The sequence below is a fragment of the Sesamum indicum genome, linkage group LG3 (assembly GCF_026168435.1).
Source record: "Sesamum indicum cultivar Baizhima isolate 11 linkage group LG3, ASM2616843v1, whole genome shotgun sequence".
NCBI classification, from domain to species: Eukaryota; Viridiplantae; Streptophyta; class Magnoliopsida; order Lamiales; family Pedaliaceae; genus Sesamum; species Sesamum indicum.
Genome location: NC_142659.1, coordinates 21,783,084 through 21,920,360, shown reverse-complemented (window position 1 = coordinate 21,920,360; position 137,277 = coordinate 21,783,084). Strand labels below are relative to the sequence as shown.

The following is a 137,277-nucleotide window of genomic DNA, read 5'->3' as shown; positions in this document are numbered from 1 at the left end:
CCAGTTGTCCATGTCGAGGGTAACAATTCACATTGGGATGATGAACAATATACGGATTGGGCACAACAGATGATTTTTTATGCAGTCAAGTCAAGTTATTTTTCTTCTTCTCACGATATTGTGCCTGATGATGGTACAAGGTCCTGCCCTGTTGATGCTGGTCTTTCACATTGTTATGGCCGTGGCCCCTATGATTATGAGTCAGGGTTGACAGACTGTTTTTACAATATAGTGCATGCTGCCGACTAGCCATTGTAGAACCTCAATTGGCAATTGTTGCTGAGTTGGTGGATATCAAGATGGCCAGCTATATTTTTGAGCAATCATATGATCGAATATCCCAGTGGGCAAATAAAATATTGTTCCTGGGTCACACCCTGCCTCTATTACAGCACGAAAAAGTTGATAAAGGATTTGAGTTTACCAGTTGAGAAGATCGATGCGTGTAAGAATGGTTGCATATTTTATTAGAAGGACGACGCCGATTTGGAGTATTGCAAGTGTTGTGGGGACGCTAGGTATGAGCCGACCCAAGGGCCAGACCCACGTTGCAAGAAGTCCCCATATACCGTCCTTAGTTACCTGACACTTACTCCCCGTCTGCAGAGGTTGTTATTCTTCAAGGAAAATTACCGAGCACATGATGTGGCATGCCACACATCAGATGGATGAGGGGTCAATGTGTCATCCATCCGATACCGAGGCTTGGAAGCATTTTGACTGGATGTACCCTAATTTTGTAGAAGAGTTGTGTAATGTTCAGCTAGGCCTTTGCACAGACGATTTTGCGTCTCACGGTCAGTACGGTCGTACTTATTCATGTTGGCATATTATCATTATACCGTACAATCTCCCCCCTTGTATGTGCGTGAGTTTTGAGTACATGTTCCTGAGGATGGTGATCCTTGGCCATTTTAATCCGAAGTGTCTGATTGATGTGCACTTGGAACAATTGATCGAGGAGTTGCTGCAGTTGTAGCATGTGGGTGTTCCAACGTACAACAATGCCACGGACAACACATTCATCATGCTGGCGGCATTGATGTGGATGGTGAACGACCTACCCGCCTATTGGATGGCGTCTGGGTGGAGTACCTACGGTGTTTTGGGTTGCCCGATTTGTATGGATGACACACGGACATTCCATTTGCAGCACGGTAGGAAGGCGTGCTACTTTGACTGGCACAGAGAGTTTCTCCCTGAGCACCGTCCCTACGGTAGGAACAAGAAAGCCGTCGCGAAAAATCTTGTCAAACATAAGATTGCACGTCTGAGGCTGACAGGAGCACCAACTGGTTCCAGAAGCTGAATGTTAGTCTAATATTGTTTAATTTTAAATTAAATTTGTATTTGTTTATCAAATAATTATTTTTGAGCAATTTGGCGTAACACAATTTCAAGTATTAAGTATAGATGCCTAGTCCAGAATGAGAACCGACGCTCAATTCCATGCCCTAGCTAAGGTCGGGAGACGGTAGATTGAAGGACCGCACCCGTATGGACTCGGGAGCCTAAAAGTTCACATGGATTTTCGCCTAGTCTCTAGTGCAATAGACCATTGCTAGACGACCACCCATAGTGATGTGCTTTCTTGATCAAGGGTTGATCAAAAATTATTAATTAAATTGGATTTAATTAATTATAATATTGGACACTAGTCCAAGTCTAGTTGAAAGGTGAACTTAAAGGGTTACATACAAATCATCGAGAAGGGATGGGGAATTAATTGAAAATTAATTCCATAAGTAATTAGATTACTTATGAGAGTGATCCATTGAATGGATAAGCCCAAGGATAAATTAATTGAATTAATTTATATTGGGTTTGCCCTTATTATTTAATAGGAGAAATAACATATTTAGTCCCGTAGGATAAGGTAGTTCTCACTTTCGATTTTTCGCAAGCTGGGTGTTATCATGCCATTTAGAGATGAAATGGGACTAAATGTGTCAATTTCATAAAACTAATGGACTAAAATTGTTGACCCTAAAAGTAAGGGACCGAAAGTGAGAACTACCCTATCCTACGGGACTAAATCTGTCATTTCCCCTTTATTTATCCAACAATAGATACTCCCTTAAGACTCTTTTACTTTGTATGATGAGATTAAGATGAGATAAATAATTTTATAGTTTTAATCATAACTTTATCACAATCAATGACGGACCACCCACATTAAATTGGATTTGGACCAAACAAAGTAAATAAAAAATAAACCTTAATTGACAGAAATATCAAGCCCATCCTTATAAATAAAGGAGGCCTTAATCTTTATAAATTAATCCCATAAAGAAATCTATGAAAATTACATACAGTTTTCTCCATTCAAGAAATGGGGAGATTCAAACTGATGTAGCTATTTATGGAGGTAAGAACTCAATTCTTTTGAGCAAGAATGTTTGATTTCCAATGGTTTTCTCTCATAGTATTTTGGAGTCTTCCTTGATTTCTATCTAGGGATTTTTGAGTTAACTCATTATGATGCTAAAAAATAAAATATTTGTTTCATTTTTTAAGTTCCTGGTATGTTAAATGATTGGCAGCTGAGAGATCCAACGAAAAGAACAAATCCTAGGATTTTTTATTTATTTATTTTTTTTTTGATAAAAGTAAATTTGATTAGGTAAACTAAAAGTATAGAGTGCATAAATCAAATGGCAATCTAAGAATGCCATGGTATCCATCATACTCTATACAAAACAATAGTACTAATACTATAAGGAAGTTCAGCACTAAATATATGTAGTCTAAGCTCACGAAGAATAATTCGAGCAAGGGACAGTGCATCACGATCCAGCTGTTGATATCTCCATCGATTCCGTTCTTGCCAAATGTTATACACAAGGGATGCCAAAAAATTGCGATAAGCAGCATTGATAACATGCTTCCCCTCCATCTTTGTGCAACAATCAATACGTCAATGATCCATCCTCTAGTGGTCCAAGAGAAGCGGACCTCACGTCGCAACAGTCAAACACACTGTTTAGCATAAGAGCAATAAAAGAATAGGTGCTGGTGAGTCTCAATGGTGCCACTGTAGCATAATACACATTCACCATGGAGGTGCGGAAGCCACGACCGATCCATGATGGAGAGCCTCTCATGCAAGGCTAACCATAGATAATAATGTTTTGGAGAATCTTGAAAGGGCCCATAAGTAGTGAAAACCAGCCTACCTTTGGGTCTGAATGCTGAAAAATACCATAGACTGTTTTATTAGCATAAGAACCACCATCAAGGGAAATGGAATCCCGAATGCCGCTAATCGGAGGTAAATGCCGCATGATATCGAGCATGGAAGTATTCCTCATCTGAGGCTAATGCCGCACCCCATCCTGAATGACCACACAAAGTAGATCATCCCCATGCGTGTGAGTAAGTGAGGGGCCGTAAAGGACATGCTGAATAAGAGGCCCCAGGGGATGCCATGGATTGTGCCATAGCGATATCATCTCACCATCGCCAACCATATTATGTATATGCGGATGCAAAGTACTACGTAGTCGAAGTATCCAACCCCAAGCTCCCGACGCAGCGTCCACCATCCATATAGATTTACCATGCATTCACACCGAATTAATCCACGAAACCCAAATAGAGTCAAGGTTCAAACTGACCACCTTCCATATCTGCCGAGTCATAAGTGTCAAGTTAAGTCCAGTAAGGTCCTTAAGTCCTTGGCCACTCTTCTCAATCGGTTGACACACTTGTGTCCTTATGATTTTTTATTCTCTTATTTTGTTTTTCAATAGTTTGTAAAATAACACAGGGTATTTATAATTATATCAAATGTTAAAAAAATTATTATAATTTAAATAAATTAATAAAAATGAATTAACTAAAATATGTATTAATAAATAATGATTAATAAAGTTAATTACTTAAACATGGTAATTTGTGAAAAAAAAAATATAAAGAATGATATTCTAGATAATTCATATTTTCCCCATAGTTCTTTCAGGGATCTTCCCATTAATAAATAATATAAATTTTGAAATTTTTTGGCCTAAGTTATTGCAACCCTTATAGCTATTGGGAAATTTCTGCTTTTAACCTACTTTTTTATTAGAGGGAAAAAAAAACCTTGATGATGTGTAATAATATAGGTATAGCTTGAACAACGTATCATAGAACGCAAGTAAAAATTTATAATCCATCAATAATTGTTATTCGAATAGATAAAATTGACTGTAATTTTATTCGTAATTTCATAATAATTATTGGATTCAGTTGTGCTAAATCTCATCGACAATTAGTATGTATGGTGGTGGTCAGAATCAAAATCATCAAAATATTTCATTCCAATAAAAAGAGTTAAGTTTTAATTTTTCGAGGGTAATGAGATGATGAATGATTAGAGCATGCACCTTGTGAGAGTAAGGTGTGAAATTACGCAAATATGAAAGGTAAATTACAATGGATTTCTCGAAAGTTTGCTATGGTTACAATTATTTTTTCGTTATTTAAAAAATTATAAATATTCTTATGAATTAGCGGTAGTCTAATAAATACTTTTTCGTAATAGTTCATTGTATTGGGTTTTTGTTGGATGTCCATTAATTCTAGCTAGAGGGTGTCTATAATTTTTCAAATAATGAGGAAAATTTGTAATTATGACAAATTTTATGACTGTCGCGAGAGGTTTTTATTAGACGATTGTTAATTCTATGGAAGTGTATGTGTTGAGCGATTATTAATTTTTAAGAAGTATTTATAATTTTTTAAGTAATAAATAAATATTTAATAATAGTAAATATTAAAGAGCCTGTTGTACCTTATCCAAAATAAAAGAAAAAGTTGGGGTATGCAGAAAAGCGTGGACGGCAGGATTCGAACCTGCGCGGGCAGAGCCCACATGATTTCTAGTCATGCCCGATAACCACTCCGGCACGTCCACTCGATGAGGCCTACTGTATATAGACTTTACATACATCTAAATGCAAGAATAAAAATTTACGCAATTTAGAAAATTGTCCTATGTCTACAATTATTGAAAACTTAATGTGTACTGTGGATAATTTTATATATTGATCCAAGATGAGGTTTTCAGCGAATCGAAGCTGATCTGGCGATAGCTAAGCTATGATTGACAATGACCTGGTGTGATGATCTAGGTGAGTAACTCGAACTGAATAATGGTGAATTTAAGTTCATGTTTTTCATGTGCAGGAGGTTTCTTCCATTATCTTGATATTGTTCTTGTCCTATCTCTTTGTTCGTTTCTAATCTCTAGCTTTAGATCAGGTCTGCATTTTCAATATCGTGATTGTGTCTTTCCACATACGCCGTCAAGTTGAAATTGCTCAAGTAATAATTTATGCCCGAGCTCGACTCGTTGCCGCTCCTAGTAAGAACTCAATTCTTTTGAGCAAGACTGTCTGATTTCCAATGGTTTTTTTCTCATAGTTTTTCTAGAGTCTTCCTTGATTTCTGTGTAGGAATTTTTCAGTTAACTCATCATTGATGCTAAAATAGTAAAATATTTGCTTCAATTTTTAAGTTCCAAATATGTTTAATGATTGGCAGCTGAGAGATCCACCGAAAAGAACAAACCTTGTGATTTTTCATTCTCTTGTTTTGTTTTTCAGTAGTTTGTAAAATAGCATAACATATTTATAATTATGTCAAATTTTTAAAAAAATATTATTATAATTTAAATAAATTAATAAAAATAAATTAACTAGCTAGAGGGTGTCTATAATTTTTCAAATGATGAGGAAAATTTGTAATTATGACAAACCTTATGGCTGTCACAAGTGGTATTTATTAAACGATCGTTAATTCTATGTAAAGGTATTTGTTGGACGATCGTTAATTTTTAAGAGGTATTTATAATTTTTTAAATAAAAAATAGATATTTATAATTGTAATAAATATTAAAGAGCCTGTTGTACGTTATTTAAAAAAAAATTAAAAGTTGGGGTCAACAGAAAAGCGTGAACGGCAGGATTCGAACCTGCGCGGGCAGAGCCCACATGATTTCTAGTCATGCCCGATAACCACTCCGGCACGTCCACTCGATGTGGCCTATTGTATATTATTACTTATAAATCATGTACAATTATGTTCAGAAGAATGAATCATACGCAACTTAAGATGGGGAAAAAAATCATCAAGTGACTATGGTTTTGAGAATCTTCAAAACCTTTGTTAGGAATTTTCACATTTGACAAATTATAAATGCATGCATAACAACAAAATAAATGCAAGAACGAAAGTTTAGGTGATTTACAAAATTGTCCTATGTCTACAATTTTTCAAAACTTAATGTGTATTGTGGATAATTTTTTATATTTGATCCAAGTCAAGATTTTCAGTGAATCAAAGCTGATCTGGCGATAGCTAAGCTATGATTTGGCAATGATCTGGCGTGATTGTCTAGGTGAGTATTTTGAACTGAATAATAGTGGTTGGCTTGTTCACAAATGTTAGGTTAGCTGAGGTGACTCTTAACTTAAACTCTCTGAAGTTTAAGTCCGTTTAGAATTCTAGGTTATAAAGATCACACAATGCGATCTCGATGCAATCTGCAACCTGATAGTAATAAATATATACATGTAAAATAAACCTTTTATGTATTTATAGAGGTTTATGTGTAAGAGCCTATTCGGAAATCTACCAAAAAAGACGCAGACTCTTGGAGTGCTGGGGTATTTTCTTGTTTCTCAAGGACAATGTCGGCCAATCACCACCTCACCCTATTGCACCATAGGAGGAATGAATCGCAGCATTCGATGAGTAGAATTCTGAAAACCCTCAATAATACACTCCACTACATTTGTCAGAGGAGCATCAATTGTCATCAGGGCATTGCTGATAAAGCCGTCGATTATGGGGCATCAACCTTCGACAAAATCTCATTTAAGGTTTTAAGAGAAGGAGAAACCTTAGTAGGAATAGTTTTCGGAGGCCCAACTGGCACTAGGTTCATCATCAATACTACAATCGGTGCTGGACATCGATGGGATAAGGGGAAGAGAACTAGCTGTTGTTGAAGATGGAAAGCGAGAAATATTATGTCTAGCTTCCATAGGAACCATCAAAGGCAGATAAAAGGGTGTAAGTTCATGCTCAGATACCGGCCGCAATCAGCAGCCTTGCAATGCCGCCCCAAACTTATAGTCCAACTTCAGTCTTAATTCTTGCAACGCTTGCACCACTGCATCGATGACCCAATTCGACAACTGCAAGAATTCCCCCATGTTGAAATGCGCCGGAAGATTATTTGGCAAGGCCTCATTTTTCTATTTCTCAAAATTTTTCCTCAATAGGTTTCGAGTTCTCTTAGGGATTTTTCCGAGTAACTCTTGCACTCTTACCATCTACACTAGGTAAGGCTCCCATTCTCCTAATCTAATTTTTATGTCTATACTCACGTCAACTAGAAGTGTTGACCAGAGGGCAGTGGAGAAAGTCATGGTGGATTTAGAACGCTCCTCTGTGGGCGAGAATCCTATTGCCTTTGATTCCATCTCCCACCTCGAAGATCAGAGCAATGAGGAAACAAATAGTAGAGAGGAGAAAGGAAAGAAGAAAGTAGAGGATAGCTTAGTGGTGACCAGGGGACAGAAATGGGTCAATAGGAACAAAATCCCCACATTTAAAATATCACGTGAAATTCACATGTATTTTTCCGGCGAGAATAATGAATTTGATCCGAAGAAATGACTAAAAGTATGAAAACAAAAAAGATATAGGAACAAAATACCAAACTTTCCTAGTCCTCTTCGGGCCTCCTTCTTTGTTTTGTTTTGGATTATTGTATATGAGTTGTAAATTGGACCAACTACTTTTAGTCATATCATATATAGTTCTATTTATTTTTTTTGGAATATATATCTAAAATATAGAGATGTTATTCATTTTTTACCTAAAAAAAAGTCTACTTACTTAAATTAAATAGTTAATAACTTCATTTGAAAATGAAAAATTAAGAACAACTTTTATGTATTAAATACTCTTGTGTATTTATTATTCTCACTTATTGTTTAACCTTTAGTCTTAAAATGTAAATTACATTAGTTACTATACTTTAAATATCTTTTTTTTTCTAATTAAGAAGGGTTTGAAGTTTAAGACAAGGTGCAAAATATTAAAAAGTCTTTGTGCATCATATAAGCTTAATTACACTTAAATTTTATTTAAAAATATAAAATTACATTTTATCCCAAAGAAATTCAGAAACTAAACTTACACCTACTCCAAACAGTTACTGTTTCCACCTACCTTTCATTAGGGTTTAGATGAAAACTTCACTTTTTAATTCGGTGTTTACAAAAATTTTGATAATTTGGTAGGCCATGCATTTCTACGTGGTGAAACTAAAGTGCAATGCCCTCCATCCAGTGGACGTGCCGGAGTGGTTATCGGGCATGACTAGAAATCATGTGGGCTCTGCCCGCGCAGGTTCGAATCCTGCCGTTCACGACTTTTGTTAACAACACCTCTATTTCCTATTAATTGCATTAACAATAATAATATGTTACAATTCTTTATAAATTTGTGATACCAAGGGCGGCCGGAGCCCTACATACCCCGCAACGGAGAAGGTTTGGAAGGGCGTCTAGATGCAATTTTAGATAGTTGTTTAAGGGAAGATTTTATGTTGAAAAAGTAAAACACATTTTTTCTCAACCAAAGCATCGTGTCACTGCCTTTCTTTGTGCAAATGTTAACAGTTGACTATGACTGCAAAATAAATTTTATTACCTTTTATTAGTGTCTCATTCCATGTGAAGGACCATGAGAAGATTAGGAATCAATCCATAATTACATTGCCGAAACTCTCAAATTTTATAGAAGTATAAAATGTGTTTCTCAGAACAAAAGTTCACTCTCTCTACGCGCCGAATAGAAAAGGGCGATGACCTTTAAATAGTTTAAAGAATTTGGTAGCTATAAAAAATTTAAGTGGCATAATTAAAATTAATAATATTATAATAAATTTAACAATAAATGCAACATAAATATATAAAATATAACAAACAAATACTTATTAATCTCATAAAATCACAATTATAATAATGGGCCATAAACCTCAAATTGAATATCAAATTAAACTGACACCTTAAGTTGAAATAATGTGTTGGAAATTATTTGACAACTTATAAAATTTTAAAGCTTATTTCCAACAATCCTCCGTAAGGTTTAAAAGTTTTGAAATTAAAATATGAAATGAAGTATGTAGCAACTTATACAGTGGAATCGGTACATGTGTCTTTCGAGTTTGACCATGCACTTAGTGTTGCAATATTCATTTAAATGAACAATAATGAATTAGGTCTTGAATCTTATATCTTGCGCTAAATTTCAATTACCACACACATGATATTGACTTTAGGGCATAACTTATAGTGGATGGGCGCATTATTGACCATACGCTCTAATCTTAATTCTCGTGAGTTTGCAAGGTCTAGACCAAACCAATAGTTACGGCCCATGACAACTCTCACTTAGGTAAACTTCAAACTATGTGTGGCCCATACAATGTTAAAATCCAGCATTTGGTCTCATTACAGGCCAAAGTCCATCCTAAATCATATTTTCATAACACTTCACTCTAAGGATGAGAATGAGATATTCTTATATATATATATATATATATATATAATATTCTCTCCTCAAATAATATGTTATACATGAATTACGCATTGCGGGTTGTTTCTATCCGTTGAACTTTTTTCATGAGATTTTCAATCATAAAAGTTGGATTACTCCCAAAGGTGACTCTCTTATGGGTTTGACCCATTCCCCTTGATGATAATTTAGCCTTTACGCTAGTCCCTTGAAACAATTTTTCATCTCGTGGAATAAGTATCATATGCTTCTTTTTTTTTTTTTTTTATTTTCCACCATTTTTATCTCTTATTTCTTCAAACATCATGCACATGATCGTCATATCAAAAGAAAACTCCACAAAAAAAGTAATCGACTTATAATTATTCTTTCTTGCTTTATTGCATAATTTTGCATTTATAACTCAATAAAATAATTTCTCAATAAAGTTTTCCAAATGAATGAATGCAATTTAACCCCTCCTTATTTTGATGCATAACGCATGCACTTTTAATAAATCAAAATATTTATATTATTTTTAAATTTCATGATTGTTTTGATGCATAACCCAATTACACCCTAAAGTGAAGGTCTAATAATCAACATTAAATATCCCAAATATTTTAAATTTAGGCTGAAAAATTACCAAAATGAGTGCAATCCACCAGGTGCTGACAACAGGCGTGGACGGCAGGATTCGAACCTGCGCGGGCAAAGCCCACATGATTTCTAGTCATGCCCGATAACCACTCCGGCACGTCCACCATTTGAAATGTGATGCATATCAGCTTTAAATGCCGCTAAAATATGATACCTAAAAAAAAAGGATAGGTTGATCTCATTTATCAATCTCGACCTATTCTTTTTAATTTAGGTATGGGAGGCCTTTGTTGGGGGCTATCCAGCTACTGCTTTTACCTATGCTTTTTAATTTAGGCATTAGAGGCCTTCGTTGGGGGCTACCCAACTAGTTTTACGTTTGCTTTGTTCTCAGGTTCCACTAACAGGAAGCTCGAAAGAAGGATCTAGCGACCCGACCTCGGGACCAGCCTCAGCAACCCGATCCGAATTTTGTGCGACCTACATCAGTTACAAATTAAACAACTTTCTGTAAAGCCGTTACAAAAAGTTTATAACACCTTGTTTACCCGCGGTAAGCCTTTCCGTTACAAAAGTCGTTACAAATTAATAAAAAAGTCATTCCAATAAAATAATTTTTTTGTAGTGACTATTTCAAAAAATGAGCACTATACAATTTCAATGACTAATCCTAAATATATCACAAATACAAATAAATACAATTCCAAAATTCAGTCATGAGTATAACAAACACCATTCCAAAAATAACCCAAATTAAATTATATAACCGTTCCAAATTTTATCCAATACATTCCAATAAAAAAAAAATCATATTCGAATACACTATTAGGAACGATCACCATCAATGTGTTACAATAACCGTTCTTGTTGAGAACGGTCCTTCACCAACCGTTTCTAAATTTTAGGAACGCAATATATAACGATAAATCGTAAACCGTTCCAAATTTCGATTCAAAATAATTTCTTGAATATCTAACCGGTTCAAATTCCAAAAAAATCATTTCTAAACCGTCCCAAATCTCGTATTTTTTTGTAGTGTAAGATATTTTCACATTTTATAAGCTTAACATCTAATTTTATCGAAATTTTTGGAAACTTAATTTTAAAATAAAATCCCACATCTTATAAAATCTTATAGCATCTTATATAATGTAAAAGCTTAAAAAATTTAGCCAAACACACCCACTAGTATGAAAAGACATTAATTTGAGAATTTCCTCTGTCGCTTATGAATAGAAAACAAGGTCTTGAAAGCCTAGAATTAAAAGAACAAAGATAAAATATACATGGATCGGGTACAAGCCAAAACCGGATTTCTGGAATCTACAAAGTAATGAAATTGATCTCATGCAATACATGCAAAAACTGGAACTATGATAAGCAGGTTTCTTGAGAGCAGCAGCAGCATTTTTGCACTATCTGACGTCTCAGGGATGCTCAGCTTCGCGGGAGGACTGCTGCCGCTGAGGCTTGAATTGTCATTCCCATCAGCCATGGAAGAATTCTGGCCCTCAGAATTGACAAGGATTTCATTCACTTTTGGAGGCAAAGGCACAAACTGGTCGTCCCTTGGCAGATTTGGCGGCATTTGCACCGGCATCGTCGGACTAGACGGCGGAGGCGGCTGTGGCCGCGGCTGCGGCAGTGCAGCAACTGGTGGTGCAAACACAAGAGGGTCTGGATCTAAAACTTAACCCGAATAATTCCACGTCAGGTTCCAAGTACACAATCAATAACTAAAGAAATTGTATTCTTGGCTATTTTTGGGATCCATAGGTCATGGGCGATTTTTTAGGAGAAAAATTACAATTTTAGTCCTCTAAATATGGTGTGTGCTAATTTTAGTCGTGTATGAATTTATTTGGCAATTTTGTCCTGTAATTCAAAAGTTTCACACATTTTAGCTAGAATTCCCCAATTAATTTGGTTCACATGCAGGGAAAATAGTATTTGTATCCCATATGTTAGGGTATTTTCAATTTAACCCGTTTGTCATGATTTTCTTGCATTATATCCCATCAGTTGAGATTTTTCTTAATGCTAGTCCTCACGTGCATTTTTCGTTCATTAATTAACGAAAAATGTACGAAAATGCTAACAACTCCGTTGATTATTGGACGAAAAATGCACACTAGGTCTAAAATTAAAAAAAAATTCAAATTATGAATGCAATATGAAAAATCGTAATAAATAGGAGTAAATAAAAAAGAGCATAATATATGGAACCAAAAATGCAATTATCCCATCCCATGCATGTCAGATGGTGCTTTTCCAACATTGGCAAATCCCAGTAAATTGTGTCCTCAATGTGTTAATTTCTTTTAGTTACAGAACTTAATTGTAAAAATTAATTTTAATAGGACATCTGTATATACTTACAGTACCAAAATTACAATTTTGCACCGTAAATCAATTTGGACCCACTTGTCCTATTAGTTTCAAAATAAAATCCAAATGCAATATTATTGACATATAGACTCAACTTTGTAGTCAGATAACATAAATCTTTCATAGCATCAATAATAGGTGTCAATGTAATAAAAGGGAAAAATGATATTTTTGGTCTTATATGTTAATGTTTTTTTTTAATTTGATTTTATTTGTTATAATTTTTTCATATTGCCACTCGTAAGTTTAAGATTTTTTTAGTTTTAGTATTCATGTGCATTTTTCATCCAATAACTAACATAGCCTTTAATATTTTAATATATTTTTTGTTAATTATTCGACGAAAATGTACTTGAAAACCAACATTGAGAATTTTAACTTATGTTTCACAATGTATGAAAACCTTAACAAATAAGATTAAATTAAAAAAGTCCCGGATCAAATTGCATTTTCCCCGTAATAAAACATCAATTACTACAAAATCAATATGTCAAGAACATTGATCCTGACAATTAGAGGTGTTATAGTATAATTATTCAAATAATAGAGGCAACTTCTCTAATTTATCAAAACTGAGGGGGGTGTAACCCTAATTATTCCAATAAGCAAATCCCATGCACTAGGTAAAAAAGAACAAGGAAAAATTGCAGGCAATCCCTCAATAATATTACAAATGAGCAAATTATCTTTTTATAAAAGAAATAATAATTTACCTCCTGTGTTTTTTCAAATACAACAATTTACTTCCCTAAATACAGGGAGTAAATTGCTTTACTTTAATTAACATAGGAGGTAAATTGCTATTTATTTTTTCACATGGATCAATATACTCATTTGCAACATTATAGCGGGTAAATTGCATTTAACGCAAAGAACAAGACCAACTTTGGAAAGAAACTGCTTCTCCACATGATCTTACCATGGCAATGAGTTAAAGGAGGCAGTGATATGTAGCAGTTTGAGAAGAAGAGTGCAAGCGGAGAGCTGAAGACAACAGGATAACCATCAGGGCCAAGCAAAGAGCAGAGGCAGTGGTATCCAGCCTCAACCGCTAGGCTAAGAGAAGCACAGCAGGAATCAAGGGGAAATGCAGTTTGACTACTGGGAACTAGGCAAGTTTGCAGGTTTATTCCCGCAAGAGAGCATCCTTGCGCTACTTGAGTAGTCGCCGGTAACGACGACGTCGAAAGCAGCACTAGATGTACTGCAATCACCCAAATGATGCAGCAAAAGTGATATTGCAACCCCATTTTCCCCTTGAAGTATTTGCAGGCAGTTGTACATGTTGGTGGGAGTTTGATTAGGGTATTTATATATATAGGCATGTTCAGCATGCAGCAAGAGTGAGTTTCATATGGATTAGGGTTTTTGGAAAGCTTCTGACCTACTCAGTTCATCAAAATCTTGCCTTTCTGTGTGTTTTCTTCGAGTCTTTGTTGTATGAGATGAGTTCAGATGAGTTGAGTCATAAGTCAAACTCATGGAATTAGGGAGGGTTCTGGCTTGTCACCACAATGAAATGTGGTATAAGTGGCGTGTTACTGAAAATATATATTAAGTAATAATAATTTTATATTTTTTCACAAAAAAAAATTGTATTTATAATATCATATGTTATGATTTTTTTTTAACTTCACTTTATTTATTACGATTCTCTTACATTATATCCCGTAAATTGAAATTTTTATCAATGTTAGTAGCATGTGTATTTTTCATCCAATAATTGACACGAAAATGTATAGGAAATGCTACGGGCTCCATTAGTTATTGGACCGAAAATGCCAGTAAGGGTTAAAATTATGAAAAATTTTAACTTATTAGATGCAATATGATAAAATCGTAACAAGTAGAACTAAACTTTTTAAAAAACGAAATCCTAATATATAGAACCAAAAATGTGATTTTTCCATCTTCTCACCTATAAAACTATTAGTTCCAAGAATTGTGCATCAAACTGTCGGGATAGATAATTAGTGGCATATATACAGTGACAACATAATCTAGTTAACAACAATATTTATTAATTAGGGATAATTACACTCTCCTCCCCTGAGATTTTGTATAATTACATGTAGAATCTATGTAGTTTGGGAAGTTACATCTAGTAGCCCTGAGGTCTGCTTCCGTCGAACAAATGCATCATCCGTTAGTCAAAATTCACTGAATTTGCTGATATTAACGAAAAAACTGAATGAAAATTTATAATTTATCCTTGATTAACTTAGAACTGACTTGTTGCAGGTCAAATAATTTTTCTCGTACTAAATTATCCTTATAATAGTAAAAATATACATTTTTATATGCATTAATACGTGAAAATGTATGAGGGTTATTTAATCATAAAAAATTTATTTGAACTGCTATAGATCAGTAATAAATCAATTAATTACGGATAAATATCAATTTTTTTTCATTATTTTTGTTAATATTAGCATATTCAGTAAATTTTGACTAATAGAGGGACTTATTTGTTAGATGAAAGCAAACATTTGGGTACTAGATGTAATTTTCCAAATCATATGGGGTTTATGAGTAATTGCACCAAATCTCAGAAAAGGAGAGTGTAATTATCCCTTTTTATTATTGTCATTAAGGGGTCACTATTGTGGTTAGTGAATGTATGTTAAAAAGAATTATATTTAGATGCGCAATTCTTTGTCCCTATTTTTTCCTTATATATATACATAACAACTCTTACAAAGTAATTATCAATATTAAAATCATAAAATTTATTATTATTGATGAATGCAATTTTAGCACGGGTCAAAGTCTTTGGATCTTGATAATAGATTTGGGTTAATTGAGTGAAAGCTCTTGAGAAAGAGGACCTGCAAAACAAAAGGTTAGCACTCTGATGAGGGGACTGTCTGTTGAGGGGTACCTCCCCTATTTGTAGAGGAGTCCCTCCATAACAGGAGTTTTGGGGAGGGGAATCTGTGTGTCTGGAGAGGAAGGTGGGATTCAGGGGGGATACAGTTGCACCTTATCCGTTCCTTAAGCAGCAAGTTCTTGGGTAAAAGGAGGGACTCCTACTTCATGCAGACTCCTACCTGGTGCAGAGTCCTCTTAGACTGAAGAGCCCAACCCCTTGAGGGCATTTTGCTCCCTTCGGGTTGGCTTTGGAAAGATGCTGCAGGCATTTGTACTGGGCCTCCTCTTTGGGCTAAGCTTGCAAGCTTCATCCTTCGACGAATTTTGGAGTGGGGGGCTCCTCCTTGGGCCAAGCCCAGCGAACCTCTGTCTTGGGCCGATCTTGAGGAAAGAGGCAGCTTTGCCGATTTATTTTTTAGGGGGCACCTGCCAAGGCCGCCCGCCTGTCTACTTTCTAGGGGACACCTGTCAAGATCATCTAACAAGTATTTTTGGGCGCCTCATGACTTGGGCCTCCTAGAATGTTACGGGTCCTCTCGTTTCTTTTTTCTTTTTGGATTGTTTAGGCCTTTTTGGGCCAACTTATTTTTTGCTCATCAATAGCTCCCCCCCCCCCCCCCCCCACACACTCTAATAACTGGAGATTTCTGCACTTATTAGAGTAGAAATCTTCAAAGATAGGGTTCGAAAAATAGATATATATTAGAGTGTAAAGAATATAATTAGCATAAGCATGCTTAGAATAAGAAGGACTTACTTCGTGGCTGTATGGAGCAGGACTTTTTAGGAGGGTGCCTCCATGGAGGAGGGGACGGGTGCTTTTTGTGCCTATTTCGATGTAGAACTTTATTTTTCTGCAAGAGAATGTTAAATAACAAAAATAGATATATATTACGAATAGATCTTGCACGGAGCGAAGTTATTGTGTTCCTCCTCGGAGGGCTTATTTGAGAAAGGGCCCTCTTGGAGCAAGACTTAAGAACCTCACCGGAGGAAGAATAAGGTGTCTGCTGGTAGCAGGGCTTAGAAGCCTCCGCGGAGGAGGGCTTAGGTGCCTCCATGGGACAGAGCTTACGAGTCCCCCAAAGAAGGACCTAAGTGCCTGGACGAAGGAGGGCTTGGGAAGCCTCTATGGAGAGGGCATTTGTGCCTGTGTGGAAGACAGGACTTTTGATGAGAGGGATGTAATGCTCGTGAAATTCTTACAAGCAAATATATGTTAACACGTTGAAGGGGGTAAAATAAATCGCCAAAATTATTAAAACAAAATATACTCCTTGAGAGAAGCAGATATGTAAAGATTTATTTGCCGAGCAGGATGCTTCTTTTTTAGGGGGATACCTACCACAGGACAGGGCTTATTCTTAGAAGGATGCCCGCCTACTCTTCTAAGGGGCGTTTTGTACTTAAAAATCGAATTAGTGAAACATTAAAACTAAATAACAAATGATGATGGAGCCACTGAAGTTGGGCCTTGAATAGAGGTATTAATCAGTCGTAGGAGGCCTCTGGCATGAGGGGACCGTCCTTTCGGGGGAGTCCTCCAAGGACGTGTGGACTCCTTCCATTGATCTCACGTCTTAGATCTGTGTTTCCCACAGATGGTACCGATTGATGTGTGCGATTTTATCACGGGTCTAAAATCTTTGGATCTTAACATCAAATTTAGGTTAATTGAATAACAACTCTTGAGAAAGAGGACCTGCAAAACAAAATGTGAGCACTTTGATGCTTAAGTTAGTCCCAAATTTAAGAATAGATAATTATAATAATGAATTATGACGAGAAATTATGCTAAAAGTGGAAATTTTGTATGTAAGAGCACGAAATTAGAGTAGTAGAGTATGAGCAAGAGAGGTTCTCGAGTGTGGAAGGGGATTGTCTGTTGAGGGGTACCTCCCTTATTTATAGAGAAGGAGTGCCTCTGTAACAGGAGTTCTGGGAGGGGATCTGCGTGTTTGGCGAGGAAGGTGGGATTTAGGGGGGATAGGATTGCACCTTATCTATTCCTTAAGCAACAAGTTTTTCGGTAAAAGGGAGGACTCCTACTTCATGCAGACTCCAACCTAGTGGGGAATCCTCTTAGACTGAAGAGCCCAACCCATTAAAGACACCTTCCTGCCTTCGGGCTGGCCTTGAAAAAATACAACAAACTTTCGTGTTGGGCCTCCTTCTTAGGCCAAGCTTTCAGGCTTCATCCTTGGACAGATTTTGGATAGGGGCTCCTCCTTGGGCCGATCCCAACGAGCCTCCTTCTTGGGCCGATTTTGACGAAACAGGCCTCCTTCCTTTGCCGATTTGTTTTTAGGGTGCCACTAGCCAAGGTCGTCCGCCTATCTACTTTTTAGGGGACACCTGCCAAGGTCGTCTATCTGTTTACTTTCTAGGGAGTACTTGTCAAGGCCGCCTATCAAGTGTTTTTGGGTCTCTCATGACTTGGGCCTCCTAGAATGTTACAGGCCTCTCGTTTCTTTCTTGTTTTTGGATCATTTGGACCTCTTTGGGTCAATCTATTTTTATGCACATAAATTATAATAAAATAAAAATTATTGACACTAAGTAGATATAATTCATGATTGTATATTAGCAATTAATTTTTTTTCCTAGTTTTCTTTTTCTTTTTTCTTGTAGTGTGTCTGAATAGATTGTTGTGTCACCGACATAAAAGACAAATTCACACATTAAAATTTCCCCAAAAATACATATACATATCTTTATCTTTCTCTACTATCTTGAAATAAAAATTAAAAATAAAACCAACAAAGCAAATATTATTTTCCATAAACTCATGACACTAATTTTGTACACCATCAAATGAATAAAAAATGTGACTGAATTATCCCAAAAAACAATTGTGCACAAAACATGGAAACACAACAACCCCTACATATCAATGCCACTTCACCAGAATGACTCCAAACACTACTGCTACAAGAAGAGATGGCAAAGCACTAAGAGACGGCTGCGCCGCCGACGGAGTCAAAGTTGGCCGCATTCCGGGCGGCGTCAGAGTCGGAACTAAGTCCCCTTCCGGTGCCAGAGGCGGCGTCATGCGGCCTCCTGGTCCCAACGACGGCGGTGTGAAGGGCTGGGGAGTAAATGGAACTGCAAGATTTTGAAAGGACACAATCCATATTCTATGAGAAAAACCGAAAGTTCTTATGTTTTTTTTTGGGTTAATTGTCGATAATACCCCTCCTTTTGAAATTATCAAAATTTTCCCTCTTAAGATTATAATCTTTACACTGAAGGATGAAACACACTCAACGTGTATTATAATTTCAATTTTTGTTTAATTAATTGAAAAAGAAAGAAAATAAAAGGAATAGCTTGTTAAAAGAACTACTAACTTATTTTAGTGTGGATAATCTAAATTCTTATTATATTTCTTTAATTGATCGAAAAAGAGAGAAACTAAAGGGAATAGTTTGATGAAACTACTAAATCCTTTGGAGAAAATTAAATTTATAAATCATGATCTATGATTTATTTATATAAATTATTTGTCTTTTGAAAAATTAGGATAAAATTAAATTTATAAATCATGATCTATAATTTATTTATATAAATTATTTGTCTTTTGAAAAATTACATATACACCTATCAAAATATCAACATGATCATTTACACAAACCACTCGTACTTCTTGAAAAATTATATATACACCTCTAAAAAATGTCAACATCATTAGACGTTCACCGTCCCTATTTTTGTAATGTCATAAATGAATTTTGTAATTACACAAAAGATAAGGGTAGTTTTTGAATGTTGTTGGGTCAGACTCGATACTCTAGCAGTAGACATAATGCTAAGTTCTTTGTGAATGCAGAAATTTAGAGGGGAGATATTTGTAATTTTAATGACAGGGTTCATGGAAATGAAGTACCTGTAGGACTTGGAGGAGATAATCCAGGATATAGTGGTCCACCCTGGCCTGGAGTTCCTGAATCTGCCATTCAAAGCATCAGAAATTGAACTTAGGTTCATAAGCTGTTTGATCAATTGATCCAAAGAATATATCAAGATTCTTGCAGGTTTATGAATTTATTCAGATTAGAATCATGGCTTTGGAAATTGCTAGAATTCTCGAAGTGTACCTGGAGCTGGAACTGGGCTTGCAGTGGCTGTATTTGGTACACAAGAACTCAAAGTTAGTAACCAAATACACATAAATATGCAGTAAAATTAATAGAAATCTTTAGACAGAGCTTCTAAAGTTAGAACATATTACAAGATATCATTTGATTTTGAAAAATTATAGATATATCCTCTGTAATCGTATTTAATTCATTCTTCTGATTGCCTGATTTTTACGTGTATAAGGTGTTAGAACAGCTATCCCGACTATTACCTTTGCACTCAATGGGCACACCCGACATCCTACAAGCACGAGGAAGAGAGATTGCCAAGGTCCGATTAATGGGGACTTGGAACGGGACGCCTCCAGTGACAATAAGGCACAAGCAATCTTGCCCATTGCTCATGAGGTCTCTTAAAGAACTGCAGCAAGCTGAAGTTGGTGAAGATGCATTTGACCCACTTGAAAGAAAATTTATGCAGGAGCCGAAGCTGCGGAGCATAGGTCCAGTGCATAACGTGCTCGACTGGCCGTTAACAGGTACAGTCAAGATCGTCAACAGTGCTGTAACAAGACATAGTATTGATAGATATGAAAATTTTGTGGATCTTTCCATGAGATTGGCTTGTGTCTTGTGGGGGTTAGAGAAATATTGGATGTGCATGGGTAAGGAGTTGTTGTGTTGGTTAATTTGGTTGTGAAGAGATGGTGATGGGATTTATATATAGGTAATGGCAAAGCTTAGGTAGCAAAATGAAAGGGGGAAGAAGATGTGGGGGTTGAAGTGGGTTTTGGAGATCAACTACTTTAACCAACTTTGTCAAATGTAGAGATTTAGGTGACCTTTCTAGGATTATTTGTCATTTTCTCATTCTTGTTTGACCATTCATGGAATTAATTAAGAACTAGAAATGTTTGTGTTTTTATTTTGAGTTTTAAGTGGAAATGATAATATATTTTAAACTAATTAATGAGATTGTATTTTTATATTGAACTGTGATATTAAGTTAATATATTTCAATTAGAATTTATTTAAAAAAATTATGTTTTTACAAAAACTGAAAATGAAAATACACGTAATTAGAGTTTGAACAAAAAAATTTTTACACTCAAACTAATGGACTGTCTCCTAAATGACCAGTCGACCACTAGTTATTGGTGAATAGTAATATAAATTCTAACTCGATCAAGTTTAATAATATTTAAGTAGATTTTTTATAATTGAAGGAGAGTGATCAATTACTATCGATTTTGTGATTAGTTGAGTACGGACAGATTTGACATGAACTAGAATGAGTTAATGGGCATGTGTTAGATTAAATTACGTTAAATGGGTTCAATTAGGTCTTGTTGAGTTAAGGTGGGCTTGATTTTGGGGGCAGTGATGGAGTTCGGGTGTTTAGAGTTGGTCCCATATACTCATTGTTTGCGTTGAGCCAGAACTGAAATGTCGTCTTATGGCAGAGCGGAGTTGGGCTTGGTGTAGGTGGACGTAATGAAAGTTTTTCATTTACTGCTTCATTTATTTATATATTTGATCAGATTAAACAAATCACATAATAATTATAATTATATATACAATATAATTAGTTGTTATTTATGAAAATTATATCAAATATATAATAAATCTATTATACTTATTATGCAATTTATTTAAATTTGATCAAATTCAGATTTCAACTATATTTTCTTTCTCAAATATAACAGATGACAGTTAAGCGAATTAGATGGGCCGTCGACTCTTTTTCTTGCTCGCATCTGACAAATTAGACAAATAGTTATTCAATAACCACTTGTTTTATTGATCGACATCTTTGTCCTAAAATCACATATACTTCGCTTACCGTACAACTAACTATTTATATTGTTCCTACTTTCCCAATAATTGCAAACATACAATTCCTCCTCATAAAACCCTTCCAAAAATCAAATGAAAGTAATCAAAGACTTTCAAAGTTAGGAAGAAGTTGGTAACCCAATCCCCCCCCCCCCTACCCCCACCCCACACCCACCGACCTAAATCCCACTCTTAAGATTTGACCCCTCAACACAAAGTTCCCTATATAAACCCCAAAACATAACCTTTCCCTTCATCGAAACACCTTACATTTTAAGCAAGAATTCAATCACTACATCAAAAATGGCACATCAACAAGTATCCATGGCCTTAGTCTTGATTATAGCCACCATACTTTGGGCTGACGTTACCGCCCAATCTAGCGATTGCACGAATGCGCTCATCAGCATGTCGCCCTGCCTCAACTACATCTCCGGTAACTCTTCCACCCCGTCGTCCGCCTGCTGCACGCAGCTCGATACAGCGGTCCGGTCCCAGCCGCAGTGCTTGTGTCAAGTGCTTAACGGTGGAGGCCCGAACTTAGGGATCAGCATCAACCAGACTCAAGCTCTGGCCCTGCCTAAGGCTTGCAACGTCCAAACTCCCCCTACTAGCCTATGCAATGGTAATAACTAACTGGTCTCTACTTCATAGCATAGATGTTTACATCTGATCATAAATATATCGACAACCCCTACATTTAACTCATGTGATATCGCAAATGAGTAAATTACTCTTTTATGAAAAAATAAATAACAATTTATCTCCCTATATTTTTTAAAAATATAACAATTTACCTCCCTATGTTTTTAAAATTAAAGCAATTTACCTCCCTAATATAACGAGGTAAATTGCTTCATTTTAAAAAGTACAGGAGGATAAATTACTAATTTTTTTTCATAGAGGGATAATATGCTCGTTTTTAATATCACAGGGGGATAAATTGCTATTTACCATAATTATAGTTTATATTATCATTTTTCTCAAGATATTAAATGATGGTAAAAAAATTTGAAATGTAAAATATGACTATAGGGCCTGTCCCATTGTATTAATGAAATTGGACATGATGTTACATATTAGGAAAAATATTGGTGCTAGAATACAAGAGAAAGTGATTTTATGTTTGGTAGCTAATTTTCATATGTCAAATTTCTTATTATGTAAAAGATGTGGGGTGTATGCTATAGGTAGTCCATGTTGTCTGGATGTATAGGATTTATGTAAATAGACAATCTTATCCTTTTCTTTTTGAAAAAGAACCAAATTGGATTGGCTAATTTAATTTATGGATAGGGTCAAATTAGTAATTCTTAATTTATATTGGGATGATATAGCAATATTTGATATCTTATCCGACTTCGACAATCTGATTGTTAGTTGAGTTCTAGATTAAAGTACTTTTTAGCCCATGATACAAATTTCAATCACCAAATAAAATAATGTATATATATCGTAGCAAACGGACCCCAAAGAGTGTTAGAACTGTAATTTTTTGAAGTAGGCAAATTACATCAATATCTCATAGGTTTAAGTTTAGTTACACAAACATTCTCTACGCTTCATAAAATTACAAGTACACTTTTTGAGTTTGTAATTGTAATTTACATAAATACCTTCTACTTGTGAGGTATATTACATCGATACTCCCTCAAGGGGATCTACTTATAATTTTACAAGTAATAGAGGGCACTTGTGTAATTATTAAATCTGATTTAAGAGGGTGTAATATAATTTACCCAATCAAAATCAAGACTCTTTTGTAATATGCCCATACTTCATGTGTATCTATGTAATTATCTGAAAATATGTGTTTCAATTACAGCTGCTTCCCCATCTGGGTCTCCTGCTTCAACACCCAATACTCCCAACACAAGCTCAGGTACACAATCTCCTAATCCAGACATTTTGGCCAAATTACACTTTTACTTTCATACCATAGGGTTTCAATACTTTTAATTTTCTACTTTTTGAAAATTTTAAAATAATTTTAAAATTAAAAAAACTGAACACATTTATTCTATATTTTATAGAATTTTTAAAATTATCCGAAAATTGTAAAAACTCGACATATTTAATTCTATTCCCAAGTTTTCTTAAAACAATGGAAAGAACACGTACAATGTACCTGCCCATCAGTTGTGTTTGAGTAGCCAAGCTGACGAATACTCGCATTACACATGTCTTTGTCGTCTAATATTTTTTATAGAAACTTGAACATAGGACTAAATGTCATTTTTTATTAATTTTGGGATCATTTCAAAAATTTCGTAAAGCATATAATTAAATTTTTCGAGTTTTCTTGGACCGATGAATGTGTGATTGCAGGGGCTGGATCAAAGACTGTGCCATCAACTGGAGATGGTGTTGGTACCTCGGATGCAACTCCCACTAAGATGACTGTCTCTGGGCTATTTTTTCTTGGTCTCGTGGCATCCTATGTTTTATTTTGAGGGTTTTGGGTTGGTTTCTTTCTAGGTCAAGGTTATTAGTTGGATTGTTGTTTATTCAAACCAATTCTTGTGGTCCGTCTTGATTTTGAAGAGGGTTTTGTCTGTCGCTCTTCTATTTATTATTATTATTAATAAAAATTATTCTTTTATATAACTTTCGTTGTTTTTCTCATGTATTTTCTTGTAATCCAATGATATTGAATGAATTGAGTATACCGCACTCGATCTGTTTAAGAATTTCAAGTTCAAGATACGGAAGCTGGTGTGAACTATTAACACATTCTTCTTGCTCAGCATCATAATTAGATCGCATTTTATATGTGTGCACATGTATAATATATATTTTGGGAAAAGTATTATTTTAATATGCTAAGCATGCCGAATTTTAATTTTAGTCTGATAATTATATCCATTTTTGTTTAGATCCAGTAACTTATGAAATTGCCTACTTTTAATCCTATGGGAGATTTTCGCACAATTTGCCACATAAATTCACCACACATTTGCTAAGCGTAATAATAACCACACAAATTCTTGGTCTAGACCAATGTTTGGGTCAAGTTTCGTCGAATTTTGAGAATGTTCAAAATTTAGCTGTTTTGCTCGGTTTTATCAAAGCAAGTTTGTTTCCCTTTTATACAAATTTATAGTTATTATTACGCTCAGCAAATTCACCACACAAATTCTTGGGTCTAGACCAACGTTTGGGTCAAGTTTCTTCGAATTTTGAGAATATTCAAAATTTAGCTGTTTTACACGATTTTATCAAAGCAAGTTTGTTTCCCTTTTATACAAACTTATAGTTATTATTACGCTTAGCAAATTTACCACACAAATTATTGGGTCTGGACCAATGTTTGGGTCAAGTTTCATCGAATTCTGAGAACTTTCAAAATTTAGCTGTTTTGTACGGTTTTATTAAAGTAAGTTTGTTTCCCTTTTATACAAACTTATAGTTATTATTGCGCTTAGCAAATTTACCACATAAATTCTTGGGTCTAGACGTTCAAAATTTAGTTGTTTTGCACTGTTTTATCAAACAAAATCCGTTTCCCTTTCATACCAACTTGTACTTATTATTATGCTTAGCAAATTTACCACATAAATGCATGGGTTTAGACCAACATTTGGGTCAAGTTTCGTGGAATTCCGACAACATTCAAAATTCAGCAGTTTTGCACGATTTTATTAAATAAAGTTTGTTTCCCTTTCATACTAACTTGTAGTTATTATTATGCTTAGCTAATTTACCACACAAATTCTTGGGTCTAGACCAACATTTGGGTCATGTTTCGTGAAATTCTGAGAACGTTTAAAATTTGTTGTTTTGCATTGTTTTATTAAAGTAAATTCATTTTCCTTTCATGAAACGTGTACTTAATATTACATTTAGCTAATTTACCACACAAATGGATGGGTCTAGACCAAGGTTTGGGTCAAGTTTCGTGAAATTCTAACAACGTTTCAAATTTAGCTATTTTGCAAGGTTTTAACAAAGAAAGTTTGTTTCACTTGCATACTAAATTTTAGTTATTATAGTGCTTAACAAATTTACCACACAATTCCATGGGTCTTGACCAACGTTTGGGTCAAGTGTCGTGAAATTCTGACAACGTTCAAAATTTAACTGTTTTGCACGGTTTTATTAAATAAAGTTTATTTTTCATTCATACTAACTTGTAGTTCTTATAACGCTTAGCTAATTTACCACACAAATGCATGGGTCTAGACCAACGTTCGGGTCAACTTTCGTGGAATTCTGAGAACATTCAAAATGTAGTTGTTTTGCACTATTTTATTAAATAAAATTCGTTTCCCTTTCATACTAACTTCTACTTATTATTGTGCTCAGCAAATTTACCACACAAATGCATAGGTCAAGACCAATGTTTGGGTCAAGTTTCGTGGAATTCTGACAACTTTCCAAATTTAGCTGTTTTGCACACTTTTATTAAAAAACGTTTGTGTCACTTTTATACTAACTTGTAGTTATTATAACGCTTAGCAAATTCACCACACAAATGCATGGGTCTAGACCAACGTTTGGATCAAGTTTTGTGGAATTCTGATAACGTTCCAAATTTAGCTGTTTTGCACGATTTTATTCAAGAAAGTATTTCCCTTTCATACTAACTTGTAATTATTATTACACTTAGAAAATTTACCACCCAAATGCATGTGTCTAGACCAACGTTTGGGTCAAGTTTCGTGGAATTCTGACAACGTTCAAAATTTAGCTATTTACACGGTTTTATTAAAGAAAGTTTGTTTTCATTCCATACTAAATTATAGTTATTATAGTGCTTAGCAAATTTACCATACAAATGCATTGGTTTAGACCAACGTTTAGGTTAAGTTTCATTGAATTCTGACAACGTTTAAAATTTAGCTATTTTGCACGGTTTTGTTAAAGAAAGTTTGTTTTTCATTCATACTAACTTGTAGTTATTATAACGCTTAGCAAATTTACCAAACAAATGCATGGGTCTAGACCAACGTTTAAGTCAAGTTTCATAAAATTCTGAGAACATTCCAAATTTAGTTGTTTTGCACGGTTTTATTAAAGAAAGTTTGTTTCTCTTTCATACTAACTTGTAGTTATTATTACGCTTAGCAAATTTATCAAACAAATGTATGGGTCTAGATCAACGTTTGAGTCAAGTTTCGTCGAATTTTGAGAACGTTCAAAATTTAGCTGTTTATTAAAGAAAATTCGTTTCCCTTTCATACTAACTTGTAGTTATTATTACGCTTAGCAAATTTACCAAACAAATGCATGGGTCTAAACCAATATTTGGGTCAAGTTTCGTTGAATTCTGAGAACGTTCAACATTTAGTTGTTTTGCACTGTTTTATTAAAGAAAGTTTGTATCTCTTTCATACTAACTTGTAGTTATTATTACGCTTAGCAAATTTACCAAACAAATGCTTGGGTCTAGACCAACGTTTGGGTCAAGTTTCGTGAAAATTTGAGAAAGTTCAAAATGTAGTTGTTTTGCACTGTTTTATTAAAGAAAATTAATTTCTCTTTCATACTAACTTGTAGTTATTATTACGCTTAACAAATTTACCACGCTTATGTCATTTTTAGAAACATTCAGTTATGATTTATCCTAAAAGAAATTGACAATCTACACATAAAACAACTTTGGGAGTTAATGACAGCAGCCAAAGATATGTGGTTGGGCAAAAAAGTGAACCTTATTATCTCGAAATGGACACAAACACCATCCCAAAAAACAGAAAGATGTGTGATCTTAACAGAAACCAGCCTGCAGATCACCATATATATAGCAAATATCTATTCACCTTTCACCAATCCCAAATATGAATAATTTTTCCTAATATTACGAGTCAATATTATAAGATAATATTATTTAATATATAAATATATATAATTTATATATTTTATAGGTACAAATGAAAAATTCTGCACTACTTTATAATAAAAATTTTAAATTACAATAACGCAATGAGGAAACATAAGTTCATATATACAGAAAGTTGACCTTTTCGCGGATAAACTAAACCCCCTATATTTGTATTTACCAAAGCAGACAGATACCATTTAGTTTCCTGTGCACGAATTTTCTATTCTAAATTTTGGTATATATATCTTCTATTTATTTAATATATACACATTATGTCTATAAAATTCTTTTTTAAATAAAATATATAATAATGTTATCTTTATCGATATAATATAAATATATATATTAAATAAAATAGAAGATGCTAATAAAAATTCCAGCTTGCCCGTAGATTGGACAAATTCTTCAACCCTTTTTAAAGGACTGTTTGGATTATAATTTTCTGAAGCTTTTTTATGAAAAACAATTAGCAGCGTTGCAATTAAGCTTATATATAGTATACATAATGGAACACTAATTAAAAGGAAAAAATGCAATTTACCCTCTGTGATACGAGAAATGAATAAAAAAATCTCCTACGAAAAATAAAATAACAAATTGTCCCCTATATTTTGGATAATGAAGCAAATTAGCTGATAATTTGCTTCATTTTTTACAATACAGATGATAATTTGCTAAATATTTTTTCACATGACAAATTTGTTCATTTCACGAATGAGAGGGGGTAAATTGAATTAAACCCTAATTAATAATACATGTACGTTGAGATTGAATTAATTCCTGTTGAGAAGTTCTTCAATCATTTGCAACGCAATCCTCTCCTCTTCATCTATCCCATCCCTCACACCTGCCATTGAGGCGGCCTCTTCCAGCGCCGCCGCTGGCGGCGCCTTTTCTTGCTCCGCCGCCGCCACCGCCGGGTTCTGATCGTTGTTCTTCTTCTTCCCGAGCTCAACCGTCATGACCCAGTTGGAGTCGGAGCGGGACCCGGCCCGTTTCTGCCACACGCCGATGTGGGAGTTCTCCGTGTCCAGCCTCAGGCAAGTGAGAGAAGGCGACGGTGTTTTGCAGCATTTCCGGAGCTTTGCGCTGAGAATGGATGAGAGAGAACTGGCTTTCGAAGTAGTTGAAGAAGACGACGACGATGACGACGGGGAGATGTCGTTGACGCCGTTGTCTTGATTCGGCGGAACCGGGAAGTTTGTCTTGGCATTTCTTCCGCTCATCAGCACCGCCGCCTCGTCGTACGCCCTCGCCGCCTCCTCCGCCGTCTCGAACGTCCCCAGCCACACCCTCCTCTTCCTGCCAACAAACAAACAAAACAAAAACCCATTTCAAGAAACTGAATCCAAGAACATGCAGACCCAAACTAGCTAGCTAGGGTTTCCTTATGCAGACATTCTTCCTGAATTTAATTAATGTTAGAACTAGCGAATTTCTTACAGCAAAGGGTGGCGAATCTCTGACACCCAAGAACCCCAGTGGCGCTGTCTGACACCTCTGAACTTTTTTGTTTGTACCATATTGCTTAATTTCCTTCTCTTTACCTCCTGTATGTCAAACCTCAAAGCCTCAGAAAACCTTGATGATCAGAGTACTGTATGAAGGGTGAATGATGCAATATGATTTATACAACTGGGACTGATCTTGAGATAGTATCTGTTTGCAGCATAATTTATAGCATTTAACGTTGGAAGGATCTTGTTGTCGGCGAGCTTAGAGAAAAAGGATTTCAATCTGGTACAGTGGTCCTGAAGCAGTTCCCTAAAGTGGCCCACAACTGCCACCTTAGGGCCCCCCTTTCCCAATTTCTTGTGCAATCTCTTTTGGTAGCTAGATAAGTACAATTTAGTTGCGAGCCATTTTTGTGTAGATGCATGTGAATACTCAAACTATTGTTTCATTTACTTAAATGATATATACACCATTGAGCATCAAAATGGAAGATTAAAAGATAGCTCTGATCCGAGTCGCTTAGTATCTTCTCCCAAGAAAAGATCGAGCGTGTCCTAAACCACACAATTATGCGATTCCTGAGAACAAAGTGAAATCAATAGGCTAGTTGAGCGGTCCCAACTAAGACCCTCTTACAGTAGTAATTATAGGTCCAAATGTCCGTACATGGCAAGGTCATGTGGTGTTACACCTTAAGTAAGGTGCTTGCTGAAAGATCAACGGCTCAGGTCGGGTCGCGAATCCTATGACATTTTTTATATTTTCTTTTATTTGAAAAGAATTTCCGTCCAAAGATCCAATTAGAAGCAATACCCTTATCAAGCCCTAAAGAGTAAAAGATTCCCTCTTGTTATTCTTATTGACACATCGACATTTATTACGATCTCCCAGTAAAATATTCAAATGATTTTGCAGATTCATCAAGTAAATAACTATTATTACCAACTGAGGTGTCAGTGTATGTTGGTTCATTTTGTAAGGATGAATCGTTTTCTTTTAGAAGGGCGTGTGTTGTTTCCCTCTACTGATGTGACGCTACAATGGTGCATGGCGATATTATGAAAAATATTGCACGATTTCGATTATTCAATTCCTACCAAATTGTAACAAAGTATTGGAATTATTTTGCTTTTTGTATTACCATTTTTACAATGTCTATTTGGGGTTATTTTATATACATTCCACATTTTATTTATGGTAAGACGGTGCAAAATTACAACTTAGTCCTCACTTTAGTTTTCCCTCTTGTGCGTGTTGTATGTGTCTCATCAAAAGCATATTGAAAATGTCATACTCGTTAAATCGGATGGCTTACCTTCAATCTTCTAGCAAGTGTAATATCTTTAATGTCCTCCAATATATTATCGATCAACTGCCCATTGGGTATGATGTTTAGGGTTCATCTTGACTTGCGGTGGTGATTAATTTGAGTCTAAAGTATTTCATTTTTTTCTTCTCTCACTCCTTTTTCCTTTTCGGCACTTAAAGAAAAAAATAAAACAAGCCCAAAACAAGCCCACTAGATTAAATATTAGAAAAATTTATAATTTTAGTCCTATAATTTAAGAACTAATATTTTTTTAATCTTACACGAATTGATTTCCGCACTCTAACGTTAAAATTTGATAATTTTAGTGATTTAATTTTCAGTCAATTTGGCCAAAAAATTACATCTAATTTATACTCGATCAATTAAATTATAATTTTAGTCCTTTAAATCAAGTCATGCAAGATCAGAAATACCGACCCTAGATTACAAGACTAAAATTATAATTTTTCTTCATTATTAAAATGCTCATCTGAATAAACTAAAAATCTCAATCACAGACATATCCGATTCGCAAAGTCCTATATATATGTGTATATGTACAATTTTGGACCAAACTTTTTTGTAGAAAATAAGAAACGACGCATACATAACACAATTCTTCGAGTGAGAGTGCCCGAAAGCACAACGCGGTCCAATGAAGAATTGAATGCTTATCTATAATAATAATGAGGCAGCTTTACTGTCAAAATTTCGACCACTAGTGTTAGTGTATTATATTAGTTGGGTCCATAATTGTAGCAAGTTTGATTAGATACACAGCTACTAAATTGTTCTGTACGTACAACCCATTCATGAATAATGGGAAGTCGTAACTCAAACTTAACTCTATGATTGAACTAATCTGCAGTATGTCTATATATATGTGATTAGTTAATGCGGTTGATATAGGTCTAAATAACAGACAGCCTAGGACTACTTCTTTTTGAGGAAAATAAAAATAAAATAAAAGGACAGCCTACACTTAATATTTCAATTTAATTAGGTCGTCACATGACTTGAAGTCTTTGTCAACGTTGAATGTATGATTAGAACTTGTACTTGAATGGGCTATTTTTCAAATGTTGATTTAAATATGACTACTTAAGTTGAAGCATATAATGCAGCAAGACAATGAGGTTTGCTCGATTGTTAAGGTTAATCAAACTTCATAATTTTCTTGAAATTCCATGAATATGATCACTATATATATGTCTACTCCTAAAGTAATGTCTTTTTTTTTTTTTTTAAAACGTATTCATCGATAAAAATTATCAATCTAATGAACCGCATATTATAAAAATAATAATAATAATAATGTCATGAGAAGTAAAATGCAGCGCGGCCCTAAGCTCAAATTGTAGGTGAGAATTATAATAATTAGGTCAACATTAGACTCTATAATACATAAAATGTTTTATTGGTGTAAGACTAAGTGGTGTAGGTTTGGTCTATTTTTAAGCTTGAATTATGTTTGATGTATTTATTTTATAATACATTAGTCTGTAGTCTATTGACTCAACAATAATTTCAAAATAATTTAGTAGTTAAGATCAAAGTCCTATGAACAAGTATGGGATAATCATAATTAACGGGTCGAGTTTCACCAGACATATGTATATTTATCTAATTCGATGTAAGTTTATTATAATTAATTAATTAATTTGATTGTTATTGAAGAATATATGGATTAATTTTATTTCATGTGTTTCTTTTGTAGTTGATGTTATTAAAATATATGGATGTATTGATTGATAATGATGTAACTATGTATCGTTTTTATGACAAACTACAAATTCAAATGATGTTTGTGATTTTAGTGGCAAATAGTACTAAAAAAATCCTATAATTACATTAAAAGTTTTATTAGAAAAATAGGAAAATCCCACCTATACAATTTCTCCTCGAAAAATTGATTTTTTTATTTTTAGTTTTGGCAAAACTTAGAAAAGTAATTGAATTATTTTTTTCCTGGGAATTCATAGAGTTTTTGGGAACTGAAATTGGAGTTTTCATTAATTAACAAGTAAATAAAGGATTAGCACTAATTAACTTTGCATTTAAGAGCAAAAGATTAAGATTTTCTTTCTTATTATAATTAATTAAATCGTACGTTTTTTGGGTAATAATTGAGGACTGCCTTTCCAACAGTTTTCTTCGGACCTACTCTTTTTTGTTGAGCTTAAGTTTAGTAATTAATTTCGTATGTTGAAGAAATTAATACTGTCCTGGTTCGAGTTATAGTCCTTAGGACGGATGATGTTTATTGACATGCTAGCTAGCCACCAGGATACGTCGACTCAGCGGTATGCGCAGAGTGGTCCAACTTCCAAGAGTATTTTACCACTGTCTCTATGCAAGATATTGTTCACTCTATTTTTGTATGAGTCTCGCGGTTATATTCAGAAAATGTATCTTGCTAGAAAGATGAGATATTGGGGTTATAACCCACTCAAACTCTTTATTTGCAACCAATGTGGGGGTACTTGCCTACATCATTAGCCCATAGATTCGAGGCTTGGCACAAGCACATGGCCTCGTTCTCATAAACATCATCAAATGATGTGGTGTGCAGCTCGATCAGTGTCCAGTTGCATTAAGTCCGTTCTAACTTTATATGAGCTTCATGATTTTATCTTGAAAAAACACTTCATATAAGGCGCTCAAACTTATTGTTTGCAACCAATGTGTGACACTTGCCTACGTAACCACTGGATTGAAACGGTAAATAAAATAAGCTATCTCGTACAGTTATCAGATACATCTATGCTATATATAATTGAAGAACACTCTATTGGTGTCTTCAATTTATTGGTATGTCAATTTTTTTATTTTTTAATTAAATTATTATTTTTAATTTTCTCACTCATCATTATTTTCCATAACTATCTTTTGGTAGTTTTTTTTTTCCTCATTCATTTTTATCTTATATATTTTTAGATAATTTTGAATTCTAAAAAAAGTAGATAATATAATTTAAAAAATGTTTTATTTTAATATTTTATAAAAATTACGTACATATATAAAATATGCCATAATTACCCCTATACAAATTATAGATTACAAGTATATATTATATGTACTTAAAAATCAAGGAATTATGGTGAAATTGAGCTTCATGAATTCTTTGTTTTCATCTATAAATCTTGTCTTTTGATATTCACAAAGGCATTGAAATTACTAATTAATTTCGATGAAACCCCATGTTGTATGATCCATGAATAAAACTAAATAAAGCACGTCCAACGTTACTCTTAATTTCCAAGATATTGAGTATTTCATTAATTGAAAATGATCCACTTTATTTAATCTCTACCCTTTATTGATACTTCTATAAGTTCATTAATATATTTATATCAAATATATAATGTTTAAATTTGGAATAAATAAATTAATTTTTTTTATCGAGTTAAAATAGTGGCCGCATTAATTTAAAAGTGTTTTAAATATATACTTCGTGTATATATATATATATTACAATGATATTTTTTAAATAATGTGAAATATATGTATGTATAATAATGAACTGTAGTATAATCAAACGGCTATTAAAGGAGAGTTGATGAATTAACTTTACGATCAACGAGTACAATCCACCAATGCCTTATTGGGGGGAGGTCATCCCATCCACCACATGATTGTGAAAAAGTTGTTTTTTCCAATTACGTAAAAACGTGCTTTATTATTCAGTCTTGTGGGCAGATGACAACTAACAATAGATATAGTCTAATTGGCAATCATTACTTCAATTAATATACCGATCTTGTTACAATTTAGTTGTAAATTATATACTTGACAGAAAACAAGTATATGTAAGCAAATACAAGATAAATATATATACCCATGGAATGTTGGTATTATATACTTTATTTTTGATAGTATGTTTTGTTTCGTTGTTTCCTCTTCGTATGTTCGGCTATCTGATGGCACATGGTCTATACGAACTCTAACACACAAGTCTTTACAAATATATGAAGGGTTCATTTCACATATATGTATTTATTACTGCCAGATTGAACTCTATAGCCATATTGCATTTTGCAATCTCTATAACCTGAATCCTAAACTGACTTGCCTCAATTAATCTAACATTTTGTGCATGCCAAAGTTAGTTCTCCAGATCAAGAACTCATGAAGATCAAACACCAGGTAATCACTAAATCATCGCTGAGGACCTCAACCTAGATAAAGATTAAAGTTGACAATAAAATATATGTAACTTCCCTTCTGTCTTTTTTTTTTTTTTTTTTATTTGAGGCGGCTGAAAATAACTATGCCTTTACTGACGATCTACAAAGTCTGATCAATTTAAGGATTGGTGGTGTAGTAAGTTTCTATATATTCCAACATAAATTGGAACTTTCTAAATGCTTAATCAAACACTGCCCTAAAATTCTTGAAACCATGCAGCTGTATTAATTGCTTTTTGTTTTCTTCCTCAAAGAAGAATGCAAAGAGCACTGTAAGTTTAGGACAGCAAAGGAGAAGTAAGTCTTGACAAGGATAAAACACACACAATAACATACATAATATTGCAAACATAGATTAGGTAATTACTTGCCAAACCACATGGGATGCTTCAACAATTTATGGAAATTTAATTCCGGTCTGCTCTGGCTCGTTTCGTGCGATCACGTCTTGCGATCGTGATTTCTCACGTCACCACTCCAAATCTGATGTCCTGAGGATAAAACAAAAAGCTAATGGGATTCGTCCCGACGACGATACTCTGATGCTTAACTCAGATGAGGTCGAAGAAAAAATTGGTGATCTATATTTGCAATTAAAGTGGTAGAAAAATCAAGTACCTTTTCCTTATATGGGTTGGAGTATTTATAGGGGAGATTTTGGGTCCCACCATTTGACACGTGTTTCTAGGGTCATTCATGCAATGACTAAGCATCTCTCCCAGGCGACACCTATTCGGGCCGTGTACGGGTCGGTTCCTGATCAAACTGACCCGATTATCATAATCTTGACCCACAGCGACCAACGACCATGCTTGCGACCTTGACATCATTGCGACCTCACAATTTTTGCAAAATCCTCATCACGATCGAATTTGCTCGGATTTGGACAAATTATATGATGATAAATGCAATATACTTATTGTGTGATTAGTATACAATTCAAAAAAATTGACCAATTATTTGACAAGTGTATCACACCTACTCTATAATTTATTTAGTTCGGCTAAGCTTCATTGGGGCCAAGAATTTTCCCAACAACTCATTTGTTAAATAAAAATCTGTAAATAACAATACAGAATTTATGCGTATATTAATAAAAAATGATGTATGTACAACTATAGAAAATATTATACATACACAATAAATAGAGTATAAATCAGGACAGCTCTTTCTTAATTTGTTATGTTCAACATATATATTACATCCAGTTTCTTGAATAAACTTTGCATGCCTATTTTCATTAATTCATAAATTTCTTGGACTTACTTTGCGATTAATTCCATCTATGATAAATTACAAGAACATTTAATCGTAAATTCTAGTCTCTTGTGTAAAATTATACGTGGATTGTATTAAAAAATACTGGTATATTTAATTTGTTTATAAGGATGAGAATTATTATTCAGAATCAACAAAATTGGCTGAAATTTTAAAAATTCCCAAATTAAAAGGGGTCACATGCCAAAAATATGCCGACTTCAAATGAATTTCACATTTTCTGACGATATCTGGATTAAATCTATTGATTTTGTTTTTAATCATAATCCTTAATTGTAAATTTGAAATCAGAGAGAACCACAAGTGCTACCTTCAGTGAAATTACACTTTTAATCATACAGGATAAGAAGTTCAACACTTTCAGTCCTTTTCTTTACGAAATTTTCAAAATGGTCTTAGAATTAAGAAAACTCGAGACATTTAGTCTCGTAAATTCCTTAAAATTGAGGACTAAAAGTGTTGAGTTTTCTCAATTTTGAGACTATATATGATAACTAAAAGTGTTGAACCCCTACTCTATGGGACTAAAGTAATTTAGCATGCTACCTTTCTTTACTTACAAGACCAAAAATGCATTTACCCCTAAATACAATCATCTAGTTAGGATAAACTAATTTGTTTTTTGCTTGGGCTTTTTTAGAAAACCTAATTGAGATAATATTTTGAGTATTTAATCAAATTAATCTACATTTTCGCTTTCATATATCCATGTGTTACTGTGCTCATTTTTATAATTTAAGAGCCTGGCCATCTCTTGGATTAAATTAATTATGTTGATAAACTGAAAGGGAATTCGACATAGTGGAAAAGGTAATTCGTGGTGTGAATTGAATCATACATAAACATACATAGACGTGATTCATTTGGTTTCACAGGTTTTCCATAAATCTTAATGCTAGTGTCATGAGTTTTAGATTGGAGGAATCCATTATTTCCTTGATAATAATAGGTTAGACATAGCTCGAGAGAGTATATTGAATTAACTTGGAAAAAAACTCAGTGTATGAAAATATTGTCTGCTAGATTAATTTGTGATTTTCGCATTCATGGGATCAATTAGGTGGACCAATTACCTTAGCATCTTTCTCACCTTGAATCTCCTCCAACACCTTCGTTCAGCTTATTTTTTTTAATAATAGTAGTAGTTAATCTATCACTTGATTTACGATTGTCAAAATAATCGTACATTAGTTACAGTTTTGATAATATTACATTTAAGTCCTCATGGAAACGATATTAATTTACTATAGTACTTGATAATTAGTGCACTTGCTAGTGATCTATATATATGGCTGTGAAACATTCGAAAATAATAACATTGTGGTAAAAACAAAAATCATCATCTCATAATTACATATTTCAATGTGTTTTCTTGCAGCTTATATATATACAAACACACATACTAAATGTAAGAAAATTGTCGGGAAATATATATGTAAAAGGAGTTGTATTCCCCATAGATATATATATATATATATATAATAATAACAATAATAGTATATAGCTAGGTGGGGGGTCGTCATCATTGAAGATAAATGGAGGGTTTGGTATACATGTTTCTGAGTCCTGATTTGTGGGAGTAGCTTTCTCAATAAAGTCTTGTTAGGTGATTTGCAAGAACGAGGAAACAATATAGTAATTGTGACCTAAAGTATGTGACATATATAGAAGCCAACATATGCTTTCAGCTACATACATCACATTCATCAATTCAATGAACTCAACAAATCAATTAATAATAATAATAATTAACAAGATAAACAATTACAAGTATCGTCTCATTATTTCAAAATTATTAATAATTCCTTAATTTTAACGGTCATCCAACAATTAACTCAATTCATTAGTCTCTGTTAGGTTTTTCTCGCTTTTTTTGTGGTGAATTAATTGATTAAAATACCCTTGTGGACTATGAATTATAAATTTAGTTATTTTTCAAATTTTTGTGAAACTCTTTTATAGATTAGATGGACAATTTTTTTTTTTTTAAATTCTTCATTCACATTGTCCGATTCTTCTACACATTTTTAACTTTTGTTTTCCAAAAAAAAAATACAGCAAGAGTGAAATTGACAAATCCAAGTCTTCATCCAAACTTTACATAATTTATTAAGCATCAGTGGGGTATCGGCAATTTTTTAAATAACGAGAAGATATTAATAATTATATTCAATTTTAAAAAAACACGTTGTAATTTACCTATAATAATAATAATAATAATAATAAACAACTTCACTATTCAGTTATACACTTGAACTCCTGGATATTTGGACACTAAAATTGAACTGGGAAAAGTTCTTTTCTCTTCTCTTTTTAATCACAAAAAAGAAAAGAAAAAAAAAACTCTCAAAATTTTGACTTTCCATCAAAAAATTGCAACAGCCATTTCTGCAATTAATTATTTTTCTTAAATAATAAATAAACTAAAATATTCTAAAAAGTCAATATACTTATTTTTTGAGCGTTGAAATCAACAGCAGAAAATTAAATAAATATTTTCAGTGATGTCTATAGGTTGTGTATTAATTATGGTATATTTATACGTGACATTTAAATTTGGTCAGTTCTCTTGAAATTGGAAAATGACATTCCTATGCTAAGTCCTCCTATGCTAAGTCTTTGAAGTGACCTACTCTTACGTACTATATTATTATTGAGACCACATGACAACTTTGCTGCAAGAAGCTTTTCCTTCCTTTTGTTTTTTTTTTTTTTTTTGGATTTAAATAGTAAATTGATCGATCGCACAACCACATAAAATAATGAATTTTTGTATGAAGATTATTCATATTTTAAATTTTGAATATCCCATTATTATTTTTTATGATAAATTACAACTATCTCCACTAAATTTGGTATATCTGTTTGTTCTTTGTGGGAATATCGCGTCCATGTTATCCGATAGTTTTGATTTATCATATATAAGTTTGTGCTCTAATTTATGAAATAACTAATTAAATAAAAATATTTAATATTATGTTTGAATTTATAAAGTATTCAATAACAGAAAATATATATATATTAAAAATTAATTCAATATATTAATAATTTAAAAATCAACCAATATATTCAAAATAGACAAAACAATAAAAAAAAACCCACATTCATAGAATTTAAATCAATAATTTTTTATTGTGGGATCTCGATCTGACCAGTCAAGCAAGGTTATTAGTGGTGTAGCAAGCAGATAAAAGAAAAATTAAAAAGATCGTAGTAGTGGAGCAAAATGCAATTTCTCAAAAATTTGGGGGTGGAAAAGAAAATAAGTCAATGAGGGGACCCCAGTGTAAATATGTGGAAGGCACCAATACTCTGAATAAACACGTAGTTCACGCATCTGCCCTCCAAGTATTAGTTTTCATATTTAATTCTCATACGTTGATTGCTAGATTATTGATACATCATCCCATCTTAATGATGCCTCTTGATGGCGCAGAGGTCCCGCCAGTAATAAACGCCCATATAGCCACGTGTTTCACTTTAATTGGGTGCTGCGAGGAGATGTAATTGCCACTTGGCCTTCAATCGTGATGATATTTCAGGAGAAATATTCTGGTGCAGCGCAAACCACAGCGTGTTGCTGATAAGTTGCTACTGATGGGGTGACTGGACTGTGAATGATTGGGTAGCGCAAGAGCAGTGCAGTGGGTGATGATGTAGCTTAAGATAATCCGTGAACCAAATGGAAAGCGAAGTACGTTTTTCGGGGATCTCTTTGAGACACGAGTATATACTTTTATTCTTATTTATAAAAGCAACCCTCAATTTCAACCAATTTGCAGCATGACCCATTAAACCAACGGCGTCGTTTGTGGCTTCATGCTAGTGTAGTACTTACATTTGATTATCCTCTACATGATGGAATTTTAAGTTCAATGACCCTTTGAATTATTCACACTATTTCAATTTAAATTATTTGAATTTGTTTGTTGCATTCAATTTGAAGGTGATTTGGACTCTGAAAAATCAACCCATAACATAACTTTTTTTAGTAATATTCAAAACTATTCATAAAAATTGACAGTAGTTTATATTTTTGTTTTGAAACGTGGATATAGTCATAACAATATAGTATATATTGTTATTATGCAATGCTTAAAAATAAATTATGCAACTTTCCTATATATAATCAACCATGTCATAGTTCAATATATTTGATGTAACAAAGTTAATTTACAACAAAATTTGGGGTTAGATGTATCATGAAAGGCTATATACGTCCTAGAGCACGTCTTCTGATGTTTTTCTCTCTTGTCTTGTTTAAAGATAGCAAATAAAGATATATTATCTTTTTGCATATAACTCTCTTTAAATGGTTGATTATGTCTATATATTTTAAAAGCACTGTAAGGACCGGATTTGTTGTCTTTTTTCATTAAGCTTATTCGATGTTGACCATCGTTTATGATCTTTTGATTGATCACGTGCTCCAGTTTATTCTGATTATCTTTCTAAACTTATTGACAACAACTAGACACATACCCCTTATTCAAGTATTCAAAAATCTCCCCAAAATGATTTAATTCAATCATAAAATTATACTCCCATAATCTAATTATACTTTATTTCCAATAATATTACATGTTCCATAAAAACGACAATATACCATTTTAAGATATCACTATGATTTCTTTCTACAAAAATCAATTTTCAAACATTCAAAAACACTAACTAATCAAATATATATTACCAAAATATTACATATTCTTAATAACAAGATAATTTATGTCTTTTACCTATCCATATTGCAAGCTTATTGTAAACAATTGATAACCTTTATCCAACCACTTTCTCCAGACAACTAAACTTATCTAATCACATACTATATTTTAGGATACATTATAAAGAAATTTTTTAAAATTTGTCATAATTATATATATCTCTCGTTGTTTGAAAAATTATAAATAATCTTTTAAAATTAATGATCATCTAACAACTACTTCCTTTGTGACAACCCATTATAGATTAGTATTAGTTAGACGGCCATTAATTTCAAAACAAGTATTTATTATTTTTTAAATAACAAAATATATTTATAATTATAATAAATTTTAAAAAAATCGATTGTAATTTACCCCAGTAATTTATCCCAATATCTTATGACCTACTTATCCAATTCAAGAAAATAAATAGGGCCTAAAAGAGAAAGGTAAATACTTTTGTCCAAAATGAGGAATTGTCAACTTGTCTAGTTTTTATCAAACAGATGGGATGTGGATGCAAAATCCAAGAAAAAAGAAGTATCATACCCTTTGTGTAAAGAGCATAAAGATCCGGACCTCAAATAAAATAACAAGAAATGGACAGTTTCCTTCCTTATTCATCAGTCCACCGCGTAAAGGTAAAAGGCTCCTCTGTATAAAACAACTATTTTCTCGCTTCCCTGTCTCACTCTTCAGTTCCCACCTTCACTCTGCAAAGATCGGATCACATTCTGCTCTCTGTATTGGCCGAGCCCTCTGAGATTGTTCCCAGTTTGTAAGCTGCTCGGATCTCTTGATTTATCCTCTTAATTTCGCTGTTCTTTGGTGGAAAGATTTCTCTTAGTTACTGTTGATGTTTAGTAATTGTAATTTTCTTCGTTTTAAGTGATGGTTTTGTGCGTTGGGTCTTACCGTGGAGTTCGTATTGTGATGTGGGTTTTTCATCTATTTTAATTTGTATTATAGGTGAAAATGGCTCAGATTTTGCTTCATGGAACTCTTCACGCCACGATCTATGAAGTGGATAGGCTGCACGCTGGAGGCGGTGGGAATTTCTTGAGCAAGGTATGATTTTTAGTCAAGATTAGTTTGGATTACTGCCCTTTTTGTTGGATTTGACTATTTTGATTTTATGATTGACTTTGTTTGTGTGGATTGATTTTGTTCTGCTAATACTTTTGATTTTTGTTCATGTGAGTGTGGTAAGATGGCATAGTTTTTTTGTGGAATCCTGTTGCTATTTGATGAATCGTTGAGCGTGCTTAGCCTGCATAGATTTGTATTATCTTGTTGCCGAGCAAATATTTGCTTTAATCTCACCGCTTGCTTTGACTGAGGTTTGACTTGTCTTGGTAATGGTTGAGGCAGCACTGTGCTCAGTTTCGTGCAGTTTGATTAGTCCATAGCTGCTTCTGGTCATTATCCGTCACATTACTATCGTGAGAGCCATGTGGCTATGATGTTTTGTGTTGTTTTGTTGATCTGCTTCCAAATATAATGTGAAATCAAATTGAAAGTGTTTCAGGGGGAAATTTTCATGCCACACTCGTTCGGTACTGCTACCTAAGTGGGATTGTGTACTGTTGGATTTGTAAATAATAATATCACAAATTAAAATATTTATTTCACATGTGCAATCTAACCATTGCTGATCCACTTGGCAGAATCCAAGTGTGTGGTATTATGAGCCAGATATTTAGGATTGCTGTTGGACTATGCCTCTGAGACTGTTAATTTTAGCATTTATACTTGAATATAATTGACTAATGTGAACAATCTGCTTCCTTGCTGCACAATGAGAATGGATTTGATTTTCTGGATTGTTGAAAGCTGTGATTTCAGATAGCTCCATCAAGAACTGTTATTTTGTTTGGATATATTCTATTCCCGGAAGTATGACCAAACATATTCTAGTAAAATCTTTCTAGACTCTGGCGGAGAAGTCGGTCGACATAACAAATGATGATAAAAAGGAGATATTATCTAGGGAAACCTCATCGTTGGCTAATCATTATATTGTTCACTGATATGTTTGAGTGGTGGCTTTACTCTTTGTTGCTGCATTTAATTGTCAAAATTGGTCTTTATTGATTTTTCTTATTGATGGAATTTTCTTGCAGTTTATGGAGAATGTTGAGGAGAAGATTGGTTTTGGCAAAGGGACTCCCAAAATTTATGCAACTATTGATTTAGAAAAAGCTAGAGTTGGGAGAACTAGAATAATAGAGAAAGAACCTAACAACCCCAGGTGGTACGAGTCTTTTCACATTTACTGTGCGCATATGGCTTCAAATGTAATATTCACTGTCAAAGACGATAACCCTATTGGTGCCACTTTAATTGGAAGAGCTTATGTACCGGTCCATGAACTCTTGGACGGGGAAGAAGTAGATAGGTGGGTGGAGATATTGGATGAAGACAAGAATCCTATACATGAAGGATCCAAGATCCATGTGAGGTTGCAGTTTTTTGATGTCCCCCGAGATCGCAACTGGGCTCGTGGAATTAAAAGTGCTAAGTATCCTGGGGTTCCATATACATTTTATCCCCAGAGAACAGGATGTCGGGTTTCGCTGTACCAGGATGCTCATGTGCCAGACAATTTTATTCCAAAGATTCCCCTATCTGGAGGAATTCACTATGAGCCCCATAGGTGTTGGGAAGATGTTTTTGATGCAATCACGAATGCAAAGCACTTTATTTACATCACTGGTTGGTCTGTTTACACTGAGATCACTTTGATAAGGGACTCGAGGAGATCAAAGCCAGGAGGTGATATCACCCTCGGTGAGCTCCTTAAGAATAAAGCAAGTGAAGGTGTTAGGGTTCTTATGCTTGTTTGGGATGATAGAACCTCTGTGGGTTTACTAAAGAAAGATGGTTTGATGGCTACCCATGATGAAGAGACAGAACACTTCTTCCAAGGTACCGATGTGCACTGTGTCTTGTGTCCTCGGAATCCAGATGATGGGGGCAGCTTCGTTCAGGACTTGCAAATTTCTACCATGTTTACTCATCATCAGAAGATTGTGGTGGTCGACAGTGATTTGCCTAGTGGAGAATCAGAGAAGAGGAGAGTCGTGAGTTTTGTGGGAGGTATCGATCTTTGTGATGGAAGATATGATACTCCATTCCATTCACTTTTCAGAACATTGGATACTGCTCATCATGACGATTTTCATCAGCCTAATTTCACTGGAGCTGCAATCACGAAAGGTGGACCAAGGGAGCCTTGGCACGACATCCATTCCCGGTTGGAGGGGCCAATTGCATGGGATGTTCTGTTTAATTTTGAGCAGAGATGGAGGAAGCAAGGCGGGAAGGACATCTTACTCAACTTGCGGGAGCTTGACGATGTCATTATCCCCCCATCTCCTGTGACGTACCCTGATGACCAAGAGACATGGAATGTCCAATTATTCAGATCAATTGATGGTGGGGCAGCCTTTGGATTCCCTGAAACACCTGAAGAGGCTGCCCGAGCGGGTCTTGTAAGTGGGAAGGACAATATAATAGATCGAAGCATTCAAGATGCATATATCAATGCTATACGCCGGGCCAAGAATTTCATTTATATAGAAAATCAGTATTTTCTGGGATCCAGTTTTGGGTGGGAATCTGACGATATTAAAGTTGAGGACATTGGAGCACTACATCTAATTCCTAAAGAACTTTCCATGAAGATTGTCAGCAAGATTGAGGCTGGAGAAAGATTCACCGTCTATGTTGTTGTCCCTATGTGGCCTGAAGGGATTCCAGAGAGTGCATCTGTTCAAGCTATACTAGATTGGCAGAGGAGAACAATGGAGATGATGTACAAAGATGTCGTCCAGGCCCTTCGCGCTAAGGGCATCGAGGAGGACCCTAGAAATTACTTAACATTCTTCTGCCTTGGCAACCGAGAGGTGAAGAAGAGTGGAGAGTATGAGCCTTCCGAGCAACCTGAACCTGACTCAGACTATCAAAAAGCTCAGGAGGCTCGGCGATTCATGATCTACGTCCATGCAAAGATGATGATAGGTAATTATCAGCATTTTAGCGCTGTATCTTTTCTAATTCTGTCTTCCCAAATTAAAGTTTTCCTATTTCTTGTCTTGCAGTTGACGACGAATACATAATAGTCGGATCAGCCAACATCAACCAAAGATCAATGGATGGTGCACGCGATTCTGAGATTGCGATGGGCGCCTACCAGCCATATCATCTGGCCACCAGGCAGCCGGCAAGGGGTCAGATCCACGGTTTCAGGATGGCATTGTGGTATGAACACCTCGGCATGCTTGACAACACGTTCATCCGCCCTGAGAGCGAGGAATGTGTGGCGAAGGTCAACGAGATAGCCGACAGGTACTGGGATCTCTATGCGAGCGAAGAGTTGGAACGGGACCTGCCAGGTCACTTGCTCCGCTACCCTGTCGGTATTGCCAGTGAAGGAGAGATCACGGAACTGCCAGGAACCGAGTTCTTTCCCGACACAAAAGCGCGTATTCTCGGTTCCAAATCTGACTACCTCCCGCCTATCCTTACCACCTAAGCTGAACCTCTCACCTCAACAAGTAAGAAATAAGCTCGCGTTTTTGCAGCGAATAAGATGCTACTTTTGTGTTATATTCTGGTTAATGATATCATGTCATAAATCTGTAGGAGGTGCAGAGATAATAGACGAGGGTTGATGTTGCTGGTGTTGGATTTAGATTTCAGGACTGACATGTGTTGTTCAAAGTCTACTGCTAGCCCGGTGTTTGCTCTTTCATGACTTTGGCTTTCCATTGTTGTGTATCAGTTTTTTCGTAGTTTGTCAATTGAGTTGCTGTTGATGGTCTGTAAACTGGATTACACAAAGAGCATTGCCTAAAACTTATTTATTTCTTACAATCTACTATCTAACATACAGTATGCAATATTTTCTTGTTATATTAGACTAAGTGGGATATTCTAATCTGATCAAGTTTGACTAAATTCAAACTAATAATATATTAATTGTATTACAATTCTTATCTGATTAATATATGATTTAAGAATAACAATTAATCACATGGTAAGTATCATAAAATTTGCTGTCATCGATTATTGAAACTAAATTTCATTTATATTAAAATTTTCTGGATTGAGCTTACCCAATCCGCTTTTCATTTTTGCTACATTCGGATGGAATGAGTTAGATTTGAATACAGAGTTAAGAATTACTCAATATTAAAGGAATTTAAGATTTATTACCAAAAAAGAAAAAAAAGTCAACACAAGAGTTACACGATTTCGCATAACAAGTCAAATAATGTAAAGTAATTTATTGGCTAAATTGTTTTTTCTATTTCCATAAATAAGGGTTTTTTTCTTTTTTTTTTCGGTCTCATGATTATTGATTTGTTTATTTATTTATTTTTACCAAAACTGTTAAAAAGTTTCAAAATTTATCCCAAAAGTCCTTTTTTCATTAAGCTCTAACGCCCGTGGCAAAAATTTGTTAACTCTCAACTATTCCATTGACCGAGAAAAGAAAAGGCAACACCTTCTTTGTAGGACCAAAAAAGCAATTTAGACGATAGAAATTGCAATCATTTATTTACTTTTTGGAACAAAGAAATTCATTTTCACATGATTGTGTATGCATGTGAAAAATTAAAATTAAATAATAATAAACTAGTATAATAGGTGAAAGTTTTAATTTAATAATAAAGATGTGCGTGTGAATGGTTAATAATTAGAAAATAAAAAATAAATAATCAACGCATTGCTATTTTTTATTTTATAATTATGAGTCGTACATTATTGTTTGTTTATCTGTACTATAAAATATAAATACAAATAACAATTCATATTATAAATTAAAAATTGTGTTACAACAAACAAAAATAATTTGTTACTCTGTTTAATAATGATTGGATAAAATAGGGATTGTTGAATCGATAAAATAATTCGTGCCTTGCGTGCATTTATTTATTAATTAATGATTAATCTATCTAAAGTATTAATTCAAATAAAATTAGGTTGAGCAGTAGATAGCTTTATGTTAGTGCGTTTTATATGTATGGATTAAATAATTCTTGTATAATAATAATAATATATTTATGGTGTGATTGATATATAATTCAAAAAAATTAATCAATCGCATGAAAAATATATTATACTTATTTTATAATTAATTTGATTCGAAGAGAACTGATCTGTATATACTAAAGGATTTATGTTGTCTTGTGCCGAATTATCCCTTCTCCACCCAAAAAAATAAAAAAGAAAGAAAAGAAAAAAACTTGAAATGGGTGTTCCGGGTTAGATTCTAATGGTCCCTCAGACCAGTTGTTGGTTAACCAATGGATGGACGTAAGATATTTGAATAGTTGAAGAAGTACGTGTCTTGTTGTGATCATCCGAACCCCCATACTTAGTCATTATTATGAGTTTGTCAGGACTTTTGGTCTATCTTGGCAGATTAGGACAACCCACTTTAGATCAGTTTACGTTTGTTTTAATGATGATATCATTATGTAATGTACATTTTCTCATCATTTGCATAATCACAAGTGGTAGGTTGTTGCTCAATGGATGCAGAGGGTTTTTGTCCAAGACCTTACTTACTATAACCAATCCAAGACTTAATTTGGTAATGGATTCTGTTGTGTCCAAAACTCGGATTAATTAAGGTATTTTAGATTGAATTTAGGAATTCGCTAACTACCAAAAGTACATTACATTTGTGAAGTCTATGGATCGTCGGAACCACACTTGCGGAAAAGCCCCAATTATAATACTTAAATCACCCGATACATCATAAGCGTAAGACAAATACAGATTGTAAAGATGTTAGGGTTACTAGCTTTACTTAAGCTTGCTCTATGGAGGACAATTATTATTTATATATTTTTTTAAAATGTACGATTTTCACGTAATCCACAAACGATAGATAGGCATATTAGGATTTAGGATAAATTGAGACCGAATTGTATAGATTTCGAATTAATAAATAGATCAAAAATTTGTATAAATATCATAATAATACTATCGGAAGGTCTTCATACGAACTTCATGAGATATTACACTCAAATCACACAATTAAGATGGGGGGAACATTCATATGGAAACATTATCCAGCAATTAACCGCGTGTGTGTGTGTGAACGGCTTTAGGAGGAAGTCCAAAGGAACACCACAACCATATGGGACAAGAAGGAATCAGTTCTGTCCCATGCACATCATCACATGTTCATGTCATGTGTGCTTAAATATGTATGAAAACTAGACAAAAACAATTGAAACTAGTCCGACATCCATACCAATGTTTGGTTCCCTGTTATTGAAATGGGTGGTTGGGCTTTCCAGTTATTCGTATAATCATCCCAAACAGACACAGATATTTTTATATTTTCTTGGTGTAATAATCAATCTCGATAGCAATACATACCTCAATTTAATTAATATTAATAAAATTAACAATGATAAATAAATTACAATAACACACATAAAATGAGCAGACAAACACTCACATAAAATGAGCTAAATACTTATACGTTCGATTAAACACAAATTATAATTTCGAATTTATTCATCCTCGGCCTTAACTAGTCTAACTGAGACATAATTGATTATTTAATTTCATAAACTCAGATAATCTTGAAATTTACTTGTGTTTTTTGTTTCTTTGGTGAGGCTTCAATAATTGTTTATGTGAACCCGTGGAACTGAAAGCGGCCTAACTCATTGACGTATGCAAGTAGGACTGGAACTAAGTTCTTTGACCAACAAAGAAAATTGGGGCAGAATTAGTACTGACTGACTTGACACATGTAAACTGGACGATGATGATTTCTGTTTCCCTCCATAAAAATGTCTTGACCATGACAGCTACCTAGTTACCATATTTCCCAGTTAACTTTTTAAAAGAACCCAAGATTCATTACACACGCACATTGTGTACGCTGAAGTAATTACTAAAGTGAAAGCACACACATGAAGTCCATGGGCACTGCCACACTTTTTTTCTTTTTCTTTTTTGTATTTTTTTCTACTTCAAAGATTCATTTTGCTAAAGCTGTTGTATGAATTGGTAAGAACATGACATTTACTGCTAGAAAATTGTGTAAGGTATTGTATTGAGGGTTGTGTTGATGGATAGTTTATAATTGAACTAAAGTGAGAAGCTCCGATATCACACCATTCAGTTTCACTTAACTGTACTAACACATGTCGACTTAATCGATAAGAACAAGTATTCGATAACACAATCTATGACTGAATTTGTACAGATGATCACAATTAAAACAGTCATATTTTTTATTACGCGAAAATTGACATCACTACAAGAACTGCAATGATACTTTTGTGGGGTGGGTGAACTTTTATTACACTTTTAAGGTCACGACTAACATCGCATTATAATATAATTTAAGTTGATTTTTAAATTTAAAAAATTAATGCACATGGATCACATACTAACTTAATAATAAAATAGGAGATCAAAATATAATAAAAGATCCACACTGTCGTGGTGGGAACCACTTGAAAGACTTGATTGTTGACCTTTCTTCTCCACCACCAGAAAATCTTTTCCTCGGCTTTCCCCTGCCGTGCGGTGCACTATCACAATTCACAAACCCCCAAACTTCCAATTATTTCATTTTCTACCCCCACAAAATCCCTTTTCACACTTCTTCTTCCTCCAAATATTCAACTCAAACAAGTACTACTCTATAAATAAATCCCCCCCTCCCCCTCCCCCCAGATACCTCCAGATTCTCGGCGACGCCTGTTCTTAATTATATATACATATTTTTGTCCACCCACCAACTCCCAAACCACCCCACCAGATTTCACATATATAAAAATTGTGTGAATAGTAATTTACCATCTTATACTTTATTTTAAAAAGTATTAGGAAGATAAATTATTTTATTTTAAAAGAATAAAAAATAAATTGATATATTTTAAAAAATATAAAAAAATAAATTATTATTTATTTATTTTTATAGAGAATAATTTACTTATAATATAATAGAGTTTGGAATTTTTCCTATAAAAATACTTCAAATACATCGTGTGTGCAACTTGTTTCGATCTGTGGACCTGTTTTCTCACCATTTTCATCAGAATTTCCTTCAGCATGTCTTCCATGTTGACTTCTCAAGGTCTAGTCTTGGCCACAGCCATGGCTGTTTCCGCCGGAACTCTACTCCTCTTTGATCTTTTCCGGGACAAGTCTTTCCCTCCGCCCACCTCCCCGATTCCAGGGAATCAAGTTTCAAATCCTCACGATGATCAAAAGCAGGCCCTCAAATCTTGCTTATCCTCAGGTACCCCCCCACCCCACTTTCTTGTTTTCTTGAATTTTGGGTAAGTTCTTGAACTGATGTTATGCAAACAGGCAGCAAGAAAAGGGAGAAGGAAGAGAAGAATCAGAAGAAGAAGAGGGTTAAGTTTGCAGATGATGTGAAGGACACAAAGGGGAATGGGGAATTGTACAGAAGAGGCCGACACAGACAGCGTGCTGAAATCCAGAGCAATTGTTGCGGGAATGAAGTTCTCGGGTGGCGGAAAATGCCGGCGAATCGTGCGGCGTTGTACAGTGGGATTCTCAGGGATCGTGTGCAGAGGATGGGGTGTTCATACTGATTGGATGAGTTTGATTCTGATCATTGTTTTGAAATGTGTTTGTACTCTTGTTTTTCATCTTTGTAAAATTTTGTAAAGGAGAAAGGGTTGTTGGATTGCGTTGTAAATACAACAAGTTTTAGCCGTAGAATCTTCAATTTGTGGCTTTTGGGTGTCTGAATCTGAGACTCTGGAGAAACTTCTGGCCTCAATTTTGTGCAGAATGGAAGTTCAGGTCCGCCGATGACACTAAGAACATATTGCAGAAAAGCCCCTCAATTTTCAAGAAATTGGAAAATTGTCCCATGCATTAATTAAAGTGGGTTCTCCCACAATCATCTTTGATATATTTGTCGTATAGTTAATCATTTTTTTTAAGTTGTATACCAAACATACAATAAGTATATTACATTTGTCATATAATCAATTCAGGTTCAATCACACTCGATTCGACTAAATTCCCCTACCATACGTTTCCTTTTCGGCTTGCATGAAAGTACTTTGAGTCCGCGGATGAGAAAAGGAACATATTGCACAAAAGCCCCTCAATTTTCAAGAAATTAGAAAATTGCCCCATGCATTAATTAAAGTGGGCTCTCCCACAATCATCTTTGATATATTTGTCGTATAGTTAATTATTTTTTTTGAGTTGTATACCAAACATACGATAAGCATATTACATTTGTCATATAATCAATTCAGGCTCAACCACACTCAATTCGACTGAATTCCCCCACCATACGTTTCCTTTTCGGCTTGCATGAAGGTAATTCAAGTCCGCGGATGAGAAAAGGAACATATTGCACAAAAGCCCCTCAAGTTTCAAGAAATCAGAATTGCCCCATGCATGAATTAGAATGGTTGCTTACTCCCCTCCTCCCTAGGTTACTTTGCCCACTTGTTGCAAGTTATTTATTGCTTGCTTTGTCCACAATAGATGCAACCCCTCAAACGACAGCAAAGTTCTTACCTACATCACATGCTTGTGTACTAAATTGCAAGAATTGTGGTACATAACTACGACATTCAATTTGGACTAATATGATAATTAATTTCAGTACCATGTAAGAACTAAGTTGTAGGAATGAATTTTTGCATCTACAATAAAATTTAGTTGGACTAGTGGGACATGATAATTTCACACAATATAGTGAACTCGTGTTCACTTGGGAAAAATTTTAATTCAAATCGAATTTGGTCAATTTAATACATTTGTTGTGTGACTTGTATATTGTTTGATAAAAATGATTAATTATATAACAAGTGTAATATACTTGTTGTTCGATTGATTTAATTCGATCAGATTTGATTTGGATAAGAATTTTTAGTTTGCTGACATCATAGCATAATATAATAATTTCAGTGGTCTGTAAGAATTAAATTATCGGAAGAAATTTATATGAGCAATAAAAATCACTTGGGTTGGTGTGATATTATAATTTTACATTATAGGTTGACGTTCATGTCATGTTGACATATCTTTCACAATATGATAGTATTGTGTAGGAACAGTTAAATGCACTTGAATTTGCCTGATACAACAATTTCACATTATAAAGTAAAATTCATGTTATGCTGCCATATCATAGCATAATATGATAATTTCAGTATTAAAAAATAAAGTATATAGAAAATTGATGTGGCGTGTGATTCGATCGGGACCCTGTTGCATGAGATATTGTTCGCTCTAATTTTGTGTGGACCTCACGATTTTGTTCTGAAAAGGCTCCTCATCATAGAGAGGAGATTTTGGAGATTATAAAACACTCAAGTTCCTCGTTTGCAACTCAATGAGGGACGCTTACCTATATCATCATCCCCCAATACAAGGGGCTTGGGAGGGATACACGTCCTCATTCCCACAAACAGGACCAAATGATGCGGCTTGCTATTCAACTTGTGCATCATCGAGTACAAGGTATTGCCTGTTTTAACTTTATAGAAATCTCAAGATTTTATCTTAAAAATGTATCTTACTAAAAAAGAAATATTTTGAAAATTATAAATTACTTAAATTTGTGATGTGCAATTTGAAACGATTGCCTCCATAAAAAAGTATTGTCTATTTGCTCAATTGTTAAACTCATCATTAGGTGCTCTATAGTTTTCTAGAAATTGTTGGAACTGGATTTTGACAAAAGCCTCTCTAACACCTACGCAAATTTCTGCCCCACAAAGGTTGTCATGGCCAATGAAAATGGGCTCTCTTGTGTAATAATGGGAAAATAAAGTCTCTCCATGTTTCTGGTCTGTCTGACCGACATATTCAAGAAATCTTTTTTATTTCCTAGTTATGTCCAATCACCCCACTTGAGGGCCACTAATATGCTCTATACTTTAATCCATTTCTTGGTATTAAATTAAATCGATATTCCCTAAAATTATATTTATGAAATGTGAGCAAGACTATTTAGAAAAGTGCTTCTACTTCTGATTTAAAACATATATATATAAATATTTAATATGCCAACTTCTATTTCTAAAATTATTACAAAAAGTATACTTAAATCTAAAAAATAATCTTTTTATACCGGAATATTAGTAATAGTCTAGTCGTCTGAACCTTCTTTATGATGACGAGAAAAGTCCTCTGCATTGAATATGGGTAATTAAAGGGTGGAGGAAGATTTAGAGGAAGAAGGATTTGATAATAGACCGAATTGTAATAAAGGCAGGTCGAATGACATAAAAAGGCAGGGGCAATTCTACTCCTGTAAGGATTAAAAATACCTCGAGAGTATTTTTTGTTGTTTTAAATAAATTCAACCTTCATTGTAATAATTTTAATTCAACTTTACATTTAATTTATTTTTGAAATTGTTAATCCAAAGTTAATGTTAGAGTTTTTTCAAATAATTATAATAATTTAACACTAATAAAAATTATAATTTCATGTATTTAATGATTTAGGATTTTTATGTTTTATTTTCTCAATTATCTTATATTTATTCCTATATCATACAAAAATATAATTAAAACAACTATTATTAATTAAAAAAATATTTTTTTTGGTAATCATGCAAGTTATTTATTGTGTATGAATATGGGCAATTATACTATCTAATGAAAGAATTATTCAATTAAATATTCAATTTTTCTATTAGTATTTAATATTTTAATAATATAATGAATTCATATTTATAAAAAAATTTAATATATGATATACTAATTGAAATAAAATTTATTATTTTTGAAAAAAATAATTATTATTAACAAAAAATAAGTGCAAATATTAAGCAAAAATAGTTTTTTTTTTTTTTAACGCCTGGTGACGAAACAATCTTTAATCAATTCAGTTTGTTTTGGAAGAGTTCATTCTCGAAATACTATCCTATTTAATTTTCTTCTATTTTTTACTTCTATTTTTTTTTTTTTTATGAAAAGCACTTCTCTAAAAATATAAGTTCTCACAAACACTTTCTTAATTATATAGACAATTCTTAAGCTTTATCAAATTATAAGTATAGCCCATAAGAGGTTATACTTGTAAAATTTTGGCCATAAAATTTTAATGGTATACATATATTTTATAAAATACAAAAGGTATTTATATAATTAAACTTTTAAGGAGTGGAGTCATAATTTACCCTAATTTTTTTCTTTATATATTTTCCACGGTTTAAATTCTCTACGTCTATCATTGGTATTTGAACTTAATGTAAGGATTATTGACGATTGGGGAATTAAATAGTTTGACGGGGTAATTATACATAAATATTATATAATTTAAAAAATTATATTTAATACTTTGAACTAATGTCCCTCAAAGAATTGAAGTGTTTAACAATCAAAATTATAACTTTATTATCTTGATTAATATAAAAGAAAAATTATTTTTCACTCACAAATGATATTTTATAACACCACTACGTTAATTTCTTGGGTTGTATTGATCGTACTTTTAAATTGGTTTTATTTTTTCAAAAAATGTGATGTGTTGTCTGTTTATATATTTTATTTTTATTTTTAATATATTTTAAGATATAAAAAATTAATTATTATATATATGCAGGAATGATGGGTACAATAGGTAGTCTAGAAAAATTAAAATTATAAAAAAAATAAAAATTCATAAATTCGTAATGTAATTTAAGGAATAATATTAAAATGAAAAAAAAATAAATTTTAATTATATTTTACATTAAATATTCAAAGAAAAAGGATTCATTTTTTTTTTCTTTTTGTGTCTTATTTATTTTTAGTTAATATATTTTTGCAGAAGATCTTAGCTCCCTCTTGCTCCTTATTATTTCACGCACCCACACACTTCTCTCTGCAATCGGTTTCAGAGAGGAAAGTGAAGGGGGAGAAAGTTGCAGAATGCCTTTCTCCCTCAGGTAAAATTCAACATTCATACCCTAATTTACGAATGCACTTATTTCATTGTTGCTGAAATACAATAGTAATGTCGAGTTTTGTTGAAATTTTAGGGTTTTGTGATAGAATCTATCCCTGTGATCGATGTTTATGGTGGGCGCCCTTTTGCGGTTTGGATCGGTTTGCTGCTTGGATTTTTATATTGTTGTCCGCATGGGGTATGTCCATCTACTTTCATCAGCAAGAAGGGATTTTTATTTCTTGGGCATGCATAATATTTCTGCTTTTCTTTGTAATTCGATCGGAATGTTAATGGTGATCTGTTGGATTTCTTTGCTGTTTGGTTTCGATAAGTAATTACTACTACTTTCTGTTGTTTTTGTATTTTTGTTCTTTAAAGATTGTTGGTCTGGTAGTTTCTTCTCTCATTTTTAATTAAGTTGAGTGAAAAATTGGAGCTTTAGCATATATGAGCGTCCTGATGCTTCGGTAGATGGATCTTTTCTTTCTTCCCAGAGCTTTATAACCTTCTTTCAAGCAATTCCAGACACATTTCAGTTTCAGCATACCTTGGGGGCTTATTTATTTCAATATTATAAATATATATATGTATATATGTATATATAATTACGGTACTTTTGTTTTTCTGAAAAAATGCCTTGGAGTCTTTAATTACAATATGTAAAAAAAAGTATCATTATTTAATAATTTATATCAATAAACAAATTCACTGGAGGGATGGATTTAAAAATTAAAATAATTAAAACTTTAGAAAAATATATTTTTCAAAAGATTTTTATAAAGCAAAATTATAGAATTTTTTGGAGTACATTTTACAAAAAAAAAATAGTTTTTCATTTAAGATTTTTTTTAATAAAAATTGATTTAATATAATCATTAAAAATTTTATGAATGAAGAAAATATAAAGTAAATAAATTATTAAGAAGTAAGAAAATAATCAAAATGAACTGAAAAAAAAATAAATCAAAGGCAAGTTGTCAATGACTTTAGATTTTAAAAAAATAAAGAAGAATTGCGAGTCGTCTGCATTAGTCTTGCAAAAATTTTGAAATACTGTATTCATATAACTTTTCTTTCTTTTACAATTTTAAAATAAATAAGCCATACTTTGGGTATGTGATCGAATGTGTTGTTTTCTTGTGCCAGTCCAATGTTCTGTCTTTTCTTGAAGCAATTAATTTGAAAGAGTGTAACTATTTAAGAGAATATATGACTCATTTATCTCCAATGCTCAAATTAGTACATTTGATACTTCATGAAAGTCTCCTTTGCTAAACTTCTGCTGTCCGTATTTCCTTTTATCATTTTTAGTTTGAAGAACTTTGAATCTGTTGTTCTCACCATTTTCAGCTAGTTGGATGAAATTGAGAGCACGTCTAATCTGGTCCACTAGAAATGAATAGGCCATTGGTTATGTTTTCATTTTTATTTTCAATTTTCAATTTGCAACATCTTTAAAAGTAATGGAAAAGGTTTATTGATTTGCTACGAGAAATGAAAATGTGTTTGGATTATGTTTATTCAAGTGTGTAGTAGTTAGTTTTGAGAATTGAGAATACGTTTGTATGATGTTTTTGAAGCTTATTTTAGTATGTTTGTTAGGTATGGGAAATAGAACCTTATTTGCTACTATTCTTTTCGTTCCATTCTCCATCTTAAAATGTGTGCATAGTAATTAGGATTTGGCAAATATTGTTACTTTATGATTATTTGAAGATTTGGTGGGGTTTGTTACATCCTACATTTTGACACCAAAATCTGAAGTGGTTGCCCAAGCAATAAAGAGTCCTTGACGATGCTATTTAGAAAAAAAATCCTGTCCAACCAATTGCATTGGTTAAATCATTTGCAACAGATTCAATCATTTTCTTCCACAACCGGCACACAAGAACCATTTTACTAATTAGATATATATATGCATACAACTGATTGTAATTAGAAGATGAACATACTGGCACATTAAAGTTGATAACTGAAGTACTTTGTATCATTTTATGCATAAAGTCCAAAATCATGCCACCAATTATTAACAACAATCGATAACACTATCCTGAACCTCAAATTCAACCTTCCTACATTTGATACTCATAATCATATCCAGAGCACATTCCCAAAAATTCGACAAACATATTTGGAAACTTCCCATAAACTTCATAAAGTTGTCCATGACTCCAGAACTAATCAATAAATCCACCAAATTAGGAATCCTACCAATTTGCAGCATTTTAATATGACTTAGGGAACTATAGGAGTTACGATTCAGAGTGCTTCTCTTACGAGACATATTGTAACGTGGGGGATCAACCTAGGGCATTGTGTAAATTCCTCTGCCTGTCCCATCGTCCCAAACATCTTGAGCTGCCTGCATGCTAAACCGCCATGCTGCGTTTGACGTGCATGCATTTGTAGTCATATATGGCGGGAGTTTTCGGTATTGTGTAGACGGACGTTCCTTGGAGCAAGCTGCACTTCGCTTCCTCCGGGATGCCAATGTCCTTACGCCACGACCTTGCACTTATATGGGTGCCTTGGGGTTAAGGCAAGGAATGGCTTCAACAAATCCATCAGCAATGAGCACCTCCCACAAATGAACTTGCCTCTTAATGTAAAGGACCAGGGCTAATAAGGTCCGTATCCACATCTTGGGGCATGAAAAAACTCATTGTATTGCTGCCCAGAATTATGGGGCCACGTTGAAGAAACGCAATGCCCCCGGTAGCCTCTGCCAAAGGATACAAAGATTAATTGTAAATTAGAACATGTGAACAAATAAGCCTTACGGTCTCTAATCCGTCGCTTTGACGTCCATTGTCCCCAAGTCCAGTTTGTTATCATGTTCCATTCGTCCAACAAAAACTCCACAAATCCCCCTGCTTGTTCTACCCCATGGTTCATGCTCCTTGTCAAAGATCGTCCAGAATCCTTCTTATAATGAATCCTCACTTGGAGACATTTTGTCAATCATTACCACATGGAGTTCACCCTCGGCGAGGCAAGAATTAAGTTTAGGGACTTCTGACGAGGCCACAACACCTTTGCCTACAAAATATGCTAGTCGGGCCTATCATTTGATTTAAGCAAGGCGAAGGTGAAGGTCAAAGATTGTTATGGGGGCAGCATTGAAGCGGTTAGATGCCATATACACATTAGATTTATTACACTCTAGCATAATGGCTTATTTGTGCCCACCAGTTTTAGATGCGGGCCGGCTACTACTCTAGGTCCGGTATATTCGGAGACAAGTTCATTTGTCGGAAGTGCTGATTGCTAGGTAGAGCTATTGGATGGATCAATTGATGCCATTCCTTGCCCTATGCATAGTTGGTCCATGAAGTGGATGAAATATTTGAACAGTTGATTGCGGTGCATATGAATTAGTTCAATCATCGATAGATCAGTGCAAGGCTGATTAATTGTATAAAGAAGTTACTTTATTTACTGAACAGTTGCTTTTCAAAATACTTTCGTACTATAATCCATTCATAGACTGTTTTGTTTAGTTGCAGCTGAGGTGATTATTTTGAGCTGACCCTGAGTATGATGACAATTTCTGCTTATTTCTGGTGTTTTTAGTTTGTTTACTGAATAAGCCACTTTTCTAAGTTCCTTGGTTTCATTAGAAGATACATCATTCACTTTATATTTTTAGTCATTTGTTCCTATATCCTTTTGCATATACCCAAAAGTGTTTCCCACCACGAGGAGCACCTGGAACAAGGATACATGTGTGAAATCTTTTGACTAGCAAGTTTTTGGGGCCAATAGTTTTCTAAGAACTTTGCAGGTAAGTCATCAAGTCCTGAATTTGATGTTAAGTAAGAATCTATTGCAAATAACATTTTTGTTATCAATGTTAAGGCCTTCGTAACTGTAGCCAATTGTATAGAAGAACAAATAATACCTCTACCCTCAGATTTATTAGGCCCAGTTAACTAAGATTTCTCCAAAATTATGATTAGCAAAGAAGGATTCTGTGGATTGCTTTTCTTGTGCCGTCTTATTAAAAATTTGAAGCATATAGTAGGCAATTCATGTCCTGTTAATCTGAGTATTTACAGCTTGTACTGTCAATTGGAACAGAGCAGTGGCTGTCTTGTGTGCAAGACTAAGCCCAAACTGATCTCTACATTTCATGAACCTCTCAAAAGGGTGAATAACCAACTTGCCAGCTCCAAAAGCTCCCATATCTGGGGTTATTTGGATAACCAGCACTTGTGAGATGGACTATAATAAAGTGCAATCATGTGAAATCATCTCATCAACAAACATGCTGCCTCGGATGCAAGCGACTCATGGTGCTGGCAGTTCAATGAAACCTACTGAATTCATAAATCATGGTAAGTTAATAAGTAGCTTTGTGGGTTATGCTCAAATTCTTGTTACTGTTAAAAAAGGAATTAAGTTAAAATTGTCTTAATATTGGTTTCATTTTCTTGCCTTATACTTCTTCTCATGCGTGTGTCTGGAGGGTTGGGGTGGTTGTTCGGCAGTGTTTTGGTGTCGGCTTTTTGTCCCAGTTCTCCACAGAAATGCCAATTCCCCTGGACAATGAAAGAAGATGGATGTGTTTCCGTTATTCTTTTCTGTTTCTTACATTTATATGTTACTGCAAGATTCTTCTAATCAGACCTTCATCACTATGTGTTGCATCTATTTCATCTTTGAGGTTTTACTCTATTCCATGTATGATCTTTCTTTTTTATTTTGTCTTTTTCCATCTATCTCCGTCCTCCTTATATTTTGGCGTACAATTAAGTAGGATCTTATGTGGAGAGGCTTCACTGTAGGTCTTCTTCTCTGGAACCAGGGCAGACGGAAATGGACTAGGAATAAAAAATCTGTGAGTCGGATTCTACGATGGCGTGTGCTCAAATTAAGGTGAGAGAATTCCCGTTTCACAGATCATGCAAACAAATAACAAATTGACCTGCCTGAATGCATTTTACCTGAAGTCTCCCCCACCACCCCACCCAAGAGTATAGTTGTGCCGGGAATATATTACAACCACCTTAGGCTTCACTCTCTTTTCAGACAGAGTATAAATGTCGGCTATTCATGGTTTGTTTCTTGGCATTCCTCTCAGAACTTTGTCTCTCTGCATCTCTAGAAAGTATTGCCTTCGCAGTTACAGGACCTATGATAGTTTGCTTTCGAGCAACAGGCGATTCCCCAGACCTATTCCACTTGGTGTAAGTTTGTTCCCTCTCTCTTTCTTTATTCCACATGCAATTTTGTAGGTTTATCATGGTGATGATCCTGACTAGTTTGACCACAAATTGACAGGAGATGGTAGGTTATTTGGTGGAAACTTGGGATCACGGAGGAATGTATGACTGACTGGGAAACACATGAACAGGTCATAGTAACGGTCATCGCTTAAGTGGAATGCTACTCTTGTGGGGCTCAACTTGATCATTAAATCATATATGATGATGTTATAATTTGATTTTTATAACATCATATTATTCTGATATCGATGGTCCACATCTTGTACATGAAATTAAATAGGAATCACCAAAGTATGTTGTAAGAAGAATTGGTAATATCTTTAGAATGTTCAACTTTGTGGGCATTTTTGAAACAAGTTCTTCTACTTAGAATGGTGGCGTTCCATTTTTTTTTTTTGTAAAGAAGTTTGGGCCTTGTTTGTATTTATGTTTCTCTTGTCTCCAAAATAGCGAAAGAACATTCTTAATGTTTGTCTATATTTTTACAAAACACACCGTTCAATGTACGTATTTGTTTTCAAAGTGAAAGAGCGGACTATTCCATTTTCCTTGGCTGTGTGAAATGTACTTTTGTGAAATCAAATACGAATATCGTGCAAATAAAGTTTGATAGAATATACAACACGACATTTGTCCCAAAATAAATGCCCGAAACATATGATCTTATATTCTTAACTAGTCTATTTAACTAAGTTTTCAAATGCAATTTCTAGTAATTGTTGAATTGCATTAAACCAACATTATAGATGTCAAAATAATGAAATCAATATTAAAAAAATAACTAGAAACAAATAGGTAAACTAGAACAGCATTTCTTGAGGTTTGTCTTAATGATAAAAAAGTTACAAATACATTTTATAATGAAGTATTATGAAGAGTATTTATTAGACTATTATTAACACAAAAAAAATTATTTATAATTTTTAAATAATTAAAAAATAATTATAAATATGACAAATCTATAATGGCCGGTTCCAACTTTAACAAGAAAATTCATAACAAGCACTAAAACGAGCAGGCGGGCAGCAGCGGGCCCCCACATCCATATTCTGTCCTGGTAAAGGAATTTTCAAAAAAATATTACACATATTACTGTCCAAATTAAGAACATAGTTATGAAACCTTTTTCACGTTAGGAGGCCTCAGTTTGCTCGGAAATGGAAACTGCATGCGCCAGTAAAAGATAACAATAAAATGACGTTGAGAGTGCGTTTCTACAGTCATTAAAAGGAAAGTCGCGTCAAGCGGGACATTAATGGCGCTACTTCCCTGCATGTGCATTTGGCTGACTACATACATACTATGTCCATAGCTAGAGAGAGATTGAGGGACTGCACTGTGACAAAACATGTTTCCTCCTCGGGAATTTCTACCTTTTTGTTGCTTTCTTCATGGGGAAATTTTGAGTTTCTGCTTTGCCCCCATCAACACATTCACCCTTTTTCTTAATTTTTCTTGAGTTGGTTTAGTGTTTGTTTCAACATGTTAATGATTTAATTCAAGGGTGATGTTACCCTTGAATGTATTCATTTCGATTGGACGTTTTGTAGAAGATGAATGAAAAAGACACGTCCCAAGGGAGATGCAAATTTGAAATTTATTAGTTGTTTAAATTTTTGTCGGAGATTTATATTTAAATATCATTCAATATGTTCTTTTTAATTCCCTTTTATAAGGGCTTGTAATGATGAATGTGTACGGTCATTTTATATTGGAAAGTACGAGATACTTGAACAGTTTATGCGTTTATGTAATTTTCTTTTATTAGTTTAGGCACTTTTGATAAATAAGTCTCGTTTAAAAATTGATAGTATCTCAAAAAAGAGTTTATAGAGATATAAGCCTACGTTTTTTCTCGATGTTTAGATGGAGATATATCAATAATAACAACAAAAAGACCAACTAAACTACCCCCTCCCCACAAATGCAAAATACACGTGTAGATACTTTTTACGGGTCGAGTTGTGCCTGATCCGACCCTATCTATTGACCCAGGATCGTAATTGTCAACCATCACGCATCTCAAAAGTTTAGCTCACGCCACGTGGATCTACACAGATACGAGCATCCAACCATATGAATACTCCTAACTATTTTGATTTATGGTACGCCATTCTTAATACAGAGCAAAGCACTTTTCATCTTCCCCAAATGTAATGAACTCTTCATCCTTTCTGAGATTCCAAACACTTTATAGATCGAAGTGCCATCGACATCAAGCCAACCTCCAACCCGAATTCCATTGAACTATTTTTAATTGAAAGTGGGGGAGTAATTACTCTGTGCATGTTATATCAGAAAATCTTGACAACATTAATGAATGACCCAACCATAATCAAATCTGTGGAAGAAGTAGTAAGAATAGTGTGTGTACACAGTGAAGCAACCATAGGATTCTCCCGTGCTACCATATCTTGTACTCCACATTGCTTTTTCCAGGGCAGAAGTTATTCAACTTTTCTTCCTTAGTTACTATTCAACTGCTGAATTTTGTGTTTATGGGGTTTGCAGTGGGGGGCCTCCTCTCCCCAAATCAAACCAAGGTATAGATTAAATGCAACTATCATAATATTCCTCACTTTGATTATCTTTGAATCAAAGATAAATGAAGCCTATAATTCAGCAGTTGGGTTGTACCTTCTTATATGATGGGTACTTATGCAGTGGAATGGATGTGAATCTTCTTACAGCACTTTGCGTGCAATAACTTGATATGTATCATATATAAATCATACGTACATGCAAATTTTGTCACTTGTTCCATACTAATAAAAAAGTGTTTATCAGTATTTTATTCAGTAAGTGCGTTTGAAGAATCTCAAAGGGGTCATTTCAACTTTCATCACCACTACAGTCATCAAACGCAACATTTTCCCAAAAGGAGAAAACAGACATTATTGTCTGTGTGAGAAGTCATGTAATGTTAAATGTAAGTGGTGAAGAGGCCATGTTTGTTACTGTGAACTGTCCTGTCCCTTCTTCTTCATACACCATACTACTGCTCAACCTCTCCCTTCAAAAACATTAACATCTCTTCATCCTCTTTTTCAGACACACAAACACACCTCACCAAAATCTCTGATCCCTCCAAACAATCCTTAAACCTAACCCTATCTAATCTATCTTTACACACACACACACACATGATGATCATGCTATGATTAAGGTTGTCATAATTAACTCAATTAATTAGAAGATAGCTTCATTATAATTTCTAGGGTTCATAAATCAGTAGTGTACTGATCATCATGGCTCTATCAAGAAATTACTACAAGCTTTGTCTCAGCTTTGCTGTTGCAGCTGTCTTCTTCTTTTCTCTCACTTTGCTACCTCCTAAATCAGGTAAACAACATACAAAACTCCTCCATGTTTGTGATGAATGTATATTTAAATAATATATATATATATATATATATATATTTATGTGTGTGTATTTGATATCTCCATGCAAGAATTAAGTCATGTCCTGCTATAAAGAGGTTTGGTTTAATTTTCTGATATTTTGTAGTGGAATTTAGAGTTTGAATCCTCATCTATGATTGCCCGTGTAAGGACTTCACTATTTAAAAAAAATGTATATTATTTTCTACGCTATAATGACTATAATTTAAAAGTTATCAAATTAATACTATTTGTAACAAATAAATAAAATTAATATAAAAATTCAAATTTTGATCGTAATTAATTAATATTTGTCGTGATTTTAGCTATATGTAATCAAAATATTTATAATAATTTTTAGTTGTACTTAATGTTTTGACATCATGGGCTATATTCATTAAGATCGTAATTAAGTAATTGTCATGATTTTTTTTTTATTATGATAATAAAACAAAAAAAAACATATTTCTTCTAATTAAGTATTAATTTTTGTGTTATCATTTTCAATTTTCAATTCTAAGTGAAAAATATGTGTTTTTAATTTTATTTAGGTTTTCATGTGCAATGCAAACATACATAAATTAGTTAATAAGAGTGGTTTATATTGAACTATATTGTCAAATCGTATATTTTCAATAAAATACATTTAAAAAAATAATTTTCACTTTAATTACTGTTTCAAAAATTGAAAATATAATCCTTTGTTCTACTCTGGTTAATTTCCATTGAAGCAACATAAAATTTTTCATTTTTGACCTAATGAAAATTAAAATAAATAGTTGCTTTCAAATTATTTAGATTCTTTTAAAATATTACTTTTTTATTTATTTTTCCACGAAATGTTTTAATTTGCAACTTTCTACTTTTCCTAGTTTTTTTCAAGCAAAACTCTTACTTTATATTTCTCACTGTGTGCATATAAAATCATAAGGTCGCAATATATAACGTATAATAATACTAAATATATATATATATTGATTTAATTAATGCAATTATATTAAAGTTAATTGCTATATATAATATGATCTGATTGTGTTTTACAACCTTCATTAGGTGCTTTCAAGACAACTTCAAAAAAGTTTCTAATAATTTTTTATTAAAAACATATCTTAAAAATAACTAAAATTTTAATTCATAGTCTATCAGCCGTACATATCTCGCTAATTGCACAAGTGATGTTGTGTATTATTATATAATCGATCACTCTATTTAAATCTATATAATTACACTTAAATCCGATTCAGATTATAATATTTTTCTTTTGAACTACGTTAATGTCTTACGATTTTCACGCATTAGGTGGGATTCAGACATCACGTGACAATGAGCAGTTGAGGAAAATGGTGTTGGGATCAAGACCACCTGCGTGTGTGAACAAATGCAAGAGTTGCAAGCCATGCGAAGCTACTTTAGTAATTCCACCCCATCAGAGTAGGACCAAAAGTACTAACTACCAACGATTGTCGTCTCATAGAGAAGACGACAGCTACTATCTTCTCTCTTGGAAATGCAGGTGTGGGAATAAGCTTTATCAGCCTTGACGATGTTGGTTTCTCCAGTTCCGAGCGGACGGATTAGGGAACTAATTTTGATCCTCTTAAAAAATAAAAAAATACGATGATGTTGATAATTAAAAAAATTTAAAATAAAAATATTAGTGTAATTAATTATTAATCTTCTATATATATTTGTATTGTGTCGCTGGGTAGTCTTTAATGAGATGGGTTGTCCCCCAGAATTATGTAATAAATTTGTTGAGAATTACACTTTGCCCCCTCAACAAATACGAAAATGTACATTTTGCCCGAAAAAATATTTTTTAATGTTACCTTGATTTCTTTGCTAAACATTTGGGAAATTATAATTAAACTATTGAATTTGCATTTGCATTCAATGATATAACTAATTAATTTAAGTTAGTCCAACCATAAAATTATGGTCATGGTTGAAATTTTATGTGGTGGATTCCTATTGGATAATTTTTGTTTCATAAATTAATTTTAATTCATTTTTTTATATATATTATTAAGTACAAATAAAATCAAAACTTTAGTGTTTTACAAAATATTTTGAAGAAGATAGGTAAAATATAAAAGCATAGTAATCAAATTTTGTTAGTTAGAGGGGGCACAGTGAAATTTTTCATAGTATGGGGGCAAATACATAATTACACAATATAGGTGACAATCAAAAGGGAAATCAAATTTTTCCTATAAAAAGCAGTAATAGATCAGGATCGTACAATTTAAATTAATTAATAATTACTAGATTATCCCTAATTAGGAGCTAATGGTTTTTAATTTGTGAAGGTGTATAGTGTGATTTGATCGTGAGCTTCCCAGCCAGGTTGCAATTTACATTAATACCCTTTCAAAAGCAAAGAATTACACAAATACTGTTTGAGATAAATCATATTGGCATCCTTTATGGGGTGTATTTGTAATTTCAAAAATGTATAAGGTGTTTATATAATTAAATTTATGTGTTTGTAATTTTGTGAAAAATATGAAATATTTGTATAATTAAATTTTAATTCACGAGGCACGTTGTTTACCTTTAATCTTTGTAATTTATGAATAAAAACTACTAATTTCATTTCTTATTTTGGCAACTAAAATTCAAATACTGTATTAAGGAGTTGAATTTTACTAAATAACATATTATAAATCACAATGAACCTTATCAGGTTTCATAATTACAAATATTTTATTATTATTTGAAAAATTATAAATATTTCTTAAAATTAATGAATGTCTAATAAATACCCCTCGTACCGATGAGGCATAGCTCAACTGATGAAACTGAGGTTCCATAACTCTAAGATTGTAAATTCAAATTACACCAACGTATGAGATGTTTCTACTTTAATAGTTGATGTAGTTCTATTCTAATAAGTATTGATTATATATATTTATATTATATAAATAGATAGTATGATTATTATTATTGTTCGTAATTGTTAGTCATTAATATTTGATATTGATGATTGTCACCGACTTATTTAAGAAAAAAAAATATAACCATTATTTTCAATTCAGAAAATAAATACTCCTCGTCACAGTCCATTATATTAAATATTAATTCATTAGATGATCTTTAATTTTATAAAATATTTATAATTTTTGGAACAATAATGAACATTTACAATTATTAAAAAACCATTATAATTTATCCAATAATATATGTATATATTATTTCTTTCTCTTTTTTCCTTTGTCGTTTTTGTTGCTTATGGGGTCTTTTTTAATGTGGGGTGTTCAGACTACCATCCTTTCAATTGATTGGACATCTCTCCAAAAACTACTTTTTCTCTTATATATATATATATATTTAAGAAAGAAGAAAATAGGTCAGAATGTTTGTGTCGTAATATAGAACCAAAGCATGGTGGTGTCGTGTCTTGTCGTTTCAATGCTTTTAGCATTTCAAACAACTCAAAAATTCAGACATGTATGTACCACCTCGCACGTTAACTGTTCCTAGTGCATCACATCACTCTACTACGTACATCTTTGTATCTTTCTATATATATTTTCAACCATACCCCACAAATATATATATATATATACATATATTTGAATATGAACCATTAATACTTACATAAATTATAACTACTAATTAAATTATTCATAGTTTATTATAAAAGTAATTAATACTTTTTAATTTTCTTAAATTCATAATTTTCTAGTCATGCAACATCAATATCGCCACTAAATTATGTGCATGTTTGTGGTTATTACATGATTAGTTCATTATTTTGCTCTAAATTTTTTTTAATATATAATTCGTTTGAGTTTAAATTAACAACAGAAACTACATATAAGGGATATGTAATAATTAATATCCAAGTAAAGATTCACTATATATAGTTGGTTTAGGTTATTTTATTTTATTTTTAAATCACTCATCAAAGAATTTGTGCGTAAATTTTTATTTTTGGAAATATATGCAAGAATTGTTTTTGAAAATATAAGGATCGAATACATCAAATTCATTACACACATATTTGTGTACGAGTGGGAGATGAATTTTTGGTATATATTGCTTAATTTGTTTTATTAAAATAAGATATTGGTATAATTATATAAAAATAATAACATTTCAATTATGTAATATTATAAAATTACAAATGTTAATGGGGTAGTTATTATGAAAAACCCTACTTTTTATATAAGAGAAAATTGCGTCGACACCTTTTAAAACTAAATTTAAGGGTAAATTACATTAATATCCCTTCAGATTATATTAAAATACACAAACATCTCATGTATTTTATAAAATTATAAATATATCCTTTAATGTTATAGTTATAATTACAACTACATATTTTATTTAGAAGCAAAGATTACACAAATACCCTCTGCAAAATATTACAGTTATAACATCCTTAAAAAGTGTAGCTGTAATTTTATAAAAAATATGATATATTTATTTATTTTGATCTAACCTTAGGGGATGATCAATATAATTTATCCTGGATTTAATTATATAAAAATATATTTTTTTTTATAAAATTACAAATATACTCAATAAATGAATGTCGATGTAATTTAATTAAGGGATGTGCATGTAAGTCTTTTGTCATTGTCAAAGAAAAATACTTATAATTTTATAAAAAATAATATTTACTTAAATTTAATTTTAAAAAATATCAAAATAATTTACATTTAAAAAAAAGAATTGAATTATATGTAGAAGAGAGTGAAAGTTGGTTGTGAGAGCAAGTGGAGAAAGCATGCTGCATTTATGCTTCTTTGCTTTGTGAATTCAGAAAAAGAGTGGTTCCCACCTATTGACATGATGCAAGAAATGACCCTTCATTTCATTTCATTTCATTTCATTTCATTCACCTCCTCCCATTTTATCTCAACTAAGTACAAAGCTATTAGATTATAAGACTTAAATAATATGAATAATAATATTGTTTAAATTACAATCACCTCTATTGAAATTTAACATTTATAAATAATCTCTCATTATTTGAAAAATTACGAATATTTTTCTGATTTTAAAGGTCATTTAACAATTAGCTCATTTGGTTAGTTCCCGTTAAGTTGATAATTTTAAAAAAAATATAGTAAGGACATAATTGGTAATTTCATACATCCATCTAAAAATTATATAATTTTATCGAATATTAAGGGATATTTGTAATTTTTTAAACAATGAGGAAGTATTCGTAATTATGCCAAATTTTAGGGGTCGTCGTAATGTACCCTAAAATATAAATAAAAAGAAAAAGGAAAAGAAAACATTGTCTATTGGGCTTGGGGGAGGCCCAATTTTCATGAGAATTGCAGCCCACTCACAGTGTAGAAATTAATAAAAAGGGGTTTCAGTTGGATCTTTTTCATTCGGATTCTACTCAAACTCCTCTCTTTTTTTTTTTTTTTTACATTTAATTTTTTATTCATGTTGAGAACTATTTCAAAGAATTACATTTCAATCGAATAAATACAGTGAAATTGAAATTCTTTTGTTTTTCCAAATTTTCTGTTATTTTTATTATTTTAAAATAAAAATAAAAATAATTTTTTTACTTTTTATTAAAATATATTAAAGATTTGGTCAAAGAATAGATTCGGATCAAGACTTGGAAGTTGAGATTGGATCCGGACCCGGATCCGACAGTTGTAGGCGGTTAGATGCCCAACCCGAGCAAAAGACTACAGCAACTGAAAGAAAACTCCAAAAAGTATTCCGCAAAAATGGCCTCTTGCCCCTTTCCTTTCGCCCCGAGCATTAACCACCACCACCACGCGCCGCCGCCAATTCTCAGTTGCCCCACCCCAACCACCAACTCTTTCACCTTCTGCTTTTCATCTTCTCCTAAACTTAATCTCCACCGTTCATTTCCTTCCGAACGCAATTCTTGGTCTGGCCGCTGCCGCGCCACCAGTCCAGAATCCGAGCCGCCGTCCAAGAAACTTCTACCTAAATCTTCAGGTACCCTATTTCTACTTCTTGCTTTTAATTTTGGTTATGATTTATGACCCTTAAGATATATCATTTTTGTTACTTTGTCAATCATCGTATATTCAGTTAGAATGAGTTTTCTGCCTTGAAATTGATTGTGTTTGTATCAATTCGCTTTGGACATATAACCTGCATATAAAAATCGTTCAAGTTATTTTATCGGTTGTTGTTGCTGATGTTTCAAGGATTTGAAAGTGTAAAGGGCTAAGGATTAAGCAATATGTGACTTCTTGAAATCAGTGTGGGGAGAAAAAAAATCTTTTACTAAGGGAGGAGGTATTTGAGCTTTAGTCTCTAACTATGTGGAAAATGAAAGGACTAGAACTGAAAGATATCTGGAGGGATGATTTCGGCTGTAGAATGACCTTGCACCAATTCTAGTGTTGCAAAAGACATTAACTGGTCTTATATGGAAGTATTCGCGTTCTTTAGTATTGTAAAATCTTATGTTTGAATACGTAATACTTTTGATTTTTAGCTTGCCATTAAGAAGGCTGCCACATATTATGGTGCCGCATGTTTACTGTCATGATTGTCTTTCATTCTGATGTGTGGTTGAGTGGCGAGCTAGTGATATGAGTTTCAGATAAGGGGGAACTATATTTAGTTTTCTTTAGTAGGATTTGGACACAAATCTGTAGCTTTGTTCAGCATATTAATTTTCCTGATATGTTATTTTGTAATCAAAATTTCTCTATTTGCTACCTTTTTAAGTGATATAGATATAATTAATGGATTATTGGTACCCGGATGAAAATTTAATTTATGCCACGTTCATGTTATAATATAACAACCAAGATAAAAAGTTCGTGCCACTCTGTGGGTCCTTATCCATGCTACAAATTAATGTATTTGTGACCCTGTATGACGAGGGCAAAGAAAAAAGTTACAGGTTTGCTGAGTTATTACAGAGATCCAATAAACTTCACAATAACGTTATAGCTGAAAGCTAGCCTCGTTAGATGGTAACTGTTCATCATGAGTTCCATTGCAAGTCCTGTCTAGCTTGTGATTTCAGCATTGTGTTTTTGGTTGACTTGTTTTTTGTTCTTATTCAACATGATGTTTCGCAGCATTGACATAGCTCTGCATGTGAAGCAGAGTGCTCAACATCAAACTACTGGTAGGGTTCTGTTGTAATTAGTTGAGAAGGAAAGGATTTTATCAGTTGAGAAGAGAGAGCTTTGTTTGGTTCCAGTAAGGCAGTAGTTGAATTGATTTGTGAATGACAATTAAAATCATTTCAGTTGGTTAACTGACATAAGGTGGCTTTGATAGTTCCACTGAAATATCTTCACATTTTTGTTTCAATTATCTCACTAAGAATGTATGATACTTTTCCTAAATAAAAGGATTCTTCAAAATACTACTTGCGACAATCAGTTGGCGGTACAAACTTCAGAATAGATTCATGGAGTAGAGATTACAAGATATTATAGCACGCAAATGAACTAGTTATTGGATGTTCTGCTCGCACTTAGGCTCTCTCAGGATTGCCTAGAGGTGTCAAGACTGCTAAATCCTTCTCGCTTACATTAAGGTGCTAGTTGAAGCATGGGCCTTGTGAGATTTGAAGAAATACAATTGATAGTTGCCTGGTAACTGGTTGGTCTACAACTTAAACCCACAACTTCATCAATATATGATTTTCGCAAGGTAAATTAATTTGTTTAGAACGTGAACACGAACGACTGATTTCAGAAGCTTTATTTCATGTCTTGGCAACTAGAAGAGCATTGTTCTTGCATCATGGTGGTAGTTCTTATCTTTGGCGATTATTAATCTATTCAGTTACATTTCTACTTTAAACGTGGAAAACTTTGAGGAGGTCCCCTGCCGAAGGAATCTCATGTTACAATTAGAAACAGCTTGCTCATAATTTGCCAGATAGTCAGAATCAGGAACTTTCTGTTGCGATTTTTGCTTAAGAAAATATCTATTGCTATCTGCATTTTTGCTCAGTACAGCATTAAATTTCATGGAAGGTGGCAACCAATTTCTGGTATGTTCTTGTGGAAGAAATATCATAAATCTATGCCACATTACAACTGATTAACACAATAATTCCCGACATTTCCACCTATGCAATAATAGTGTTCCAGATTATTGCTTGGCAGGTAATTACAGTGGTTATGGTTTCCTAGGATCTTTTGAGATGACAGAAAAGCTCTCAAAAAGCTGATGCTAGAGAAACTACATTTTTCACTTGGAATTTTTCTCGTATGGTTATAATTTTGGTTTGCTTCTCTAAAACAATTCTGACTTTTTTATGCTATTTGACTGACAACATGGATAACTCTAGCAATTGTATATGGTGCACAGCCCATCAAGGTTGAAAGTTGGAGGTCTTTAATCGTTATTTTCTATTTTATTATGTATTATTAATTCACATTTTCTTCTGCTACACTGAGTTCTCCCAATGGATGTCAGCATACTGCCTATGCTAGTCATTTGGTAATGGTAGATTTTATTAATCTGTCTATGATACCGTTTTACTATTCCTCTCTTCTCTATCGCAACGTCAAGTTCCCAATGGTATCTCTTTTCAATGTTTATCAGGTGCAATAGCAACCTTCTCCAGATTACAGGATACTCTGCGAATCTTCTTTGCTGTGCTATTCTGGATGTCTCTTTTCTTTTGGTCTTCTGCATGGAATGGGGGAGATAGTGGCAGACCAAACAAGGGATCTCGATCGAGGAAATAATTCTGTAAGTTGTTACATGATAAAACTGCAATTCTGGATGGGATTGAGGGAACAGCACTCAACGGAACGAGGTATCTCATTTTGGAAATAATTGTGTAAGCTATGTGGCTGTATATAGGCTTATAGAAGTTAGGATAGAATGAAGACAGTCGGGTGTTTGTAGTAATCAGAATCAATAGAAACATAGTTGATTCTTCAACAAGTCGAATTTGTACATGCCAATTGATTCATTTCACTTTCTTGATCTAATAGTCAAAACATGTTAGTAGGTTTAGCTTCTTTTCTTCTCTTCAATTTTCTCCTATGCAATGTGCCTTTACTCTAGCCTCTGAGTTTCAACATCTTTGCCCTAAAATTCAAGGTTTTGTTTACATCAACAAGTACTTAATGGGAAACCATGTTCTTACATTTGAGGGCAGAGCACACCTAGAATGTGAACCATTGGTTCGAAATATAATCATATCATAAAGTAAGATTCGAAATCAATGCGGATACAACCTTCTCCATCTCTAACCCTAACCTCAACAACGACACTCACATTCACGTCCATACACATCCGTTCATCCCTTTTTCCTTTTGGTTAGGAAAGATCTTGGCATATTTATTGCAGATGTTAGAAACTAAGAGTAGGGAATGTGATAATGGGCATGGTAGGTTCTTGTTAATTAAGTCATATAAGCTGGATCCAGATGTAAAGAGTTTGCAGTTTACTTGGGAGGCCAACATGTTCTTTTTTCGTTTACTTGAAATTTTGAGTGGTCTCAACTTCCATTACCTCCACGTCTCAGGATATATATACATATATATGTTATGACCATATATCACTTACAGGCTATTTACAAATTACCCACTGCTAATGCAACATTCACCTGGACGGTGGGGATCAAACACACAATTCTTTAACCAAAAATGTATCTTTCTTACCACCTAAGCCAACGTGTTCATTTTTTTACACCCATTCCAATTATTGATGAGAGAAATAAAAATGGCAGGTCCCGGTCCCAGTTTGGACCATGTCTCCACGAGTATACCTTATATGAGGAGGTAAGGACTCGTGGTGGCATGTGTTTAGGTCAGGTGATATGTTGTTGGCAGCCAAGGACAGTTCTGTCTCAAGCTTATTGGTCAAGAAAATGCTAAAGACGACTCATCGACAAACGAAGCGATTGGGCTTTGCTTTCCACTCCTTCCTAGTCGTCTATGTTGGTCACTCGATGATCAACGAAGTGAAAAAGGTAGATCCCATTTACTTTTCAGGTAGGTTGAGTTTATGAGATGTTATATCCCGTGTTCAAAATATTGGTTGGTATATGTATGCATGCACCTATGAGGTTATATATCAAAACGTTTGGTTTTCACGCCGTGAGAAAGTATTCTTAGACTTAAGGAAGTTTTGTTTCAATAATAATTTGAGTTTAAGCTGGCGATGCCAAGATCATGAGGGTGAGGAGGGAAGAGGGGTGAAGAGCAGTCCGCTGCTTGTCTTTGTCAGCCTGCAAAAATCTAGACGAAAATTTGGACAGAATTCTTGATTGGTGGAGCCCAAGGTCACTAAAATATCATATTAATGCATTTTTCACATTGGATCATGATAAAATTCTTCAATCCCTTCTGTTGCTATGCGAAAACTCGGCAATTTAATGATCTTTTGCTGTTCAGATGCATTCTGATTACAAATTATAAGAAGAAAGGATAGCATGATGTACAAGAAGTTTGATTAATCCTTCCTTAATTTTATACGGGGTGAGAGGCTGTGTTCTCAGCATTCAGTTCACGTATTCTCTTTTAGAGCTTGGTCTCCAACTCAGCTGACTCTATCTCAAGCATTCACATACAGATTTATTGTCTTTCCATCATTCACATACATTCATTCCTGACCATGCACACACGAATTCATTATCCGGACATTGGTAAGATTGTGTTCTAATTTTCGGAAACTCACATTCATCCCTAAAAAATTGAGCATCTTATAAGGTTGATTTCAAATCCTTTCAAATTGTTTGGATAATTCTAATCTTTCAATTATAATTTTAAATTATATTTTCTTGAATATTGATGAATTTCAAATTCTTTTTAAACAAAGTCGCTTGAAAACCGTTTCTTCAAGCTCTTCTTTTAAATTTAAATCCATCGATCCAAATGCATTTTAGCAGAATTTATAATAGTTGAATTCAAACGCAACGTTTTAGCTATAGCTCAAGCGACAAGTTGCCACAAGTGGTATTCTTGTGGAAGAATTTGGTGATGTGATAACAACCACAATAACCCCAACTGCCAACCATTCATATTCAACGAGTTTGTCTTTGAGAGAAGCGTCGTTGTCCGCCGGGCCTTTCAACGCAGCAGCGTGTCGAAAGCCCTTAGGCCGCCTACAAAACCAAGAACGAATCAATTGAACTGAAACAAGCGGCCAACATCACCCGCTGCTGTTTCTTTGCCCGTAGCATTGTCCACCGTAGAATCAAGACGACACTTCTAACTTCATGATGTATACTTGTCCACTATAATATTATATATACTAGTAATTGGAGCAACACTTGTGACAAGGGAACTATTGTACCAAAGGACAGTTTTGACCTTGAGAAATGTGGAAAACTCAAACACTTTGGAAGTTTGTGTCCTTTTGAGCTAGGTTGAGCCCGACCCGTCTACCCAACAACCCGATTTATCATCCGTTGATCAAGAACCCATCTGACTATTATTTATGCGACACATGGCCCGCTGATTTCCGATAAGAGAAATACAAACAAAAGATAGTTTTGCCCTCTAGAAATTTGAAAAACTCAAAACACTCTAGGAGCCTCCCCTTAATAAAATAGTATAGATAAATATAATCCGAACAAAATGCAAAAATGTCACATGTTACATGAGTAATAATTGCATGAAAATAACAAGTCTAATTAAAAGGAAATATCAATAATTTATATTTACATTAAAAAAGAAGAATAAGTAGAATCCCTGCCATGCCACAAGTTATTTATTAGCTCAAGACTATCCTTAGTAATTCATTTATAGATAATTTTAAAGTTTGTAAAATATTAAATTTTATTTTAAAAATAAGTATTTCTATAAAATAAAATTTTAAAACTTATAAAATATTAATAACAATAATATGCTTACAATTTGAGAAATTTATTAAAATTTTAAAAGTAAATTAATAACTTTCTATCTTTATATATATATATATATATAAGTCTTTAAAATCTTATTTTCGATCATGCAAGCTCCATTTTGTAAAACAAAATTATCACATACTTAAAAACTTTTAATAAGTATCTTATAAGATATGGAAATTAATAAATTCATCCAAATCATTTCTACAGACCATGATTGTCCAACCCCATTACTGTCATAAGTAAAATCAGTACTATCGGTAGATATATGTATCGTCCCTTCTCAGTTTAAAGGTGCTTGGCCCCTCCAAGTTCTGCTCCAGAAAATCAAGAAGCTCCTCTTGTGCCTTGAAACGGAAGTCACTCACATATATAGAGAAGGCAACCAAGCCCCAAATTATTATGCTAACCATTTCACACTTCTTTACAAACATCAAATCAATGGTAAGATTGCAGGTATTTGCATTTGGACTCTATTAGCACTTCTAATCTTTAGGATTTCACAAGCTACTCCTAGTTTTCACTCATCTGTGTGCTGAAATATTGGGTGCTTTGTTGGTTTCTTGGTGCTTGTTGCATACTGTTGATTATTTGCATATTATTTAATCTCCTTTGTTATGTGATGGAGGCATTGCTGTTGTTGTTTGTTTTTAAGATTTATGTGTGCCTTACTCTAGAAACTTTGGTACATATTCGTATTAGAAATTGTGTTCGGCAACCTGTTGCAGGCGATAAGATGTGGTTAATGCCCTCAATGACATGGATTATTCTTTTTGGGACGATGAAACAATCTCTTTGTAATAGTGTCATTAACTTTGTCTTAGGTTTAAGAATTTTTTTTTTTTGTAAGAGAGTAGTTTTCTTTATTTGTGATTTTCTGATTATCTATTGTACGGAAGAAGTACTATTTATTTATATTTTACTAATTATTATTATAAGAGAGTAGTACTCCTTATTTACGGCTTGCTAGATAAAATTAGGGAGTTGATACTCCCCATCGTACATTTGGTGTTTTTGTGTTTATATAAAAAGGAAGGAGACCCCAAAAGCTTTATCAACCCTCGGATGGTTTAATTTATAAAAAAAAAAAAAAAAAAACCACCATCGAACATGGCCCCTCAACAGCACTCACCAGCGGCGCCTCCTCTCGCCACCTAATGCATCTTCACGTGAAGATTTTAACTGATATGCACAATAATTGTTCCATAAAATCAACCCATGAAGACCTTTGTCCACTTACTCCGCTACATTCCAATCCTCCCGCTTCTATAAAACCCCACCAACGCCGCCACTCTGTTTACCCCTCAAACGAAGGAGCTCCGCCTCCCATACACGTTACATTAATTCATGCAAGAATAGATAGAGGAAAAAAAAGGAATAGAAGACAGAAAAGAATGTTGCTGAGGACTTCTTCAGCGCCAGTCTTGAGATCATGGCTCCAGAATTCAACTGCCGGGTCGGGGTCATCGGCGGAATGCGACACCCTGCCGCAATTGCCCAGAACCCGATCTTTCTGCCTGTCGATGTCGTTTGAGGACAGCTTCGGGAGGAGTCCCCCGACTCATACGGATCTCAAGGACCCGGCCAAGCCCAAGAAGAGCTTGAAGCTCTCCGCGAAAATCAAGGAGAGAAGATCAGGGCAGGAGGTGGGCTCCATTTTCCTGTCGGGTTCCGGGTTGGGAGGTGCGGGTATAGAAGAGGAGTTTTCACTAGTGCCGGAAAAGGGGAGAGTGCCGCAGACGCTGGTGGTGGGCGGAGGCGTTGCGGGTGGCGGAGGTGGTAGGATTTGTGGTGGTGGGAGAGGCTCGAATGATGGGTCGGATTCGGATTCACAGGATCCAGGGAGTTGGCATGGGAGTGATAGTATAGATGCATACTATGAGATGATGATACAAGCTAATCCGGGGAACCCTCTCTTGCTAGCAAATTATGCTAAATTCTTGAAAGAGGTATTGTTCTTTATTTCATCACAATAGACATTTTCCCAAAAAATGTTAGTTCATTCAGTGAAATTGCAAATAACTTTGTTTATTTATTACATTATTAAATTTATTGTCCTGGTGTGTTAGGAATTTGATTCTTGAATTATTTCATGTGTTTGTATGTAGGTTAAGGGAGACGTTGCAAAGGCAGAAGAGTACTGTGGAAGGGCAATTTTGGCTGACTCAAGTGATGGTAATGTGCTATCACTTTATGCTGATCTAATATGGCAGACACAAAGGGATGCTGCTAGAGCCGAGACTTACTTTGATCAAGCTGTTAAAACTGACCCCAATGACTGGTGAGACCACATAATTTCCCTTTGTTTGCTTATTGATTGATCATATGGTTATCTTGAGCAAAGAGCTTATTTGACTGCCAATTTGTTGATGCAATTTGTAAAAGAATGGTTAAATATTGAATATTTGCATTCTGGAGCAATGAGTACTCCATAAGGACTGATAGAAAGATCAATTAGACTTGATTTGTAAAGGACATCCCAATGCTTTCGTATATAATCTTTCCGACGACATGCCCTAAAGTTATCTTTGGGTCGTTGAGTATCTTAGTTGGTATTTATATAGAGTGAGGCGTCAGAGCAAAAATCTTAGTTTATTAGTTTTTGATTTTCTTGATGGCTGAAATGTGTTTTGCCTTGAATAGATGGAATCAACTCTTGATGATATTGCATGGATCGATGTTTGTAAGCTATTTTCGGATCTTGGATTGGAAAATGATTAAGAGAATGTTTTCATGTTTGATTCTGAAGGAAAACACGGAAGACATGATTTGAGGGACGTAATCAAATGATTTGAGGAAAATAAAATGAATACCGATTATTGAATTAATTCTCCTATGCTTTTATGCTTCCTTTTCATTCTCCTCATTGAGTTCGATGCTGCATGTTGGTATCCTGGCAGTTACGTTCTGGCTTCATACGCTCGATTCTTGTGGGATGTCGAGGATGACGAAGACGAACTAAAAGACGAATACGGAACTCAGAGGACGAGTTCACCGTCTAAGTTACTCCAGGAAGAATCTCACTGGCCTCCTATTGCAGCAGCTTCTTGATCTAATGCCTCTTTCTCTAATGTCCTTAAGTTTGTGGTGTTATTGTACTAATGAAGTTAAGAGTTGCTAACTCATGTATGAATCTTATATGGTCTTTTGTGAATATAGAGGAAAAACAAGATTCCTGACAGTAACAACTTGTTGTATAAGTTCTGGCATACTGATCTTTCCTTCGTTTTGATTTGGCCCCCAAGAAACTGATGTTTCTGATGCAAGTGGTTTATCTTGAGAGAACACTTTGTGGATGTAAGGTTTTTTCACTAAGGGGTTGTTTACTTTGTGTTTATTAGCTATGAAATTATGGATAAAAAATGTTTTATAACATGAAAATATTAAATTTTATAAGTTTAATAACTTGGTTGATGTTAACAAAACTAGAAAGGGATCCTAATTATGCAAATAGCTACTTTGTTGTAAATGACATTATATTTTATATTCTAGGATTAATTGCAGACACCCCAATGTATTAGGGGTTTTGCACTTTGCCCCCGACCATTTATTTTTTTACACTGGACTGCCCAACCTTTGATATTTGTTGCACATTGCACTTTTCGGCAAATCAAATGAGAATATTTTATATGTCTGAATGCACACGCTTATAATTGGGTAAAACTGTAATTTCACAATCTAACTTTTTTTAAAAAAAATGTCTTCATCTTCTTCGCTCATCATTGTTAGTCAGCTTCGCCAAGCCTCTCCAAATCCAAACCCTCATCCACAGGCAAAACCCTCAAATATGAGTTGGCGGAAGGCTGCATTGTCGGAGATCAAGCCGGTGGTGGTGAAGACGAAGCTTGTCTCTATAGCTCTACAATTTCTCCTCCATTGCCACATCTCTCACACCTCCTTCACATCCTTTTGTTTGATTTTATCATCTCTTTTTCTTCGTCCCTTTCTTTCTCTTTCAACCCAACTGTTCTCCCTAAATTTTATTGACAAGAAATGCCCCATCCACAATAAACATGAAAATCCAATCTAATTCAGATTTTGTTTGTCTCAAAAGCTTGTTTCATTTATGTTTTGTGTTTGAAAGAGACAATAATGGTGGATGAAGAAGAAGATGAAGATATGGTTGTGGTGCAGTGCATGAAGAAGAAATTTTCGTGGTTTTTTCTTCTAGTCAAAGTGAAAAATACAAATTTGTCCTTTACAAAATTGGATCTAGGCATGTGCATTTCAAACTGTCGGAAAATAGATCAATTTTGGCCTGATAATATGCAAAAATTACAAAAATTGGGAGGTAATTTGCAAAAAGAAAAAGGTTGGGGGCAAAGTGCAGATAACCTAATTCATTGGGGGTTGTCTGGATTTAACCCTATATTCTATTAATAAAAACACGCACTTGTATGAAATTTATGTAAATTATTAGTGTGCTTGTAAAAATTTAAATTTAAGTGCTTCTGAAATTATAACTTATATTAGCTAAATGAAGGTGTTTGAGAATGCAATTTTTATTTGAATCAAGTAAAAAGCAACTTAAAGTATTTTTGTAAATAAGTTATCTTTTGTATATTTTGAAAATACCAGATTCGAGTAATATCTGAAATTTATAAGTTGATTGATAAAAAACCAACTTTTTATCAAATACTACATTAATTTTCTTTTTTACTCATAACTATTATTTCCAAACACTCGCAAATTTTTCGTATTAATCACTTGCGGAACTTTTTAAGAAACAAGCGCTTTTGTAAAAACGTAAATATTTATGAAAACACCCCTATATATATATATATGTATATATACATATATGTAATGTAGTGGCCGCGTTGGACAAACACATGGGTCAGCGGATTACGTGGCTGATGACTGGAGGGTGCAGCTCCACGTAGGACTGACATGCTGGGTTCCAGATAATGCTTGGTGTCTGCAGCTGTGTAGAAGCGGAGTCATCACGAACTTTGACCTCTTTCCGTGGGTCTCTGGCGAAAAAGCTGAGAACATCTTCTCTTCCGATGATAGCGAAGAAACCCTCCTCGATGCTCGATACCTTGTTCTTCTCTTTGGTAGTACGGGGCTCGGTTCCAAGGGATGGGTTTATAGTTCAATGTCTACATATGTGATTCAGGGTGGATGACCTCGATTCTTGCGACCTAGTTGCTTGTTTGGCGTCTTCAATTTGTAGCTGTATTGTTTCAATCATTTGGATTTTGCTTTGTCATTGGGGTAATATATGTTTTCCGGGTTTCTGCTGATTGTCTGTTGGACGCCAACGATACGCTTGAGTATAGCAATGTATCGGTGATTGTATTCATTTAATTTTGAGCTGATCTTGTGTTTTCTAGTTACTTAGGGTTCCTCCAGTACGACTTAGTGCTCCAACCGTTATGTTGGGGGGCAGCCTTTAGTTGCTAAAATGATGCTGATTTTGCAAGCCTGTGATGCTTGTCGACTGCTGGTGGTGGCTGATGCTTAATTGTTTGCAAGGGCGTCTATGCTTATTATGAGAAAAAGGAAATTTGGAGAGTTATTGAAGCAAGACAATGGATTAGCAAAGGCAAGACTCCATTGGTATGAACACTCCAGCATGCATTGCATGCTGGGAAGTCATGTGTCCTGTGCATTTTGTTCGTAACTGCAATGGAATATATAGTGTTAGGACAACTTAGAAGTACTGGTGATTTGTCATAATTTTGATTATAGATTAACTCCGAAAAGAGTATCTAAGGAATAGGTTATTGACTTTTATATAAGATCGTTCCACTTAGTGTAATGCATCAGTATTTCGGGAGAGGATACAGAGCTACTGGTATTAATCAACGAGAAGATGTGGACTTATCAAGCAACCCCAGGTAATGAGGTCTCTGCTGATGTTGCTGTACGAACGTCAAGCCCCCTAATTTCACAGCAACTATTATCTATAGCATTTTCAGAAAGTGATTTATTCAGTTCCCTTCAGGTTTCTATTTTGCCATCTGATGATTCGGAATGCAAGTGATGTGTAATGTGGCTCTTTTATGTATTCTTTTTCTTATTTTATGTATATCATTAAGAGGAGTGATCTGAATGCAATTTTTGTTTTCAACGGTGACGAGTTCCTGCTTGGTAATTTGATTTGTTTACATACTTCTCCTTCGTATAGATTTCTTGTTTCTTCTTGTTAGGATTTTTAAGTAGGAAATGATTCATAACTAAAGTTTTACTCCCATTTCATGGTGTATGGAAACATTTGTCCCTTGTATGGACGCAGTGGTTTAAATAACCCTTGTATAATGAATACTCTCTACTTTTCATGTAAAGGGAAGAATGCGTGCCCTTCGTGCAGAAAAGGAGTATTCTGTTGAGTATACATAGAAAACCTAAAGGAGATACTTTAGCCGTTGGCCAGAAGGATCAAAACTTTGTTAGCTACTAAATCAAGTGACCTAATAGAGAGTCAATCGATTGGTTGACTCAGCTACAACTTTTGGTGTGTTTATTTCCTTCCTTTTCCTGTAGGAAAAGAAAAGGGACATTGGTTTTTGTTTCAATCTTTGCATGTTGCATTCCTATCTGATGGTCCAAATATTTACATTATGATTAGGCATTGAAATTGTTCATTTTCAGAATATGCCCTTCCGTCTTTGAAAATAATTCAATGTTAATGGCCCCGAAAACACTATTTTTTTCTCTGTTTTGATCCTTATTCATTATTGAAGTACTTGTGACTATTGTTCGGTTATGAAACGCTTGGTAAGTCTCTTCAAATATATGCAGGACCAAGTTGAATTCTGCTTTCTTCGGGAGATTTAAAGCATCGGGGCAACAAAAGATTACGTAAATAAAGAATATACATTTGCTGATTGGAGACTGACGTCATGGTAGCCCCACTTGTAATTTGTAAGCTCTATTTGCACGAGTCTGCGCTTGTAACGCATTATGCAGTTATGAGAATTGAAGATGCCAACCTGACACTAGCTTGCTTTTTAAGGACACGTGTTCATCTTGCATCTTCCGTTACATGCGTAGAAAAGAAATTTATAATTATATATATATGAAAGTTTTGCCAGGGGTGGATCCTAAAAATGAAAGACTAAGGGTGATGGTGTAGAAGGCTACGGTGGTGCAATTGATAGGAATAGTTGGTGGCAGAAGGGTCTGCCTGGCTGGCTGTAGAGAGAAAAGGAAAGGCAGACAGGAAAAAGGAGAAGAAACATATAGAAGGAGAAAGAAGGAGAGGCGTCTGGGTGGATTCTAGTCATGGATAGAAGGTAAGAAGAAAAGAAAGAGATGTTTTTCTTCGTACATTTGTGATCTTGTTTCTGGTATCTGATAAATGGGCTGGAAATACTTTACAAATCTCTAGTTAAATTGAGAATCAATTAGCCCTCTTAATGGAAAAAAAAATTCTCTATGTTCGGGTAAATATACTCATTATGATTTTTGGTATGGTTGTGTATGTGGTTCTCTTAATTGAATAACTTGGCTTATTGGGTCATCCATGTTTAGAATTATTAAGAATATGTGAATATCTCGCATTCAAGTTCTAAGATTAGTTAATTAGTTTTTTTTTGTTGCTTTTTTAATTATAGAAATAAGTATCAAGAAATTATACAGCGAAGCAGATTAATTAAATAAATTGTTTTGCTTCTTCACATGCACGCTCATAATTGCAGGAAAAAATATATTTAGGTTGTTCATGAGTAGGAACTGGATTTTAATTTGCATGGTGGACAAAGAAAGGAGTTTGGCAGCATGTCTAAATGTTATATGAGAACACTTTAATTACTTTCTTGGTGACTGAAAATCAGAAATCCTAATTCTGGCTTTTGTGCATTTGAAACTTCCACAAAGAACTTTTTGGGGTTTGTTACAATGTGAATGGTTAACTTATTTATAGTTCGATATAACTCCCGAACTATTTAATTAGAGTTCACTTGACACATTACTAATTATTCAATCAAAATTCTTTATGATTATGTAGCAATTTTTGTGTTATATTTTATAATTGCTTTGGGAGCTCTTTCATGTTAACTGATGATACAGCGGCGAAAAATGGAGGCAGATGATGTTTAATTAAAGTTTTATCTGAAAAAGCTGGAACAGAACTTAACAAGCTAATCGCATAGTTAAAGTATGCATTTCTTCATTGTTTTCCTGATACTTGTATCAATATGACAAAGAAACTTCGATATGCTTATGAAAACTCGCAGTACTATTAGTTGAAACATGAAGTGTAATGTACTTTTGTTTTTGTTTCTGTATTGTTTGTTTGTTTTTTTGCTTTTCTCCAGAGAGGGATTCACACTTTACTGCTTGAACTAGGTATGTTAGTCCTCCAAGAAAAGGATGAAGGATACCCTTCCAAGGGAAGTCAAAGAAATAAACATCAATGTTGAATGTGCAATGGCTCATCTGTGAAAAGCTGCAACGCTCTTTCCCGTTTTATTGCTGCTGAAGTCTTGTTTAAGAATTGGTGGATATTATTGTTTTAGCCCATGGATAAACATCTTAGATCTCCTGAAAGAGCCCCAGTGGATGGGGAAACCATGGATGATGCTGATGCTGATGGAATAGATAGAATAAGTAATTTACCAAATGAAATCCTTTGTCACATCCTATCATTCCTCCCCACAAAATATGCCGTTGCTACCAGCATTCTCTCCACCAAATGGAAAAACCTTTTCCCTTTAATCCCTAACCTCAGACTCCGGTTAGACGACAGTCTACTCTTACACCCAGAATCAACTCCTGAAACCTACCTGGTCAGCTTTATGAATTTTGTAGATAGGTTGCTCAATGTCACTTTGCATGACGTGCCTTCTATAAACGCCTTCTGTTTGATTTGCCAAAAGTTTGATGATGGCGGAGAAATTGCTAATTGGGTTCAAGCTGCACTACGTCTTAATGTCAACAGAATGGATCTCCGAATCCGTGGACTTAGGAACTCTAACTTTTTGTTTGACAGTCTCTTCGGGTGCAACATAGTCTCCCTCAATCTGTTACTTGATTTTGCTGATGATGCTCCTGAATGCAGGTTTAGTCTTCCCAATCTTAAGATGCTCTCTGTGCAGTACATGAAATTTAATGCAGTTAATGTCCTTCTAGAATGTTGTCCTGTACTTGAATATTTAGTGGTTTATAATTGTTATTGCAACCCTGGAGAAATGCTTCGGATCTGCATTCCATCACTGATGGCCTTAAAATTAGTTAATGGCGTGAACTGTCTTGAGGGTGAACTTGAGCTTGATGCTCCAAACCTTGAATATTTCAATTATGGTGGCTTCTTGGCCACGCGTTTTTTGGCAAGAACACTGAAGTGCCTTCGGATAGCTCGCTTGGATCTTGACGAAAATGTCAGTCAATATCCATATGAGTCAGATGAACAAGCAGCCAAGCTTATAAAAGTTTGCTCTGATGCTGAGAAGTTGTGGTTGTCAGAAAATGTCGTCATAGTAAGCTTCTATGTCCACTTATGTGCTAGCTTCAAGAATCAATTGTGCTAGTGAAAGATGGGATATAATTTGTATTTCTCATTTTTCCTGCAGATGCTGCACCATTGCCCTCATCCACTGCCTAGGTTCCGAAAACTGGTTGCTTTGGCAATAAAAATAATGGAGCCTCATGGGTGGGAACTGCTTCCAAGCTTGCTTAACTGTGCGCCCAATCTCAAGAAATTGTATCTGAAAGCAGTATGTCCCAAAACCATTGTGCTTAACGCAATAATGTTGTTTCTATGGTTAACTGGCTTGTAATTCTTTGATGTTTTTCTTCTCTAGGGATTTGATGTTGAACAGTATGAAATTTTCAAGGCTTCCCTGGACAAATCATTCTCCATTTGTTTGTCCCAACGCAGTGAAACATGCTTTCTTTTGGAGATCCAGAGGGAAGTTGAAAATTAAGTTCATCTTTATGTATGCACCACTGAAGTTGAGACTTTTTATTATTTGAAGGAGCAGGTAAAGATTTTCAGGAAACTTTTCTTGTAAATGTGCACTTAAGGCACATAAGGTTATCGTATAAGTCATACAGTTGACAAAACATTCAGTCTTTTTAGATGATTATGTTACATACATTCGATCTCCTTTTGCGGTTTAGTTTGGCATGTGGGTGTATATGACTCAATTACGTTCTTCAGGACTTAGAAGTTGCAAACTTTTATGCATATTAACCATTTACTTGGGGCATAGTGCTTCTTGATTTTTCTTAGTGACATTAAATGCTTCTAACTTAGAGAAAAGCTCAGATAAAATACACTTGATAGTAATCTTTCCATGGGAGGATTTAATTGTTTACTAACCAACCACTCTGTTTGAGGCTTTCGTGTTCCAATTTGTGTTCTTTTACGACTAAAATATGCCGATTTGTTTTAATATGATTGCATACTAACTTGAAGAGAATTAAGTAAATCGACAGTAATTACTTATATCTATATCAAGGTACTTAAGAGTTGTTATGCCAGGTAGAGAACATAACACCAATGCTGGTGCCCAGAAATTCAAGTCTTAGAATCCTTATTCTACAAAAATCTAGTCAATCATATCTTGAGCATTGGCTAGAGACATTAGAGGAGTTCCTCTCCTCCATGAACGTGTGCATAAGCATGATCCTTATCACTTGACAAGTCCAGTGCCCGAGTAGTTGGTTCCAATAGTTGCTTGGGTGCCTCTCGATCTCTCATATTCAATTCTCGCACACATCAAACTCTTTTACTCTGGACTTAAAGAAACCAGCTTGATGGTTCCATGCTGTTGAATGATTCTAGCAAATCCCAAGCCTTACCCATTAGACAAGTGGCGGCTTGTGGTGCATACGGGGTCGAGTTGTGGTGGTTGGTGGGTTAGAGAGGGAATGTGTGAAGATCTCCCTCACTTGTAGTGAGGAGCTGGAGAGAAGGTGAAGATGTGGCAAGCCATGCCACATGGAATTCTTTTTCTTTTGGGAAATCGAAAGAATTTGCCAACTCAGTCTCAAATTAGCCAATAATATTTCACCCTTAATTTAAAAGTACAAACGAGCTCCGTGGAATTTTCCAGCAAGTTGGGTAAAAATTTGGCAAAAAATATCCCAAAGTTGAGTAATTAAAAAAATTAGAGGGCCGTTTCGTAGCCCTAAGAAATTAAAGGATCAAAATGGGAAATGGCAATGATTATAAGACCAAAATAATCCATTTCTTAATGCGTGGAAACAGTTTTCTATTATATATTTTCTCTTTGATTAAGTCTAATACTAGTTTGAATTTTTAATGTAAAAACTTTGAACAGATCTTAGTGCTTTAAGAAAATCCAATATGATTTAAATGATAAAATTTTATCTCTTTTGAGATAACGTACATGCATTTATATATTTCTGTTGATGCACCCTCCCAAAAAAGAGAAGTGACATGCATTCAAGAACTTGAATCATTTATTTATTCTTGAATGTGGAGACTGAGTTGAGTGGAAAGAAGAGTTAATGTGAATGAGGATGAATGAATTAGTTAACCACAGTAGAAAAGGCGGCCTACGTAGTAAGATGAGGGTTATAATAAGTGCAATAAATGGGATAGGATAGATGGATGGATCTGTCATCTCTGGAGAGGTTTGGAATGAGAATAGCTGGTCTCCCTCCTTTTTCTTCTTACGGTAAGGGCCAGACAACCATCATCCAACATTTTTCTTCTTTGTTAAGTCTGCATGAAATATTCTGATTCCTGCAGTTGATCGTGAATGTTTAATGGTATTCCCTTGTCTTTTGTCTCCCACCCACAGGTGGGTTCTGTCTCTCTGGTCATAACAAGTGAGGTGTGGAAGGATAGGATAGGGTGTTCCAATTTGTATCTTTTTGTTATCTGGGTTAGTTAAACATGTCTCAACAGTGTATATCTATGGGCAGTCATTAAATAGTTTGATATGTCTGAATGGTGCCAGTCTAGCTCCCTTGACGAGAAGTGCACTTGGGAGTTGGTTCCATGAACCCAGAAGACTATAAGTATATGTAAACAGGTTTCATGTATGAAATAAATTTTATTGGTGATACCTGCTTGATTCTTTTGTAAGATTTGGGAGAATGTATGTCTTCAGTTTGTTGTAAAAAGACTTAAAGCAGAGAAGAAAGAAAGAACCCTCTTTCTATTGCCTGCTATTTCTACTTCTACACTGGGTTTGAGCAGACCATCGAGCCAAGATCCAGTTGGTTCTTGAATCCATGCGGCCTAACTTGGGAAAGGGAAAAAGACAATGGCAATGCAGAACAACCCTTGTAAGTACAGTCACAGTGCACGAAGTTCTTCTCTGGATAATGGAATGCTCGATGTGTGGAACAGGACTAGTTCCAGGATTAGAATGCGGATGAAAGCATAAGCATGTCAGCAATAGTTACTTGGTTAAGATAAGCTTCATTGTCAATATGAAACATAAACGAAAAATCTCCCTTTCGTGTATTAAAATTCCTAACTACTTTACATTGCATGCTTGGGGAGAATTAATGTCATGAACAGCATCGTTTACTACGTTGCAGATTGTTTTCATTAGAAATATGCTTATCTACATATTATGTTATGCTTTTATTTGAGCAAGTAAAATGAAATATTCTGTGGCAGTTGAAACCATGCTGATTGATGTTTCGAGGTATTGATAATTTGATCTTTTTCAGATACAATTTAATGCGATCGACTTGCTACTTGTAGGAAACTTAAGATAGATGGAGCTTTAAAATTGAAATGATCTTTCACAGACAAAGAAGGAAGGCTAACTTCAGTGACCTTTTTCAGGTCGTGCCTTAACCTTTCGCAGGTTATTATTTACATCAGTCTTTTTCAGACTAGACACTCATAATCTTTCCCAGATCAATTCATGGATAGAGGTTTTAAACATAAAATCTCTTGAGGTTTTGAATATTCCATGGTCGGGGTAACTCCTTGCCTTGAGCGTCCTGTAACTTGTATGTGCCTTTCCCGACGATCTCAACCACTTTGAAAGGCCCCTCCCAGTTGGGATCGAGTTTTCCTACATGCTTCGAGACCTCCACTTTTCTCAACACCAGATCCCCAACCTGTAACGATCTGGGCTTCAAGTTCTTATTATGACCTCTCAGCATTAGACTTTTATGGTGCAACATCCTTATTCGCGCTGCCTCTCTTTTCTCTTCCAATATGTCTAGGTCGAATGCACGTTGTTCCCCATTCGTCTCTGGATCGAAGTTTATGATCCTTTGCGTTTCTTCTCCTATCTCTGCAGGAATTACAGCTTCAGAACCATAAACTAAAGAAAATGGAGTCTCACCTGTTGAAGTTCGAGGAGTTGTTCTATAGGCCCATAGCACTCCTGGGAGCTCATCGCTCCATTATGCCTTCGAACTCAACCTGGCTTTCAGATGTTGTAATATAGTTCTATTTGTGACCTCCGTCTGACCATTCGATTGGGGATGCCCTACTGCCGTGAAATTTTGCTGTATCTTCAGCTCGTGCAACCACGCAATTATTTTTCTTCCTTGAAATTGGGTCCCATTATCGGATATCAACACCCGAGGTATTCCAAACCTGCAGATTATGTTTTTCCATATAAAATTTATTGCTTCTCTTTCCGTGATTTTTGAGACAGCTTCTGCCTCCACCCATTTCGAAAAATATTCCACCGCAACTATGACAAACTTCTTCTGAGCTCGAGCTGGAGGAAATGGTCCTATTATGTCTATACCCCACTGGTCGAATGGACATGTAATTGGGACAGGGATCATCGGCACCGCATGAGTGTGAATCTGTGAGGCGAATTTCTGGCACTTCTCACATATTCGTACAAACTCCTTGCAATCCTTCATCAGTGTGGGCCAAAAGTATCCCTGTCGGGTTACCTTCTGAGCTAAGGATCTAGCCCCCGAATGATTTCCACAGTTACCTTCATGAATTTCTTGTAGAACATACCTGGCTTGTGCGTCCTCTGAGCATTTGAGTAGGGGTCCCTCGACTGTTCTTTTATACAATTGTGTCCCGACTAAGGCAAACCTTGGAGCTTTAAACTTAATGCGTCTAGCATGTCCGGCATCAGTAGGCAAAATCCCCTCCCTCAGGTATGCTGCTATATCTTCTATCCACAGACATCTTGAAGTTACCATATTGGTTTCTATCCCTTCTGAGATCGCTGATCGTTCCTTTACCATCACTGTGATTTTTCTGTCCTTTATTCCTACTAGCGTAGCTCCTAACTTTGATAACGCATCGGCTCTTTCATTCTCACTCCTGGGAATTTGTCGAACAGTACACTTGGAAAATTTCTGCATCCATTCTTTTGCTCTCTTCAAATAATCTGTCATAGATCTTTCTTTAGTTTCATATATTCCCTCAACCTGCATAGCGACTAGAGTCAGTGTATACTTCAAGAATCTGCGCCCCAGCTTCTAGTGCTAGCTCCAAACCCAAGAGTAAAGCTTCGTACTCGACTTCATTATTTGTAACAGGAAAAGACAGCCGAGCAGCGACCTCGATCTCCATGCCTCCTGGTCCTTCGATCAGTATTCCTGCTCCACCATTGTTGGCATTGGAGGATCCATCCACATGTAACATCCATGTTTCTACATCTTTTTGAGTACCGGATATCTCCACCATGAAATCAACCAAAATCTGAGCTTTCTCTGCTGTTCGGCTCTGATAGGTGATGTCGAACTCCCTCAATTCGACCGCCCACTTTATCATTCTACCCGAAGCCTCTGGTCGGGTAAGAATGTTTCGGAGTGGGTGATTAGTTCTTATCACTATCCGATGCGATTGAAAATATGGCCTTAGCTTCCTGGCCGTCACCACCACCGCCAATGCTAACTTTTCGATCTCCGCGTATCTAGTTTCCGCTCCTTGCAACATCTTACTTACATAGTACACCGGGTTCTGAACCTTTCCTTCCTCTTTTATCAATATCGAACTAACCGCATTATCAGAAACGGCCAGATAAAGATATAATACATCCCCCTCTCTAGGGTTCGCCAAAAGAGGCGGCGATCTCAGATAAATCTTTAACTCCTGAAAAGCTTGCTTGCATTCCTCGGTCCAATTGAATCCTTTCACTTTCCTCAATATTTTAAAGAAATGTAAATTGCGATCTGCAGACCTAGAAATAAAGCGATTAAGAGAAGCAATTCTACCTGTTAACTTCTGAACTTCTTTGACGAACGTAGGCGACTTCAAATTCAGTATGGCCTCTATCTTCTCTGGATTAGCTTCAATCCCACGTTCGCTGACCATGTATCCAAGAAATTTGCCCCCGCCTACTCCGAATGTACACTTGTTAGGATTAAGCTTCATCCCATGTTCTCTCATGGTCGCAAAAGCTATCTTCAAATGCTCCAAATGTTCATCTGGTTGTTGACTTTTAACCAACATATCGTCTACATACACCTCCATGGTTTTCCCTATTTGTCGAGCAAACATCTTGTTCACCAACCTTTGATATGTTGCCCCTGCATTTTTCAATCCAAAAGGCATAACATTATAACAATAAATCCCACGGTCAGTTACAAAGGAAGTTTTTATTCGATCTTCTGGTGCCATAAAAATCTGATGATACCCCTGATACACATCCATCATGGAAAATGTCCTATATCCGGCCTTCGAATCGACTAGGACATCAATCCTAGGTAATGGGTAAGGGTCTTTCGGGCACGCCTTATTGAGATCCGTAAAGTCTGTACACATTCTCCACTTATCCCCCGGCTTCGGCACCACGAGTATTGAACCTCGGATACATAACCCGCTTTAAGTAATTTATTTACCTCTCCCTCAATGATTGCGTTTTTCTCAGCTCCGAAGGTTCGCTTCTTCTGTTGGACAGGTCGCATGGTAGGGTCCACATTTAGCCTGTGTACTATCACTTCCGGGTTTATACCCCGAAAATCTGACGGATCCCATGCAAACATATCAACATTACTTCTTAAAAAAGTAATCATGATTCCCTCGAACTGCCCCAAGTTGGTTCCTATCTTGGTGACCTTGGTCGGGTCTCCGTGTATCAACTCCACCTCTTTATGGTCAACCGATTCTATTCTCCCTGCTTTCAGTGCCTGCCAGTCTTCTTTCTTCACACTTTGAAGCTTTCTCTTTTCATGTTTCTCACTCTTTCCCAGAGATAAATTATAACACCTTTTGGCTTCGATCTGATCGCACACGACCTCCCCTATCCCAGATAGAGTGGGGACTTCATCTTGAGGTGATATGTTGATACCACTGCCCTGAAAGAGTTAAGCCCAGGTCTCCCCAGGATAACATTATAAGCAAAAGGCATATCAACAACTAAAAACTTTACCATCAATGTTTTGCGTTTCGGCTCTTCTCCCAAAGATACAGGTAACTCAACTGTCCCAAGTGATGCGACCTCGCTTCCTCCGAACCCTACCAAGGGAATGTTTACTGGTTCCAGCCTTATATTATCAAGCCCCATCTTATTCAATACTTCCTTAAATATTATATCTGCTGAACTCCCGTTGTCTACCAAAACCTTATGGACTGTAAAGTTTGCTATGTCCATTCGTATCACCATTGGATCATTATCTGTCACGATCCTGGTCCCTGCATCTTGATCTCCAAACACGATCTCGGGGTTGCTTGTTATGTGTACCCCTTGCTTACGTCGCTCCCACCTAGTCTCTCTCTCGAATCTCCTTCTAGCTCTTCTCGACCATCCCTCCGATCCTCCAGCAATAGTATGGATAATGCCTTTCACAGGCGCGTTCTCCGCCACCGTCTGGTTCCTTCGTTCTTCTGCCCAATTTGACCTGCGATCTCTACTTCTTGATCTGCCTCTGCGATCATGCCTCCTTTCTTCAAAATTACGGGGGTTTTGTCTCCGGAAATACCCTTGTCGCACCAATCGCTCTATCTCATCTTTCAATTGATAGCACTCCTCTGTATCATGCCCTCTCTCTCGATGAAACCGACAGTACTTGTTCGAATTTCTTTTGGCTGGAGTAATCCTTGTATGCTTCGGCCACATCAATATCTTATCTTTTTCCACCATCATGAGAGCTTTAGCCCTGGTCATATTTAAAGGAGTGTACCTGCTATATTTCGGCTGGTAAGGTGGTTCCTTTAATCTTCCATCTCTTGCTCGTTCTGTTGTAACTCTCCACTCCTCATCCTTCATTGCATTCATCTCCTCTTCATCAATATATTTTTGCGCCATTGCCATCAACTGCTCTGTATCTATCGGCGGGTCCCGTGCTAGAGCCGATGCAAAAACTCTTTTCTTCAATCCATGGATTAAGATACTAGTCATCATGTCTATCCTAAGATCATGTACCTCCAACGTTTCATTATTAAAACGTCCCATAAAATTTTTCAGACTTTCATTCTCTCCTTGACGGATGGTAAATAAATGCGTGGCCGATCTCTTCTGCTTTTTCTTGGAAGCAAAATGGAATGCGAATTTCTGCACCAAATGCTCATATGACTCTATACTACCAGGCGGCAAATTCGTAAACCATTCCTGAGCCTTCCCCGTCAATGTAGTAACGAATAGTTTAGCAACTATGGAACTTGTCTGCCCGTATAAATTCATTACCATGTCAAAAGCGGCTATGTGTTCTTGAGGATCCCGTGTTCCATCATATTTTGGGAGATCCGGCATCCTAAAACTGGGATTTACAGTTTCAATGAGTATCCGATTGGCGAAAGGTGAATTCCGATGATGTGCCACTATCTCCCCTCTCTTTTTTAGTTCGTCAATTTGCTTTCCCAGCAAAGCTATCTGTTTACTGACATTGTCTACCTCTGCTCGAGATATAGCTGGTCCTCTAGGACGACTTAAAGCCCTGCTACTGGACCCTACATCTGAGGGCAAGGGACCCTTCCGATTCGCTCCCGGTCGACTCATTCCTTCGTTATCTCGGGCATCTTCTCCTTCTTGAAACAACCTTTTTCCTGCCACTTCTCTGTCTAACGGAGTTGCCGTTCTTCTCTCATAAGCTACCAAGGCCTTCCTCCCCGCTTCTTCCATCATTTGTTGTAATTCCCGTCGTGTCAGTTGTACAGTTCCCTCCCGATCAGTCATGGGAGTATCTATTTCTTGCCGTGACAAATGTACAACTGGTGCTTGATCTTCTGCAGGAGTCTCCATTTCTCAAACGCGTTCCAATCCGTCACCTGACGTTCCCACAGACGGCGCCAAATGATCCGACCGAGATCGCGGGTCGTGCTTTGTATCGTCCCCTTCAGCTCCGATGGATCCTTTATATCCTGACAACAGAACAAACCTCACCTAGCCGGGTTAGGTACCGGCGTAGATGCTCCGACGCTCAAGTCAGTATTGAGGATTTTATCCAGTAAAGAATATAAGTGCTAAGAATTATAAAAAGTGAAATTGAATGCCAGACCAACCCCTTTTTCTCTCTTCCTTCTCCCCTTTATACTGATCCCCCTCTGCACGATCCTTGTGCCCGCTTCCACGACCGCTCATCTCGCTATCGTGGCCCACCTTTTGCGGGTATAAGATTGCCCTTAACCGTCTTTAATATTATCCCACGTAAATAATAGGTTTAATCCCTATATTTGTGCCTTTATCTCTTCTTCATGCCGAGGGTATATTAGTCTTTTGTTATCCTCCTTCATCACTGATCATTGAGTTTCATCTAATGATATTGGCATTATTAGGCTAATGCATGAATACTGTCATCATTTCTTAGATTGGTAGTTCAGGGCCAGTCGTTCACGATTATATATATGATAATTGTTATAATGTATCTGAATTTTTATCTTGATTTCTTCCATGCTACTGATGCCAGCACTAAAGCTGGGGTGGCAATTTTCATAGCATGTGTTACATTTATTGGAATTTGTTGAGACTCGTATAGTTACAATAGACGGGAGAAGAAATGTCGATGCTATCTATTTCAATTGAGCAAGAACCAACGTTTGATAGAGATCAATTGAGCAGTGTTGGACCTCATTCTGGGTACTTGGTTGCATGGTTCAAACAACAGATATTATATTTATCATGTTTCATCTATTTACCAGCATATCAAATCTCTACTCCATGGTATGGTACTCCACTGTTCGGTTGCAGCATCAGACCTCAAACATCAGCTTTCTGTCAGAGAACCTTAATCAGAATCTGAGGTTGCAAAAGTAATTGAGCAAATATTCTGAGAAACCGAGAGGATAAGCAGAAGTCATCATCTCTGAAACAACTCACAAAAGAGAGAAAGTGGCAGTCCGCAGGACACTCTGACTGAAGCATCAAATAAGAGGAATCCAGGAGTACCAGCCTCAGATTCAATCTGAAAATGGAGGAACTGGAATAGAGCATGAAGGAAGTATCACAGCAAAAGCATTAAAATTCTTCTACTGATGCTGTAAAATGAATTACTATTACTCACAGTATAGGGCTATGCCTTATTTATCTGTAAAACATGCTACCTTGCTTTTCTTCTAATTTTCGGAAAATTTATGAGTATTTTAGCGATGAATATACTTTTATGCACGCAATAAATCTTCCTTATCCCTTATGACAATATATTCCATCTCTGCTTATAAAGTGCTTTTGATTTTAACTGTTGTGCTTTGGCCCATTTCAGCTAAAGTTTGGACGATATCTAAGGTGCTGTTGCAGGAATACGCTCTCTTTGAGATCCCAATTTTACCTCTTTTCCTCCATGTACCTGACAGTTTTCTTCTTTTTAGGTTTCTGTAATATGTTTTGGTTAATGGGTGGCGAACAGTCGAAATGTTTCAAAAAACCATTTATGGGTGTATTGCTTGAGTAGCATTATCATGTGCTTTTCAACAAAGAGTGATTTCTTTTCCTATAATATTTCAGTGCGACATTTGATAGGTAAATTTAGACTTTGAATTAGAATGTCCGATCAATGAAGGAGGGATCAGCCGACATTCTGGAGTTCATGCGTGAATATTAGTGTACCATTAATGTTGCAACTTCTGTTGTACATCCTAACTGTAGAGAGAAACAGAATCTCCCCCAAGAGTTCAAAAGATAGCCCAGAAGTATGGATCAAGATTCAAGAATGTAAAGCATGGAAAAAGGTATGTGTTTGAGGTACTGAAAAGTTTGGAATCTTATTCCAAGCCCACATAGTTAAACTGCAATTATCTCATCAGAAACCCCCATTTCTCAATCATCTTTGCATTAAGGTTTGGAATATTTGAGATTTGGTGTGTCAGCTATGACAATGGCAGCATGCCTGCACATGAAGCATTGCACCCCACAAGCTATCGACTCTGCAGCCAGTGCTGAAGCTATTATCTTTGAGTTGTTATCAACAAAAACGCTATTGCAAAGACTCTCAATTTGCACAAATGAATTAGTCCTCTCTATTTGCTCCTTGTTTCGTGATCATGGGCTTCTTTTCCTTCTTCCTTTGGTGCATTCTGCTGTTGAGTCTCCTCGTACCAGACCGTATGCACCTTTCTGCTCTACTCTTGGGGTTTTGTCTTATGTTTGGTGACCGTTGTTGATGAATGCACTACTAATACTACTTGTTTCGCTTTGTGCAGTTTTCTTGGTACATGCTTTCACAGGTACATATGGAATAAATTACGGCAGAATAGCCGACAACATCCCACCACCCGAAAGCGTTGTGACCCTTCTAAAGGCAGCCAAGATCAAGAACATCAGAATCTATGACGCTGATCATGGAGTTTTAAGGGCCTTTAAGGGCTCTGGGATTGAAATAATTGTTGGACTTGGGAACGAGTACTTGAGAGATATAAGCGTAAACGAGGACCGCGCTGTTGAATGGGTGAAAGAAAACGTGCAACCATTTCTTCCTGGCACGCTTATTACCGGCATTGCCGTCGGGAACGAGATTCTTGGAGGAGCTGACACGGAGTTGTGGGAAGTTCTCGTCCCAGCTGTGAAAAATGTCTACAACGCCCTTGACCGGCTGCGTCTTGCCAATCGGATAGAGGTGTCAAGCCCACATTCTGAGGCTGTTTTCGCCACTACGTTCCCTCCATCTGCAGGGGCGTTCAAGGAAAGCGTCCTCCCTTACATGAGACCGCTTCTGCAGTTTTTCTCGCAGATTGGCACCCCTTTTTACATCAACGCCTACCCGTTCCTGGCCTATATGAGCGATCCAGCACACATTGATCTGAACTACGCTCTGTTTCTCCCGAACCCCGGAATCTACGATGCTAAAACTAAGCTACACTATGACAACATGTTCGAGGCTCAGATAGATGCCGCCTATGCTGCACTGGAGAAGGTTGGTTTTGACAAGATGGAAGTCATTGTTTCAGAGACCGGTTGGGCATCCAAGGGAGACGAAAATGAGGCCGGTGCCAACCTGAAAAATGCGAGGACATACAACCGTAATCTGCGCAAAAAGCTTCTAAAGAAGAAAGGTACTCCTTACCGACCAAGAACAGTGGTTAAGGCCTACATATTCGCATTGTTCAATGAGAACTTGAAGCCGGGGCCGACTTCTGAGAGAAACTTCGGACTGTTCAAGGCTGATGGGAGCATTGCATACAATATCGGCTTCACCGGCCTTGTCCCAAGCTCAGCTTCCTCATTTCTTGGATCAATAAAGGTATGCGTTCTCTAACATTTGAATTGCTGATAACAATCAGAACTCAGGTAGCCATCACTACCGTGCTCTCTTCTCACTGTTAACTTGAAATGATCAGGTGAATGGACACGACTGGTACCGGAATCTGCAGTTGCTGGTTCGCATAACATGTGCAGGAGGGGTGCTGCTTGTTCTCATCTCCTAACTATTATCCAAAAGTTGTTTATACCCACCTTCCATTCTTTCAATCTTTATGTTCATAAGGGGAATTGTTTTCGACATCTACTTGAGACGTTGTGAATACGTGTAGAGTATGATCAACCGTTATGTATACATTAGGATGATCAAGACTTTGAGCTCATCACAATTGAACAAAATCCCATTTTCACATCGACAACGTTATCCTTCTTTTGTCGGTGTTCTTGGATCGAACTTCAGAATTGAGTGGTCTGTTTGATCATAAATTTCTTTGGATCTGTAATGTGGATAGATATATATAAACCAAAACTTGAAACTAGCAAGTCGAAGACGGAATAAGTGAATGTACGATACGTATCTGATCTAACTTTATATCACCACATGGTTAGAGGTAGTGAGGTCTCTCCCAACAAGAATACTTCATCAGTTAAATCAGTATAGATATCATCCTGATGAAAATCTGGCACTATTTGTAGGTTTTAGCCTCGATCGGGTAGTCGATTCAGTTAAGAAGACGCGAATCCCTTGTCTGGGGGGGGGGGGGTATTCTTTGATTTATGGGGAGTAATTTGAAAACTCGTTAATTTATCTTATAAGTATTTATACTATTATTATTATCATAAATTACATTATAGGTATTTAGCCAAGAGGGCGGTTTGGGTAAGCTTATAAGATCCTTAAAATATGTTTGAGAGCTTATAAGTTCCAAAAAAAGTGTTTGGCGAAATTTTTTTTAAAGAACTTATAAGATTTCAAAATAAGATGTTTTAAATCTTTTTTTAACTTTTTTAATTTTTTTTTGTAAGATCTTATAAGTTATATAATATTAATATATCATAAGACAAAAATATGCATACACTCTCTCTCTCTCTCTCTCACACACACAGACACACATTTTATTTTATCCAAACACTTTAAAAGCTTATTTTTAATATAAGATCCAACATCTTATGAGCTCGTCAAATATATTATAAAATATAGGAGCTTATAAAATATTTTAAAAAAATTTTGCCAAACACCCTCTTAACCAAGCATCCTCATCCGAGTCATACTGAATTATTGGGTGAATATGCGAAATGGGAACGAGAGGAAAAAATTGAGATAGGTGGCTTATGAAGCTTCAAGGCTACATTGAACTCCGTGTATATGTTGTGATTATTTCAACATGGAAAAAGCAACTCCATTTGATGGGAATGTGGCAAGAAATAAACAACCCCTAAAAACTGGAGCTTTTGAGGACTTGGAATAATACAAGTACAAAGTGGGCCAACAAAGAAACTCTCCCTGATTCAAAACTCCAAGTCCTTACATTCTGGAAGCCTTCTTGGAAATTAGGCTTGCTTTTACTACCAATAATTACATTATCATCCTTGATATTATATTTAATTACACAATCACTTTAATCATTGGAGAGTTAAAGTACACTCTTTTGAAATTGTAATAGTATTTACAAGAACGAAATTTTATATAAATAACCCCTTTAAGATGTGTATTTATAATTATACAAAACTTTTAGGGGTGTCGATGTAATTTATCCTAAATAAATAAGATAGATATTATAGAATAAGTTTCTATAAGGAGAAGTGGTTTCCTCTTTAGCGATTCAAAGTCCACTGCATTAAATTGCATGACTTATATTTTCCTCATAAAGAGCACTATACGGCGTAGCGTTGTTGATTTAGTCCTCAGCTGTTGGATCAATTGACTCACTGAATTTCTCTACCAAAAAGTATACAGACCAGTCCCCAAGCTTCACGATCTAAGTGAAAATCATGAACCAATTCACATTACACGCTGAAGACCATTTCAAGAACCCTTCACTATATATCAATCATCTGTCAACACACTGCAAATCAGAACAATCTTCTCAAACCCTTGCAGATCAATACCAACCCTTATCACATTTCATTCCAAACTCGGTAGATTGCAATGATGAAGGCTGTTTTTGGTGCTATGTTTGCTGTCATGCTGCTGCATTGTGCGGCAGCACAAACTGTGCATACAGTTGGAGATGGTGTCGGCTGGGAGATACCCCCAAATAATTCTTTCTCCTACTCCAATTGGGCTTCCGGCAAAACGTTTATGGTCGGCGACATCTTGGGTACCTGATTCCTTCTTCATTTTATTTGTTATATATATATTCGACTAGTTCTTAGTTACTGTACTCGTCTGATTTTGGATGCTTGAGACATTGCATGAGGCATTATCCATTTTGATTGGAATGGTTTCTACTAAATTTATGATTTCGATCAAAATAGATAATATCTCATAAAAGTGCACATCATACCAGTGCATGAACAGTTTAGATTTGGCTCTATGGCCAATACATATTTACATGAGATTGATTGACTAATGATGTATGTCTATCTTCAGTATTCAACTTTATGACCAACCAACACGACGTCGTCCGTGTGCCGCAAGCCTCGTACGACGCATGCACGCAAGACAACGCCATCGGCAGTGTCATCACCGCCGGACCAGCAAACATCACTCTCGACTCCGCCGGCAACCACTACTACATCTGCACTTTCGGCCGCCACTGCGAGGTCGGACAGAAGCTGGCCGTAACAGTAGTCTCATCCACTCCCGGCGGTGCCAGTCCGCCGATGTCCACCCCTCCCGCCACCCCCACCGTCCCCGCCACGCCTTCACCCGCCTCGCCCCAACCGGATGCCTGTGCACCCACCCCTTCCACGACTCCCAGCGCTGGAGTCCCCACAGCAAGTATGACCCCACCGGCCGGACCCCCTCCCCCTAATTCCGCCGCTGCTTCTCCGATTGCCGGTTTCTTGCTTACTTTGCTACCCGCTGGAATGGCCTTCATTCTGTAATACGTAGAAATTTCTTTACGCTTGTATTAAATTTAAATTTTATACTGTTCTAGCCGTATTGAGTGGATTTATAGCAATTTTGTTTCTGTATTAAGCATTTTATTATCAATATATTCAATGTCTTTTTATTATTTCCTGTGAGTGTGATTTGGAGAGCCCCTTTTCATTTAAAAGCAACCTTATAATTATAAGAAATAAAATTATTTAACCTTTTCTGAAATTATTTGAATTGGAAGAAAAGATTCAGCTAAAGAATTTTAAGAAACTTATATGAAAAAAAATAAAATTCATCCGCATTTAATAAAATATAGTTTGAAGACTTGAATTATTCGAATTTTTTAAAATCAAGGATTTGTTATTTAAATATTTGAAATTCATTGATACAAATGTAAAGTTATGTTATATTTGGATTGATTAATTTAAATTTTAAAAAATAATTTCAAATGGCTCGTAAACAAAGAATTTGAAATTTATTAATTAATATTCAACATCAAAATTATATTTGGAAAATTTCACATACTTTTACAGAAGTTATCATTAAAATTTGAAAATTCACAAGTTTAATCCATCAATTCTAATAGGGAAAATACATTGAATAAATAGATCTAAAAGGACCAAAATATCCTTCAAAGGCTGAAAAATACAAAAACACTACAGGAGTCCGTCATTTTGACGGGGTCGAGCTGGGTGGCGTCTGACTTGCTTGGCCCAGCGACCCAAATTATCAGCAATTGTGATAGCTATCTATCAAACACATAGCTCGTACGATCTCTGACACATAAACTTTTATAAATAAATAAATAAAATTTTTTGGTAGGTATATATTTATTATTATCAAATCACACTTTGCGACCTCTATAACATCGAATCCTAAACTAACTTAAGGTTCGAAATTTTTTAGCTCAAATCACATCATCACTTATGCGCATATCAACCTCACTTATACAGATTGAAATACTCATTTGGACACTGCTTTAAAAAGATGGGCAGGTTATAAATACTCATTTGGACACTGCTTTAAAAGATGGGCAGATTATAACGGACCTCCACCGGATCAAATTCAAATGTGAAGTAGACGAAACTGATTGAAATTGTGTAACGGCGCATATGTAAAGCCAGTAGTCGAATGGGTTGAGACTGAGACGGCCGTGAGTCCGGAAATTTCTGTGGTGGTCCTACTCCTCTCCTATGGCTCCAAAAGCTCATACGACTTTTTGGCCGTCAACTAATTTGTGTATATATATGTGTATATTGGCCACCTTTTTCAATAAATGTGGATATTGATTAGCATGTAAAAATACATTGACAAATGAATGAACACAATATTAAAATTATTATTATTTATAGGGATAATTACACTCTCCTTCCTTTAGATTTAGTGCAATTACACATAGATTCCTTATGATTTGAAAAACTATATTTAGCATCCTTGAGATTTGCTTTCACATAATAAATAAGTAGTTCGTTAATCAAAATTCACTGAATTTGTTGATATTAACAACAAAAAAAATGAATGAAAATTGATATTTACACTCAATTGACTAAAAACTGACTTATCGCAGGCGAAATAATTTTTTTCCAACTAAACTATCCTTATAATGGTGAAGATATACCTCATCACATGCGTTAACGAGTGAAGACGTATGAGGGTAATTTGATCATAAAAAAATTATTAGACTTGCAATAAGTTTATAATAAATCAATCAGGGATTGATATGGATTTTTTTCTGATTTTTTTATTAATATTAGTAAATTCAATAAATTTTAACTAATGGGAGACTCATTTGTTAGACGGAAACAAATCAAAGTACGTAATATGTACAAAATTATTATTTCAGAAAATTCATAATAATAAGTTGGTGCTTATTATAATAAGCACCAACTTATTATTATGAATATGCCATGAATTATTAACAATGATAATTTAAACATAATTTTCATAATTATTATTTTTTTTAGAAAAATTTGTATTATAACGACTAAAAATTCTTATTATTTTTAATATATGTATATACCTTCATTCCAAGAAATGTAATACTTAATAATGGTTAATTGATATGGTTAATAATAAATAATTATACCGAATAGTTATTAATCATAGTTACACAATGATTGTTGGCCGTGATTTTTGCAAGAGTGGCTAAAATATTTGTTATGGCTAAATATTTTTACTATGCTCTTAGCTGTAAGAATTAATTTTTTACGTTGTTTCTATTTAACTGTGATTAATAATATTTATTTATCATAATTTTTAGTCATAACAATTAATATTATAGTTAATAATATTTTTTCTAGTATCTCTTTTTTAATAATAATTTTGAAATTATCATAGATATTATTAGTTTTTGGTTATAGTGACATTGTGTTTATTAACGTCCATAAGTATATGTACGTCTTGTCAATTGTCATATTACGGTCAAAGTTGCATTTTTCTTCTCTTTACTACCACAAAAATCTAACGGTCCAATTTAGTTTTTGGGATACCATATATACAACTATGCTAATATATAAGATAAGCCCATTTTTTCTCCTAAAAATCAATTTATGAAGCCGCAATACTAATTTTATTATAATATCGATAATATTCTAAGTTGATTTTTTTTATTTTTTTTAAATGTGATATGTTGGTTTTTAATGTTTTTTATTATTCATAATATATTTTAAAAAAATTTAAAATTATTTATTATAAGCACGTAAGGACAACTTGTCATAATGATTCTATCATATATATATACATTCTTTGTCATTCAATGCTTGACTCCTTACGCTTATTTATTCAAAATTTATGTATAATTTTTATTACTAATAATTATACAGTGATAAGATAGAAATTATTGATATTTTTAATAATAATTTAAAATTATCATTTTAATATTTTGTCATTAATATCAATTTTTTTTACAGTGTGAGTACCAAATTATTAATCATTTTATTTTACAAATAAATAAATACTCATATATTTTGTGGAATTCGATCGAATTCAAAATGTGGAGCCCTTTCTAAAAATGAACTAAAGAGGATTCATTTATTACATTTTACATAGTCTAATTCATTTATATTCTTTTAACTTAAAAGAATAAACATACATCAATCACTGGTCAGCATGACATTAATGTAGCGTGTGATACAAAAATGTGTCAGAAGATGGAGGCCCAAAAAAGACGGTAGTTGACCAAATGTGAGATATAAGTTTAGCAAGAAAATTTTAATTTAAATCGAATTTTGTCGGTCAAAATTAATTATAATATAATTATTATATAATTGATATATAATCAATTATATTATAAAATATTCTATTTATTATATAATTAATTTAATTTAGATAAAAATATTGGCTTCAGTAGTTTGTTGTTTTTGGGTATTTTGAGAGACAAGAAAGACTGAGTTGGGATTTTCCTGTTCATTTCTGCTTCTAATCACATTATTTTGAGATAACAAGTTAAAGAGTTATTTGCTTTGTAAAAGGAACATATCTATCTAACTATACTTTATTGAGTGTAATTATCCCTTAACTTTTATTTCTCTCTCTTCTCAATTTTATAATATATATACTATAAATAAATAAACCTTTAAAAAAAATATAAATAAAGAAGGAAAATAAATAATTTACAAGAGTATTTCATCAAGCATTCATGTCTTTATCACACTATCAAAGGCCCAAACAAAAGAAAGAGTTTACATAATAACAAAATTAAAGAAAATAAAAATAAAAATGAAGCCTAAGGAGAGAAATTGGCGTCCTCATTGCTGGGGTCCACACCTACACGGCTCCAGTTCTCAGCCTCCCCGTCATCGTCCGCACCGTGAATCTGATCCAGGACTAGAACTAGCCCCATCGCGAACGCGCCGTCGAACCCCGCTTTTAGAGACAGCAAGAAAACGTCTTTTCCCAGCACCACATTGGTCGAAGCGTCCACCTTGCGTCGGATCTCAGCTACCGCCTCTTTCTCCGTGTTGAAGATGGTGCAGTTCCGGCAAGCGAAGGAGCCCTCGATCTGGTACTCCTCGCCTGGGTTGGTGTACACCTCAACCGTCATGCTGGACCGTCCGATTATCGAGGATCTACGCACGCTGAAGAGCGGCTTTTTCCCCTCGGTTCCCTCGCCGACGAACCCTTCCCACCTCTGGTGCAGGCTCGGCCTCTGGTTAAGAAAAAGCAGAAGAAGGAATCAGTGAGTTGACTCGTCCGTAGTACGATTTGAACACTACTGACTAGCCGAGTCCACTCGGTTGTAACGGTAAAAACTTCAGCTCGCTTACTCTTCCGATGAACAGAGTTACAGAAATCGCCACGAAAAACACAAAAAAGACCCAATAATTTCATGAAAAACTGAAGAAACCAACGATCTCAGAACCGTATACAATCAATTACCTTACGGCGGACGGTGAGGATGCATCTGCCGGAGGCGTCCATGAGGACAAGCTCACCGGAGTCGCCGGCGTCTGGGCCGTAGGAGTCTACACGGAAGACTAGTTCGCCTTTCGGATCATAAGCAGTAAAGCCATCGCCGGCGAAAAAGAGGGAGGTTTTAAGGACAGTGAGATGGGTTTCTTCTTGGTAGACGAATCCTTCTTCGACAATCGCGCCACTCTTCATGATTCCGTTGGGGCTCCGCGCGGTTCTTGAAGGCCAGAGCATAAAGCAGTTTGAGAGGAAGAAGGAAAGGGGCGGTGGGCAATGTGTGTAGTTTATAGAGAGTGCTTCGAGTGGAAGGGAGGAGAAGGAGATGCTGATATTTTTTATTAAAAAGGAAAGGCAGAGAGGAGTGTGAAAGAAGAGATTGGAGTTATTATAATCAAGTTCTGAAGCTGAGCCGCACGTGTATGTCCATACTAACTATATAGTTCTTTTTTTAAAAAAAAATATAATTGTTTTTACGTTGATTCATATAAAAACGTACACTATATTTGTTTTTATTTCCAACTTATTTTCGAGATAAGTCAAAACATACTCAATATTTGTCATCATTCAAAATAAGGTGTTTTTGACTGTTTTAGCATAAAAATATACATATATATACACACATATATACATAAATATATATAAAAAAGCATGATTTGATAATGAATAGTAATTTTTGTCTCCCAAAATACAATATTAAACATATAATACTTATTTTAAATTATCTCCAAAGACATGATTTGACAATGAATAGTAATTTTTGTCTCCCAAAACACAACATTAAATATATAATACTTATTTTAAATTATCTTCAAAAACAAATCCAAGCATACATATTATCTCTAACACACACTTATTTATCTTTGTTTTTCTCTCTCTATTTCCATAAAACACAACAAAACACTCAGAAAACGAATCCAAACATTGTGGTAGATTTTTACCTTTATACTGATAATTTAGTTAAAAAATTATTTAATTTATAAATAAATTCGTAAGTCAATTGAATATAAGTATATAATTTCAATCCAATTTTTTTTTATAAAGTCAGAATTTTTTAATAGATAGATCTATTTATTGAATAGAAACAAAGTTAAAAAATATCAGAAGTAATTTATCAAATAATAAGAAATTTACTTGTAATTATTCAAATTTCAAAAAACAAGATTGTAACTATCCACAATATGATGCAAATGGTGCGTCTGGTAATATTCAATCAGAATCACAAAATTTTAAATTTTAATATAATTAGAATCATTTTCACAATAACTACAGGTTGATTCCCAACGCAAAATCTTCTTAATTAGGATAGTCTATGAATTAAAAAACTTAAAATCAAAATCAAGATTTTGAAAATTGGGGAGCAGTTAACAACCCTGTCCAAATATTAGGTGACATGTTCTAAGGGCTCGTTGGACTTTGAAGAAAATCGTTAAGACTTTGGAAATTTACGTTTGAATATACGTCATCATGTTTGGATGTATTGCTTAACAACATATATTATTTCCTGATGATAAATGAATATGTTTTAAATATTAGAAAAAAATATATAATTTATTCCTGTGAAATGAAAATGACCGAAAAAACTCTTTGTGAAAAGTAAAATAGTAATTTATCCTTTGTATTTAAAAAAATAAATAAATTATCCCCATTAATCATTGATAGGGGATAATTTGTTTCATTTTTTAAAAAACAAAGGGGTAATATGCTAATTCTTTTTTTTACAGGGGGTATTTACTTATTCCACATATCATAAGAGGGTAAATTGTATTTAAATATTATGATGAATTGGTATTATTTTATCTTGATAAATTAAAATTAATACAAAAACTTAATTTTTTATCAGTGTTAATTAGTATTTGTCATGATTTTAATTATAAAAAAAATATTTGCTATAATTTTTAATTTGGCTAATATTTTGATCATTTTTACATAAATAATGGTTAATAGTCATCAACTCGTAGTACGGTGAGAGTAAATTAATATTCGTTGTGTTCTTTTACTTTCAATAAATAAAAAATAATAATTTTTAATTTATCATGATTTTTAATGTGCATATATGATAACTTAGGTGAAAATTACTTATACCATATTGTGAATGGTATAAAACAAGAAAGGATTTCAAGTAAAAGAAAATACAAAAATAATAAGCAAAATTATATTTTTGCTCCTGTTAATGTAGGTTATTAGTATTTTTAGTCCTGTAATTTATTCAATTTATACATTTAGTTCTTTTTTTGACGATTATAATTTTGAACACATCACATTTGGTTCTTTAAGTTTAGTCATGTGCTGAAAATTTTGGTCCTAACGAATTGTAATTATAAGACAATTTGAGAGGGTATTTTTGTCTAATTGCTCCATTGGGGTAGTACCCCTATCATATTAATTTTAAATTTTTTTAAAAAATATATAATTACAAGTAAACGTATATATATTTTATTTCCGTATTTTGCAAAGATAGTCGAATATGCCCGATTGCTAATAATAGTATAATATCAATTAATGAGTATGTATACACTAGAGAAAATATTATGTTTTGCTATAGTCAATTATCATGGTTAAAATTAAAAAATTATAATAAATATTAATTAATCACGATTGTGCAACGCTATTAGCAGATATTTTTGCAAATGCTGCCAAAACATTAGCTAATTAAGCTAAAAATTATGGCAAGTGTTTCAACAATAGGTAAAATCATGACAAATATTCATTAAATGTTGTCAATTTTCTTTTTTCACATTGCTTTTGTTTGACCGTAGTTGATAATTTTAATTTGTTGTAAATTTTAAATTATAATGATTTATTATATAGAGAATAATCCATTTTATTACAGTGATGTATTTATATTCTTGAAAATATATATATATATATATGTATTTTGTACATGCACAAGAAGTTTATCAAATAAATTAAAATGGACCCTTAATTGTTAATTAATTAACACTTAAATTAATTATGATTGAATAATCAAAGAAAATGACACAAAATAATTACCTATCAAAGATTAACAAATGTGGATGGTAGGTAGAAAGCTAATCTAAAAAGGGTCACCCACTTTAGAATAGTTATCACTAAAATTTGTTCAACTACAATATATATATCTCCTTAAAATGATATGATTATTATTGAGTAGTTGCTTTCACATGTAAAACTTAATTAGGGGGAAAAATACTTAAAAATTAATATATGCAATTTTTTTAAATTTAATTCCTTAATATATGTTACAATTTTAATTTATATCCGGCAAACAAAGGTAAACCTACACTATAAATTAATTATAGTTAATAATTTAATAATCATGATTAAAATTAAATAGTTACAGTCAGTAGTTATTGACCATGACCCCGCAACGTTTGTTAGTCGTGGCTTTGGTGAATGTGACTAAAATATTTGTCATGACTAAGAGCCATGACAAATGTTTTGTTATGGCTAAAGCCACGGTGAATATTTTTTTAATTGTGGATTAGCTAGACTTTTTATAATGATTTTACTTAGGATAAATTATGTTGACGCTCTCTAAGGTTAAGTCAAAATACACAAACACTTTCTTCCTTTTAGAAAACTACAAAGACACTCTGTGATGTTATAATCGTACAACTCTATTCAGAAACAAAACTTACACAAACACCCCAAAAAAAATATTACACTAACACCCCTCATGAGGTGTAGATGTAATTTTGAAAAAAAGTAAGGGCAATGTTTGGATTCATGTTTTTACATTTTTTGAGACAAGATAAAACATATTCGATGTTTGTTTTTGTATTTTAACACCTTATCTGTGTGTTTTTTTTCAACTTTTTATATAATATATATATACATACATTTAATAATATAAAAGAGACATGATTTGATAATAAACAGTGATTTTTGTCTCCCAACCATACAACATTAGACATACAATATTTATATATATACATATTTATATATAAAAATATATATAAAAGAGATATGATTTGATAATGAACAGTAATTTTTATCTCCTAAATCCCAATATCAAACCTACACCACTTATTTTAAAATATTTTAAAGTACCTCAAAACACAAATTCAAACGTACCATCTATTTTCAACACACACTTACTTATCTCTATTTTTCTCTCTCTATCTCCAAAATACAAAATAAAACACTCAAAACACAAATCCAAACATAAGACAGTGTTTGTATATTTTAGCCTAACTTGAGGAGGTGCCAATACAATTTACCTTTTTATTTAATTATGATGAATAATAGCCATTTACCACGATTTTTAAATCCATAACCCTTAAAAATATGTAAAAAATAGTAAATTTTCTTTTAGTAATGGCTAATATTTGAAACTTTTAATGGCAGTAAACATTCGAGAATTATTCAAATAAATTCAAAAATATATAAGTGCATTCTAAAGAATATAGTATTTAAAATAGAGATTTTAATTTATGATAATAAAGAGATAGTGATCTATCTTTTCACAAATATATTAAAAATAAAGGGAAAAAAGTTTGTCCATTAACATTGGAATAACTTTTTGCTAGCTAATGCATGCATGGGATTCTTTAATTATTTTAAATAATATATGTCTTAATTCTTAGCCTTATAAATTATTTATCTTAATCTACTTTACTAAAAAAGATTTGATATTATTCTTGACCGATCCATCAAACTACTTAAAGCAAAAAACGAACTTAATGATATTATAAAAAAAAAATGCAAGCAATCCCTTATGATAAAATTACAAATCAACAAATTTTTATTAAAAAAAATAATAATTTTATATTTTTTAAAATACAATAGTGTGGAAGGGTGATTTGGCAAAAATGAAAAAGTTGAGTGATAATTAATAAAGTTTATCATAGTGGCATTATTTATATTTTTATTATTTTATACATAGATTGATTACTGGTTGAGGTTTTGGCACGACAACACATTGCTTTCCTATGATGCCTTTTTGAGAAAATTATGGTTGCATTTGCATATCGTGTCCGTAAATTCATTTAAAATTGTGAGACTTTTGCTACATTTATTTTTCAAATTTAGGGGTTAGACTTAAAAAGTATTTTTTTTTTTTTAGTTGAAATAAGTTGTAAAATTGTTATGAAGAAAGCAAAAGTTTCATCCGTGTTAATTTATGGGTAGGATGCGAGAGCTGAAATGGGGAGATACATGCTAACTATGGGTAGGATGCGAGAGCTGAAACGGGCAAATCTTCCAATTTCGGTCCGAATAGCTCGTCCTGATGCAAGGAGGGAGCCGACTTCTGTCAGTATTAGGAGGAAGAGCGGGTCACCGTTTCGTTTGACAAAAAAAAAACTAAATTATACACACACATTATATATGTTTTGATCCTCGTATATAGGTAGGGGTGTAAATGATTCGAGTCGAGCTGAATACATTATTTCAAACCTGTTTGAATTATTATCAAGCTTCAAAAATTGTGTTTTAATTTAATTTGATTATTATTCTAGTCGAACTCAAATGAGCTCTGATTGGATCAAACTCGGGTCAAACTCGAGTAATTTGATATTTTTAAGTATATTTTATTAATTTTGCACTAATCGAATCGAATTCAAGCTGAGCTCAAAAGTTTGCCGAACAAATTTTTTTGTTCAAGTATGATTTGTTAAATTTAACAAATCGAGTTCAAATGAGTTTTTATCGATCGATTTCAATTGAGTATCGAATGGTTTGATTATTTTTTCACCCTATATATAGGGAATTGATTGGGCCGTTGCAGCAACTTAAGCCCAGCCCAGCTGCCAACAAGTACATACAATTACTGGGCCCCTCGGCCCAATAATATACATATTTTCGCACAATTTCTTTTTTACCAACTAGATTAAAATAACAAGTGAGCCCAAAAGGGCTAAGGATTGTTAGCTTCTAATGAAGAATTTAATTTAATTTTTAATTTTTAATTTTCATCTATGGAGGTCTCAACGGTTGCTTCTCCAACGACGTGTTATTACACCTGTTATGTACTTGTGGCTTTTCATAAACCGTGTTCCAATTACTATGGTTAGTTTTGATTTGACGAGCTTGGTGGAAGTTTTTCGTTAATTGGAAAAAAAAAATCTTACTCAAATCAAACTAATTATATAAAAATTATGATAATTTATCATGTGATCGATCACTCTTCTAAAATTGTACACCAATAGCACTGTAAATATATGATTTGAGTGCTTGGAAATTTTGCATGCATTGCCAATAATTCATGGCGAGACAGATCGCATTATTTGGCGATTTGAGACGGGACGACCTACAGTTGCATCTCTTTATAGGCTATTGGACCCACCAGGACCCAAGGTACGTTGGTCTTCACTACTCTCGGGTACCCTGAAAGATCCCCAGGCATAATTTCATCCTATGGCTTGCGATTTTGGGAAAACTATCCACAGCTGATAAACCATGGCTATCATACCTAGGCGCTTGTATATTATGTAATGAGGGCGCAATGGAGACACATATTCATCTATTCTTTCGACATCGTTATGCCAGAAGATGTCTGACAGCGATTCGGTGGATTGTTCGGTTTGAATGGCCTAATAGAGAGTGGCCACGGGACGTTGAATGGACTGCAAGAAAATTGAGAGGTAAATATATCTTTAACTTGGCTTATCGTGCACTCCTGGCTGCTTGCATTTACCACATTTGGAGGGAACGAAATTTGAGACGCTTTGAGCATACGGAGCGACCACCGAATATCATAACCTCCATTATTATGGAAGATATTAAACAGAGGATTATCAGTGTTAATTTATCTCGTTCTATTAGTTCATGTGTGTTATATAGATTATGGCGTATCCCTTGGCCTATCGAGGGAGAAACCACCAGTTGAGCACTGTTGTACTGTACGATCTTGTTTTATAAATGAAATTTACATTTACCCAAAAAAAACATATTACAGTTGTTATAGAATTCGATTGCCGTAGCACCCCCTCATAATTTCTTATTTATATTCTGGCATTTAAGTTCACTGATTGATTGATAGCACAACACACACACACAAACAAGAATAAGATAGAGTGGAAGAGAGTGATAGAAATGTGAGTGAGATTTAGTAGGCGCTTTGGCTTACATGAAAAAAGCTCTAAACAAGCTCTAAAGCTGAAGCCCTACTAATAAAACTTTTACTGTTGGGATTGGGGATTTGGTATCAGAATCAGAAGCTGCCTGCGGATGCTTTGGTTCAACTTAATTGTCAACCACAATGCCAAACAGCCCTCCAAGAATTCACTGCAGGTGAAATTCTGTCACTATCAACAATCTTTTCATTTCCTTTTCTGTCTCCAGCTGAAATTGAACACACCTTCCTTAAGGGTTAAGGGTTGTTTGGTTGGTGGTGGTGGTGCTGCTGCACTGGGTATCTGACTGCGGCTGCCAGGATTCTCTGCTGCTCAATCTAAAGAATATACCAAACAGTTTTTACTTTAAATTTTCAGTATTTCTAATAATGAAGTGAAAATGATTTATAATGAAAATATATTTGGATTGCATCTTAATAAGTGTTAGAAATGAGAATTTATTTAAATTTGATTATTGAAAATGTAAATATATAGGTACGTATTTGAATTGTATAGTATAAAATTACAAGATACAAAAAAATCAAGATGATATATCACAACTCTTCTTCTTGTTGTAATAATAAAATAGTCAAAATGTCTTATCATATATTTTCTTTGCTTCTAAAATTTAAAAAAAAAAAAATTAACATGACAAGACAACGTTTGATCGATTGATGTAAACTTTGGAGCTATAGTATAGGGAAATATAAGAAAATTATGAAGCCCAACAAGTGTATAAAGTAAGCATTTTCAGTAGACCAGTACTGCAAGATTTCCGACAAAATTTCTGACAAAATGGATCAAATAAACGTGATTTTAAAATCCCAAAGAGCATAAAATTGAAATGCCCGTTTAGCCATAGAACCAAATTTGTTGAGTGAGGTTTAACTCTTCTGATCTAAGACAAATATATCTATATATATAAGGTCGGTGAGTACCTGGAACAGTTCATGCAGCTTGTTCTTGAGGTAACAGTACTCATACTCTAGCAGCTCTAAAGCCCTCAAGCACCTGCCTTTCACCAAAATTTCACTCTTTGAGATATTGTAATTTTTATTTATTTAGTACAACACATGGATGATCGTGATTAAGAATTTCTAGCCTAGCATTTCAAAGGATTATCGCAACCTAGTTAACTTAATTTCTTCTTCCTAGAATTCCTCACATGCAGAAAGACAGCCTTCACACATAATGCATGCAGATCATAAAACAATTTTCAAATTCTATATCATTTAATATAGACACGCAGTATGCACGAAATCATGTAATACCAACCCGGCACGGTTGTTTTGGTCGGAAGCAGCGCGAAAGGCGACGCACACATTTCTGACCCTTTTGGCACCAATGCTGGAACTGCTCCCCATGAACTGATTCAAATGCACTCCCATTTTCTTGTAGTCCGAGAACTCTTTATCCACCCTGATCATTCACATATATATATATATATACATACCACAACAAACAACTCCTAATTACATATATTATTACCACATTAAAGTAACTAAAACGTGTAATTTCTAATTAATTTCTGTTTGTGTTTTTTGAGCAAAAAGGGACACCTTTTTTTGTCTGAATTCTTGAAGACGCAAAAAGACCAGTGTGTGTTTAACGAGTAAACCCCATCAAAAGCTAAAGAAAACAAATTTTCATGCTCAAGATTGGAGCATGTGTGTTCAATTTTCACGTGTTGTAAACTCTGTGTGTGTGTGTCTGTGGGTTTTGGCAGAGTAAAATACATACATACATATGTACAGACAAACACATATATATATACTTACAGTAACGCTCTGAGGTTTCTCAAGAGCTTCTCGGACTCGTGGAAGTATATGTTGACAACCTCGGAAACAAAGTTCGGAGAGGACTCATCTTGCAGTTGCTGCAGCTGTAAGAACTGCTCATCCAACACTCCCTGCAAAAACGAAAACGAAAACGTAAACACACACACACATCAAACACTTAACACTAATACCTAAAATCCCCAAGACCTCGTCTCGCTAGAACGAAACTACGTGAGAAACGAACCTGGTGGAAGAGCAACGCTAGCAGGCGGTTCATGTCAGCCCGCAGCCGGTCCACGCTGAGCCCCAACATCCACACAGGAAGACCCGTTTTGCCAAACTTCTTCTTGAACCCGGTAAATGGAAAAAGAAACCCGACCCAGATAGCAAAATGGGGAAAAGATTCGAACTTTACGTGTGGGTCTACAGTTTCTTTGGCTGAATGTGGGAGGTTTAAGGAAGTGGGATAATGTTGGTGGGTGTGTTCGTGTGGATGGTTTATGACTTGAATTGAAAGAGTGAAGACAAAGAGTGAGGTCGGGTGGGGAGGAATTTAAAGGGTGGCGGTGGATGGTTGCAACCAATAGGAATTTGACAAGTGTTGTGTACTTGGTGTAGTACCACCTGCGCGCAGGACGCGTCTTATGATGGCTCCTGCTTATTTTATTTCTCTGGTTTGTCCTATGTTAGCTTGTTCCTACATTGTAATTTACTCCTTTTCTTGAATATTATATATGTAAGATTGCTCCATATTTTAAATATCAATTATATAATAAATATAATATAATTATCGTATAATTGATGTAAAATTTTAAAAAAATTATTCATTTATATTATAAATATATTATACTTATTTTATAATTAATTTAATTCAATTAAATTTAATTGAGATAAAATATTTCCATAATGTTATTTTATTAGTGTATGCAATAATAGGATAATGAATCGATTTTGGAGAGAAACCTCTTTCTTTTTTTCCAAAATTCATTACATATGGAGGGTACAGCTGAATAAATGGTTGAATAATTCAGAAAAAATTTGTCACATATACAATTTTCGGTATAAATTTTAAAAATTATCAGAAAATTCACAAAAAAAATCCTAAATCAAACTTAATTATATTATTTTACAAATTTATAGGACTAATTAATTAATGAACATATTTACAAAATTAAATCTAATATAAAATAAAATTTAAAGTAGGAAAAAATTAATTTTCCCTAATATTAATCGATGTGAATCTAGAATGCAACAATTTTCAACCTTTTACGAGGATATAATGATTGCGTTGTCATATAGTCGTGTTATTGATTAATTGTGACTGATTTGTAGTTGTTGATCTAAGTATGATGTGATACTTAATTTGAGTGTCATTTTTTAAGCTTTAGTAATTAAAGTGGGCATGTTTGGACGAGCTTTCGTGGGATTATTGGAGAAAACAATAATAATTAAACTTAAAAATTATAGTATATTAATACTATCATCAATTGTCAACTGAACCACATGAAAGTTTAAATTTGGTCCATGATTGATCAATATTTTGCAATAATTTTAATTATGGTTGAAATATTTATAATAGATTATATATAGCCAAAATATTCACTATGACTTTCAGGTGTGGTTAATATATTGGCTTTGCTTGTTGGAACTACGATTAATAGTCATTAAATATTATATTTCGTGTAGTGAAATGAGATGGTTCAAAGTATTCTAATTGAAGATTAAACTTAAACAGGTTAAAACCCTCCATTTGATTATTTTGCCCCCTCACGGATTTCTAAATAACAAAACAAGAGAAGAATTTGTCTATTTACAAATCGAGTCAGATTGGGGACCAATCCTAAAAATCGAAATTGTAATTGTTGATGTTCATGTCGTTCGAGGATTTTTGATTGGACATGTGGATCTATACAATTTTTGACATTGGCCCTATATAAATACTAATTGACGTCATTACACAAGATATTCAATAATTATATTGAGATATAGCTCAGCAACCCCATATATTACCCCTAAGGCAACTCTAACTTAGGCACCAACGAATTTTAGTTGAGAGTCAATTTTACAAGCTTAGCGAGTTGGGTTGCAAGCCGACCCGTCTTCTAATTTGAAGACCAGAAGTAGACTCGACCTCTCATCGATCACTTGATGTGGACATCAAACCCCATCTCTATCTACAACCTCAACTCAGATCACAATCAAGCTTCCAAATTCATGCGTGCCCGACAAAAATGCTTCAAAAAAAAATTAGATCAAGCCCTAATCGGATGGAACCAATCACATGATAAATATAGATAATTTTGAAATCAAGAAAAAAATCACTTGCATGTCAGAGGTCACTCTTATTCAATTGTCCACTAATCACATCATAAGTTAATTTTAGTCTTGATTCGGGCAGACCCAATTTGAAAAATTTTGGATCTATCCATGTTTCCACTCATTATTATAAACTAAATATATAAATTATTTCCTACATTATAAATGATTATGATTTAAAAATAATTACAAAATCAATATTATCTATCAAGATAAAATAAAAACAAATGCAAAAACTTAAGTTCAGTTGAGATTAATAAATATTTGTCATGATTTTAACTATAATCAAAATATTTGTCATTATTTTTCACTACAACTAATATTTTAGCTTCCTATAGAACCCATATAGAAATAACAGTCTAACACATATTTGCAATCATGATTAATTAATATTCATCACAATATTTTAACATAGTAATTATAACAAACAACTATATTTTTTTTTTGGTAATTTAAGTTATTAAAAAAGATTAAAAAGAAAAAGAAAAAAAAAGACAAGTGAGTGGACCAATAATTTTTTCACCCACCCAAAAAGTCCCACCAGGAGTAAAATCACGCCTCCATGGAGTGTGAAAAGTTAGATGGTGAAAATCGAGGTGAATGCGGGGCATCTACCAGACCATTTACCTTTTACAAATTTTATTACCACCCCTTAAAGCTGTAATTAAATAATCACCACCCTTCAATTTTTATGCTTGCCAGGAAATTTTAAATTTAATTATTATGATAAAATAATACTTTCTAGACTTAGGTAACAAAGTTTTATTGAAAAATTTCCATTAGTCACCTCTAATATGTAATTCAATTTATGCTTTTTATGAGAATTTAATATATGACTTTGAATTAAATTATCGTGTTCATACATTCTATGGAAGTTCAAAATATAAGTTTAGGTTCATATTAAATGAATTTCATCATAATGTGGTTCCACGTAAAAGTTTTTAAATTTCAGATAGTTTATTGTATATAGTAATCCAAATAAATTGAATGAATTTGAAATCTTCGTCTTCAAAATCCACATTTCTATACCGTAGAGTACAATATTAATGTTTGAGTCATTGTTTAAAATCGAGATATAGAGAGTTCTTGCATGTCTTTTAAAACATAATATAGGGATGAACATACTCTATTTTTTAAAATTAAGAATATTTAATATTCATTTGTACCTTCAGTACACAAAGCATCGAATATATATATAGAAACATTACAATGATCTCATTTGACGTTTGGCATAATTACACTCATAAATAGCAATTAATTGATATTGTCGAACTAATTTTTATAATTTCAAAAATATTCTTTATAATAAAATAATTAATTTATATTAATTAATAAATTATTTTTTTATTAATATATTGTACTAATTTATATATTTTACTTTTATTTATAATATATTTTAAAATATAAAAAATTATTTATTATATAACGAACATTTTATATATATAGAGAGAGAGAGAGGGGGAAGGGAGGGTTGGGTTGGCGTGCAGGTGTGGTGGCAGGCGGCGTCAAAAGCCCTCACTCCCATCCGACAACTGCGCCTGTCAACCTCCAACCATTCATTCCTACTGCCAAAACCCAAACACACACTTACTTCTGCAACTTTTTCCACTCTTCTCACCTTTTTCTCTCTTCCTTTTAAACCACAACAAAATTATGCTTTTTTATTCTGCCTTGAAGTTTGGAGCTGTGTGATTGGCCGCCCGCCTGCCCACCTCTGTTTGGGCAATACCTGCTTCACTTGGGTTAATTATTTTTTTATTAATATAAAATAAATAAATTATATTAATATTATTTATTTTAATATATTAATATTATTATTACGAATCGCAGTTACAGAATTTTGTTTTTAAAAAAATTTGTCAAGTCGTGTTTTGAAATCATGACTACACCAAGTCGTGATTTGACCATTTTTTTTAATTTTGGTTAATTAAATTTTTTATAAATTAATTATATAAAATTAATTTTTAATAACATATTAAAGTTCAGAAAATTATAATATTAAAATTATATAAATTTAAAAAATTACAATTAAGTATACAAGTATAATAATGTATATTTTTTTGTATAATTGTATAAAATACAATGAAGTATACAATTTCAAATGCAAAAAAATATCCACCCGTTCCACAATTGCGTCTATAGCGTTGATATCGAGGTCTTCTTATTTCCTCGCCCACATTTTGCATTGGCTCATTTTGCGCCGCATTATCATCACCACCGAACCGACTTGATGTTGTTGCATTGGAGTATGCACTAAACGATGTAAATGAAATTGGTAAAATATTGTATCCTGGTACATATGGTTGATTAATACCAAAATTAAGATCAAGATGTACTTGTGAAAAATAATCTTGTGTCTGATTTGGCATATATGGAACCAATTGAAACCAATCATCTTGAGGCAGTTGAGGCATGTAATAATTTTGAGGCGGTTGGGGCACGTAATAATCCTGAGGTATATATACTGTAAAAGGACCAACTATATCCACCCCAACATCATGACGAACAGACGGGTTTTGGGGGGCAAGCGAGAGGTGGGGGAAGGTTCCAATAGCAGCGGGTGGCGACCCGCGATGACTAACCCATTCTCTCTCTCTTTATATCGATATAAATATATAAATATACATATTTATATGTTAAAAGAATATATTTTTTATTTGATCTAATATTTATTTTTAATATTATATAGTAATATATAAAAATATCTATCTAAACTTGGACCATTAATCACATTAAATTCTAGTAGCTTATTTATAAAATGTATTTGTACAAAAAATAATTAAATTTGAGCCACATGTTTAGATCAAATTAAATATAGACCATTGATTTTAGAAGGAACATTTTTGTTATTGCACCATATGACTCACGTACAAATGCACCATTGTGCTCTATTTTAAAATTATAGGGGGCAAAATGGTATTTTATTTTTTACAGTAACTTTAATTTTAAACATCTTGAATAACACAAGGACGTAAATTGTATTTAACTCATTAATTATGTGATTGATGTTTAGTTCAACAAAATCACAAAAAAGGAAATATAATATTTTTTAGGGTAAATTAAAATTTTGCTATTCGAACTATGTCCATTTTTATACTTCGCAATCAAAACTTTTTTTTGACAACTTACCATCTCAATTTTGCGAAATTTGCATTATATTATCATCTTTTTGTAGATTTTTCTGCAAAAAAAAAATTATATATTGTGCATATAATAAAAATATCACATTACATAACCCTTAAACATCACACGTGCATTGCATGTGACCTTTTTTTCGATAAAAAATTTGGTTGAAAAATAATTATAAAATAATAAAGTGCAAAATTTCATAAAATTGAGATAGTAAGTAGATACAAAAAAAAAATTTAGATGCCAAAGTGAAAAAACAATCATAGTTCGAATTGAAAAATATAATTAATTTTATTTTTTTATTACGATTAATTAGTATAATTAAAAATATAAAAATACAAATGAATGACGGTTGCATTCGGCAACAACTAGTAATCGTTTATACAAGTGAAACCAAAATACTAATTGTAAACAAATATTACTATGGGTAACAATTAAGTTTTGGCGTTGATTTTATTTAATTATAGTAAATAGTGCCAATTTATCATAATTTTCTAGCCATAATAATTTATATTGTTGGTGATGTTTGTTCAAATTAGGAATATTTGCTGAGAGTCTGAACGGGATTTGAAAAGCTCTAAATATGCTTGGGCTTCATTTGGGTGGATGGGCTTAGATTTGAACAAGAAATTTGAAAAAATGATTCCAAATTGCTCAATATTAAATGAATTTAAAATTTATCAAAATATTACTAAAAATAGCTTAAAATGAGAAATGAAGGATTTTCAAATCATTTGAAATATGGAATTATCCAAACAAGTATACTGAATTACTAGAACGGACTTGAAATTTGTAGCTCTACATACATCAATCCAAACACAACATTAGGTAAAAGTAAGAACCTTGTAATATGTACTACAAGACAAGAAATTATGAGAATAACATTAAAAAAGTTGTCTGGTTATGATCCTTCGATGCTTTAATCAGCAAGATTGTAGAAGAAAAGAGCTCAACGTCGTACAAAAGTATGAAACATCAAAGCTTCTACATTGGGCATGGAGGACTAATATTTATATATAATCCAATCTATGTAATTTCATGTACACTATTAATTCAGAAACAATTGGATGATCATCACGAGTCTGGACATACCCAAGTTTAAGTTGTGCCGAAATGTAGAAAAAGTGTGGATCTCGACCAATTATACGATTTTTAACATAAGAGTTGGGGACATTTGTGTAAATTTTTAAAAACTTGAGGTAGCCCGACCCTAGATCATAAAGAATAATTCATTTCTTATAGTACATGACCTATAACATGCTATATAATTTGTTGGATCTGACCAAACCTAATTTCAATAAGAAATTTTAAAGATACAAATTATAATCCATTAAATCAAACTAAGAAACAAATTACATATGTTAGATTAGATAAGACGAAATGTGCATACATACCAATCAGAATTTCTATAGCTGCATATCTAGCGCGAGCGCTACATTAGGTGATTTGATGGAGTACATAAAGATACAAGCACTGTGGGTGCGCTGATGATTCGAGATGTACAGCCAAGGATTCTTAGTGTAGAATTACCGCACTTGTGCGCTTTACTGTTTATGGCAGATTTCTTGGCCTGTCGAGGAAACCGCTTGGATTAAGCAAGTTGTATTGTACTATTATACTTCTAATTACCTTTGTTAAAAAAAAAAATTATATAGCTGAACTACTGTAGTTAATAATTAAAACTAACTATATATGAATCAAACTTACATGTTAATTCCTACATTTAACCTCACCAAACACAATTGGGGTAGGGTTAAAAGCTTAAAGCGTGGAGGAGTAAAAATAGCATAATAATGAGACTTTTGAGGGGGCCTAACTTCGCATGGGCACTGGGAATGGATTATATTCTTAATTATTATTATTTATTTCAATACTGACTGTTCAAGATAAGGATAATTTAAATTATTATGTCTATGGATAATCCGACAAAAAGAAATAAAATTAATCCGAAATAGGCAATATATATAGTTTTAATCAATACAAGAGTATACAATTAAAATTACGTTGTAATTTAATTATTTGAAAATTTTTCATTGGCACTCCTGTCTCCTAACAAAATTCACCCACAATATTTTTAATCTTCGAGGTTGTCTGGCTAAATATTTCTAAAACAATTATAAATTAATTAACATACATCGATCTCACAATTAAAAAGATTTACAGTATATTAGATTTAATTGAAAAAATAATTTTTTTTGTAGTGTTTAAATATAAGTAGATAAGATTATAAAGTTCATGCAATGTTATTATAAATAAAATCAAAGGAGCTTATTAAAAATTTTAAAAATAAATTAAAAATTCCTTGATTTTTTTTTTAAAAAATGGGCTTGTATACTTCCAGCATGCTATTATTGAATTTTATAAATTTAATTTTTAAAAAGCTATTAAATACTCTAAAATATTCTATAAAATAATTAAAATAACTTGTAATCTCATCCAAATACCACCCTCTTAATTCAGACATCCGCTTCTTGGCTTGCATTTAAGTTTGATGAGGGTTTTTTTAATTACAATTTAATAAGTTTTCGTCATTAATGATTAATAATGATAATTATAAATATTAAATATATAATTATTATGAAAATAAATCAATATTTATATATTGATGGGACTCAAATATATAATCTCCTAATCATAGTATATAATTAGTTTGATGAGGGATTGAGCCCTTCAAAATTGGATATATTATTATTATTATTATTATTAATATTGAAAAAGCGGAGGCATGGGTCTTTATGTGGTGAAGTCATGCCACAAATACTAAATTATGTAAACAACTTTTGTTTAATACATAGATTAGGATTGCAGCATCACCTCATAATTAATTAAAGAAACCCTCCACTTCCTCATTTGCCATTCCCATGCTCACGTAACCCCATCTACATTCTACTCTACCACCCTTAATTATCATAAAATTACGTGCCACTTAAAACATTATATTTAGTATTCTTGAAATTTACTTCCTTCTGATAAATAAATCTATCGATTAGTCAGAATTTATCGATATTAATAAAAATCGATATTTATCTCGGTTGCCTTATTGCAGATCAAACAAATTTTTTCCAACTAAACTGCCTTTATAAAGGTGAAGAATACATTTTTACATGCATTAACGTGTGAAAATGTATAAGGTTAGTTTGATCATGAAAAGAATTTGTTTGACTTGTAATAAGTCGATAATAAGTTAATCAGGATAAATATAAAGTTTCATCCATTTTTTTTTCTATTAATATCAATAAATTTAATAATTTTGACTAATATTGGGCCTTTTTTTATATATATAATTGATGATATTTAGCCTTAAAACATATATTAATTAATTTTTAACTTTAATTTAAATTCAAATGGATGGGAATGATGTGCACGCTTGGACTCGACGTAAGCAAAGAGAGAAAAGATATCGGGAGATGAACTGTATATCGAATTACAACTATAATAATTAATAATTATAATTTCAATTAGATAATTATAATTATTATGTACTTGTAATGGGTTTTAAGGAACATTTTTCAAGAGTACATAAAACGCAATGATGGGAATGGGGTGTAATTATTTAATACTAATTACAATTAACATACATAGAATTCATAATCGCAATCATCACTCCCCTTAATTAATTTCTTGCTCTTAATCCATTTTATTTTAGTAGTAAGAGACAATGGAGTTTCGCTTTTTGGCTTCGAAATTCCAAATGTTGGGGGTAATTAGGGTTAGGGTTTTCATGAACTTTTCCTTGTAAATCACTACTCCTAATTAACTAATCAATTATCTAATAATTAATATGTTTAATTACTTCTTATTAGTAGTGGGGTGGACCCGTTGCTCGAGACCTACGTACATACTCTTAATAATTATTTTTTTTATTAATTTTCTTGTTATATTGGGGTTTTAAAGAAAATGGAAATTAATTATTGCATCACTATTGCATCATAAATAGTTAATAATTTCTAAAATTTAATTAAGGTTTTGTAATGTTTGAACTCATATAATGTTAAGGCTGAAGTCTCATAAAAAGTTTGAGGTCATGTATTCTAGTCTCATGTACCAGATGTGTGGTTATTTCTCTCACTTCATGTGAGTTTATTATTGTTTTTTTTCACACTAATGGATTACTTATTTGCTCGATGTATTGAAATATTGATCTAATTCGGTAACTACTGCTTCTATATATATAAACTCATATAGTGTTTAAATTGTGATTTTATAGCTAATGAGGCCTAGTTCAATTGGCGAAACTGAGGCCCCACGATCTTAGAGGTCATGGATTCGAATCTCGCCTTATGCTTGGGATGGTGTGTCTACTGAATAGCAGTTGTGTTGTTTTTACTGAAAATTATTGCAAATTATCTTGGCTATTTGTAAATCCATGGTGAATGTACATTTTATTCACCCTAGTAAAAAACAAAATCTTAGACTTATTATATATATAAAAAAAAAAATCTTTTTTTTGGACAGTGAAAATATTCTCATAATTAAATATATATGATTTTGTTTTGAGTCGAGCAATTTATTTTAGGAATTCTATAAAAATCAGAAAGAGTATAATAATTCTTAAAATTCTATTGAAATTAATAATCACATCATAAAATTTACTGTAAGTACATTAAAATTAATTAAACCCAAGAGCTGATTTATATAAACTTGATGAGACTATAGATTTATTTCGAAAAAAATTTAAAATCTTAATTATAATTCCTGAGAACATCTTATAAGAAATTTAAAACAGACTTGGCCAAACATTATGATTAACTTTTTAAAATATTTGGATAAATAAGATAATAAATTTATAATATATTAGTAGTGACAATTTATGATTAATTTGAATGAATTTGTTAGGATTTTCAGCTCTAAGTTTACTTATACAATAAATCCTTTGTGTCGATATTTTTTTTTAATAAGATTCGATTCATTACTACATCGTTCAGTCATTTAAACTTAAAAACTAATTTAATACACTGATATTTTTCAATCAATAAATATATTTAAAAAAAAATTACTATAAAAATAAACTATACATAAATTCATATTCATGAGCCTCTAACTTACAATATTTTGATTGTGAGACCTCGATCTTACCGACATCCACTCATTATCAGTATTTGATATTTAATGTTGCAAGAAATGCGTTTGTACTAAAAATTGATTTGGGCCCAAAGGTTTTCAATATGTGGAAAGCCTAAAGACCAGTAAGATGGGTGCCCCTTGCCAGTTTGGACATTTTATGGCCCATATTTTTGTGAAGGTGGGTTTTTGTAAGGAGACTTATAATTAAAGGAATATTGTAAATTATTATAGTTAAAAATAAAAATTATGACAGATACTAATTAATTATTACCGTAAAGTTGTTTTTGTCATAGTGAGTTTTGATTAATTATGGTTAAAATTTAAAATTTTGCATTAATTTTGTCTGGCTATGATAGATATTGTTGATTTATTATAATTTTTAAATCATGGAGATTTATTGTGTATAAAATAATTATTTTGTTATTATGTTCTTGTAGTGTATGTGGACAATTTTTGTTTGTAAATATAACACATAGGTACCCGATGAATAATAGCTGCTTTCGACTTTCATCGAAGGGTTTAAATTTAGAGGGCCTCTGTATAAGATATTTTTAGAGTTTATAAAACGTTAAATTTTATTTTAAAATAAATTTTTATGTATGTAGAGAGAATGAGATTATTTAATTTATATACATTATTGATAATAAATTTATAATTAATTTAGAAAAAATTAACTAACCTGTTGAGATTTAAATTTACATCTTATATATATTAACGTACTTCGTATTTTATGGTTTAAATATATTTTTGGTTCTAGAGTTTTGATATTTTAATTTTTTATCTTTCTAAAACTGTAAAATAATTTTGCAACCTTTTGACATTTTGTGATTTTGATCATTTTAGTGCCAAATTTTGCAAATATTTTTGAAATAAATTATGTACTTCTCGCGATTTTGATATTTTTATCCTTTATCTTTTTAGGGGTTACAAAACTGTCTTGTAACTTTCTAACATTTTGCAATTTTGGTTCTTTCGGTGTTGAATTTTGCAAAAGTTATCATAATAAATCATGTGTCACATTAACTTTTTGTTTTTTTATTTTTTTGTTAATGTTTCATCTATATTGATAAAAATGAACCAATCAAAATAAAAGCCTCAATTTAAATAGATAATATGAGGCACACGATAATTCCGACAATTTTTTCAAAATCTCACAATGAATGGACCAAATTGCCAAATATAAAAAAAGTTATTGAATTCTTTTGCAGTTCTAAATCGTAAAAAAATGTCAAAATAATAAAATTGTAGAACAAAAATATATTTAAGCCATATTTTATTTATATTTGCAAGTAGTATAGACACAGACACGCACATCATATTACACGTTACACATTATATTTATGTTAGATTTGAGTTGGTCACTAATTAATTGTGGGTGTGAACACTAAAAATATTAGAATTGTGTGACCAAAATGACATTCATATGTTGTCTAAGTCTTATAATTTGGTAACCTTTGAAAATAAGGTATGGTAGTTCACACTTCTAGTGGTGCACTAACACCAGGAAAATGCTAATATGTTACACACACTCACACTCTCGTCTATACTAATATAAATATAAAAAACACTTTTTTATTTATAAACAACAATTTGTAATATTATTATACTAATTTTTTTATTATGCAGATACTACTCTTCAGTTGATTTTTTATTCTTATTTCTTTAATATAATGTGTTGGTTATATATTTTAAAATATAAAAAAATTATTTATTATATGCACATAAAAACGACGTGTCAAGACTACTAGTATATACGTAAAAATTCATTCGTCCAAATTTGAAATTTTGATTTTTGTGGTTCAATATAGTAATTATTCCACCGTTATCTTTTTTTTTTTTTTTTCCTAATTAGGTGGTCAGTGGATATTTGTCGAAGATCAAACAAAATATCTCAAAAAACCGACCAAAATATCTTAATATATTAGTAATAATGTGATAAATTATGAGATCTAAATAAATCAACAAAAAAAATATGAAAATTAATTAAAAATTGCTAAAAAAATAAAAACAAACACAGGACAGTGGTCGAAAATTAAAAAGAATGGGAGAAAGCACGTGAAACACAACCATCGTTGAAAATTAGGAGCCGTCCAAACAGCTCCTAATTAATTGTCTACACCTATTATTTTAAAGATAATTAAGCCCAAATTCAACTCCATAATCTTTATTACCGATGCAAGTAATGTTCATAGAGTTAATTATGGTGTCAATAGAGAAGGACCATCACAATGAATATGTACAACCATAATTTATGAGTAAACATTAGGGTTAAGACAGATTTTTTTAAAATTTATCATAATTATAAATATTTTTTTTATTGTTTGAGAAATACAAATATTTACTGGAATTAGTGACCGTCTAATAAGTACCTCCCTATAATAGGTTATTACGAGAGGGTATTTGTAGACAGCTGTTAAGTTTTTGGGGTATTTGTAATTTTTTAAATAATGAAAAAATATTTGTAATTATAACAAATTTTAAAGGAGCTCGTTGCAATTTACCTTAAATATTATTAATCTGTATCTATACTAATATACGAAAAAAGAAGTCATTTTTCACTCACAAGTGACGATTTATGAAGCCACAACCCAACTTTTGAAATACCAATTATATCCTTCGATATTTATACCAATATAATTATTTATTTATTTCAAATGGTCCACTTCATTCTTAACCTCCAATATGCTGCCATATTAGGTTTTACGATAGCTCCTGTAATAAAATAGAAACAGTGAGATCATCCAAATATGACTTTTTATCTTTATCCAAGAATTTATTTGATTTTTTTGAAATATATTAGTAACATGATTTGAATTTAAATGTATATACTCTTTTTGTTGTTGATTATTATAATACCAAAAATTTGAATTTATCACTTATATATTTTTATATTTTAAAGTTTGAATTATTTATGATTCTTTATTTATTAATCTCTCTAAAAGTATAATCTTTCATTGCTTTGGCACGGGGTATTAACTAGTATTCCTTTAAATTCGAATTTCATATCATTTTAATATTTTGCACTTTAATTTATGATCTTATAGTCCTTAATATTCAAATTATATTCAACTTTAGATCTTCCGAACAATTACTTATAGAAAAATTGAGATAAAAATTTTATATTATATTTGAATTGATAAATTTGAATTTAAAGAAGGAATTTGGAAAAAGAATTTGAAATCCATCAATATTCGACAAATCTAGTTTGAGATTAGATTTGAAGAATTTAAAATTCTTTAAATTTTATAATCCTTTAAATACAAAGAATTTGTTCATAATTTCAAATCCATCAATCCGAATGTAACCTTATAGTCCTTGACACTCATACCAAACATAATGTTGGAAATTTTGAAGGAATACGGGGCTCAGAGCAAATGAGTTAGGAGTTCAATAAGCCAAGCTTCTCCCCTGGATCACGAAGATCTAAGTAAGGAGGGAGTTCTAGTGACTAGCTTGAAGTGGCGAATGCTCTTTCTTCCTATCTGGGAATCATAGCCTAGTTTGACTCATCGAAGAGAGACCCCTACTCTGATTGCTTAAAAGCGAGTTCAGTCACCCGAGGAGAGAGGCAACTCACTAAGCGAAGAAGAAGACGAGCGAAAGGTCAATGGCTAGCAGTTCTTACGAACTGCCTTTTCCATCTCTAAAGGGACTGAAGTGACCCAGGGGTATGGAGCACGAAGGCTATGCCAATAAGAAGGGGAAGCCAGTTCTTCTTACTACTATTTCCCCGGCAAAGGCCTATCATTAAGAAGCGGCGAACAGGAAATTTCTTTAAAAACGATCCTATTTCCGTAGGCCCAACCCATACACACCCGGATGGCTCAACCCACTAACCCGACCCACCATGATCCCCGACCCGATTTCCACTTAACCTGCAGAACCCTAACCTTACTTCACTTAGTCTGTTCCCTTGTTTTCTTCTCAGCATATTTTTCTTCCCCCTCGATTTTCCTTCATTGTCGTCTTCCTCTCTCTTCAATAATCAATGTTACTTCTTCGATGATAATATACTACATCTATTTAACCCTCCAAGGGTTTTTTGAAGTAAAAAATAACCGAACAAAAGGAAAAGAAAAATCCCTCTTTCTTCTCTGATTAATCTGTTTTTCGTGAACAAATTCCTAAGTGGAATTTTCTGTTTGATTCTTAATGAGAAACTTGTGTGGTTTGGATTGGAGTCTAAGTGATTCTTTGTGGACGAGTTTCATTGTGGATTTGTGTGTGTAGCAACCAGTGTGTGTGTGGTTGCCGGCCTTTGTGGCTGTGAGCTCCTCCTTCCCAGATCCGATGTCCTGAGCCAATCTACTTATTCTCTGTTCTTATATTTTATCGCATTTATAGATCTGTAAATATTTTGCATATATTTTGTATCTATATTTATAAAGATTCTTTAACTTTTCTGTAATTTTGGGTTTGTTATATTAAAGGTTTTGTAACCCATCACAATTCTTGTAATAGTTGAATCAAACTTGTAATTTTTGGGCTAACTTTGTTATATTAAAGGTTTTATAACCCATCACAATTCTTATAATAGTTGAATCCAACTTGTAATTTTGAGCTTACTGCCTGGGTATAAATTCCCAACAAATAAAAAATGCCTCAATAAGAAAAAAGAACTTTTCACAGCAATATAGATCTTTTATCACATATTCATGTCACTGATTTAACGTCGTACCAATATTGATACATGCTTTTTTTCAAATTAAAAATAACAGAGTTAAATTATGATTTAAAAAGTGGATCCGTATACAATACACGTGAGGGTGACATCAGTGTGACACAAACGTATAACAAAGGCCGGTGCCTTTGATCAGAAATCCTACTCCTTAACCTCATATCATAACATCACAATCTTATCATCTCTCGACTCCAGCAATCTCTACTCATCACAAAGTTGTTCATTTGTTCATCAAGAAAGGTGGAGAAGACTCCTCAACTTCTACTCTAAATATACGTCGAGAAGTACTAGTCCCCTCATCTATACATGACATTCTGCGTTCCGCTTTCTTTTTGACAGGTCCCCTCAACAACCAAGTGGCTGCAGCCTAAACCTTAACTGCTAAAAGCCATACGTTGCTTTTGGGCTGTGGTCGGTAGCTTGACATCCGTGGCCAATCCGATAGCTTGAAGAAGCCTAACGACATACCAAGTCATATCTATTTGCCACCATTCAAGTCCGTGCCTAGCTGAATACTCAAACGCGTGGTGGTTATTATGCCAGCCCTCCCCAAATGCAAGCATTGCCACCCACCTGATCAAGGCCACCATGAGTGTTTTTGGATAGGAATTCACGTTTCAAGGTGATAGAAATGAAAGATCATAAGTGTTCTCAATCAAGAACGCTTTAGGGGCAATTCTAGCTCTCAAATAGTATGCTCGAGCAGCATACATTGAACCGACTAATGGTATCTCGTGCTATGAGTTATACGACCATGTATTTGATCAAAGAAATGAGAACATACCAATTATTTCGCGATAGATCACCAGTGTTCCACGTCTGGTTTCCCCAAACATGACAAGCAGAGTTCACCAGCCAAGTGATGTGGTACACCCACACGATTCTCACGCCCTGCATCGGAAGAAATTTGCCATAACTTAGCCTCAAAACTTGGACATTATAAGCAAATCTTACTTGATCGGATACAAGGTGGAAAAGAACGTTCTTTTTTCAAAAAATTGATGCAAATGTTGCAATCCGCAGAATCCCATAGGGCCCAATTTGGATTTGGACAATGAAAACCATAGTTTCATTCATATCAGGCTACTACCAACTGTTCAGCTAGTGGTCCAACATCAATATGGTCCATAAATGTTGCAATTTGCTTCATATGAGGACCAGAGATAGTCGATATCAACGTCACTTACCATTCCCCACACAATGTAGGGAAACCCTCCCACTGCATACAGTAGAGCTCCAAGAGCCAATGGATGAATTATGTAAGTGGTTTGAAGAAACTTGTAAAAGGGCTGCTTCTCTAAGTCTCCAACATTGTTGGGCTCCCCACACTGCAAAAGAATATTATGTGGTAGTCCAAATGAACTCAAGAAGATGATACAATTATCCATTTGTATATGAAAGAATGAAGGAATTGTACCCTTTCAAGAATGGCTTTTGTGTCAAAAAGCCAACTCATGTGACTAAACCAAAATCCTTCAAGGGGGCTGTGAGGGTCTTTTTCTGAGTCGCAAAACTGATGGTGGTGCCTATGTGTGCTCACCCAATCAATTGGATTACCCTACAAACGAAATGTCATAAAAATCAAGAAACAGGGGGAAATGGGACAAGACTTTTTCTCGAAGTAAAGAGGTGAACACACCAACCTGAAGGGCTTGAACACCACAATATGCAAAAAGGTACTCAAGCCATTTGGGAAGCTTGAAACTTCTATGAGAAAGATTTCTATGGAAAGAAAGAGTGATTCCCAGAAGCCCAGTGATCACATACAATCCAACAGCAACCCAAAAGGCACCCCAGTTGAATGTGAAAGGAGCAAAAACACATAGTAAATGCATCGCAACAACCACCCCAACCGTGGCCACATCCAAAGAATTCCACTTTCTGCCCCAGTACACATTTCTCCTCCTCTTCACCACCACATCAGACAGCAGAATTCTACCAAAGCTTGAATTCTTTTCATCTCCTGACAGTGGGACTGATGCTGCTCTGACAATTGCCATCACCCTTCTGCTACTTTCATATTTTCCTTTGGAAAAGAAACCATTTTTGAGGCAATTGTGTGCAAATCTTGCTTCTGTTGCATAATGCAGTGATTGTTTATGCTTTTGTGTGGTTTTAGAGGAATTGGGTTTGAGGTTGGGGGTGTGAAGGGGTGAAAATTGGAAGGGTTTGGCCCTGGACGGTGATGGCACCAAGAGAGCCATATTCTTGGCTTGGTTTTCTGTTTTTGTGGGTTGTTATTAGGCTTATATAAAATTGTGGGACTGTGAAATTTTTGAGTTTCTTGAGAATTCATGGTCTAGATTTGACGTTATCAAACCTTAATATGGAACAGGACAACCAACGTGGCAGAGAAGTTGATAAGTCGGTTTGAGGTTTTGTAGGGTTAAATTGGAGATTTCAGGTGCCAAGATTTTTGTGGGTTCAATCCAAATGTATTCAGTTCACACCTTTTGTCATGTTCTGCTGATGAGAGATATTTCTGGCATTCAAAGTTTGTGTTGTGTGGTTGCTTTTATATCTCATTCAAGAGCATGCTATCCTTTATCTGAGCTTCGCTCTTTGAACCATCTCTAGCTACTACTACTGCCTCCAAGAATGGCTGCAACAGCAGCTACAAGTACTTCACTTCTCAATTCTTCAAAGCAAATTCCAGCTGCCTCTGGTAGAATTCCAGGTATACTTCTTTCTCTTTCATTAATTGTAGTATTGAATATTGATGCTTTTCTTATTCATTTTTGCCCTGTGAAGAAAAACTTGTGGTTGGACTAGAATTCTGCTTATCTGATTGCTTTTGATTAAGAACTCTCTGAAGAGGTGATTTTTTGACTTTAAGAACTGAAAGGGGAGAAATGTTTTTCCCTTGTAAGAGAGTATTTGATTGTGTTTTATCAGTCAAGAAACAGAGTATTTCAGTCATGAGTGAAGTGAGGGTGCCTTTGTTATTGACTAGCACGGGCCTAAAATATGTTTCTTCCTCCTTAGGAAAATGATAATCTTTTCTAATTGAGATATTGGTAGGATTCAGCTTAGTTAATCGCATCTAAGCTTTCACATCCATTGCAGTGATTGTTAAAAGCAGATCATTGAACTTGTGATATAGTTAGTTTCATCTCATTCTTGAATGTTGAACTGCAGCTGCTACTTCTCTGGGTGCACCCTTGAGGACCTATTGTTATCCAATTAAGAAAAGATTAACTGATTTCAACAGAAAAGTCATTGCTGCTGCTTCGGTTGCAGCAGCTCCTGTCGAGGAAATTAAAGAGTAAGTTGTTACTTGTCCTACATTTTGCTGTTGGGAAAAGTTCTTCCTGCCTGCATGCATGTATTGGCTTGTGATGTTCATTTGCTTTTATCCAACTTGAATACTGCTATTCAGATATGTGCTTCCTACATGGGCTGAATTCGACCTTGGAAGAGCACCCCTCTATTGGAAAACCATGAACGGCCTCCCTCCTACCGCTGTACGTAAAAATTCTGCTCAAAGTTCATTCCTGGATTATTTTCATGTGTGAGAAACTTCACATCTCATCGCATAACACAATATTTGACAGGGAGAGAGATTAAAGCTATTCTACAATCCAGCTGCAACCAAACTTGCGCCAAATGAAGAATTTGGAATTGCCTTTAACGGTATCTCCTCACAGTCTATCTGAATCTTTGGGCTTATGCTGTTATGTTTGGTGAAACTTCATTGTTTGAGCATTTGTGCAGGAGGTTTCAACCAGCCCATCATGTGCGGTGGTGAGCCAAGAGCGATGCTCCAGAAAGTTAGAGGAAAAGCCGATCCTCCTATCTACACCATCCAAATATGCATCCCAAAGCACGGTATCCTCTTAACCTTAATTCTCTTGGCATGTATATGTATTACAATCCTTCTCACTTTCTCTGGTTTGCAGCATTGAGTTTGATATTTTCATTTACCAACGGAACCGAGTGGGATGGTCCCTACAGACTGCAGTTTCAAGTGCCAAAGGCTTGGAGGAATAGACCAATTGAATTTTTCACTGAGGTACTAGACTCTTCCATGTGTTGATTTTTAAGTTGTTGAATTGTAAAACAAGTTTATGATCCTGAATAGGGGTGGCAGACGATTTTAAGTTCGAGCTCAATTCTCTCAGTTCATCGGCTTTCGTGTCGGCTCGCGAGCTTTTTCCATTCTTTTTATTTTTTTAAATATATTTTTATTTTTAAAATTTTTATATATTTAATTTAATATTCATTACTTTGTCAATTTTATACTCAAAATTGACCAAATATATTATAATTACTAATCAATAACATACATTTTATTTTGGATAATAATAAATTACGGTACTTTTGTTTATTTAATCTTTATACAAAAATAAATTTAATCAACAACTTAGTAAATTATAATATTTTTTATAAATTAATTATTTAATATGACACATATAAACTTTATGTTATATTTTAATATATATTTGTATTGTGTTATACTTTTTTAAATTGACAAGTAATTCACTTATGATTTCTTTGTTTATTTTTGAGTTTTATATTTATATCAAGATACATACTATGCATTATGCAATCTATTTTATTACTTATAAATTTATGTTGAAATTTGGTGATTCCCCTGAATTAGTCTAAAAATAATAATAATGATGGTTGAAAATTTTCAATTATTTAATTATTGTATTATTATATATAATGAGATAGAAAAATTTAATCAACAATTACGATGTCTTAAAAAATCTGGGCACCTAATTCATACCAAATTCAAACTATATAAATTGTTCAGTAATTTGTGTATTTTACTAATTATATTACTACTAAACTAATTAGTAGTTTATATTTATAACAATAAATTAAAATATCATACTATATTTTAGGTTATTTATAACATAGTATGCATTATGCGATCTATTTTATTACTATAAATTTATGTAAAACTTTGGTGATTCTCATGATATAATATAATAATAACAACAACAACAACAACAACAACAACAATAATAATAATAATAATGATAATAAAATAATTGGTAAGAGTTGTATGTTTTTGTAAATGGTTAGTTGATTAACAATAAATTATTTTATAGATATGTTTAGACTTATAATTTAAAGTAGGGTATTACGAGAAGGAGCTCGAAGTCAGCTGGAGCTAAATTTAGTTCGAGCTTGAGCTCATCAGGTAAGATTCAAGCTCAAGCTCAAACTCGAATTATAAGAGCTTGTCGAACTCGAGCTCAAATTCGAACCATACCACTCAAGATCACTCTCGAACTTTACACCCTAATCCAGAATATATCAACCTTGATGGCGGTATTATTTACTTTTTCTCTGCCTCCAAAATTTCATTTATTGGTATTTTGGTGCAGGGTCTTGCGGAGGAGTTGAGTAAAGAAGGTGCCTGCGAACAAGCAATCTTTCCAGACACAAACGTTGTTATCACAAGATGTGCCATGATTGGCAACTTAACATTGGAAGGAGTATGTTTAATGTTTTCCTCTCCCATTCCAGTCATTCCACCATTTCTGAAAATGAAACCAAGTGGTCTTTCTGCTGAAAACGTTTATAACATTTTTTCGCAGTTTTTAACAGTAGAAAAGGCAAAAAGATGAAGTGAAAATGGAACCAAAAAAGGCCTTAGTTTCTAGAACGACACTTTTTTGCGTTCCTTTAGCTTCTTTTGAGAGGCATGGAGGAGCTTTTTGCTATGAGTATTTACTTGTTTCGACTAATGCAGGGTGACCGTTGCAATCTTGATCTTGTACTCGGATGTACAGATCCATCCTCGCCCATGTTCAATCCACTAGCCACCGTAGATGATGGCTCTTGCCCTCCTTACTCGGATTCAGAGGATTAGCATCAGCACCGTCTCCTAGTCCACCTCTCATATAGAATTTGCTTCGTCTTACACAGGGAGACTAAATCTTGATGCATGCTAAAAAGCTCTTGTACAGAATACTTTGGAATCATTTCACTTTCTATTCATCAGACACTAGTCTGATTTAATACACATGTTATTGGACCATTTGATGCAAAAATCTGATTACCAATGTTTTCATATACCTTAAATCAGCGTAGGAGTGTAATTACTTGTGCAATAGCATTTGCAACACCTAAGATACAGACAAGAAAATTGAACTATAATTGCAGCAAGTCTATTGCTTCTGCTTCATAGTCTGGAACAAGCTGGCGAAACGTTTATTGTTTATCAATCTTTAATTAAAAGACTTGTAATGAGCACTGGAAGTAGCAGTAGTAGGTTGTACTTTCTTGTTTTTGGTTTAAATCTCGATTAGTGACATCTGTGCAAACATAGTATCAATACCCACTTTGTGTAAACTAAACATATCAGTAAACTGCACTCTTCTAGTACAGGTTCAACTACCTCTTTGAAATAAAACTCATTGCTCATCGCTGTCTTAAGTGGTTTCTTGAAGTGTAACGTGTTTGTAGGTTTATAGTTGCCCTTCCAAATAGATATACATTTCATGTATCATGAGGGAAGGAAAAATGAGCATGACATCACAGTCTAACAGACCGCTTGGGGGACCAAGTGTTTAGGTCGGTAGAAAGAGCTTTTCTGAAATATTGAATGATGCAAATCACTATAAAAGTCGTACTAAATCAGCACCATGTAAATTTCACTATTGATGTGGCTGAATTCTCAGTGTTCTGCGATTTCACACCCAGTGCACATGAGAACAATGCGTTGAATGAGATTGGTTGTCAAGAACTAGATTATGGGTAGGTTACAGACACCACAGTTGATACAACCGGCCAACTTCTAATTATCCAGCCCCTAGTTGTCCCTGTGGACTGTGGATGTAGTTCTTTCAGCTTTATTAATGTTGCCCAACATAGGCAAGGTTGAAAATAAGATTGCGACATAAATCATTGAACCTTATCATTCATTTGGCGAGGAAAATAAATAAGCTAACAAGTTCTACATCTGGGCCCGTCTTATGTGGTTTTATACATAAACTAAAACCTCAACTTCTACAAGCTATCAGATCTTTTCCTAGGATACACTTGCTTTCCATAATTGTGGGTTTTCGATGATGTACTTTTACACAAGACTTAGTCAACACTAAATCACCGTATTTTGCGCCTTTACATAATTACCTGCTGTTTTCTTGCCATCTTCATATTTCCCCGCCAGGGAATCGAACAGTATTCCAGCCCCAACTCCGACTGCCAAGTCAATTGTGTAGTGGCCTCTTGTAGTCAGCAACCTGATAACTTGCAAGACGTTCAAGGCGTCGAAAGTGTACGCCAGTTCCCATCTTTGCATCCGTTTCATGTCTAATGATGCAATAACTGAGGCAGCAACATGGCCTGAATAGAATAGGAAAAACGAAACATTTCCGACCGGAAAATCCGCGCCTGAGCCCAAGAATCCCTGTCAAGAGAAATGATTATAATGGTGCACATTTTAGTTTGATACTACAAACGGATACTCAAAAACTAAAAAGTGTTATCTTCACTGATTCTTTATTCATCCAAGTTTGTTTCTTTCTTTAGCATGGTTTTCTTCTCCAAATCAATTTTTTCATATAGATATCTTGTATGTAATAAATACTACAATGAAGTATATGCTGCCAAAGCATGGAAATGTGCATTTTTTTGGGTCTTCCAAGTATTCAATGTTGGCATTAAATAGGAACCATCTCTTTGTCCCAAGGCTGTTCCGATTTCTCCAAGACAATTTAAAGGAAACTTTAAGATGGCCCATGTCACATGGATTTGAGCATATCTTAGTAAGAGTTTATGCTATAGGTTGGGTAAAACATTAACTTTTGTCAATCATGCCAAATTTAATATGCTAAAGCGAAGATCATGTGCGGTCACTGACAAGACTATTGAAAAATGAAACCGTCAACGTGGTAACCACTTATTAATGTTGGATCTTTACACCTCCGTTCAGTCATTGCACTGATCAAGCTAAAATTCATCAAAAGGAGACGCGCTCACATGTGGAATACTTGAAACAGAGACTTCAAGATTCCATATGTTCATACATATATGATACACACAATTCAACTAAAGTATTCCTGAACGTGTTTATTTGACTGCTTATGTTGGATCTTGATTATACACGTGATCAATGCTAAACCAGATATTGTTAAATGTTAATTCTTCAATTTCAATAACCGAACAGTAGACCGGCATTGTTTTAACACTAGAATAATTTCTATATGTATTATTCAAGAACTGGGAATTAAAATATAACAGAGGAAAGTAAATGAGAACCTCAGGCAGTGGGAGCTGAGTGGCATATCCAAGAATTCCCCTACTTGTGAACATGAACAGTGCTGCAATGGTGGATCTTGGCCGCCCCTCAATTAGCCACGTCCATAGGATATACGTCGTTTGCATCCCCACAAATACCTACCACAAATCCATAAACTACTTCAAAATTACAATTCCAAACAGGGAATACAATGTCCTATATCAGACAATGACATTTCACGAAGATAAGACATTTCTCATTCACAAGAGAAATTTCAGTTGTCCCCACATATGCTGTGGGCTGTCAGGAAATCGTTTCACAGACTATGAATCGTGCAGAAAATACGTTTTAGGCTCCACAAAACCTGATTCATGTGAAATGCTAATCAAACCATTTATCCAATATGAAAAATAACTTAAGCAATTAATTGTTAATAATGTAATACTTATCTTGAAACATTATTTTAGAGAGAGAGAGAGAGAGACTAACTTGTAGGTCAACCTCAAAATTGAACCACAGAAAAGGGATTATCTTTTCATGCGCACAACTACTTTGCATGCGCATTAACGAACACATCCAAGTCAAACCACATAAACATAACACAGCTGTAAACACATTCGTACAACCATGTATCTGCATACATACATACACACACACACGCACATACATACATATACATACATACATACCGTGTTTAGGCCAGCGAGAATCGTGTTAAGAGCAGGTCTAGCGGCGAGCAACTGGTGGAGGGTAGTGGTTGCGACGAAGCCTAGATCGAACGGCGGCGCCATAGGCGGGATCATGCGGAGAGTGTATTCAACGGCCATAAAGAACAAAACGGACGCCGCGAAGGCGCAGGGTACGGGGTGGTACCGCAGCACACCCAATACATCCCTCGCCCTCCATTTCAGGAAATGAGCGTTGCCCAGGCGGCAGCAAATGTCGTTAGTTGTCGAGGACGATCTTTTCTGGGTCATATCTGGAGAATCTCGGGGGCGTGGGACGGCACCGTTAAGGAGATTGGCACCGTTAGGGAGGTGGGCGTTAGTGGGTCGTGGTGGTGGTGGTTTGGATTTCCTGTCACGTGCTGAACGGAGGCGGGGAGTGGCAGTGGCTCCGTTCATCGGTGGCGGCGATACAGTTGGAGTTGCAGAACATCAGCATGCGGAGAACTGATCTTGGGCGAATATATATAGAGAGGGGGGGGGGGGGAATGGACCTCTTTGACGGAGTGCTCGAGGTAGGCGTATGGTATTGGTGGGAGACAGTTTAGAAATTTCTGAGGGGTAGGGTGGGGTTGGGATGTGGGTGTGGGGGGTTGATATGGGATTGGAGAATCAAAGATGGAGGAGTTGCCAAGGAGAGGCAGAGTTGTAGGTTACTTTACTTTTCACCTCCTACAAAGGGTTCTAATTTGGGTTAAATACAGTTGCGCCTTTACCTTCTCCTCTATACTTACACTACAAATCTTTTTCACTCTACAATAATAAATACGAAAACTTGTAATTTTGATCCCACATCATATAAAGTGTTATATTTCTAATTTTATAATTCAATTATTATTTAAATTATGATCATTTTTTTATTTTCGCATCTAATTATTTTTGTGTCAATTTATCATATCAACTTTATAAAATTTTGCATCTTGTCATTTATAACTGTTTCTCACCAAGTTTTTTGTCCAAATTTTGATCTTGTCATTTAAGTATTATGTGATGTGATATTTTCCACATATGTAGCATGTGATATTTTTCGATAGAAAAATCAACAAAAAAATTGC

At 34.0% G+C, this 137,277-nt stretch overlaps 17 protein-coding genes, 2 long non-coding RNA genes and 4 other non-coding genes across 29 annotated transcripts; 13 read left to right on the top strand and 10 right to left on the bottom strand.

The window, feature by feature from the left end:
* Positions 1-4,815: 4,815 nt before the first annotated feature.
* TRNAS-AGA (transfer RNA serine (anticodon AGA)) lies at positions 4,816-4,897 on the bottom strand. The gene has a single exon. It is a non-coding gene; the product is annotated as a tRNA-Ser (tRNA).
* Positions 4,898-5,935: 1,038 nt separating this feature from the next.
* On the bottom strand, positions 5,936-6,017 carry TRNAS-AGA (transfer RNA serine (anticodon AGA)). Its single transcript has one exon. It is a non-coding gene; the product is annotated as a tRNA-Ser (tRNA).
* Positions 6,018-8,345: 2,328 nt separating this feature from the next.
* On the top strand, positions 8,346-8,427 carry TRNAS-AGA (transfer RNA serine (anticodon AGA)). The gene has a single exon. It is a non-coding gene; the product is annotated as a tRNA-Ser (tRNA).
* Positions 8,428-10,237: 1,810 nt separating this feature from the next.
* On the bottom strand, positions 10,238-10,319 carry TRNAS-AGA (transfer RNA serine (anticodon AGA)). Its single transcript has one exon. It is a non-coding gene; the product is annotated as a tRNA-Ser (tRNA).
* A 7,757-nt stretch (positions 10,320-18,076) lies between these two features.
* Positions 18,077-20,194, bottom strand: LOC105158528 (non-specific lipid transfer protein GPI-anchored 16). Its single transcript, XM_020692845.2, has 4 exons — positions 19,766-20,194; positions 19,512-19,538; positions 19,301-19,363; positions 18,077-18,519 (listed from the first exon to the last, which is right to left on the bottom strand). The coding sequence occupies exons 1-4, from the start codon at positions 20,154-20,156 to the stop codon at positions 18,305-18,307; spliced, it is 696 nt and encodes a 231-aa protein (XP_020548504.1). The 5' UTR covers positions 20,157-20,194; the 3' UTR covers positions 18,077-18,304.
* Positions 20,195-21,571: 1,377 nt separating this feature from the next.
* LOC105158527 (non-specific lipid transfer protein GPI-anchored 26) lies at positions 21,572-24,019 on the top strand. Its single transcript, XM_011075310.3, has 3 exons — positions 21,572-21,954; positions 23,155-23,211; positions 23,658-24,019. The coding sequence occupies exons 1-3, from the start codon at positions 21,633-21,635 to the stop codon at positions 23,780-23,782; spliced, it is 504 nt and encodes a 167-aa protein (XP_011073612.1). The 5' UTR covers positions 21,572-21,632; the 3' UTR covers positions 23,783-24,019.
* A 3,684-nt stretch (positions 24,020-27,703) lies between these two features.
* On the bottom strand, positions 27,704-28,865 carry LOC105158389 (ethylene-responsive transcription factor WIN1). The gene is made up of 2 exons (XM_011075136.3): positions 28,597-28,865; positions 27,704-28,455 (listed from the first exon to the last, which is right to left on the bottom strand). The coding sequence occupies exons 1-2, from the start codon at positions 28,674-28,676 to the stop codon at positions 27,927-27,929; spliced, it is 609 nt and encodes a 202-aa protein (XP_011073438.2). The 5' UTR covers positions 28,677-28,865; the 3' UTR covers positions 27,704-27,926.
* Positions 28,866-40,702: 11,837 nt separating this feature from the next.
* On the top strand, positions 40,703-44,960 carry LOC105158388 (phospholipase D alpha 1). Its single transcript, XM_011075135.3, has 5 exons — positions 40,703-40,860; positions 41,052-41,150; positions 42,206-44,105; positions 44,186-44,641; positions 44,730-44,960. The coding sequence occupies exons 2-4, from the start codon at positions 41,058-41,060 to the stop codon at positions 44,617-44,619; spliced, it is 2,427 nt and encodes an 808-aa protein (XP_011073437.1). The 5' UTR covers positions 40,703-40,860; positions 41,052-41,057; the 3' UTR covers positions 44,620-44,641; positions 44,730-44,960.
* A 3,929-nt stretch (positions 44,961-48,889) lies between these two features.
* On the top strand, positions 48,890-50,013 carry LOC105158387 (uncharacterized). Its single transcript, XM_011075133.3, has 2 exons — positions 48,890-49,368; positions 49,440-50,013. Exons 1-2 carry the CDS (start codon positions 49,179-49,181, stop codon positions 49,685-49,687), a joined length of 438 nt encoding a protein of 145 aa, XP_011073435.1. The 5' UTR covers positions 48,890-49,178; the 3' UTR covers positions 49,688-50,013.
* Positions 50,014-53,867: 3,854 nt separating this feature from the next.
* Positions 53,868-59,710, top strand: LOC105158385 (uncharacterized). Of its 4 annotated transcripts, none has more exons than XM_088879121.1 (7): positions 53,868-54,003; positions 54,097-54,201; positions 57,692-57,789; positions 58,091-58,342; positions 58,793-58,883; positions 59,089-59,194; positions 59,289-59,710. In XM_088879121.1, exons 4-7 carry the CDS (start codon positions 58,225-58,227, stop codon positions 59,340-59,342), a joined length of 369 nt encoding a protein of 122 aa, XP_088735247.1. In that variant the 5' UTR covers positions 53,868-54,003; positions 54,097-54,201; positions 57,692-57,789; positions 58,091-58,224; the 3' UTR covers positions 59,343-59,710. The 4 variants fall into 4 exon arrangements, with proteins under 4 accessions (XP_088735247.1, XP_088735246.1, XP_011073434.1 ...); XM_088879120.1 differs by having other exon boundaries at positions 58,086-58,342; XM_011075132.3 differs by lacking the exon at positions 57,692-57,789.
* A 2,350-nt stretch (positions 59,711-62,060) lies between these two features.
* Positions 62,061-64,406, top strand: LOC110011756 (EPIDERMAL PATTERNING FACTOR-like protein). The gene is made up of 2 exons (XM_020692924.2): positions 62,061-62,575; positions 63,914-64,406. Exons 1-2 carry the CDS (start codon positions 62,482-62,484, stop codon positions 64,153-64,155), a joined length of 336 nt encoding a protein of 111 aa, XP_020548583.2. The 5' UTR covers positions 62,061-62,481; the 3' UTR covers positions 64,156-64,406.
* Positions 64,407-71,292: 6,886 nt separating this feature from the next.
* Positions 71,293-72,653, top strand: LOC148788792 (uncharacterized). Its single transcript, XR_016064398.1, has 2 exons — positions 71,293-72,206; positions 72,288-72,653. It is a non-coding gene; the product is annotated as an uncharacterized LOC148788792 (long non-coding RNA).
* Positions 72,654-75,544: 2,891 nt separating this feature from the next.
* LOC105158383 (uncharacterized) lies at positions 75,545-77,719 on the top strand. Its single transcript, XM_011075129.3, has 3 exons — positions 75,545-76,357; positions 76,517-76,689; positions 77,309-77,719. Exons 1-3 carry the CDS (start codon positions 75,566-75,568, stop codon positions 77,457-77,459), a joined length of 1,116 nt encoding a protein of 371 aa, XP_011073431.2. The 5' UTR covers positions 75,545-75,565; the 3' UTR covers positions 77,460-77,719.
* A 1,600-nt stretch (positions 77,720-79,319) lies between these two features.
* LOC105158382 (putative F-box/LRR-repeat protein At5g41840) lies at positions 79,320-84,515 on the top strand. Of its 4 annotated transcripts, none has more exons than XM_011075127.3 (5): positions 79,320-79,967; positions 81,153-81,646; positions 82,701-83,830; positions 83,924-84,067; positions 84,155-84,515. In XM_011075127.3, exons 3-5 carry the CDS (start codon positions 82,874-82,876, stop codon positions 84,275-84,277), a joined length of 1,224 nt encoding a protein of 407 aa, XP_011073429.2. In that variant the 5' UTR covers positions 79,320-79,967; positions 81,153-81,646; positions 82,701-82,873; the 3' UTR covers positions 84,278-84,515. The 4 variants fall into 4 exon arrangements, with proteins under 4 accessions (XP_011073429.2, XP_088735107.1, XP_088735108.1 ...); XM_088878981.1 differs by having other exon boundaries at positions 79,320-80,248; XM_088878982.1 differs by having other exon boundaries at positions 79,320-80,248; positions 82,670-83,830.
* Positions 84,516-85,557: 1,042 nt separating this feature from the next.
* On the top strand, positions 85,558-86,414 carry LOC148788791 (uncharacterized). Its single transcript, XR_016064806.1, has 2 exons — positions 85,558-85,999; positions 86,126-86,414. It is a non-coding gene; the product is annotated as an uncharacterized LOC148788791 (long non-coding RNA).
* Positions 86,415-88,692: 2,278 nt separating this feature from the next.
* On the bottom strand, positions 88,693-92,452 carry LOC148788790 (uncharacterized). The gene is made up of 3 exons (XM_088878139.1): positions 90,644-92,452; positions 90,114-90,569; positions 88,693-90,054 (listed from the first exon to the last, which is right to left on the bottom strand). The coding sequence occupies exons 1-3, from the start codon at positions 92,450-92,452 to the stop codon at positions 88,693-88,695; spliced, it is 3,627 nt and encodes a 1,208-aa protein (XP_088734265.1).
* A 1,075-nt stretch (positions 92,453-93,527) lies between these two features.
* On the top strand, positions 93,528-96,409 carry LOC105158526 (glucan endo-1,3-beta-glucosidase 14). The gene is made up of 3 exons (XM_020692912.2): positions 93,528-94,747; positions 94,846-95,882; positions 95,980-96,409. Exons 1-3 carry the CDS (start codon positions 94,687-94,689, stop codon positions 96,064-96,066), a joined length of 1,185 nt encoding a protein of 394 aa, XP_020548571.2. The 5' UTR covers positions 93,528-94,686; the 3' UTR covers positions 96,067-96,409.
* Positions 96,410-97,893: 1,484 nt separating this feature from the next.
* Positions 97,894-99,021, top strand: LOC110011750 (umecyanin). Its single transcript, XM_020692902.2, has 2 exons — positions 97,894-98,160; positions 98,433-99,021. Exons 1-2 carry the CDS (start codon positions 97,989-97,991, stop codon positions 98,888-98,890), a joined length of 630 nt encoding a protein of 209 aa, XP_020548561.2. The 5' UTR covers positions 97,894-97,988; the 3' UTR covers positions 98,891-99,021.
* A 3,486-nt stretch (positions 99,022-102,507) lies between these two features.
* On the bottom strand, positions 102,508-103,660 carry LOC105158381 (protein LURP-one-related 5). The gene is made up of 2 exons (XM_011075125.3): positions 103,263-103,660; positions 102,508-103,032 (listed from the first exon to the last, which is right to left on the bottom strand). Exons 1-2 carry the CDS (start codon positions 103,527-103,529, stop codon positions 102,610-102,612), a joined length of 690 nt encoding a protein of 229 aa, XP_011073427.2. The 5' UTR covers positions 103,530-103,660; the 3' UTR covers positions 102,508-102,609.
* A 6,641-nt stretch (positions 103,661-110,301) lies between these two features.
* HP6 (histidine phosphotransfer protein 6) lies at positions 110,302-112,617 on the bottom strand. Its single transcript, XM_011075123.3, has 5 exons — positions 112,352-112,617; positions 112,108-112,238; positions 111,605-111,748; positions 111,268-111,340; positions 110,302-110,667 (listed from the first exon to the last, which is right to left on the bottom strand). Exons 1-5 carry the CDS (start codon positions 112,418-112,420, stop codon positions 110,587-110,589), a joined length of 498 nt encoding a protein of 165 aa, XP_011073425.2. The 5' UTR covers positions 112,421-112,617; the 3' UTR covers positions 110,302-110,586.
* Positions 112,618-127,252: 14,635 nt separating this feature from the next.
* FAD5 (fatty acid desaturase 5) lies at positions 127,253-129,587 on the bottom strand. Its single transcript, XM_011075122.3, has 5 exons — positions 128,941-129,587; positions 128,715-128,855; positions 128,485-128,625; positions 128,082-128,188; positions 127,253-127,870 (listed from the first exon to the last, which is right to left on the bottom strand). Exons 1-5 carry the CDS (start codon positions 129,499-129,501, stop codon positions 127,672-127,674), a joined length of 1,149 nt encoding a protein of 382 aa, XP_011073424.2. The 5' UTR covers positions 129,502-129,587; the 3' UTR covers positions 127,253-127,671.
* A 203-nt stretch (positions 129,588-129,790) lies between these two features.
* On the top strand, positions 129,791-133,327 carry PIFI (post-illumination chlorophyll fluorescence increase). Its single transcript, XM_011075121.3, has 8 exons — positions 129,791-129,974; positions 130,436-130,562; positions 130,677-130,761; positions 130,852-130,930; positions 131,012-131,125; positions 131,197-131,309; positions 132,637-132,747; positions 133,005-133,327. Exons 1-8 carry the CDS (start codon positions 129,896-129,898, stop codon positions 133,122-133,124), a joined length of 828 nt encoding a protein of 275 aa, XP_011073423.2. The 5' UTR covers positions 129,791-129,895; the 3' UTR covers positions 133,125-133,327.
* An 819-nt stretch (positions 133,328-134,146) lies between these two features.
* On the bottom strand, positions 134,147-136,908 carry LOC105158376 (phosphatidylcholine:diacylglycerol cholinephosphotransferase 1). The gene is made up of 3 exons (XM_011075120.3): positions 136,187-136,908; positions 135,518-135,655; positions 134,147-134,666 (listed from the first exon to the last, which is right to left on the bottom strand). The coding sequence occupies exons 1-3, from the start codon at positions 136,619-136,621 to the stop codon at positions 134,355-134,357; spliced, it is 885 nt and encodes a 294-aa protein (XP_011073422.2). The 5' UTR covers positions 136,622-136,908; the 3' UTR covers positions 134,147-134,354.
* Positions 136,909-137,277: the final 369 nt, after the last annotated feature.

Bases quoted from the DNA above. Each gene is read 5' to 3' on its own strand.
- LOC105158385 (XM_011075132.3), top strand. From the start codon at position 58,225: ATGGACTATAATAAAGTGCAATCATGTGAAATCATCTCATCAACAAAC. The intron at 58,343-58,792 runs GTAAGTTAATAA...GCTTCACTGTAG, and splicing joins TACTGAATTCATAAATCATG to GTCTTCTTCTCTGGAACCAG. The intron at 59,195-59,288 runs GTAAGTTTGTTC...ACAAATTGACAG, and splicing joins CCAGACCTATTCCACTTGGT to GAGATGGTAGGTTATTTGGT.
- LOC105158382 (XM_011075127.3), top strand. From the start codon at position 82,874: ATGGATAAACATCTTAGATCTCCTGAAAGAGCCCCAGTGGATGGGGAA. The intron at 83,831-83,923 runs GTAAGCTTCTAT...TTTTTCCTGCAG, and splicing joins TGTCAGAAAATGTCGTCATA to ATGCTGCACCATTGCCCTCA. The intron at 84,068-84,154 runs GTATGTCCCAAA...TTTCTTCTCTAG, and splicing joins AGAAATTGTATCTGAAAGCA to GGATTTGATGTTGAACAGTA.
- FAD5 (XM_011075122.3), bottom strand. From the start codon at position 129,501: ATGGCTCTCTTGGTGCCATCACCGTCCAGGGCCAAACCCTTCCAATTT. The intron at 128,189-128,484 runs GTAAGTGACGTT...CTTCCGATGCAG, and splicing joins CCTACATTGTGTGGGGAATG to GGCGTGAGAATCGTGTGGGT. The intron at 127,871-128,081 runs GTATGTTCTCAT...GGCCTTGATCAG, and splicing joins GATCTATCGCGAAATAATTG to GTGGGTGGCAATGCTTGCAT.
- LOC110011756 (XM_020692924.2), top strand. From the start codon at position 62,482: ATGGCTCTATCAAGAAATTACTACAAGCTTTGTCTCAGCTTTGCTGTT. The intron at 62,576-63,913 runs GTAAACAACATA...TTCACGCATTAG, and splicing joins TTTGCTACCTCCTAAATCAG to GTGGGATTCAGACATCACGT.
- HP6 (XM_011075123.3), bottom strand. From the start codon at position 112,420: ATGTTGGGGCTCAGCGTGGACCGGCTGCGGGCTGACATGAACCGCCTG. The intron at 112,239-112,351 runs GTTCGTTTCTCA...TCGTTTTTGCAG, and splicing joins TAGCGTTGCTCTTCCACCAG to GGAGTGTTGGATGAGCAGTT. The intron at 111,341-111,604 runs GTTGGTATTACA...GGTGAAAGGCAG, and splicing joins GACCAAAACAACCGTGCCGG to GTGCTTGAGGGCTTTAGAGC.
- LOC105158388 (XM_011075135.3), top strand. From the start codon at position 41,058: ATGGCTCAGATTTTGCTTCATGGAACTCTTCACGCCACGATCTATGAA. The intron at 41,151-42,205 runs GTATGATTTTTA...ATTTTCTTGCAG, and splicing joins GTGGGAATTTCTTGAGCAAG to TTTATGGAGAATGTTGAGGA. The intron at 44,106-44,185 runs GTAATTATCAGC...CTTGTCTTGCAG, and splicing joins CCATGCAAAGATGATGATAG to TTGACGACGAATACATAATA.
- LOC105158528 (XM_020692845.2), bottom strand. From the start codon at position 20,156: ATGCACATCCAATATTTCTCTAACCCCCACAAGACACAAGCCAATCTC. The intron at 19,364-19,511 runs GTACACTTCGAG...TTTGAATGGCAG, and splicing joins AAGCCCAGTTCCAGCTCCAG to ATTCAGGAACTCCAGGCCAG. The intron at 18,520-19,300 runs GTACTTCATTTC...AAAATCTTGCAG, and splicing joins ATCTCCTCCAAGTCCTACAG to TTCCATTTACTCCCCAGCCC.
- LOC105158527 (XM_011075310.3), top strand. From the start codon at position 21,633: ATGGCACATCAACAAGTATCCATGGCCTTAGTCTTGATTATAGCCACC. The intron at 21,955-23,154 runs GTAATAACTAAC...TTTCAATTACAG, and splicing joins CCCTACTAGCCTATGCAATG to CTGCTTCCCCATCTGGGTCT. The intron at 23,212-23,657 runs GTACACAATCTC...GTGTGATTGCAG, and splicing joins TACTCCCAACACAAGCTCAG to GGGCTGGATCAAAGACTGTG.
- LOC105158381 (XM_011075125.3), bottom strand. From the start codon at position 103,529: ATGCTCTGGCCTTCAAGAACCGCGCGGAGCCCCAACGGAATCATGAAG. The intron at 103,033-103,262 runs GTAATTGATTGT...TTTCTTAACCAG, and splicing joins TCCTCACCGTCCGCCGTAAG to AGGCCGAGCCTGCACCAGAG.
- LOC105158389 (XM_011075136.3), bottom strand. From the start codon at position 28,676: ATGGTACAAACAAAAAAGTTCAGAGGTGTCAGACAGCGCCACTGGGGT. The intron at 28,456-28,596 runs GTAAGAAATTCG...GTTTGTTGGCAG, and splicing joins GAGATTCGCCACCCTTTGCT to GAAGAGGAGGGTGTGGCTGG.
- LOC110011750 (XM_020692902.2), top strand. From the start codon at position 97,989: ATGATGAAGGCTGTTTTTGGTGCTATGTTTGCTGTCATGCTGCTGCAT. The intron at 98,161-98,432 runs GTACCTGATTCC...GTCTATCTTCAG, and splicing joins TATGGTCGGCGACATCTTGG to TATTCAACTTTATGACCAAC.
- LOC148788790 (XM_088878139.1), bottom strand. From the start codon at position 92,452: ATGGAGACTCCTGCAGAAGATCAAGCACCAGTTGTACATTTGTCACGG. The intron at 90,570-90,643 runs GTAAAGTTTTTA...TAACTCTTTCAG, and splicing joins CGAAACGCAAAACATTGATG to GGCAGTGGTATCAACATATC. The intron at 90,055-90,113 runs GTAAATAAATTA...GTGGTGCCGAAG, and splicing joins ACGCAATCATTGAGGGAGAG to CCGGGGGATAAGTGGAGAAT.
- LOC105158383 (XM_011075129.3), top strand. From the start codon at position 75,566: ATGCATCTTCACGTGAAGATTTTAACTGATATGCACAATAATTGTTCC. The intron at 76,358-76,516 runs GTATTGTTCTTT...GTTTGTATGTAG, and splicing joins ATGCTAAATTCTTGAAAGAG to GTTAAGGGAGACGTTGCAAA. The intron at 76,690-77,308 runs GTGAGACCACAT...GTATCCTGGCAG, and splicing joins AAAACTGACCCCAATGACTG to TTACGTTCTGGCTTCATACG.
- LOC105158526 (XM_020692912.2), top strand. From the start codon at position 94,687: ATGGGCTTCTTTTCCTTCTTCCTTTGGTGCATTCTGCTGTTGAGTCTC. The intron at 94,748-94,845 runs GTATGCACCTTT...CGCTTTGTGCAG, and splicing joins GAGTCTCCTCGTACCAGACC to TTTTCTTGGTACATGCTTTC. The intron at 95,883-95,979 runs GTATGCGTTCTC...TGAAATGATCAG, and splicing joins CATTTCTTGGATCAATAAAG to GTGAATGGACACGACTGGTA.
- PIFI (XM_011075121.3), top strand. From the start codon at position 129,896: ATGGCTGCAACAGCAGCTACAAGTACTTCACTTCTCAATTCTTCAAAG. The intron at 130,762-130,851 runs GTACGTAAAAAT...AATATTTGACAG, and splicing joins ACGGCCTCCCTCCTACCGCT to GGAGAGAGATTAAAGCTATT. The intron at 131,126-131,196 runs GTATCCTCTTAA...TCTGGTTTGCAG, and splicing joins AATATGCATCCCAAAGCACG to CATTGAGTTTGATATTTTCA.
- LOC105158387 (XM_011075133.3), top strand. From the start codon at position 49,179: ATGTCTTCCATGTTGACTTCTCAAGGTCTAGTCTTGGCCACAGCCATG. The intron at 49,369-49,439 runs GTACCCCCCCAC...TTATGCAAACAG, and splicing joins CAAATCTTGCTTATCCTCAG to GCAGCAAGAAAAGGGAGAAG.
- LOC105158376 (XM_011075120.3), bottom strand. From the start codon at position 136,621: ATGAACGGAGCCACTGCCACTCCCCGCCTCCGTTCAGCACGTGACAGG. The intron at 135,656-136,186 runs GTATGTATGTAT...GATTTGTGGTAG, and splicing joins TTCTCGCTGGCCTAAACACG to GTATTTGTGGGGATGCAAAC. The intron at 134,667-135,517 runs GTTCTCATTTAC...TTCTCTTGACAG, and splicing joins CTCAGCTCCCACTGCCTGAG to GGATTCTTGGGCTCAGGCGC.